Source organism: Ptychodera flava, unplaced genomic scaffold (genome assembly GCF_041260155.1).
Source record: "Ptychodera flava strain L36383 unplaced genomic scaffold, AS_Pfla_20210202 Scaffold_31__1_contigs__length_3010019_pilon, whole genome shotgun sequence".
Taxonomy (NCBI): domain Eukaryota; kingdom Metazoa; phylum Hemichordata; class Enteropneusta; family Ptychoderidae; genus Ptychodera; species Ptychodera flava.
Genome location: NW_027248353.1, coordinates 1,191,410 through 1,300,687, shown reverse-complemented (window position 1 = coordinate 1,300,687; position 109,278 = coordinate 1,191,410). Strand labels below are relative to the sequence as shown.

At 37.6% G+C, this 109,278-nt stretch overlaps 1 protein-coding gene across 1 annotated transcript; it reads right to left on the bottom strand.

Moving 5' to 3' along the window:
- Nucleotides 1-7,080: 7,080 nt before the first annotated feature.
- LOC139127435 (uncharacterized) lies at nucleotides 7,081-63,562 on the bottom strand. The gene is made up of 9 exons (XM_070693361.1): nucleotides 63,348-63,562; nucleotides 62,830-62,931; nucleotides 60,263-60,340; nucleotides 60,017-60,115; nucleotides 59,472-59,561; nucleotides 58,983-59,090; nucleotides 58,086-58,469; nucleotides 57,420-57,830; nucleotides 7,081-9,296 (listed from the first exon to the last, which is right to left on the bottom strand). Exons 1-9 carry the CDS (start codon nucleotides 63,559-63,561, stop codon nucleotides 9,223-9,225), a joined length of 1,560 nt encoding a protein of 519 aa, XP_070549462.1. The 5' UTR covers nucleotide 63,562; the 3' UTR covers nucleotides 7,081-9,222.
- Nucleotides 63,563-109,278: the final 45,716 nt, after the last annotated feature.

Here is a 109,278-nt window from a genome sequence, read left to right as displayed (position 1 = left end):
ACAGCCTCTTACAGGTAAATTTTTCTGACGTTTGAGGAAAAATACATCCGGCAACATGATATGCACATAATCAAAGTCGGTTTGTCCACTTTCTTCAGAACTACTGCAGTTTCAGATTTCCAGAAAAATTACACTGTTCAACTTAGCAAAAGATGGTAATGATACCGCCTGGTTAATCTGCAATCGGCTAATACTGCAATTATGACGTCTGGTAGCCCTATAAATTCATGATCAGAGTCCCAGGGCGATACATATATTCTTCACCACATACGCCTGAATGACACAGTACTGCAAATGGCTAGGTTAGGACTGTGAACTTCATTGATAATATTCAGAAAGAAGAAGACTGTATGGCGTTTTCATAATTGTTTTAGTTTTCTTTACTATTCCTGTAATCGTGATTGAATTTCAATAAATGTATAAATCCTACAATTATGCCATTAATTGTACTGTGAATTCATATAAAAACCTGAAGATCTTTTCAGTACAAAACGTTTTTGTTGTAAACATAAATAAATCTTGGCGCAAGAGGTCGCAATTTATTGTCCCTTGCGTTACTCAAATGTCGGCGGCTATCAGGAACTTTAGGTTGATATTTCAATCTTCCAGTCAGCACTGATACAATATGTAAAAGCCAGTATTAAAATGTATCCCTTCGGTGATGCGTTACCGACAGACTCAAATTTTGAGACAAAAAGGGTGTGCGGGGGGGGGGGCAACCTGGAGGCAGACAGGCTTAGTACGCACTTTCGGGCAAAGCGACATTTCCCGCGATTTCTCGTACAAAACATTGAAAGAGCATACGGAAGTTACTGGTGGCAAATAAATATCGATTGAAGAGATTATTGTGATTAAATTTACAAATGCCAGGACAAAAACACTCTAGCAGGAATATATCAGTAATGCCCAATACACGATAGAATTGTTTTGTAATTTTTTGCCTAACTTACTGAACAGCAATCGCAGAAGATTAACACGCGCCCACGTCAGGCGAAACTCTCCGCCGTGCTTCAAACAAGTCCGTAAGTATGTCGAAATTCCGACAAGGAACTTATGATTTAAACTTCTCCAATACAATAAAACGCTAAACATTTTTCTTTGTTTACTTGTTTGGTTTTGTTTGTTTGTTTGTTTGTTTGTTTGTTTGTTTGTTTGTTTAGATTGCTGGACTACTGACAGATACTAGAGCACGATATAAAGTGAAACACAGCTACACCCCTTGCCTCAGACACGCAATGAATTTCGTTAGATATGCTCACGTTTATTGTCAGCCTACACATTTGAAGTATAGGATAAATCTCCGTTCTTTGTTTGTCAATCGTTAGTGTTTCAGTACTTTTGTTGATACTTTGTGTACAGGTTTTATGTATACTTCGCCTGTTTGGGACCGATTTATTTGGTGACGTCGACGGACTGTTGCATGCGGCGAAGAGGAGTGCGCCCTCTCACGACAGCTTTGAAACTTTTTAAGTATGAGCTGGTACGTGTGTTTCTATTTCCCACTGGCTCGCGCAGACATACTCACCGACATGTGAAAAACCTATGAGGTAAAAATTTAAAAACACATAATAGACTCTTCTAATGTCCTTGGATAACCTTTATTGTTTGTTTTAACTTTACGTTTAAGCCGAACGAAAAAAAATTGTATTTCCGATAACCCGACGACCTTCACTATTTTTTACCTGCCGACCCTAAACATTTTAGAGCTACGTAAACACGAAATCAAAAAAGAAAGAAAGAAAACCCCATAAAATCACGCGTGCGTTACTTGGCATTTGATTTTTGCATGAACGAGGATGTCTTTTATGTTTTTCTTTTCCTTCTATATGTATGATATGTTTTTCTGGAAATGTTGTGGCCAGTGTTTGGCAGCTCTGAACCCCTGAAAAATGCATATTTAAAAGTGAACATATTTTGGGAAAAAAATCCTGACGACCTACCAACCCTATTTTTGAAAACCATGTTATCAGAACAGCTAGTACAATCTATTTTTTGGCTTTTTACGCTATGCACATACGTAGCTATTATTTCAATTGCCCACAGTCCCGTGGATTGCGTTAGTATTAAATTTTTGAGAATGTTTCTCTTCTTCGCTGTGTCAATACCGTTGTTCTGGACGGGGAAATGAGCAGTTCTGTGTACGCATGCGCAGGACTCTGCCAGTGTGAAGAATCCACAGAGACGGGAATACAATTCAAAGAGTTTATTACTCATACGATTCAAAAGAACTTGTACCCATATGCAAAAACTCGCCAAAACACTGTAAGAATTTTAACATCTGAGATATAATTTCCGCACAATTTTTAATTGATACAAGCTAAAACTTTTTCTGTGCATAGATTTCAAAATAGTGTGAAAAACAAACCAGTAGATTACTCAAAATATTAAAGAAAAAAATACATGCAATGAGATAGTTTGTGTTCAGTAAGTCACCTATACAATAGATATAAATTTCTCACTAAAGATCCTTAATCTCAATGTAAAATATAAAGTTCTAAATCACATCATAGAATGCGATATTAACGAATCTTAGTAAAAAATCCAGTCTTCATGCCAGCTTAAAATGAAATAGGCAACTGCATCAACTGCCCCTAATTTGTAGACAATTCAATAAAGATGGTGTTTGCTTCAAATATAACATCTAATTTTGCCAATCGTGCACAAACCTAAAAATGTTTGAAAATGCTGTTCAAATCGGAAGTGTTTTAGATATTTGTTACATCATCAGAAACACTATAAAGCTACGATCAAAGAAGAACCGCCAGTCTAAACACATGGAACCAATGAAAGTCACCCATTAAGTCAACAACGAACGAAGCAGGAAGGGTATACACTGTTATGCTGGTGCGTTCGTTGTTATCTTTGTCAAAGTTAATCCGGTGATAATCTGGTGATAGCGTCCACAGATTAATGACTTATCCTCGCTGCTTTAGCGCATTAGGCAATCAAACGCATCAGATTGATATTAGACGCAACACAGTGATAAAAAACATTGCGTAAGATTGCCAAAAGACAAATACATGAAACAGTGAAGGAGAAAAAGAAAATCCAGTGCTAGGATTGGACCAAGACACTCCTACTCCGCTGCAACCCCTGGGGACGGACATTTCAACTGCCCCTATGTTGTAAGTATAGGAAGAGGGTGTACTTTTGGAGAGAGCTGCATCGGGTCAAATAACGATAGTGTCACTGTAGTATTTCTTATGACATCCACATTACGTTCTAAACAACAACAACAACAACAACAACAACAACAACACAAGAACAACAAAACAATAGTTATGTTCGTTGAATTTTAGTGTCAACAACAACAACACAAGGATAAAAACAACAACAACTCAACACCAGATTTCTTTGTTCCCTGTGCTCTAAATTGAAAAAACAGAAAAGTAGTGTACATACACAGACACCATGGAGTAAATGTGTTACTAAACAGCAATCGCAGACTTCAAACAAGTCTAAGAGCGCCAAATTCCGCCAAGGAACTATTATTTAAACTTCTCCGGAATACAATAAAACGCTTATTAGTTTTTTTGTTTTTTTTGTTTTGTTTTTGTTTTGTTTTTTGGTTAGTCGGTTAGTTTGTTTGTATGGTTAGATTTTTTAGATTGCTTGACTGCTGACATACACTAGTGCAAGATATAAAGTGAAATAGAGCTTTAATGCCTTTCACTGACAACTTGAAGCGATGAATTTTGGTCAAGCATGCGCATGTTTACTGTCAGCGCTGAATCTAACTGTTATGCCTTATCTCGTCGGTCTAGGGAGTTTACTCACTGCTGAGAGGTAAGGTGAGATCTTGGACAGAGTAGAGACTCACAAAGTTGTTGGATGTCAATCGATGGTGGTTTATTGCTGAAGTGTAAAGTTTACACATCAGAGATGCCCAGCTGAAGATGGTGGGTGATCATCCCTTTTAAAAGATGTTGTAGCATCATTAGTAGATTAAATTGGTTAAGACTCCAATCACTAATAAGATAGTATTTCTTGATTGGTTAGAATAATTTAAATATTCTTCCCTTCAAGAAATACATGACTAAACTTTCACTTATTGGGCATCGATCATATTAAATTTTACATAGTCTACATATGTTACATCATGGTTCTACAATATTTCCCTTACGTAACCGTCCAGGGTCCTGTCTGGGATTAATTTGGGTGTTAATGACAAAAAATCACTCTACTTCCTTGACAATTAGATGTCACCATTATAAGTTTCTATCTTCATCCTTGATAATTAGGTATCAATGACGAAAATACATTGAATGTCCCTGTCAACGGAGTTTTACCCAAGATGAAGGAAAATTTGTAATGTTCATTAACTCTTACATGAGGAAAATTCGTACCGATCATGAACCCTTACACAGACTTGAAAAAGTTCAGTTGTGTCGTTCATTAACCTTTATACAGATTCCGAAATTACAAAACAATATCAAAAACCAAAAGAAAATTTAGTCTGTAAGAAAACTTCGTTCTCTGTTTTTCAATCGGAAGTAAATCTGTATTTCTGTTGATACTTTCTGTACTGGTTTTTCTGTTGGCGAGAGTATGACGGACATTCATGCAGTGAATATGAGTGCGCCCTCTATTTCGACAACTTTGAAGCCTTTGTCTATAGCCCAGTACGTGTGTTTCTCTCAACCACTGGCTCCCATAGACATACTCGCGGACATGTGAAAAGCCAATTAGGTAAAAATTTAAACACACTAGACTCTCTTGATGTTCTTGGATAACCTCTATTCTTTTTTTAAGTAACGTTTACATGCTCTGCACATTGTTGTGGTCCATCGTCACTTAAAACATTTCGCGTGTCGATGGTGACGCTTGCACTTCCTTCGGCATACCGGACAACTTCTGTGGTTTACTTTGAATTTCATAATATATTCTCTTTGATTTCACTCTACCGTTCCGTGTTCTTTGCTATAGATTTATGGACCTATAGACTCAGTGTCTATACCGTATGGGCAGGTACATCTATGGCTATTGTTTCCATTGATGTTTAGGTTTTGGATAAGAATCTTTGGCTTCTTTGGCTTCTTGTTGGTGTCTGTACTTCTGTACGGGGAAATTAGCAATGCTCGTGTACGCAGTATAATGCTGGTGTAAAAAAATCACAGAGACATAGATACAATTCAAGCAGTTTATTACTCATAGTGATGATTTCACAGCAGCTGTACATGTTCCAAAAGTATCCCTTCAAGTTAAGAAAACTTATAAGAGCTTAATGCTGTAATACTATTTTTGCAAAATTATGATCATGACAAAACTCAAAGTTCTCTATGCATAGATTTCGAAATGTAAAGGGTGTGAAAAAAGTAGATGACTCACATTCTTAAGAAATAAAATTAAATGACATATTGGGATAGCTTATGTTCATTAAGTCACTAATACAATGAATTATAAAATTTCTCATTAATCAACAATACCAAGTTCTAAATCACACTCTACTGTGCAATATTCACACATCTTAGTTAAAACAAGCTGATAAAAATTGATAAAAAGCAATAAATTGCATCAATAGTAATTAACTGCCAAATATTCGCAGATAATTCAATCGAGATGGTGTTTGGTTCAAATAATATCTAATTTTGCCAATCGTGCAAATCTTAAAATGTTTTGAAAATGCACTTCAAGTGGAAACTGTTTTAAATATTTGTAACATCACCAGAAACACTATAAAGCTACGATCAAAGAAGAACCGCCAGTCTAAACACATGGAACCAGGAAATCACGTGCACCAACAAAATCAACAACGAAGGCACCTGCAAGGGCAACCACAGTATACCCTTGCTGGTGCGTTCGTTGTTGACTTGTCAAAGTTAATCCGGTGACACTATGGACACTATGGAGTACAAATATCGTAATAATGTGAAAACGATACAAAGCGAACAGGTTCACCGCCCTCGTTACTTTTCTACATTTTATTACGGTCAAAGGAAAATTTACAAGTTTGAAAACCTGCTGATAAAATGTTCCTGAAAATACTGTAATACATAAAAGTTTAAATTTCTCCTGTATACATTTGTGAAATAGTCTGCCATTTTTATTTATGTTATCAGCGTTTTTACTAATGCCAATAAACTCTGACTACCGCTATGTTTCAAATAAACTCTTGAAAGTAAGTAACTTTGAGATTTTCTTTCCACTCCTACTTAAATGAATAAAATTCTCGGCTTCCTAGGATACAAAAATTTACAAATTCAGGTCAAGTGGGATCTCCCTACAAAATCTGCTTTGCTGGAACAGAGAACATTTTTAAAACTAAGACGACGATCCCAAGTCTAATGTCTGACCAAAATCTTTTTATCACTTCATGTTTATAAAACAAGTGTACAACAAATTCAATCTATCTATGAGAAAAATACAATCTGAAGTAAGGACCTTAGCATGATTCATTTTTATACAATATAAAATTTTGTATCGAAATACCATGACTAACTTACAAAGAAAGTTCTCAAAAGTGTGAAATCCACATTTACTAGCATGAGTGATTTCGCAGACAGATGTCATCCTTTGCAATAAATTTCCCCTAATTTTGACAATTTTACGCGGGCAATACGTAAATATTTAGTGTACAAGTCAATCAAGTAATCGACAGTCTTTATGATGTTTACAGAAATTATATGATTTTTAATGCTGATAAAACACACAAATTAAGGAAACATTGATTTAAATCTCCTTTAAAGTACAAGCTCCGAGGAGTATCGTACAGTAAAATACAATCCACACGTGCCAACCAATATCAAACATTATCGTTTGCTGAAGACAATTTTTGATCAAATATCAAAAGATGTACATGGCAAAATTAAGTGGATCAGTCTACCATTGTTATTGAAAAATATAGCAGTAACTTGTTTAAAGACGTGTACATAGAATTGAGAATAATCAATGAAAAGTTCACACAAAACCCTTTAGGTCTACTCCGCTACAAGTCTAGCACATCTATAGGTTCAGAAACACATAAAGTAATAGAACATCTTGATTAAAATAACTATGATAGGCCTACATATCTGTGGGCGATAATATTCACAATTTAAACATAAATGTAATTATTGACTAATTTTTTTTTTACCCATCTTTCAAATTCAAAAAGAACCAGTATAGGAATGCGATCACTGAAATCGCTGGTGATGGTCAGGTTCAACGATGACGGCGCCACCTATCAGGCGTACATCGTGTTAGGGACCGATGGTCAACGCACAAAAGGCAAGATCTGCTAGGCTCTTTTTGCATGAATTGTTCAAATTGCGGTTAGTCAACATCAAAATTTCCTAGTTCAAGTTTTCAACTTCAAATTATAGCTTAGGGAAGATGGGTAAAGGCTATACGGCCAAACATTCATAGGGTTGCCCATATTGTGTGTTGTACATTATCAACAGCCCCTGCAGTGGATTGATATTTCGTCTTGTTGGGTAAACATACTTCATCCACTGTTTACAAGGAACATTTTATGCTATATTGTTGTACAAAGGTAAGAAAAATAATTTCAAGCAAAAAAGCTTGCTTTATAATATCAGTAAAATCTTTAAATGTCACGCGTACCGCGCGTAAAAATCACGGAAGCAATCTCTTACGCACTATTTTTCATCATAGCGATGAGGTCAACCGGCGGACGTATACAACATGAACAGTGTGTCTTGGATTAGTAGCAGACTGAATGGACCGTGTTTCCGTTTAAAATCGTGAAATTCTGACCTTTTTCAGTGATCGGAGTGGAATGTAAGAAATCACAAGTGCTTTGGACCTCGGCCGACCTACAGGTAAAGTTTGAACATTGTATCTATTGATTTGCAGCAAATATGACAAGATTTGACAGCGATGCTTTGATCAATGGTTTCAATGAATACAACTGTCAATGCAATCATGTATAAAATTATCAAAACACAACTTGTAAAAAATATGAAAATTTCAACCGATTGCTTTGATTTTCACTTTCTCAGCTTCATTACATTCTGACGTGAAATTCTAACCCTAACATGCCATGGAAAATTTCAAGCATTTCCAAGAAAAACCATGATAATGTTTACATTTTGCAATGCAATCATCTCAAACCATTGAATACAAACAATACCTTCATCAATTTTCAAAAATATTCTTTTAAAACAAATATAAAATTTCAACTGATCATTAAAATTTCCACTTTCCCAGATCAATTACATCAAGACGTAAAATTCTAACCCAAACATGGCAGGGAAAATATCAACAATTCTCAGAAAAATGAGAATATTTGTATTCTTGCATTCATTACAATTGCTCTTCAACAAACCAGAATACAATTTCTTGACAGTTGTACAAAAAATTACTCTTTAAAAAAATACAAAATTTCAACCAATGACTTCAATTTCACTTGGAGTCTCTTCTTTACGTCCTAACGTAAAATTCTAGCCCAAACTTGGCTGAGAAATATTGAGAGTTTTGGTGAAAAAAGAGGAATTTTCACTTTGGATGGTGTTGTTGTGTTGTAGAGTTGTATTTGCTGCAATACTTGCATAAACTGTCTTCTCATATTTCTTACGTGTAAATTACACGCACAGTGCCACTGTAATCTGTATAAACTATTCTACCGTCTGCAAACACTGCAATGAACTGAGGCTCTCCATCTACAGTTACATCTGTCAGGTATTCACCCTGTGCACTAAAGATCTTTACTTTATTCTCATCTGCTACATAAATATTTTCTCCAATTGCATCAACACTGACTCCCAATGGATTTACTAAGTGTTCATGTCCAAATGTGTGCAATGTGTTGAGATTACTGTCCAAAACATAGATACAATGTTCATCATTACATGACACTATGAGTTGATATTTGCTATTCATGGTCAGATACCAGGGTTGACTGAGTTGTTTACTTGAAATCATTTCACCAGCCTTGCTGTATTTTATCACACGGCCATTGTAGTCTGCTACAAAAACAGTGTTGTCTGGACCAAGACATATCTGAGGGCCCATAACTTCACCAATATCTATTATTTGTTTCAATCTACTCTTTGCATCGCACACTAGAATACAATTGTTGCCTTCGTCGACAATGTAATACAAATTTGTTTTCGACATTTTCACATCTCTTGGTCTGAAAATATTTGGCAAGCCATGAAAAGTGATTGTTGATATGATCTGTGCAGTGTCTGCTGTTACTGTCTTCACACTGCCAGGCTGGTCACTGTCTTCATCTCCATAGTCACTGACAACTACTTGTCCATTGTGGTTTATTGTCAATCCCTATGGACTCCAGACTTCTCCTGGTCCATTGCCTTGCCTTGACAATCTTCTGACTGTGTCTTTGGGAACAATACCTGCCATTACAAATGTAGGTCAAAGGTCATCACAGCAGACTACCTTCACAAAAGCTATTTTTTGTAATCAAAACATGACATTGACCCAAAACTGTTACCATGGCAACAACAAAAAATGACTAACACATCAGAAACTAATCCTTTAGATCACTGTTACCATGGCAACATGTTTGAAAACGATATTTTCATTCTTTTTTGTGAAAAATAATGCCAATATCACTGCTTTCGACAGAAAAAGTGAATGTAGCGCTACAGTTTACCATTGACATTTATTTTTGGCTCCATTTTGACCAAATTTGAAACAGTAGATCCTAATAAAATTCTTGTGCTTTTTTGAAGTGTTTTGAAAAGTTGTAATTTATTCAAATTATTTTAATAATTATTTGATTAATTCATTATAAGATTCAGAGAACTACAAGAACTACAAAGAGGATACAACTCCTTCATCTTGGATGGATTTTCACCAAATTTGAAATAGTTAATATTCATTGAGAAATTGATATTCTTATGACGCTTTCCAATCAGTGTTTTAATTCTTTTTAAATCATCTTATGACATAACTGTCAAAAATAGTTATTCGGTCAAACTCGTAGTTCAAATATATCTCTAGAAAGAGCTTGAAATGTTTTGAAATCATGATCAACAAACAGTTATAATTTATGGGATTTTCTGCAGTTGTTTTAAAAAGCATAGATAAAACTCCTTTTCCACTAGAATTCTTAGTTTTTTGTATAACATGTTATATAGTGGATCTCTATATGGAGTTTGTTAGCTATTGGAATAGTTATATATTTATACAGATTGAGTTTATAATGAACTATAGTCCAGGTTTCACAAAGTATCATGAGACAAACTTTGAATTTTTGTTTGCATTATCCTTACCAAATTTTTTGTTCAAAATGTCTTTAACCATGATAATAATGAAAAAATATTTACTAGTGCTAGAGTATTGGTGAGGTATAGATAAGACTTGGAAAACTTGATTGTTACTTACATCTATCAAACTATTTTACATCAAATAATTTATGAGGCAAATTATCTATTTGACCAGGATAGCCCTGAAGGGAATACAATAATATCTGAATGGATCTTGTTCACACCTGTTATGAGATATTATTACAGAGCGAGAGGTTTAAACTTTGTGTCTCATTCGTCAGATATTATTCTACTGAAAACAATAAAATAGCTTGTATTCTTCCTGGACTTTGGTGAAAATCTAGCACATTGATCTCAACTCACATTTTTACAGTTTTACAACATTTCTGGTTAGTTTAGACAGACGCTCAAGGAAACTTGTAATATTAGGGTCAGTGAATCTCATAAACAAATATTGACAGTATTATCTTCTAGACTGATTTGACCAAATTTGACACACTGGGCTCTTCATTTGAAATGGAATAGATGAATTTTTGATTTGCTTATAAGTGAACAAATCTTACCGTATGTAAATTCAATAATTGATGAACATAATCATTTTTCAATCAACACTGCAGTTCCTTTGATATTGATAGGATTTTTGATCAAACACTGCAGTTCCTTTGATATTGATAGGATTTTTGATCAAACACTGCAGTTCCTTTGATATTGATAGGATTTTTAGTCAAACACTGCAGTTCCTTTGATATTGATAGGATTTTTGATCAAACACTGCAGTTCCATTGATATTGATAGGATTTGTGATCAAACACTGCAGTTCCTTTGATATTGATAGGATTTTTGATCAAACACTGCAGTTCCTTTGATATTGATAGGATTTTAAGTCAAACAGTTGCAGTTCCTTTGATATTGATAGGATTTTTGATCAAACACTGCAGTTCCATTTATATTGATAGAGTTTTTGATCAAACACTGCAGTTCCTTTGGTATTGATATGATTTTGATCAAACACTGCAGTTCCTTTGATATTGATAGGATTTTTGATCAAACACTGCAGTTCCTTTGATATTGATAGGATTTTTGATCAAACACTGCAGTTCCTTTGATATTGATAGGATTTTTGATCAAACACTGCAGTTCCTTTGATATTGATAGGATTTTTAATCAAACACTGCAGTTCCTTTGATATTGATAGGATTTTTAATCAAACACTGCAGTTCCTTTGATAGGATTTTTGATCAAACACTGCAGTTCCTTTTATATTGAGGATTTTTAATCAAACACTGCAGTTCCTTTGATATTGATGGGATTTTTGATCCAACACTGCAGTTCCTTTGATATTGATAGGATTTTTGATCAAACTTGGACGATTTGAACTTTGTGTGCAATTCTACAGTACTGTGTAGATTTCTGCATACATTTTGAGACTAGTGATGTGATGTTGTGTTTATATTTAGATTTTCACCCACAATCAATATTGTTTCAACAGTGAAAATGCATGTTGTTGTCGAATTTTCCAAGGTTAATCATAACTTGTCGTTTCTAATCAATCAATCAATCAATAAATCAACACAGTGTACACATCACCAAAATCCAGAGCTACAGGTTCTGTTGTGATACATACCGGTAGTTACTATATGGTTTGCTGAAGGCATGGGTTTTCAGATATTTTTCATATTTGCAAGCCTAGCTTTTGGCTATTGCGATATTTGGTGACTGTGAGTTTCATGGTGTAGGTGTATGAAAGACATCCATATTTGATGTGTTTGTGAGCTGTTGTTATTTCTTATTTGAAGAATGCAGACAAGGAGATGGCACATGAGAATGAAGTAGGTCTACTTGTGCAGGAATTTGTTTCTAATCTGCTTTGAAAGTCAATACTGTACATTTTGTACTCAGTCGTCTAACAAACTGTCAGTCGATATAAATGAGCTTGAACTGAGATGATTGGAAAATATTTCCTCTGTGTGTGATTATTCTAGCAGCTGAATTCTGATCTCATTGAATGTAAAAGTTATTTGGCCATGGAATATGTGATGTCCTGGAGGTAGGACTGGGGGTTCTGAAAGATTGACTGAGACTGTGAGAGTAATATTTTTTCTCCCTGCTTCACCTGACATTTATTTCAACCTCCAACGCTGGTATTTATACTTCCCCCTCAGAGGAATCTTTGTTTGTACAGGATTGCATGCCAATGCTGCCTATTGTTTGTGTTGAGACGATTTCTACTACATGACATGACAAAAGTGAATTGGGAATGAAATACTCAGCACAAAGTCGACATGTAACTACAGGAATACAGCATATTCCTGAAAGTTGGAAATGAGTACAGGAACAACCCATACTGCAGCAAGAATAATGATGGAGAAAAAGTGGTTGCAATAGCTTATGGATATTATGATATTCAGTGGCTGTGATCATTACAGTTTACGTGTATCATATGAAACACACATCAACCAGCAGGGTTCTCAAAAAATTTTGAAGTAGGCGGAAAATTCAGAAAAGTAGGCGGTTAGCTTTTGTGTGCAACCAGGTTCCCGGGGGGGGGGGGGGGGGGGGGGGGGGGGGGGGGGGGGGGGGGACAGTACTGAGCAATTTCATGCATATACAGTCTATAAAAGGCTGTTCCAACATACACACGGGGGGGGGGGGTTTCAGGGAGGGGATGCCCTCCCTGTGTGCAAGAAATTTTTAAAATTTGAAGACATTTTGTAGTAATTTCATGCATTTTGTACTGTATGAAAGACCATTTCAGCATGAGAGTGTTAAGGATTATTTTTAAATTTGAAGACATTTCTGAGTAATTTTATGCATTCTTATACAGTGTATAAAAGGCTATTTAAACATACACACAGGGGGAGGGTTTCCCCGTCCCTGTGGGCAAGAAATTTTTAATTTTGAAGACATTTTGGAGTAATTTTATGCATTGTACAGTATTAAAGACCATTTCAGCATACAGAATAATCATTATCATTGCCAATTACAACATGTTTTCAAGGGATAAAGTTTTAAAAAAGTCAGAAAAATTAATTTGATATCACTCGGGCCTGTCAACTGCATTCAGTTGACAAGGATAGCAAAATTTCACCAGACTGTTGTGTAGAATTATATTTAGCTCATGACTTGAACAAACATTTTGAAATACATCATAGAATAGGGCCTAGGGTTTTCACAACCCAGATAACGATCCGCTAGAATCCTGACCAGCCTGGCTGTACAAAGTGTTTTACTGATTTAAATAGACTTGATTGAAGATACAGTAAAATAAAAGAGTTTATTCAATTCAATGAATTATAGGAACACAATTTTCAGTGATTTTAATTCACTGTACTAATTTCACAATAAAACGAATCCGCGAGCTGATTATTGAATTTTTGCTGATGTTGAATATAATTGAAAAAGAGAGCTAAATTTCAGTGTTCATGTTTGATAAAACCTCAAACTAACGACACTGAACGCAAGCCTGTACTACACCGGGTGTGTACAAAGCACCGGTAGTCAATTGTAACACAGTACACACAACGCGATATCGGTCGACCTGAAATTTGACACTGTGATCGACGTAGCGAAAAGTGAGACCAAGTAATTTTTTGTTTATTTAGATTTGACCTAAACCTCCCAAAACCAACAGACAAAGTCAGAAAATCAAAGTTTTCAAGCGTCGACTTTCTCTTCAGCGATGCACACAACCACGGCCCCTCCACAAACGCGATGTTGATCGACTTGAGTTGAATATTGACATCGTGATCGACCATGGATAGATTGACGTGGCGTTTCGAAAGTATGAAAAATGAGACTCAGTAACTTGTGGTCGCTTTAGATTTGATCAAAAACCTACCAAACCCATCAGACTAGGCCCTACTCTTACGCAGAAAACCAAAGCTCTCAAGCGTCAACTTTCTCTTCCGGGTTTGAGCGAAACAAAAGTCGGCTTCATTCGGAAATGGTCGGCTATTCGCGGGCATAACGTAATTGTACGTTAGTCCAATTTTCGGCTATACCCGATGTGAATGTCGGAATAATTCGGGCTGTGATCGGGCGAGCAAGGTTGCCCTCGAGAGCGATTCCCAGTGTATAGTACAACACGTTCGCTGATTGCGGTACTACAGTGATAGCAACAAGTTCACCGCGTAAATTGCTAGTAGACTACATATAGCCACATCGGCACTTCTGAAATATAATCTGCGGCTTGCAAGACCACCAAAAAAATCTAATTATTGTTATCAAAACCAGAATTTCCGGGCCTGAGAGCGAAACAGTGCTGAAAAGTAGCCGGCCAAAATACGAAAGTAGCCGGTCAATTTGGCCGGCATCCGCTAAAAATGATCACGCTGCAACCATATAGCATGTGTTTGTAAATTGGTGGTATTTATTACTTGACGAATTCAGAAAATGAGAGCCAGTCTACAGCAAATCACTTTAATTGTTGTATGCACGGGTGATGTTGAAATTGACTTTGAAAAGTAATTTTTAAATTTATACTCAGTCTTCTAGCGAACAGCCTTACAGGTGGTCAGTATAAATGAGCAGAAACTAGGGGGACTGGCAAAAATTTCCTCTGTGTGTGTGATTATTCTAGCGCAGAGTTCTGATCTCATTGTAAGCGAATGGTTCATTTAAAAATGAATCAGAGGTGGATTGTTTCATATCCTTAGAGGGGGCCTTGAAGATTGACTGGGGAGTATTTATTTGTTCTCCCTGCTTCATCTGGCATCATTTTTTTTCAACCTACCATTTGTGGCATCCCCCCCCCCCAAAAAAAGAGAAATCTTGTTGTTGTATATGCATGCATGTCAATGTTCCCTATTCTTTGTGTTGAGATGATTTCTTTTACAAGACATGACAGCTAAAAGTTGACATGGAACTGCTGGGGTATCACAAAACACTTCTGCATCAGGAAAGCTGGAGAGTTTAAAAGAGAATAACAGTGTATTAAAGTTGGACAAAACAGTTATTGCAATAGAAGTCATTGTGGACTCAGTCTGTAAACTAACAGAACTATGTACACTGATCAGTGATTTAAGCTCTAGTTCTAGAGAGTCTAGGCTTATAAGCATTCTGGGCAGGACTTGAAACACTGCACAATGCAAAGAGGGGATGGACACAATTATTCCATTTACTTTGAGGATGTTAGGAATGGTTGGTCCCCTCCTGATACGGAAACTTTTGAATATTTTAACTTAAATGGTCATTTTGTGGTCATTTTGGAGTTTTTCAGAGCAGTTTTCATGAACTCTTAAAATTGTATGAACACAAAATGATTTCTCATTATTACCTTACCAACAGAAGCAAAATTCCAATTGGAAAAAAATATATATTTAAAGCTGCAGCATAAATGAGGAAACTTTATCAGCATCCCATTCTTAATGTCAAAAAATCTTTTGTTGACAGGTCATCACACACCTAGCCCATAGTAAAGAACAACAATGGACATCATGTACAGGCTATTCTGACAAAACCATCCTACCATCCACAGTCCCTCTATATGTGATAGAGGGACTGTGTACCATCCACAGTCCATCTATATGTGATAGAGGGACTGTGTACCATCCATAGCTGGAGATTATTTCAAAGGTGAGGTAATTTATTGGTATTGTTCCTGTAAAAATCTTTCATACCCCTAGGAGATCAAATTGTCTGTTATAGTTAAAAGATTTTAATGTAGTTGGACCAATTAATTAACCCTTTTCCTGCCAGACTGTATCACTTCCCCATCAGCCAATCAGTGAAAAGCGGTATTGAGCCAAAACCATATGTATTTCCACCCATTTTGCTTTCTGTTCCAATAGCTTTGGTTCATAAAAATCATGTTTACAGTATCTGTAATTTCAGGGGCCTTCAAATGTTCACCAAATTGGATATACTGGTATAGTGCTTCATCAGCTTTAACAAACTTGACCTGATGGTGAAATATGAACTTTGCAGGGAAAGGGTTAATTAAAGGGACATTATTTGTATCTTTTCATTTTTTTTCATTTTTTCGATGACTGAAATCCCCGGTCAAATCAATAGAAGACCTAAATTGTGACTATGGACGGCTTCAAGGATATGTAAAACCACCTCCTTGCTCTTTACGGCAAGGTTCAATGTTGGTAAGGCGTCCGCGCGATTTGAACCAACTGCCATTATTGAACCCCAGCACATGACCTATTACTACGCATACGTCAACTATCAAAGTACAGCTAGAACGCTGAACGCATATCGATGAGCTCATGGCGCATAAACAAAAGCACGTCTCACAAACCACTGTCAAATAGTGAAATGAACAGAGCATTTGCTTGTGAGTTTGATTTTAGTATCGATGACACGGACTGTGAAACAAATAAAACCATGAACGCAATTGGGTCAATGGTAAAACTAAAACGATGTCAGATTGCTGTGGTGATAGTGAAACAGGTACAGAGTAATGCATTTTCTGTGCATTTGATCGTTAGCAAGTCTTCGTCAACTTTTTAAGATTTTTAGGGCATTTTCTTGCCATTACGTTGGTTCGTTTTACAAACACGACATGATCACTTGTTGAACATGGAAACATCGTACTTGGACTGAACAGTGCACGGTGTAGCATCTGTGACATCATGACACAGCGCCGAGCGGGCACTGTACTGTCGATTGATACTGCTCGCGATTGGAGTCACCTTTCGATACACAAGATCTGTTCGAATGTTGTTATTCTATAGGCATCGTGTAATTATTTGTATCAGTTGCATCGCATTTCGAACCAAAAGTGAGAACATGGCAATGACAGTTGCCTAGACCCTATACGTCGCTTACGGCCTCCGTGCCTCCGACCCACTCCCAAGAGTGGGTTTTGCGTAAGTTTAGAAGTGCAGCTGAGCACATTGTGTACCTAGCCCTGCATACAGGTCTGTGTGTTCCTGGCGCCAAACGGCCTCCTCGCCGTATAACGCCGGGAACAGAAAGACCTGTATGCAGGGCTAATCGTGTACCCAGGCGAGGTGGGTGTGCTCGAAACTCAGTGCGAGTTTGGGATTTAAATGGGTTGGTTTTGGTGGAGAAACTGCACGCCGCAACTGAGGTGCTGCTAGCGATTTAGAGCTAGCTTTCACCCAACGATGTACATGATGTACATGTCAGTCGCCAAAGCAGCTTCAATCACAGACAGTAGAGGCCCCTCTGTTGTATATGTTTCAATTTCGCGATCACCTCGACAATAACGTGACTGTCTACTGAAGTTTATCCCTTCATTATACTCTGTTTTGACATTTCTATGCCCACAGGCTTTGGGCAAGTCTACATATGGAGGTACTAACGAGACGAAAAATAGGTCTTGTCCGAGTCGTCGGCTTTTGCAGCTTGTAGGCATTTGAAATGCCCATTACAAAAATGTGCTCTGTAGCAGCAAAGAATGGTGTATCTAAGAGCAGGATTGGCCGTCAAGATCTCCATGAAAAACTGACCGTCAAAATGTAACTGAGCAACCGGCATCGGTAATAGGGAATCCCGAAACTGCTACACTGCGCTCTCGACTTTCACTTCGTATGGTTTATTTTTTACACGCGGATGCTTACAGCGGCCTAGATAGCAGTTAGCAGTGTGGTCTGATTGCAGGTCAACGGTAGCCCACCATTAACCTCTGACCCAAGGTTTTTCTATACAGTGTACGCAAACGGGATGGAAGTTGTCTATGGTCGACCGTTCTTTAGACATCTTTCAATAAGTCGAACAACATTATCAACTTCTCGTTTGCAACAATATAAGGTCAAAAGATACAAATAGTGTCCCTTTAAGCAAATGAGCTAATTAAATAAAATCAATTATGTTAGAGGTTGTGTTATATCCGGTATATTAGGTTCAGTGACAGTGAAAACATTGTACAAATGAATTGAAATGAAAAAAGTGATGATCATACCAGATGATGCTTACATTCTACCCTTAGAAATTAATCATTTAATGTCTTTCTTTAGGAAGCACATTCCACAATCCACAATAAAATCAAGAATGGTCTTTTCCGTTATGCAAGGTGTTGTGTAATACATAAGGTAAATGCTGATCGCTGAAATTAGGCAGTGACGCACTGAGGTAGCTGACCTATGCATTGATAACAACACTAGAATCTGTAAACTCTATGGCCAAATAATGGGATGTTTATTTTGACCATAAAAATGTTGTGCATTTGTGATACATCAACAACACTTCTCTTTTCAGCATTGCAATTTAAGATTATGGTAGATATTTACTATCATTATGCTTTCTGTATCAATGATCTGTTTGTTGATGGGGGTGTTTGTAGATGGGTGTTTGTTGATGGGGTGTTTGTTGATGGGGTGTTTGATGGATGTTTGTTGATGAGGTGTTGTTGATGGGGTGTTTGTTGATGGGGTGTTTGTTGATGGGGTGTTTGTTAGTCCCCACGGACACCGTCCGGGGGGACTTATAGGTTTGGTCATGTCCGTGCGTGCGTGCGTGTGTGCGTGCGTCCGTCCGTTCACGCAGATATCTCAGAGATGCAAGGAGCGATTTCATTCAAACTTAGTACAAGGATTACTTCATATGTCATACAGATGCACGTCGATTTGTTTTGTGATACGATCCAATATGGCCGCCAGGCGGCCATTTTATTACGATTTTTTCATGTACAAAGCCATAACTCAGACATGTTTCAACCGATTTTATTCAAAGTTGGTACAAGGACATGACCAATGTCATAGATATGCATGTCAATTAGTTTTGTGATACGATCCAATATGGCTGCCAGGCAGCCATTTGATTACGATTTTTTCTTGTACAAAGCCATAACTCAGACATGTTTCAACCGATTTTATTCAAAGTTGGTACAAGGACATTGACCAATGTCATAGATATGCATGTCCATTTGTTTTGTGATATGATCCAATATGGCTGCCTTGCGGCCATTTTGTTACGATGTTTTCATGTACAAAGCCATAACTCTGACATGTTTCAACTGATTTTATTCAAAGTTGGTACAAGGACATTAACCAATGTCATAGATATGCACGTCAATTTGTTTTGTGATATGATCCAATATGGCCGCCAGGCGGCCATTTTGTTACGATTTTTTCATGTACAGAGCCATAACTCAGACTTGTTTCAACTGATTTTTTTCAAAATTGGTACAAGGACATTGACTTATTAATACATATGTATGTCGATTGGTTTCACGAGATGGTCATATGGCCACATGGTGGCAATTTTGTTATGGTTGTTTCATGTCGAGAGCCATAACTCTGGCAAGTCTCAACTGATCTTATTCAAAGTTGGTACATGGACATTGACTTATGTAATACATATACGTGTTGATTTTTTTAAACAGTAAGATCAAATATCGCTGCATGGCGGTGGTTTTGTTACAATTTTCTAATGTACAGAGCCATAACTCAGACATATTTCCACCAGTATCATTCAAAGTTGGTACAAGGACATTGACCTATTTCATTCATATGCTCGTCAATTTGTTTCACGTCATGTAGCAGTAACATGTCAGTTATTGAAGTTTCGTAAGTAGGCTGATTAAAAAATTTTTTTCAACATTGCTTAACATTGAAAAAGACATTTATCAGTGTCATTTTAATTAATTTGTAATTGCATAAGTAATGAACTTTCCTAATTAGGGTGATATAGCCACAAATTAATACAACGTCAAATGTGATGAAACTTGATACAGATGTTGATCTCATAGTGTTGTAAATACTACACCAAACTTTATGAAATATGGTACCAGTGATAATCTGTCAAGTGTTAGAATTGTATGCAAAAATGTTTTGCAACATCCTGTTGATTAATTCCTAGTTGACTCATTTTTGAACTTTAGGATGGTGGCCTACATTGGTTTTATGTTTTCATCACCATGGAACTCATTCTTGGCCATTGAGCGCCGTCTGTATCAAAGTATTTTTATCACAGACCTAATTAATGAAGAGGACTCTATCTTCTCTGAGGACTTGTAATCAAAGTACCCATTAACAAGTGGGGACTGTGTCATCAACGATGACTTGTTGATGGGTGTTTGTTGATGGGGTGATGGGGTGTTTGTTGATGGGATGTTTGTGGATGGGGTGTGGGTGTGTTGTTGATAGGGTGTTTGTTGATGGGTGGTTGTTGATGAAGTGTTTGTTGATGGGGTGTTTGTTGATGGGGTGTTTGTTGATGGGATGATTGTTGATGGGGCGTTTGTTGATGAAGTGTTTGTTGATGGTGTGTTTGTTGATGGGGGTGTTTGTTGATGGGGTGTTTTTTGATGGGGTGTTTATTGATTGGGTGTTTGTTGTTGGGGTGTTTGTTGATGAGGTGTTTGTTGATGGGGTGTTTGTTGATGAGGTGTTTGTTGATGGGGGTTTGTTGATGGGATGTTTGTTGATGAGATGTTTGTTGATGGGATGTTTGTTGATGGGGTGTTTGTTAGTCCCGGGGGGGACTAATAGGTTTGGTCATGTCCGTGCGCGTGTGCGTGCGTGCGTGTGTGCGTCCGTCCGTCCGTGCATCCGTCCGTTCACGCAGATATCTCAGAGACATCTGGAGCGATTTTGTTCGAACTTGGTACAAGGATAGTACCCTACCTCATACAGATGCACATCGATTTGTTTCACAATGCGATCAAATTTGGCCGTGTTAGAGGACTTTTTAGTTTTCACCTCCATAGACTCCCATGTAAAAGTAAAGTAAATTAAGCCTTTATTGAAATCGTATCCAGTTGGGATCTTGATCATAAAGTACAATAAAGGTTTTGCAAAAACAACAATGAAAGAGTATATATAAAATATATATAAATATAAATATCTATACATGAGGTCAACATATTAAAGGTTCATAAATAGTTTACTTTGCCTTTTCATTTTGTCTTGTCTGAGTTTAAAACATGTATGTATGTATTTTCCCAATTCACATAGTGATGCTTTATCTGTCCTTGAAAAGATGCTTACAAGGTCTTGTGTGCCTCTGAACTGCGTGTTTACAAATGTTTAGTTTACTGAAAAAATCATGTCTAATGTCTGTGTATCCTTTGCAATGAAAAAGAAAATGTATCTCATCTTCTACTTGTTTGTTTTGGCAGATTAGGCATGCTCTGTCTATGACATCAAGGTTTCTATATCTACCTGTTTCTATGTGTAGTATGTGTGCACTAATGCGTAACTTGCACAGGGCTGATCTGTGATCTGGGTTTTTTATAACATGAAGGTAGCTTTCGAGAGAGAAATCTTTTTTCAACTCTCTGTATGTGCGAAGTTTATTTTTATGGTGCCCTTGTCTGGTATCATCATGAATCAATTCAAATGCACATTTTTCAAATAGCTGTTTAACTTTTACATTGAAATTAGTTTTAAAGTGTTTGTCATTTTCTATCTTTACATTCATGGCATCTCCAATATTTACTAGCAGCAACGATTGTTTAATTCCTGACACCCAATTATCTGTATGTGCATTGTCCAGTTGACAACCCGCAGGGGTTAAAATTTCTGGGCAAAGTCTGCTAGACCAGGACTAGTGAAAAATATAATCTACTAGTCCTGCATAAAAATTCACTAGTCCTGCATAGGTTTCAGTTCGCATATGATTCTTGTACAACCACATAATTTTATACGTATTTGTAGGTCAATGATTTTACTGCTTACACGTACATGTACTTTCTTAATGTAAGGGAGTTTATTTATTAGAAAACCACACGGGTGGTCAAGAGTGGCTACATTTACGTACCATCAGCCTACAAGTGAATGTCTACTTGGCTGACAGATGGTTGAAGAAAACATCATCAATATCAGCATCATCATCATTTGGCTTTACTTTCAATTTATGTCCTTGAATATGTCTACTATGCAAACTACTGTCAAGCCAATGGGCAATACTTCTGTCAGGATCAAAGTCTTTCAGTTCAGGGCCTTCTGTCATTATCATTAATTGGTGACGCAGAGATTCCTGAGTCATGACAGATCGAAGTTGTGTTTTGATGACATTTTGTTTAGAGAAAGCTCTCTCACAGCTGGCTGTGCTAGGGGATACAGCCATAACAAATTCAATGAGTTTTATCATTGCATTTAGAGAAGTTGGTTTTGTTGTAGCAACATACTGTAAACATCAACTGGTTTTGCAGTGCGCCACACTTTACAATACACTTTCAGAGCTGGCCATTGGCTCACAATTTCATTTCTCTCATCTTCTGAGAAATGTGGATACAGGTAAGTCTCAAGTAGTTCAATCAGTTCAGAAACGCCATAAGCAGCCAATTGCTGATGATCTACAGGCCACTTCTGGAAGTTGAAGATCATCAGGAGTGAAAGGGGTTTCTCCTGTAACACACTGAATCTTGATTTCAGGTAAGTAATTGTGCTGTCGACAATGCAATCAGTAAAATTTGTTGCCAAGTCATCAGCATTCCTTCCTGGGCTACTGTGCAGTTTGACCTCTGCAAACATCTTCTTCTGTATGTCAAATTTGTCAAGGAACTCACGAGTATTCTTTCCTGGATACAACTTTAAAGCATTTAGGGCCAGCAATGTCTGTTCCAGTGCATCTGGAATTTCCATAATGAGTAATTTCTCCTCCTGAAATGCCCTGGATAATTGTGCTAGCAAAGGTAGGTAATCCAGCATGAAGTGGAGAAGTCTGACAAATTTGATGGCAGTGATAGCTTTGTGATATCCTTTAGCTTTGCTTCCAGCATCAGCAGTTGCCTTGGCATCAGTAGCTGTGTTTTCAAGGTGAGTTACTATAGCTTGATAGTTATGCCTAACAGCCTTCACAGCTCTTTCTTTGCTGGACAGCCATCGTACCTGCCTTACTCCACTTAGATGACACAGGTTTTGCTCTAGCATGTCAGATATTGCCTGCAATTCTCTTCTCCTCTTTGGAGAATAGTGGTAGAATGAAAATATTCCTTGAAAGTCTCCTCAAAACTGCTGAGGCCGCTCAGTGTTACTTTGTTAGCATCCAGTGCTGCAAGCTCCAACTTGTGTGCAATACACTGCAGAGATATTAGTGTTGGGAAGATGTCCTTCATTCGTTTCACCACTCCATTTTTTTCACCAAAATTGACTGATGCTCCATCGAAATTGGCCATTATCAAACTTGGTTTGACTTCATCATTATCTGGTCGTAACATATCAAGGCTTAAATCAACCTGTGAAAGTCCTGCTTCTATGGCATTCATAATACCTTGAGCATTGGCAGTTTCAAGCGACACAATGTCTATTTCTCTGCATACGGGCATACCGTCAACAGGACTGACGTATCTCAGAAATACAACTTCCTGCTCGATAACCGCTACATCAGTCGAACCATCACCCAATATACTGACAAAATTAACATTCATTATCTCTGAGCGTATACCACTTTTGAGACTTTCGTAGATAGATGCCAAAAACACCTTAAGGCTCGGTATGTTCTGATAGTTTTCGCCAAGTTGCAAACCATTTACTTGTTGAAGTTGACACATAAGCATGAAGTCCGAGAACGGTTTGCCACTCTTTGCCACGGCATAGGCAGTACGGAAAAGTTTTCTCATTCTGTCTCTTTGTCCATCATTCAGTTTCATAACTGCCTTCCCTAAAGGAGTAGCTGATACATTTGGTTGAAATTTTGATTGATATGACTTATCTGTCATGTTCTTTAACCCAACATCTCGGAAATACCGGCGAGTGCAAGTAGCATGTTCGACAGTTTTCTCATGTGACTTCAGAGGGTCCACTTTAAAGTTCGCTGTCCCTTTACAAAGGGCACTACTTTTATCGGCAATACTGGGGAATTTCCGACAGTAGGAGCAGAACATTTTTTCTCCGTCATAGCTGACCCAAGGCCATTGTTGGGTCCAGGTGGGCACAAAACGTCGTTTACGCTTGAACTTGTCATACTTTTGATCCTTTGACAAAGTATCACCAGCTGGTAAAGTTGCAGAAGTTCGGTATGACTGTCTGCTTCGATGGCCTCGACACCAGCCACTGTGAATGTCAACACTCACAACAGACGAACTTGATGTGGGTGAAATCACTTGAGCTTCTCCTGTATTAGTAGGAGGTTGGCTAAATGTCACTTCAGGACCATCAGGTTGCTCAACATGCTCTACACAGGCCGCTTTGTGGTGGATGGGCTGAGTTTGATCCCCAAATTGAATCAAGAGTTCGTTGCATAATCAATCCAACAACACGTGTGTGATCCTGAACACGAGGTGACTCATATACTTGATTTACTTTCAATTGTCTAGGAATGACCTAATTAGGGGCACCCCCCTATTAGTGTTTATCGGTATGCATGAGATCTCGTGTAATGAGAGATCTCGCTAATGAGAGGTCTGCTAATCAGTACACGTCATTGTGCAGGAAGATGATGTAAACATTTCGTGGCTATGTTGTATAGTGCTACGCATATACGCGTACAGAGCAAGCGGGAGTCTCACTAATGGCTGAGTTTATGACAAATTTTGTATCGGATTGCAGTTTACGACCGAATAGAGTGCAGGGAAAGGTAGTAACAAAGTATTCTTGCACTGGACCGCGGTCTAGTGAAAAATTTTAGTTACTAGACCGATGTGGATTTTCGCTAGACCGTGACCTCGGACCAGCGGAAATTTTAACCCCTGAACCCAGATCATAAGCCTCACGAGTCAGTGTTGTATCAGATTTCTTACTTATTTTTAACCAATATTTGACCATTGTGTTATGCTTGAAACAATTAGAGGATATCTACCCAGTTCCATTAGACATGCTATGTTGGATGCTTTGTTATTCACTTTAAGTATGTGCTTGCAAAATTTAATGTGCAACTTTTCAATTGTGTTTTTAAGTTTGTGAGTATGGTTTTTGCATTTGTGCATATGTCTGCAGTCCATACTTCTGTACAGTATAGCAGAATAGGTTTTATCATGGCATCAAACATTGTAAATGGACCTTAATTGGAATATTTACTCTGCAAAGAGTAACTGTCTCAATTTAAAACATGCCTTCATAGCTCTGTTTTTCAAATCAATTTGTGCTCTGTTTAGTTTTCCTGTAATATTTAACTTTATGCCAAGGTAAGTGTATGTTGACACATTTTCCAACTCATTACCATGTATAGTAAATTTAAATTTGTTGAAAATTTTCCCCGATTTGTTGAAAACCATGATTTTTGATTTGAGAATGTTATGCCTAAATGCCATTTTTCACAATAATGCCCTATTGAATTTATAGCATTCTGTAGCCCCGTAGGTGTCTCAGATAGTAGAAGTAAGTCATCTGCATAAAGTAGACATGATAAAGTACTCGTAATAAAGTTGGTGGGTCATTGCTGACACAATTAAGCGAATCTTTTATGTCATTAATGTATAGGTTAAAAAGCAGTGGGCTTAAGCCGTCACCTTGCCTTATTCCTCTCTCAATGGGAAACTGTTCAGTGAGTCCCTCTTTCACCCTAATGCAACCCTTCGAATTTAAATAAATTGACTTAATGATGTTATAAAATTTCCCTGTGATACCATACTTTATTAGTTTGTGTAGAAGCCCCACATGCCAAATTGAATCAAAGGCTTTTTGAAAGTCTATGAAACAGCCAAAAATATATTTCCCCTTACTCAGATACTTTGTAAGTAATTGTTTTAAAACAAATATATGATCACATGTACTAAACTCTGGCATAAAGCCAATTTGTTCCCTAATTATAAGGTTTTCATTTTTAATATGAGTAATTAGTCTTTGTTTTAGAACTGAAGTAAAAAGTTACTAATTGTACTTAGCAATGTTATCCCTCTGTAATTTCTCGGGTCATTTTTGTCTCCTTTTTTATATATCGGTACAATAATGCCTGTGTTCCATGCATCAGGAAAGTGACCACTAGCTAAGATTACGTTGAAAAGAGTTTTGATTTGTTTAATTAATACATGTCTACTTGCTTTTATCATTTCATTTGTTATTTTATCCATACCTGGGGCTTTCCTGTTCTTTAAAGTATTGATGGCTTTTTGAATTTCTAATTCAGAAATGGGTTTGTCCAAAGCTGATATCTGTGTTCCCAGCCTCTGTTGATCTATCATAACATTCTCATTATTAATGGCAAATCTACCTTTGTATTAAGTGCCTTAAAATGACTGTACCACCTTTCTTTTTCAATTGGTGTGTGTTCACTGCTATTATTTTGTGAATCTGATTTCAACTCATTAATCAGCTCCCAGTACTTATTTGGGTTTGATTTCCCCAAGCTGTCTAATTTGTTTAAAATCTGACTTTTAAATTCTCTTCTCTTTGTTTTAACTAGACGTTTATATTGTTTCTTTAAATTGTAGCACGAGCTCCGTAATTCAGTATTATATGGGTCTCTGCTCAACTTAGTTGATAATTTGTAAACATCATTTTTTAAATTACCAAGATCATTGGTATACCACTTTGGTTTCCTAGAGGTGCTTAACTTCTTGCCCTTTTGTTCCTTTTTTTTTCCTTATAATGCGTTTATGGAGACTAGCTCCTGCTGTTTGTAGGAATATGTTTGATAACATTGCACAAGCTGTATTAAGCTGTATAAGGCAGTCCATAGACTTCCACGTATAAGGCAGTCCATAGACTCCCATGTATAAGGCAGTCCATAGACTCCCATGTATAAGGCAGTCCATAGACTTCCATGTATAAGGCAGTCCATAGACTCCAATGTATAAGGAAGTCCATAGACTCCCATGTATAAGGCAGTCCATAGACTCCCATGTATAAGGCAGTCCATAGACTCCCATGTATAAGGCCAAGAAAAATAAAAATTTAGTTTCTCATCGTATTCATATCACAAAAAGGATGCAGTTACACAGTTTTTAGTCCCCAAGATAAAGTCAAGGGGCTTTTAGATTGCGTCATGTCCGTCCGTGAGTCCATCCATGGGTCCATCCGTTCACGCAGATATCTCAGACGCTTTGACAAAATGTCACGTGACCTTGGTGACCTTTGACCTCAAATATACATATTTGTCCATAACTCAGTAACCACAAGTGCTAAACCTTTCATATATGGTATGATGGGACACCCTATGACGCCACATATTGTACCTCATTAATTATGTGCATATCTAATTTTGAGCGAGCCAATAGAGCTAGAGGTCTGATTTTTACCTTCTCGTGTCTATTTATAGACAGAGAAGGTATTAGAGTTGAAAACCAATATGCTGCTGTCAAGAACTTCCGTCTGTCAAGACTTCCGTCTGTCAAGATCCGTTGACGTCATGCCATTGTGATGGGTCATATCATAAACTGGTGGGGGTGTTCATGGCTCAGGTTGAGGTGTGGGAGAACGATTTTGAGCTATGACAAAAATCAAAAGGGACTTAGCGGCATAGCCACAGTGTTAAGCCTTTCTCCAAGGTTTCTTAGTTGACTACAATCTATTACAGACTACTGAGCTGACGTTAGGGGTACTCACTTTGTGTTTGCTCACTCTGTGAGCGCTAGTGTTTGGTACTGAGTTGCGTGGATATCCCCTCATGGCCTCACGTGATATGGGCCTGTTGCATAATCTGCAGAGATGATCATATGCCTCCGAGTCTGAAAACGGTCATTGTGTAAGCCTGTCGGCATTTTCCTTGCATTTTTTCTCATTTAATTTTGCAAAATATCGGCGAGTACCTCAATATTTCAAGATAACCCTTTCTTCCCAATCGTTTCCTGGAGTTTCAGAGTCATATGAACGAAAATGAGTGAAAGTTTTAGACAGGAAAATCGGACGTCGGCCATGTTCAATGTTTACAGTACAATCAGAAGTTTACGTGGAGGAATTAACCAACAAACACAGGAGTGTTCATGATGCCCGCCCTCTAGAGGCAGACCCTCCTATATGAAGTACCACATTTGATGCTTGTGGAAAGCTTGACCACACAATGGAGCATTTAAACTTTAGAAAATGACAAACTGAATAAGAAGGTATTCAGAAAATGTCAAATACTGAGGAAAAATGCGCAAATATTCAAAATAAACAGGTTAACTGATTGGTCAGCTATAAAAAACAATGAAAATGTTTATGATCAAAGTTTTTGAGATGCGCACATTTTAACAAATACAGAAATTATTAACATTATAAATATAAGACCAAACTATTTTTTCAGGATGGGACAGGTTGGAAATGAGGGGTGAGAGACAAAGGCACTCCTATTGCTGCATGTGGATGCAGCCACACCATTTCATTTACAGCATACTTATTCACTGTGTTGTGTTCAAGTTCCATATTGTACTGACTGTCATACAAGGAACATAAGCAAATCAAATCAAATTAGAAATGGATCAATGCTGTTGTGTGGATTTTGCTGAACATGGCTGATATTTCGCCCTATATATTTGGTATCCAGCAAAGGCATATTTTGATGTAAAGTCAAAATTAACACTACATTGCTGACAATATATTTTACCGTTTCTGCATGAATTTTTCTTTTTTGAATTATAGTATATTAGTACTTCAAACAGATTAACAGTTATCGTGATGTCAACCCATAATTTCACATCACAAAGACTGTAATTCTGCCATTTTTTTTGTTTTTCAGTCATTTTATAAATTTTGCACTGCACAAGATGATTGAACAAATTGCAATGTTTGAATTTGTAAACTCAAAGAATAAAAATCCTTTGGTCACAAATTAAATTATTTTTGAAAAGAAATTACTCTTAAACACTTTTAGCATATATTCTTTACACGGTCATGTATTTCAAGGAAAATATGCCTATTAAAAACAGTAATTTCTTCACTTTCAATTTTTTTCAATACTATGACAATTATCAGCCATGAGGTTATACAAACACAAGACCAGATAAGCGTTTTTCATCATTTCCACAGGACTCTTTGGAAAATCCATTAAAAACAGTTAAAAGTGACTGGAAATGATCACTTGGTATACATTTAATTTACAGATGCCAGGTTGTGTATTTCACATGCACTCAGGTCAGTAAGGAAGTGCGTCATTACTATTTTGGACTGTTAATTCTTATTTCTGAATTGTTTAACTTTTTTCCACATTGAACTATCTTTAGGCAGTTTATACTGTAGCTTAGAATTTTTTTGATTGATGTATTTAATCATCTTTTGGGTTCTTTGGGTCCATATCCCACCTCATGCCCCTACATCATCAACTATTTACCAACAACTCCATGCCAACAACCAATTACCTGACCTGGCCACACATTAGAGAAGGTACAGCGTCATTGACGGTATTTTTGGTATATAGGGATAACTTAGCAATAAAATTTTTTGACAAAATGTCACGTGACCTCGGTGACCTTTGACCTCAAATATACATATTTGTCCATAACTCAGTAACCACAAGTGCTACACCCTTCATATATGGTATGATGGGACACCTTATGACGCCACATATTGTACCTCATTAATTATGTGCATATCTAATTTGAGCAAGCAAATAGAGCTAGAGGTCTGATTTTTGGTATATAGGGATAACTTAGCACTACAATTTTTTTGACAAAATGTCACGTGACCTCGGTGACCTTTGACCTCAAATATACATATTTGTCCATAACTCAGGAACCACAAGTGGTAAACCCTTCATATATGGTATGATGGGACAGCTTATGACCCTTCATATTGTACCTCATCAATTATGCACAAATCTAATTTTGAGCGAGCCAATAGAGCTAGAGGTCTGATTTTTGGTATATAGGGGTAACTTAGCAATACAATTTTTTTGACAAAATGTGATGTGACCTCGGTGACCTTTGACCTTAAATATATATATTGTCCATAACCCAGGAACCACAAGTGCTACACCCTTCATATATGGTATGATGGGAGACCTTATGACGCCACATATTGTAGCTCATTAGTTATGTGCATATCTAATTTTGAGCGAGTCAATAGAGCTAGAGGTCTGATTTTTGGTATATAGGGATAACTTAGCAATACAATTATTTTGACAAAATGTCACATGACCTCGATGACCTTTCAGGGGTCCCGCTACCTATTCGCCAATTCGCCAAATGCGAAAGAAAGTTAAAATGGCTACAAAAATTCCGTTTGGCGAATGTAGTGGCTATTGAATTCTTAGACACCTCAACAGAAAACTACACCTAACAATAAAATGTTGTAAGATGTTGAAAACAGTTTACCCTCCTTCCTACAAAGTTGCAATGTATTGAAACAGTTTAATCTCCTTTCTACAAAGTTACAAATTCCCTGGTACGTAAAACAAACACTGTAGCTGTTCGATACTACAATACATCACGAACGTAATGTCCATGAATACACTGAGGCCTGCTTTGCTTCTGTGAGTCCTGGGTCGTCCTTGAGTTATCAAAAGTTTTACCTTCTTTGCTGTATCAAAATTTGGCCTGCAACTACTCAGTTGATAGTAAAAACCATAATTTCAAAGGAAACTTCACAAACGGAGCCATAATACAAAGGACAAGGAGAAAATCTGAGGTTTTCTGAAAGGTCAAGTCTAGGTCATCTCATCATGTGATGTCATGCATGAAGACCCCCTAATTACACAATTATGGTTCCAAGAAACCACCTAGGGTGGTCCAATAGGTGAAAGGTAATTTTGCTGCCTTCCAATTTAAATGGCATTCAGCTTGACTGACTCCCATTCGGCCTACTTTCAAACTGCTATAACTTATACAAGAAATTATGTGATTCTGAATGATTTTAATATTTTTGTAGATTCCACCAGTTTAATGATCTAGAAGTGAATGCCAATTTAAATGGCATTCAGCTTGACTGACTCCCATTCGGCCTACTTTCAAACTGCTATAACTTATACAAGAAATTATGTGATTCTGAATGATTTTAATATTTTTGTAGATTCCACCAGTTTAATGATCTAGAAGTGAACATCATCAGACATTTCTTGATGATATCAAAATATCAAATGGAAATATATCTGGGCTAAAATGTTATCATAATCATTAAAACAATGAATGCCCTCAAACAGTGAGTAATTTAAATGAACATATATCGTTGTGTCTTGTTTTACAAGAGTTTTGTTTGGCCCAGCCCTTTTTGTCTCAAGAAAAGTACTTATACTCAAGATGCTATTTCAGCCTGCTTGATCACACTACCGTATGACATACAAGTAAAACCGGGGCCTAAATACTACAACAATCGTATCTACACTGCCATTGTGCTATACCATAAATGCTTCTTCTGCATGGAAAATTGTTTTACTTGTGTGGCTCAAACATTTAGGTTATGGAAGACTGCATAAATTTGCCACAAGAGAAGCCTGTAACTTATGACAAGCTATCATACTGTGAATACTAACTGAATGTGGCAGAAATATTCAATCTGTACCTCTTGTAATATACACTTAACATTGCTACCAGATTTTTAGAATTCAATTGCTACCTAATTTTATTTCTGGTGTTTAAAGTTTACCACCAAAAAGGATTTCTATCCCTGAAAAGTCATAAAAACACAGATTATAAATGCAAAAACTAAACACATATTTTAATGTAAAAACCATCATGAACATCATACAAAACATCTTGATTTGTAAAATTAGGGATCCTGAATGACGAGAAAGCTGTTGCCACACTTGAGATCATAAACTGGCTAAAAGTTACTCAAAATGGCTAAAAGATTTTTGATTTGGCTAATGAGTTGGCTAATCATTTTTGGTGACTTAGGGGAGCCCTGTCCTTTGACCTCAAATATACATATTGGTCCATAACTCAGTAACCACAAGTGCTACAACCCTCATGTATGGTATGATGGAACAGCTTATGACGCCACATATTGTACCGCATTAATTATGCACATATCTAATTTTGAACAAGCAAATAGAGCCGGAGGTCGGAATTTTGGTATATTGGGATTAACTTAGCAACTACAATTTTTTTGACAAATGTCATGTGACCTCGGTGACCTTTGAACTCAAATATACATATTTGTCCATAACTCAGGAACCACAAGTGGTACACCCTTGGTATGATGGGACAGCTTATGACGCCACATATTGTACCTCATTAGTTATGTGCATATCTAATTTTGAGCGAGCAAATAGAGCTAGAGGTCTGATTTTTGGTATATAGGGATAATTAGCACTACAATTTTTTTGACAAAATGTCACATGACCTTGATGACCTTTGACCTCAAATATACATATTTGTCCATAACCCAGGAACCACAAGTGTACACCCTTCATATATGGTATGATGGGAGACCTTATGATGCTTCATACTGTACCTCATTAATTATGCATATATCTAATTCTGCATTACGGGAAGGCTCTATTAACTTGGATGGTACCTGAAACCCGAGTTTCCCTTTGTCAACTCGGGTGACAAACAGAAGACTTTAATCTCCAAAGGTGTTAATGTTCCATTGTTGCGTTTATCTTATCCAGCTGGTGCTATGATAGGAACGTCAGGGCTGTAACGACTCACTCAATACCACGGGCACACACATATGCTTGCACATGGAACTATGTTGACAGGAAAAAGTGAACTACCCTCTTTTCAATGCAAGTAATCTAGTTTCTTCTTTAATTTAGGCTCTAAACTAAGTTTTAGAAATATGGTGAAACAAAATATCGTTCTTCGTTCATTTTCATTCAAGTGTCCTATTTTCGGACGCTTCACTTCAGTAACGCGCATTGATCATATATGCAAATGTAATCAGAACAGCATGGAACGTTCTTTCCACGTGTCGAGCTTTTTCATGGCACTGCAAACAACGTAACGTTGGAGTAAGGACTCCAAGAGCTGCGCGTATCCTGTAACATGACATCTCCTATAGAGCGAAATCAATGAATTGCTAGCCGGATCCGTTTGTAAACAGTAGGGCCACTCTTACATATAAGAAAGGAGAAATAGTAGCAGCAGTTGACGAGGCCGGTCGGTGGACGGTAGCTCGAGTAATTGATTGTTCATGTTTGATAAAATCCCAAATTGACGACACCCAACGCTAACCTGTACGACACTGTATGTGTACAACGCACCTGCAGTCGACTAGTCGATTGTGACACAGTAAGCTTACACCAATGCAATATCGGTCGACCTGAAATTTGACACTGTGATCGACGTAGCGTTTCAAAAGTACGAAAAATGAGACCAAGTAATTGTTTTGTTTATCTAAAACCTCCGGCAACCAACAGACAAAGTCCTACTCTTACGCAGAAAATCAAAGTTTTCAAGCGTAGACTTTCCCTTCCGCTTAACCACGGCCCCTCCACAAAACGCGATGTCGATCGACTTGAATATTGACACTATGATCGACCATGGATGGATTGACGTGGCGTTTCAAAAGTATGAGAAAAATGAGACTCAGTTACTTTTGGTCGCTTTACATTTGATCAAAAACCTACCAAACCCATCAGACAAGGCCCTACTCTTACGCAGAAAACCAAAGCTCTCAAGCGTCGACTTTCTCTTCCGCGTTTGACTTTCTTCTCTTTCGCGTTTGAGAGAAACAAACGTCGGCTTTATTCGGAAATGGTCGGCTATTCGTGGGCGTAACGTCAGTCCAATGGTAAGCTACACCCGATGTGAACGTCGGAATAATTCGGGCTGTAGTCGGGAAAGCAAGGTTGACCTCGAGAGCGATTCCCAGTACAGTACACGTTCGCAGATCGCGGTACTACAGGCTGATACTAGATAGCAACAAGTTCACCGCGTAAATTGCTAGACTACATATAGCCACATCGGCACTTCTGAAATGTTATCTCTGGCTTGCAAGACAACAAAAATATCAAAATATTATTATCAAAACCAGAATTTCGGGGCTAGAGAGCGAAACATTGCTGAAAAGTAGCCGGCCAAAATACGGAAGTAGCCGGTCAATTTGGCCGGCATCCTGCTAAAAATGAACACGCTGCAAACAGAGAGGCTTGTTGCGATGGACAAGTAGCCTTTGGCTTTTTGACCGGAAAAATAAGTGAGTGTTCATTGATAATTCAAAGACTGGATCCGTTGACACCAAAGTTTGCTCGTGACTTTCATTGCATTGCATGCACCTTTCCGCAATGCCACTCATTGAGTCTGAACTGAAATTGAAAGAGTACTGTTTTGACGTGCTGATTTTCGCTACCGTACTTTCTTTTATAGGGTTATAAACATTCATACAAAGCAAAAAATCGTCAGTTTGTCTCCTTTCGATCGTACAGAGATATTGTGTGACAGGAAAACTTTAGTTCAAAGGGCAATGATCTTTGTGAACGTACCCTCAACCAGCTTAAATAGCTTTTCGTATGCAAAATCAGCGTACGTTAATTAACTGCTGGTATTGTTTAAACACCATTTTATTGAAAGGGATTCTATAGTACCATTGTTTTTGTAAACTCTTCATGCAATTTTATGAACTAAATGATGACCTCAAAGTAACAGCAAGTGCTGGACGGCACTTTTAACGCTGGTCGGAAATCCTGAGTGCCGGACAGAGCAGAGCCGTCATCAAGTTAAGCGCCGACCGGCGTGGGCCATGCTAAAAGTAGTTCCGGCAGTGCTAATGTTTTGTTTACACTAAAAGATAATCTGTTCGCATATGTTGACATAGAGATTAATCCTCTGATAACCAACTCGGGTTACTCGGGTACGTCTAAGTTAATGGAGCGTTCCCCTTATGTGAGCAAAACCATAGAGCTGGATGTCTGTCATACATATGCACAGAGATTTGTTCTGTGATACGATCCAATAAGGCCGCCATGTGGCCATTTTATTACGATTCTTTCATGTCCTGAACTACAGCTCAGACATGTATTAAGCGAATTTATTCAAAAATATTTTATCACAGACCTAATGAAAAGGACTCTATCCTCTCTGAGGACCTGTAATCAAAGAACCCATTAACAAGTGGGGACTGTGTCATCAACGATGACTTGTTGATGGGGCGTTTTCTGATGAAGTGTTTGTTGATGGGGGTTTGTTGATGGGGTGTTGTTGATGGATGATTTTGATGGGCGTTTGTTGATGAAGTGTTTGTTGATGGTGTGTTTGTTGATGGGGTGTTTGTTGATTGGGTGTTTTTGATGGGGTGTTTATTGATGGGGTGTTTGTTGATGAAGTGTTTGTTGATGGGATGATTGTTTGATGGGGCGTTTGTTGATGAGTGTTTGTTGATGGTGTGTTTGATGATGGGGTGTTTGTTGATGGGGTGTTTTTTGATGGGGTGTTTATTGATTGGGTGTTTGTTGATGGGGTGTTTCTTGATGGGGTGTTTGTTGATGGGGTGTTTGTTGATCGGGTGTTTGTTGATGGGGTGTTTGTTGATGAGGTGTTTGTTGATGGGTGGTTGTTGATGGGGTGTTTGTTGATGGATGTTTGGTGATGGGTGTTTGTTGATGGGGTGTTTGTTGATGAGGTGTTTGTTGATGAAGTGTTTGTTGATGAGGTGTTTGTTGATGAGGATTGTTGATGAGGTGGATGTTTGTTGATGGGGTGTTTGTTGATGGGATGTTTGTTGATGGGGTGTTTTTTTGAGGATGTTTATTGATCGGGTGTTTGTTGATAAAGTGTTTGTTGTTGGGGTGTTTGTTGATGGGATGTTTATTGATCGGGTGTTTGTTGATAAAGTGTTTGTTGTTGGGTGTTTGTTGATGAGGTGTTTGTTGATGAGGTGTTTATTGATCGGGTGTTTGTTGATAAAGTGTTTGTTGTTGGGGTGTTTGTTGATGAGGTGTTTGTTGATGAGGTGTTTGTTGATGGGGTGTTTGTTGATGAGGTGTTTGTTGATGGGGTGTTTGTTGATGAGGTGTTTGTTGATGGGGTGTTTGTTGATGAGGTGTTTGTTGATGGGGTGTTTGTTGATGGGGTGTTTGTTGATGAGGTGTTTGTTGATGGGGTGTTTGTTGATGGGGTGTTTGTTGATGAGGTGTTTGTTGATGGGGTGTTTGTTGATGAGGTGTTTGTTGATGGGGTGTTTGTTGATGGGGTGTTTGTTGATGGGGTGTTTGTTGATGGGGTGTTTGTTGAGGGGGTGTTTGTTGATGAGGTGTTTGTTGATGAGGTGTTTGTTGAAAGGGGTGTTTGTTGATGGGGTGTTTTTCGATGGGGGTGTTATTGATCGGGTGTTTGTTGATAAAGTGTTTGTTGATGAGGTGTTTGTTGATGAGGTGTTTGTTGATGAGGTGTTTGTTGATGGGGTGTTTGTTGATGAGGTGTTGTTGATGAGGTGTTTGTTGATGGGGTGTTGTTGATGAGGTGTTTGTTGATGGGGTGTTTGTTGATGGGGTGTTTGTTGATGGGATGATTGTTGATGGGGTTTGTTGATGAAGTGTTTGTTGATGGTGTGTTTGTTGATGGGTGTTTGTTGATTGGGTGTTTTTTGATGGGGTGTTTATTGATGGGGTGTTTGTTGATGAAGTGTTTGTTGATGGGATGATTGTTGATGGGGCGTTTGTTGATGAAGTGTTTGTTGATGGTGTGTTTGATGATGGGGTGTTTGTTGATGGGGTGTTTTTTGATGGGGTGTTTATTGATTGGGTTTGTTGATGGGGTGTTTCTTGATGGGGTGTTTGTTGATGGGGTGTTTGTTGATCGGGTGTTTGTTGATGGGGTGTTTTGTTGATGAGGTGTTTGTTGATGGGTGGTTGTTGATGGGGTGTTTGTTGATGGGATGTTGTTGATGGGTGTTTGTTGATGGGGGTGTTTGTTGATGAGGTGTTTGTTGATGAAGTGTTTGTTGATGAGGTGTTTGTTGATGAGGAATTTGTTGATGAGGTGGGATGTTTGTTGATGGGGTGTTTGTTGATGGGATGTTTGTTGATGGGGTGTTTTTTTGATGGATGTTTATTGATCGGGTGTTTGTTGATAAAGTGTTTGTTGTTGGGGTGTTTGTTGACTAGGTGTTTGTTGATGGAGTGATTGTTGACGGGGTGTTTGTTGATGGGGGTTTGTTGGTGAGGTGTTTGTTGATGAGGGTGTTTGTTGATGGGGTATTTGTTGATGGGGTGTTTGTTGATGGGGTGTTTGTTGATGGGGTGTTTGTTGATGGGGTGTTTGTTGATGGGGTGTTTGTTGATGAGGTGTTTGTTGATGGGGTGTTTGTTGATGGGGTGTTTGTTGTTGGGGTGTTTGTTGAGGGGGTGTTTGTTGATGGGGTGTTTGTTGGTGGGGTGTTTGTTGAAAGGGGTGTTTGTTGATGGGGTGTTTTCGATGGGGTTTTATTGATCGGGTGTTTGTTATAAAGTGTTTGTTGATGAGGTGTTTGTTGATGAGGTGTTTGTTGATGAGGTGTTTGTTGATGGGGTGTTTGTTGATGAGGTGTTTGTTGATGAGGTGTTTGTTGATGGGGTGTTTGTTGATGAGGTGTTTGTTGATGGGGTGTTTGTTGATGGGGTGTTTGTGATGAGGTGTTTGTTGATGGGGTGTTTGTTGATGGGGTGTTTGTTGATGGGTGTTTGTTGATGAGGTGTTTGTTGATGGGGTGTTTGTGATGAGGTGTTTGTTGATGGGGTGTTTGTTGATGGGTGTTTGTTGATGGGGTGTTTGTTGATGAGGTGTTTGTTGATGGGGTGTTTGTTGATGAGGTGTTTGTTGATGGGGTGTTTGTTGATGGGGTGTTTGTTGATGAGGTGTTTGTTGATGAGGTGTTTGTTGATGGGGTGTTGTTGATGAGGTGTTTGTTGATGGGGTGTTTGTTTATGAGGTGTTTGTTGATGGGGTGTTTGTTGTTAGAGGTGTTTGTTGATGGGGTGTTTGTTGATGGGTGTTTGTTGATAGAGGTTTTTGTTGATGGGGTGTTTGTTGATGAGGTGTTTGTTGATGGGGTGTTTGTTGATTGGGCCTTCTAGGAATTTAGTGTTCTTTGCTTTATTGTTAGAATAGTCTTTGCATTCAAATAGACAGTATATGAGATTACAACTTAGCTTGGTTTATTGAACCATTTGGCCGAGCTGTTTTGTCTGATGCTTCTCCGCTCGGTGACTGGGTAATGTATGCTGTGAGTTCAACCTGATTGAAGACACAGTATTTCAATTTTAAGTGCAAGTGTTTTTTTTCTCAATATCAGGAGATGATGACTCAAATATATGCAAATCTTTTCTTTTACAGTTATCTAGATTTCATCCATGATTCCTCTCAGTTGGGATTATAGAATAGTGTGCATGGTTAAAGTGAGGACATATCACAGCTACCGGTATGGTGTTTGGAAAACAGGTAATGGATAAATTTCACAGTGTGTTTTAACAGTCTTGTTACTGAGGTTTTACAGTCCTTCCATGTCAGTTTTTTAGTACTTTGTGCCCTGTGGGCACAAAGGTACTAATGTGATGACGCGGCCTCTAATGTTGCATACAGTGGGCCGTATGCTGTGGACGCAGGTATCTCAGAAACGCTTCAGTAACTTTTTCTGAAATTTGGTCTGGTGGTCACTTGGGCATGTATCTCAAACGGTCTTTTTTCTTTTTTTGATTGAATCATTTTAAAGTCACTTTTTTAGCTTTTTTCTGAAAACCACTATTTTCAATTTTTCTTCAAAACCACTGATTTGATTATTGTGATATTTGGCATGGGTGTTCGTATAGTTGCAATGCCGTCAGAAATGTTCAAAATTTGGTGATACATGCCTTGTATTATTTTTAAACAATATTTTTATCCATTTTTATTTTATATTTACTTGATTTTGCCTCGCTTTCGTTAAAGCTACCGTCTGCGCATGCGCACAACTCTAGGACAATTCTGAGTTGAAGAATCGAATCGGACGCCATCTTGTGTCTCGGTGTGGGTACATCTTTTACGTCGTGAACGTTTCACTGTGTGTTTCAACATATTCTATAGTTATGAAGTTGACAGTGATGCACTTTTGCGGCTGTCGTGTATTTTTTGGTACGAAAGGCGCCTTTGATCGACTGAAGAATGATGGCCTCCGTAGGCGATAAACACCGGTACCGCAGGCATATCAGTTCTACTGAGGAAGCAATCCACTGGCCCGTATAGGTCAGGGGCTCACTTAGGGAAGAACCACATGATTCCGGGGGGGGGGGTATGGAGGATTTGAGAAAAAAAAATGTCACCAGGTGAAATAAAAGAAGAAAATTAAGCCTGTAAGGCTTGAGAAAAAAAATTCTCATAACAGACAGAAATAAAAAAGGAATTGTCACAATGCAGTTGAAATGAGCAAAATTTTGGAAACTTCATCCTCATGTATTCTTTGCTGGCATGCTGCCATAGGCAGCGCAAATGTTTTTACCACAAGCAATTCTTATGTGTTTTTTTCCCAGCGCTTACGATATAAGCATTCACTACTTTACACCTCAGTGCACTCGATGTTTCCCTTCCCTTTCTGACCCAAGAAATCATATTTCAGGATTTCTGTTGCAATATCTCAATGGTATAGGCAATATCTAGATGGGACTATTTGACTTCTGTGAATTGTGAAAATGTAAAACACAAGACAGGAGTCAATAAACTAGTGTTAAAACCAATACATTATTCTCTCATTATAAATATGTTAGAAAGATTACAAGTTGACAATGAAAAATTGAGAACAACAACAAATATAAAGAAATACAATGTGTGAGCCTTGTTTCTCTGACCACAAAAGATAACATCCCCCCCCCTGAGAACTTAAAAGGAATTGACTATTTTAAAGAAAAGCAGGTATAGTAATGATCACAGTTGATTTGCCAAAAAAGTGTTCTACAATTGAAAGTTGTATATATACTAGACTTTCCATTTTGTTTTCATTTGTTGGAATGTAAAATGAATACATAAAACCATCCTGTGATATGTGAAACAGTGGCTTAAATTTGAAAATTCACTGCTACTCCATTTGAAAAAAAAAAATTGATGCAGGTCTGACAGTAGAAATAAAAAAAATGCTGTCTCTCTGACCAAAAAAAGTTCCCATACCCACTTCCTGCATACCCCCCGAAATCAAATGGGTCACCCCTTAATATGCGCATGCGCATATAACAAGTTAGCATTGTTTTGCCAAGGACTTACGCCATCTTGTTTCTCGCGTCTGGTGCGAATCTTGACGTTTTTTTGGGTTTTTAGCGTGTATTTGATGATGTTTTGTAAATATGGAGTTCACAGTGATGGTACTTTTGTTGCTGTCATGTATTTTTTGGCACGAAACGCTCCTTCGATAGACTGAAGAATGATGGCCTCCGTACTCGGTACTCCCCAGTACCATTGCTTCAGCGAGGCAATCCCACCGGCGGCCCGTACTAATAGCTGGGTGAGAGTGAGGGAACGCTCTGTCCTTCTACCTCCATGTCATAACAAACTAGCGTCGTTTTATGTTGATGTACTGTCCTTTCGACATAGCGATAACTTTTAGTTTTCTGTTGCTTATTTTGGGTAATTTCGACAGTTGTGCATTGATTTTGACATCATTGTTGACTCCGATCGCTATTACATTTACAGTGCTGTGTGTTCCGCTACCCCGCTCACCACCACCACAGCCCTGCAAAGACCCGTACGTAGGGTGAGCGGGGCGATTAGCTGTAGCGGAACACAGCATCGTACGCAGGGATGTTGACCGATTTACTAAGGAAGTACGCGCACTTCAGAATCACGGCATAATCCGACATGGTATAAATTTGGCATGATCATCAGCATGATCCGAGATTGCACTTTAGCAAGGTCACGATAACTAATGTTGTTTGTTTCACTGTCGTTTAATACCTATATTTCCACTAAAAGACCATTAGAATTTCATCCTTGCTACTTTGAAATCGTGCACTGGCATGCATGTAGTTGTCAACATCACTATGCTTGAATGTAGTAGACTCTATACTATGAACATATCGACTGTCACTGCATATTGCATGTGTGGAAGTCACTCCATATCATATCAAAAAATGTAGTATTGCGACGTTTGAGCTGCCAGAAGCCAGAATTTACAGTTTACGAGAAAGTTATCTTACATGTAAAACTCAGTTCTACTGTGAACAAAATGCAAGCTATGTTGTATAACTATCGTGAATAGCATAATATTTTGTACCTATCACCGTGTCAGAAAATCAGAAGGAAACAACCACTCAGACAAACTGTGGTCAGGATGATACTGTCCAATTTTAATATTTGTCTCTCGGCACACACCAGATACTCATGACTGTAAAACAACATTTCCATATAATTGTATATTCAGTTTTTATATTTAATTTGCTTTTCACCATATTGTATGTCCTTCCCTGCACTACATAATTCAAAATTAAATATTGTCTTTGGCCTATACATACTTGAGGGGTAAGCTTATTTAGTCTCACACATTAAAGATGCACTGTTGACCTACAGAGTCCAAACTTTTTATCATTGTATTGTAGATAGGTGTACACTCCAAATACTAAGTACAAGTGTGGTGAGTGTAACAAGCAAATGTTTTTTAGTCAATGGCCCAAATTTATTTTCTATATGATGGACAATAAATACATGTGTAATCAATGCCAACAGTCCAGTTTAAGTAATTTGGTTTAGATTAGCCATTGGCTAAATTTTCTCCCCTTCTGTATTATATAAGTTCACCGTTTCCTGTTTTAGATATTGTTGATCCTATTGAGTCCATCTCTAATTCTTAATTCACTTTCATATCAGGGTTGTTGATACTTAGAATCCACACTTGAACTTATGCTGGAGCAGTAACCAACCAGTTCAAATAACTTTCATTCATGTCCAAACAATTTGACTTTTTGCCAAATTTCACATTTATGGCAAATAATAAACAGTAAGGAGGTACAAAGGACGTCGGTGCCCCCGGGCCCCATGTTTATCTCCTATTAAATTCCTCTGTCATATTTTGCAACAGTAACAATGTGACAATAGGATTCCTCAGTTTAATTTCTGAAGCTACTTAGTGTTACCCAAAAATTCCAGAAGCTACCCTTGAGTTTTGAGAAAAATGGAAAACAAAAACAAAACAAAATTAACCACTTATTCTTGGCATTCCTAACCAGAACAATTACTAGGTTTGAATTGAAATAGATTGGTTAGGGGCTCCAGTAACATCTGTTACCCAGAAAGTAGGACTGTATTAATATACTAATCAGTACCCTTGTATGAGATATAAAATCAAGCTGGACACTGCCCTCAAACAGTCAGTAGCTGTAAATTTTGATGATTTATTCCACTATTTTGATTTGTATATCAGGAGTGAGCTCTTGTTGTACTCCCCATAGCATGGCAGGCCTCGAAGTTTATTTTTTTGCTTACCTGCCCATTGGGCAGGTACTCTGAAAATTTACCAGCCCAACAATTTTTTTACCTGCCCAACCCAAGTTCACAAGTCTTTTAGTTCGGGTCGTCTTTTACGTGTGCTACTATGTAACCATCTGTCAAGTGCTCTAATGGCCACATAGTCATCACTCTCTGGTCCATCCAGTACAATCCTGAGAAGCATATCAAGGGAGGTAATGCTCAAACTACTGCGCCAGTCAGTTTTGACCCGTTTCATTGCTGAAAAACCACTTTCACAGCAGGCTGTAGACATGGGATACAGAAGTACAATTTGTACAAGGTATAGTATGGTTTCATATCCACCATTTCAGGATCAGTAAGAAAGTGTTGCCACAAAGGTAAGTGCCTTAGATGTCTGTGATGTCTGTTTATTTCAAGCTTTACATCCAGCCATTGTGTTTTAGCATCATCTGCACTGAAGTGAGGTACTTGTCTTTCAAGTAGAGGAGTGAAGTGGTTGATGAGTAAATTGATGTTCTCATCACCATAGGTTGCAAGTGCTTGGTTATCTTCTGGCCAGTTGCTTACATCAAAAATTCAGATGCCACCAGGATATTGTCATTTCTCAGGTTTCCAAATCTCTCATCCATGTGGTTGGTCACATTTTCCACTATTCTTGCCTTGGATCGATTGAAGTTAGGTAAGTCAGTGTCTCTCACAGTGAGTTCAATGTCTTTCCACTTTCCTGTGTCACGGACTGTATCAATAAAATCATTGAGCTGATCTGATGGATGGTCTACCATAGTTGTGAGTGAAATTTTCACTCTCTCCGAGGCTGTATTAACCTGGGTAAGTACCAACACATCTTTCTGCATGACTTCACTTAGCATGGCAGTTTTATCCAGGATATCACACAGGAAATGTAGAAACAGTATGAAGCTATAGCTCTGTAACTTCTTCAGTGCATTCTTTGCCCTTCCTTGCATCTCAGCACTGGCTTTTTTCTCCTCCACTGTGTGTTGAAAGTGAATTACAACAATCTTGAAATCTCTCATCAAGACTTTGACAGCTCTGTGCATATGGGAATCCACCTGGTACCCAGGATGTTGACTGGTTTCAGCACGCTCTCCTCCAGTGTCTTGGCAACAGATCTTAGTTCTCTGAGAGCTTAGGGGAGTAGTAATAGTGCTTATATACACCTTGTAACAACTCTTTGGTATCTTGTAACATTGTCTCTTCTTTGATAGCTTTCAACACAACCAACTCGAGACGGTGTGCAACACAATGCATTTCAATTAAATGGGAACATCTCGCTTCAATAAAGCCGCTACTCCATTTATTTACCCAACATCACAGACGCACCATCTGCACCAAATCCAACTAGTTTCATTCTCCATTGTTGACCATTGAATCGTACCGGGGGGTATACCATCCTGAAACCCATTGTCGATGGACTTAAGAATGCCTTCTGCGTTGGAATTTTCCAAAGCTTGAATGCTGGGAAATTTATTCTGTGGCAAACCAGCTTCAATAATGCGTACATACGTCAGCTCATTTTCGCTGGTTGACGTATCGGTTGCTCGTCACACATGGTTGATAAAAGAGTAGACTCACTGACTTTGTTACGCAAGTCTTCTTTCATAGTATCGGCAATGCTTCGATAAATGCTCGGCAAGCATGGTCGTTGAAATATGTCTGTCCGATTTCAGAGTTTTTTCACATGTAGTCGACATAATTTGGCAAACATTGTGAATGGAAGCTCTTCTTTTGCAACGAAGTAGGCAATGTTAAATAGCTTCACCATCTTTTCTCTCATTTTGGCTTCCATATTAGTTATAGTTATGTCCATTGCTGCAGGTCGTTGACGTGCAAATACTGCATCTCTACATCTTATATGAGGGTTACTTCTATGGTGTTCACTCAAAGCCTGTCTTCTGTATCGTGTCGTACCTACAAAGAAAGCCGATGAGTTGTTCGCCAGTGCCGGGAAACTTCTACAGTATTCGCAATACATGACTGCCTCCTCGTCTTTCTCATCTCGCTTTAGCCATTTGAACTCTTTCTCCCATTCATCCCTGTATCCCCGCTTCCGTTTTCGCTCATATTCCTTCCAATACGAAGTCGATTGTGCACCGTCATCGCTTTTCACGGACTTTCCACTTTCTCTTGACGTGCTTGCTACAGCCGTCGATTCACCACATGGCTCCACATTTGTTGCATCACGATCGTTACCTCTGTCGACCGTTGCTGTACTGTCTCCTTCTTTGTCATCGCCTTTTCTTTTCTCACTTTGATTTTCTTGCGGAGTACAAACTCCCTTCGAACTTTTGTATAGCCAAAGTTGAAAAGACTCATGTTTATTCTATGAGGTGAAGCGAGGCACGTACGGGAAAGTCACATGTGCAGCAGCGACGATGTATGCAAATTTATGGTAGCTATATTTAGACATCACGTACGCTGTGTACGTGGGAAAGGTCAGGTCACCAAATATGTACTGCCCTAAATGCGGAAGTCGCTTGATGACAACGCGATCGCGTCAAACATTCTTTTACTTTGAAACAGTCCGTGTTTTGAACTTAGGGCAAAGGCATTGTTATTGTTTTATTTCCTGAATGTGGACAATTCTGTCAGAGAAAACATGACAATGAAATACACCTGCCCAGCGCAATTTTTACCGGCCCTGGGCCGCTGGGCCGGCGTAAACTTCGAGGCCTGCATGGTGAAACACCTGCTACAGCGTGTTGATGCAGTGTATGTACATATAAGATACACTGCTATTGTTTCCATTTGAATTCTGCTCCAGACCAGAACTCACCTGTCAACAATAACAATGCAGTCTAGATGCTGTGGGGAGTAGAGCAAGTAATTTTTGTTGACATTAAAACAAAAAACACTACTTTAACAAAAACCATGGAGTCAATCAATGCAAACGATCAAAATAACTAGGGAATAATCGTACTCTCATTCTATGACCAAAATTCAAAAATAAAAAAAAAACACCTCTCCATTTTCAGCAAACATGAGTTTAATGAGAAATCAAGGCCTGTGTGCTAGCTTTTATTTCACTTTTGGCACCATTGCCCTCTGTCAGCACACAAGACTACTGCTTTCATCAGAATCTATAGCTTTTATATTTGTGTACATGCAGAATCATTTAGCCTGTCAGTAGAATAGCACCCTCTGCGGTCCAGCATGCATTTTCTACCATCCACTAGCTGTTCTGGTCACAGGCTTTGCAGCTTAAAATGTGTTTATGTAGTATGTACATTAATTACCTTTGCCAGAGAATCAAGCTATCAGCGTTAGGAGAATACATATTAGTGCATGTGTTATTGTGAATGAAATTATACTAAAAGAAACCAATTGGTCAGAAAAATTGAATCAAGGATTGCATCAGTATTTTCCCTATTTACCAGCTTCATGTTGGATCATCAAAATTCAAATGTCAAAATACTTAGAGTACTGTCAAACACAACACTGTTGAAAACTCTCTTACTATAGGGCTAAATAAATGAAAATCGATGCATTTATGTGTGTCTAAGCAAGAAAAATCAGAAGTATGTTTTCATTTATCATAGGGCATCTTGAAGACCGTTTTGTAAAAATATGTGCTTCATGTCATGCTTCATGTCAGTGAATTCTGTGTCTTTCTGTTCATTGATAGGGATATTTCAAAAGTCAATGTATATGTGGTATATGGTGTGCTTCACTACTAATGTTTTACGCTGTCAGCAAAATTGAGCTGCAGCAAGGTTGTAGATATTTACAGACTGCAATTAAACATAGTGTAGCATCATTAGATGTTCTAATGAAGTTTAATGTATATTTTCAGCCACATGATGGAGCCATGCACTCTACCATTGACAGTGACACTGAAGTTTAACCCAGGAATGGAATAGACAGGACTAGAAGATGAACTGCAGTGCAAAAAATCATCAATTACTCCAAGACACCATAGCAACACAGGGAGCAACTTTTATTTGCATTCACACACCCCGCAAGATGCCGAAGGAACATCACTATATCTGATTGTGAAATGGTCTACATCATTTATGCCAAAAATGACCAACAGATAGAATACGAAACATGGAAAAACTAATCATAAAATGCCAATTTTTTTCAAAATATCAAAAATGTACAGAGCATGATAATTGGCATGTAGCCAACATGATGACTAGTACAGCCACACTCTATCCTGATTCAATCTTCAGCTTGCTAACGTAATGAGATTGATTGGTTGCATTATAAAGTACGTACATCTATTTGTGGACACAGTTATGAGTGTTCAGAACCCCATTGTCAATGCACTATAGGGAAAAAGTGCGTGACTAGAGCGAGAAACTGACACTTTCTCGCAATCGGTGAGAATCTCTTCTTATTCTCACCGCTGTCGGTAAGAAAATTTTAATCTCCACTGGAGATTGGTGAGAAATGCACACCTTGGCGAGAATCAAGTGAGAGAATAAATTCTCACCGGTGAGAATGGAAATTCTCACTAAGTACAGCGAGAATTGAAATTCACTGGCGAGAATCATCAAGACTCGCAGTTCATTGGCAAGAATCATAAAGACTCCGAACGGCGAGTCTTGATGATTCTCGCCAGTTAATTTCAATTCTCGCTGTACTTAGTGTGAATTTCCATTCTCACCGGTGAGAATTAGTTCTCACACTTGATTCTCGCCAAGGAGTGCAGTTCTCACCAATATCCAGTGGAGATTAAAATTTTCTCACCGACAGCAGTGAGAATAAGAACAGATTCTCACCGATTGCGAGAAGGCGTCAGTTTCTCACTCTAGTCACGCACTTTTTCCCTATAGTGATGGGGGAGCTTTATTGAAAGAAAGTGTTCATAACATTGAACTAGTCAAATTTTGATTTTAAAGGACTTATTGTTTGGTTGTCATAATTTGATTATTTATTTCCTGGCTATGTCTTTTTGGATACTCATCTCTGTTGTTATAACTGAGAAAACATACCAATATTGGTTAAGCTAGCGCACCTTTAATCAACTATGAATGATTTTTCGAAGACAACAGTCTTCATCTGATGACGACTGTTGTCTTAAACTTATTGAGAAAACCTAGCCTCTCTTCCTAGAATTTCAAATTCAAGGCTTACCCCAAAGTGGCGTCGTCTTGTACAATCCATGTAATAATGGGGGGAATTCTTTACTTATCATAAAATCTTGAATGTTTTCGTATTTGAATGCATCAATCAAACCTTATCAGATGGATTTTTATTCTAACAGTTGATGACTTGGTTGTCGATATTGATTGTGCAAAATTGTGATAAAATATGACATTAATTAGGGGGAAACATCTGGCTGGTTTACTGTTTCAAATCCCAGGGAATAATAAAAACATCTCAATTTCACAGAAAAATCCCTTTTGATGTAAATGGCAGGAAATTTGATGTAGAGGATGGAAAACTTGCACAGTTTTCTAATGTTCTGCTCACTGACATGCTTTTTAAAGCAGACAAGGGTCATAAACTGTAATTGAGAGGCTCCATATGTTTGCACAGATTTTGTGTTGAATTTAATCAATGATTAGATATTTAATGATTCTGTACTACCATGGTACAGACATGCATTGGACTTGTTGCTGACTGAACAGCGCCCTCTGTAGGCTAATCAATTTTAGATGCATGTTGTTCCTTGTGTCTATTCATAAAAGAGCAATAAACATAACATCCTGTCATTACTTTATTTTTTTAGCCAAATTAAAATTTATGAAACATCTCCTTAGTCTTTGTATTGAATCTACAAACATATAACGAGAAACAAGAAACATAGCCAAATGGTGTCCAATGTTGCCACAATGTCCATGTGTATTTGTAGTTGAGTATGTGAGTATGTGTACTGTGTATGCATTTTGTTCCTATCATAACTCAAAATCTATTTCTCAGAATGTCACGGAATTTGATACATAGAAGAATCATAAAAAGATCTACACCTTGTGATCATTTGCATAATTAGTAAATGTGCACAGTAGGCTATATCGAGAGAATGATTCAACCACTTTTGATATAACATTGCAGGCACTCAGGCTGTTTTGTGGTCTCACTGTTCAAGAGGTTAGTGGGCGTGTTTTACAGATACAAACTTCATTTACATATTTAACAAATTATTGTACATTATTGCATTGATCAGAATCCAGTGCACTGAATTTAAGAAGACCTGTGAATTGTGTTATCATACTTCGGTCTAATTATACTACAGATTTAAACCAAAGTGTATTGAATATCTAATATGCAAATGAGCAAAACAGATGAGTAAACAATACAAACCTATAAAGTAATCAATGGCCTGAGTACTTTCACTATCGCTATATCAAAACATTCCTTTTTCAAAACTTTCTGTGTGTAGTGAAAAGAGAAAATTTATGTATTTCTCCTAAATATTTGTTGTATCTATATGCTTTATTGAAATGTGTGGTTTTTCCCATCAGTACTTTGCTTACCAAGGTGCCAAAAAGACAAATAAGATATCCGAACAGATAAAAAATTTGGTACTGATAGCGGTAAAATGGGACATTTGAAGACGAGATTCCACCTGACAGACAGGTTGACTGCTTGGCATTTTTCATGATTCTTCTCCAGGAATTGCAATGCTGCTGAACCAGGAAATGGAAAGTGTAAAGCATTTTGACAGAAATCTTCTTTCAATCATGAAAGGATGTGTTCTCTGTCTTGCTAGCATATACACTGGCAAAAAAGCAGGAATATTAGGAATGCTGACAAATATACGGTGTGACACTGGGAATCATCATCAGTTCTGAAGATGGAATAACTCAGATTTAATACAAGTTCTGTAGTTTTAGCAAGTGACTGAAAATTATGGCTCTTTACTTGCCTACATTGTAATCTTAAAATAAACACCCTCCAACCAAACCAGAGACACAGTAATCTTGTTGAATTGCCAGATGAATGTAAACACAGTTTGCACCTGGCTTTATTACGGGACAGGGTGTTGTTCCATGGGATTGGATGGTTGTAGGAAGTTTACTGTTGACAATGCGTTACTTTATGTTCAGAGGCTGCCTGTAAGCTATGAACGGCTTTTCTGGGAATACTTCTTGGAGTAGTGTGTCCTCTCGTATGATGGGATGGAGTTCATTGACTGTTGTGTTCAATTTCTTCAGCTGTGTGCTGTAAGTTACAACCAGTGATGATAATATAATATCTGATGGAGAAAAGGCCACCTACACCTATAAACTAGCTGAATTTGTACTCCATCTCAACTACTTTTGAATTCAATATTCCTTTTATCTGCAGACATTTATATTTAGGTGTATTGGACTTAAAAGAAAGTTAGGTCTGTGAATCTGGTCATATTGCAAGTTTGAAATCACTTTGATAATGTTGATCTCGTGCCAAAATATGCGGAATGTGACTATGCTAGGTGGATGTTCAATTCTCATCCGCTGTCTGTTAATAATTGCAGTTATATCCATCAGTAATCCATAACACTAGGTCAAAGTTCGTAATACACTCTTCCCCTCTACTGTTTATGGTTATACACAAAACAGCACAGTAAAGCACCGGTACACACAACAAAGTCAAATTTATGAAAGCAAGATATATGGACCTCTGTTCATCTTTATATCTTCTTCTTTTCAGACACGGCTAATTCCATTGCTTTGAAAGTTAGAGCAGTGTTCTCACCAGAAAAAAAAATATTGTTGGACATGTTGTCCCGCTGACCAAAATAACCAGATATGAACTGAATGGCCTCGCGTGCACATTTTGTAAAGTACTTCTTGGGGTATTGGCTTTTATGAGAAGGAAAATGTGTCAATAGATGACAAAATGTGTTCCCGAATTTCTCAAAATCATCTGTGCCGCGCCGTGTAGCAGCAAAATGAGTTCGTGACCTTTGAAGTACGCGTTTCAAAAAATAAATACCCATGGGAACCTGCTCACCACGCCACGCAACTCATGTACAGCTGACTATGGTGCACTTGTCAGGCGATGGTCGATGATTGTGGTTATTGCCTATATTGTCAAGTTCAATGCCTAATTTACGGAAACACGAACTCTGTCTAGTGTATTCGAAGCTCTGCGTACAGGTTGTGCACACGGCCTCTACCACGTGGTGTCCTGTGGACAGTGTGGTACAAGCCGTCGGCGTACCGCCGGGAAACGCAGACCTATTGTACGCAGGAGCTAGCCTACTGCTGCTGATTTAACATCAATGCCAACATGGAAATCTCATGAAAAATTTGTCATTGATGGTTCTGTAGCTAATACAATCTTGAAAAGCAACTTAAAAGACACAGACTGTCAATACGTCGCCATAATATTATGCTGATCTCAGCGGAACCATGCCGGAATATAAAATCGCTGACACACACACAAGATTGAAAAGTGTCACTCTACATCTCATTCTCAGAGAAAAATGCATTGATCAACCCGATAATCTAGCTTTGGTTCGCTATGTCCAGAGTAACCCACACGATTCTTAAAGTCAAACGTCGACACGACGACATCAACAGTCAAAACTCAAGATTAGCGATCAGCGCGGCCGAGTGACTGAATTCAGAATCAGTTTTTTTTTTTTTTTTTTTTTTTGAAAAAGATAAATTTATTTCAACATAGTCACAAATAAAACAAATCTACATAACAGTGAATGCATTAAAATTACAATGCGTCTTGTCTGAAAAAACAAATAATTAGCTGTTTGATAACAAAGATCATCATATGAATGCATTCAGGATGCATTCTTCTCCTTCCAGTCTTACAAGGCTTGAAAACTTTGTGATAAAATCCTCAGTTTTGTTCATCATCTTATAAATGAAATACAATGTATTCATCCATGAGGAGAGATAACATTTCAATTGCATGACATAGGATTGAAGGGAAACTTTAATCCATCAAGAGTAACCGAATTTCGAATATTCCAAACTGTATATTTTACAAAGGAAGTAATACAGTAAATAATGTCAGATGTTGCATTATTATCATTTCGATTCCTGCAATTGCTAATCTTTTGATATTGATGTTATTATCAAAGTTGTGGTTTCTGACAAAGAAAGAAATACATTTCTGCCAGATTTCTTTAACATATTTACACTCAAATAAGATGTGTTCCAGTGTTTCTTCTTGGCCACAAATATGGCATTTCCCATCACTTAAATTGAAAGTTTTGGCCAAGCTTCCTGTGACTAGGCCTCGATGGAAAATCTTCCAATTTAAATCATTTACTGAATTGCTGACAATTTCTGTTGAATTAAGACGGCTGAATAGAGTAGCTTTGTAACTGTCAGTAAGACTTAGATTCTCAGCCCATTTTTGACCAATCTGACCTGAATTCAGAAATCACTTTGTGTAAAATGTTTTAGTATAGCGCCCTCAAACATACTTATTTAGCCTCCCCATAGACTTATACAGGCCACAATTTTCTTTTACTCATAACTTGATAAATTCGCAAAGCACAACCACCAAAAACTAATCAGTTCTTGCAAATTTGAAGAACAAATTGTGTGCGAAATGTGATCGGAATCTGCCAAGCCGTTTTTGAGATATCGTGCTAACAGACAGACAGACACACACACAGAAACGCCTAACCATAACCTCGCTGCGCGCATGCGCACGCGAGGTAAAAACGGGACAACAGATAATTTTGGTGAGACAAGATAAATATGTTTAAAGAGTCAAATTGCAAATACGAACCTTATTCTATGCATGGGAAAAATAAAGGACTCAACAAATCATTCATCTTCTAACAACTGTGTTATAAACACTCAGTAAGCACAACTGTTGGACATTTTGTTCTTTCAAATGTGAATGTGCACTGATAAAGTTGAATTTGGGGCCCTCTACCATAATGGTTGCTAAAGTGTCAGCCGTTCAGCACCAAGTCGATTTGTGTCGTAAGTTTTTATATTGTTTTCCACACTTAATCTCCTTTCACAGTCGGCAGAATGAACAGGCAAAGTCAGTGCTGTGGCAACTATAGTAATCATAATATGAAACATATCCCTATACATTTGTGGAACTAATCATCTCATTTTGACGTGTAATTTCGGCTTCGCCAGCCAAAGCTACAAATTTTGCTAATTGATAGAATTATAGACGTAAAAAAAGAAATCCATGTTGACCGTGTCTCCACGCTAGCCTGGAATAATATACTTATCACATGCACAAGCCAAGAATTATGTTTGCAAAATAAGATGTATTCATCAACAACTTACTTTTTGGAATAATGTCATCAATATGCAGTGGGCAAGTTGTCAATCATTTCAGTCGTAGGTCGCGTGAGCGAGGAACAAGGCGCTGGTATACTGAGCAAATGCCTGATGATCTCAAACAACAACTTCCACGAAGTTATACACGGTTTCAAACGTAGGAAAGACCTACAAATTTATTTCAGATAAAGTTGCATTCTTTTTCGAGAACAAAAATCGAATGAATCTCAATGGCGCGAACACTGTTATAACGTCGCAGCCGACCATACCCTTGTTGCAATGCTTACGGAACACACGGTATAACGGAGCCGTCATTATTAACGGCCTGGCGGGTCGGAGGAGTGAGGGGGGTTTCACTCAAAATATTGAAAACATCAAGGGGGTTGCTCAAAATATGAGAGGCGGAGGGGGGGGGGGGTTTACTCAATTTTATTACGGAAAATCTTAAGGATGTACGATCGGAAAAGTAAATGTAATGTCAATTTTTTCAAATGGGATTTTTGAATACCTACATATGTGAATAGTCCAAAACTGGGAAAAAACATGGGGTCACCGCGCTTGTTTTTTTACAAAATGACATTAAAAATTCACGGTTTTTCACAAAATCACTAAAAATCAATAAAACAGGTCATCATTTTCATATTTATATCATGATTGCATTTTTCACGTTTACACTGTAAAAGAATAAAGAAATTATAAATCTAAGCTACTTTGAAGATTTTACTTACATTAAAATTGAGTTAAAAAGTCATCATAGTTATTTTTTAACCAAAATTGCAACAAATATGCCCCAAATTTTAGGAATGGGAGAGGGTAATTTATTAATTATTGATAGTTTCTACTAATGTCAATTTTCTCAAACTTTGCCAAATAATAGCATTTTTTGTGAATTTTTCAAAACCACATTTTGTTTAGTAGGTCACCGAGCTCGATTTTTCACAATTTTGCAAAAACTATCTAGGATTTACAGGTTCTGGCGATAAACCATGCTCTCCCGGGTTCGTCGCACGAGGGCGCTCTTCAAATGCCGCTGACCTGCCGTGGCTACCCGCAGTGGCCCTGACCAGGCATGGTCATGATTTAAGCCTACCATTAAACTTTAATGAGAGGGAAATGACAGAACAAAGCAAAGACTTTTAGGTTCTTCTACTTTTAGAGTCTATATATTAATACAGCATAAAAAAAATCACGTAATATTTATTGCCGTAACGCTTATCGGTGGGGATTAGGTTGACTTCGCTGCAGGCTAAGTAAGTTTTCACACACTACGTGGAGCCAGGAGCCGAGGCCGTGAACTTGGCGTTTCTCCAATACACGATGACAATCGTAAAGGCAAGCCCGCAACTGACACAAGTGTCAAGATTTTCCGCAAGTTCACTAAAATCGACTATGCGACGGCCATTCTTCCATTCTCCGGTAGGTCTACTAGAGACACTATCATTGGAATTATAACCACGAATAGCAAATCAGACGTCACACTTCTGATTTACGCTGTACAGGCTACGGTCATGTTGCATTTTTTTTCTCTCTTTGCTGAATTCTCATACCTTCCAGCATGTTTTGAGGGCACGCTAAACATTTTCTCGGCGCGATTTTCCTTTTCCTGCAGACGACATTTTGTACAACGCAAAAACGTCGGAACGTCACTATGCGCGCGTGGTTACTATGGATACATTTCTGCGCGGAAATCGGCGCAGTACGCTTATATTTTTCCGATCGTACATCCTTAATGACTTCAGTGCAATAAGCATTTTGACATTTAGCCATACCATATTCAGGCTTTTCATTAAAAGCTGGGGGAAATGACACACGAAGGTCAGAGATTCTCCATTCTGGCAATATTCTTTGGTTATTATGTATGCCCCACAGCGGCCATCTTGTATTGAACCACAAGTGCCTGGGGTATACATAAAATATGCACAACGTTGACCACACAGCGGCCATTGTGTATGGAATCACAAGTGACTGTGGTCAGTACGCCCTCTGGCGGGTATTGCTTTCAGATTGACTCGGTTTCAGCCAAGAAGTGTTACTCGCTTCCATCATTTACGTCTATGGTGAGAAGTACTGGCTAGCTCCTAGAAAGTTTATAATTCCAAATGCGCGTCACTATTGATTGACTTCTATAACACTTATTCAAATCATGCTGGAATTAGTAAATTTATATTTTCAATTTACCGTGCTTTGGTCAAAAAAATCATCTCCCGCAAAACAGTTTGTCCGATTGGTTTCAAATTTTGTATGCAGGTTGCAAAAGTTGACGTAGGTATGGTTTGTTAAAACCGTTGGGAAATGTATACATTGTATTGGGGAGGGACTTCGAGATACTAATTAAAAAATCTTTGATACCCTTGTTTGACTGCTCTGAAACTTGGTCTTGGGGTTTCTTGAATTGATTTACGTGAGATGTTCAAATCATGCACTTTGGTATTATTAGTGAGTGATCGAGCCAAGGGGTCAGCAACGTGAAACATTATCTAGGTGGCCAAGTATGTATCACTCTCGCCTTATTTGTCCCTCCATTCATTCTACCAACATGATAACCTGACTTCTGTGATTTCCACACTTCTTGAGTATACATTGATTTTACCGTGAACTTGGCGATGACTCTGGCGCCTGTGGTTATACTATTTTACAATAATAACTGAACATTGATTAGATAAATCAAAATGTGTTGCACTCAGTTGCTACCCAAGTGTGAAACTTAAAAATAGCAGTCGATTTGTTGAAAACAGTATGTTTGTTTACATTTAGGCGATACCGAAGGATTCAACGTGCGCGCGATTGCTAAGGCTGGCAGGCTCCAAATGCGCGCTATTGCAAGTGAAAATCGTTACTGTTTACATAGTTTTCTAGGTACTGTCGCCTTTTGATATTGTGAAATCTTTTAAAAGCTTTAAAGTCAGCAAATTTCTCCATCTGTTGAAATGAATTTCGGCAAAATTGTAGACACCGCCAAGATACATAAGGCTAAGGGACTGGTCAGTTTCTTCAGCCTTGGGGGGGGGGTGGATTCATGGGGGGGGTCACCCTGTTTTTTGACTTTGGTGATAGGGGGGTCACCGTGTTTTTGAAATGCCCAATAGGGGGGGTCAGTGTGTTTTTGAATTTTGAAACAGGCTCATCATTGCCTAAAATGCTAGTGTCAGCCACAAATTTCATCATTCATTTGTATTTTTCGGCGCGCCCTTCGGGCGCATAACTTTAATAATCAGTCATATTTTTCAGCACGCCCAACTTTAACATATCAAGCATACATACATCAGAGATATCTGTATGTTCAATATTTTTCAGCGTGCTCTTCAAGCTCATTACTTTAATACTAGTATATCAGACATTTTTCAGCATGCCCTTCAGGTGCATGACTTTAATATACAAGGCATATATATCAGAGATATCAGGATGTTTCATATTTTTCGGCGCGCCCTTTGGGCGCAATACTTCAATAAATCAGAGATATCTTGATGTTTGCTGAGTGAAAGTGTACCATTATGAAATCTGCATTTCATATGAAAAGGATGACAAATTCCTGATACTTTTCTGTTCTCTCTATGAGAATTCAGTATGAGAAAGCAACATGCACAAATATTTCACAATATATATTTGATACAGTGACTTAATTTAGGGACAGAAAAATGACAAGATATCTTTCCTTCTCATTGATGCAATTATTTTCCTATGTGTCACAGGTTTTCTGTAGAAAGATGCTTTTTTATGAACAAAATAACAGTTAAAAAGGCAGTTTTTGTCATTATTAGCTGTGCTTTTATGGTTTCAATGTTACAAGAGAAGGTCCTCTCAGACACTGTACACATCAGATTTGGCTAAAAAAGCTCTCTATGGCTCCTCAGGAGATTTATTGGATGGTTGGCAAGTCTTAACACCCATCAAAGTTTTTGATTCACTGCTTTTTCCTCTTTGATATTAATGATTGACATCCATTTCTGTACAACAGTTCAGGACATCTGGTTAAGCATAGAAAGTGTGAAATACATTCACAGCTCATTCAAAATACAGCTCATTCAAAATGTACTGTATTCAAACTTTAAGATTGACACTTTGAAATTCCTATCTTACAACTGACATGTCAACAATTTCATTAAAACATAGAATGACTATTTATAATATGAATATATGTAAAATGTAAAATATAATATATATACGTATATAGATATATGTATATACCAGTATAATATATATATATATATATATATATATATATATATATATATATATATATATTATATATATATATATAATTTATGTCCACCTTTTGTTTTACCTATGTCGGCGCCGGGGGGGGGGGGTCACCCTGTTTTTGAAATTTGGAATAGGGGGGGGTCACCCTGTTTTCAAAAATTGGAATAGGGGGGGTCAGCCACTTTTTGACGTCGGCAAAAAATATTCCACCGCCCCCCCCCCCCAGGCCGAAGAAACTGACCAGTCCCTAAGCATGCAGTTTTAGAAAATTCTCAATAATTTATGTGCTAGGGCAAGAATAGGATCAAAAATTGTACGAAACTACAAAATAGATACTTGCCGTTTCAAAAATAGTGTTTGTTTCACTGCCAATCTATGCCCGGGACTGTGAGGGAGTATGTCAAGTATCACTCTGTAAAATTTCAGGGGAGGTTGAGCAAATTTGGAGTAGCTGAACCTTTTCAAAAACATGCTGTGCTAATCTGCATATCTATGACGTCACGCATTTATGACCAACACACATGCGTATGCTCGAATTTGGTGCCATTGTTTTGCATCTTCAGGTCAATAATTGCACAAAAAGTCATTTTTTCGTGGATTTAACAAGTTTTCTTTAGCAACCATTGCCCATATACTTGAATCCTTCGGTATCGCCTTAAAAGTTGTAGGAACAGTTTTGGTAAAATCTGCACAAATTAATGCCATGTAAAACACTTGTGGCTTTTGTAATTCTTACATCAGAATGAGTTTCTTCATTCAAGAGAAAATTGACAGGATGAGTATGAGGTTATCACGGATAATCTCTGATGTATTATGAAGACAGTATTGAAAAATATATGAGTATACTATCTAGCATATTTACGCCTCCTTCTAACATGATTGTACACTAACCTTTCATTATCCGGTCGTGAGATAATCTCATCTTCTCAAGTTCTTCAACCTTTCCTTTAGTGATATATTTCATCGATAACACATCGTAGGTCAGCATCTTCGTTCGTTGTTTCAATTTTTCCCCGTCTTCTTGGAGGACCAACTTGTCAGATTGTTGCATTCTTCTTTTCAGCGTCACCCACTCATCCATACAGGCTTTCTCACTTTCGCTGAAGGTTTGACTGTCCCTGGAGACTGTCGACTGCATCTTGTCCTTGGTTACTGTCTTCACTTCGATCTGCTTCCTGTGGACACTGATGTTTTGCTCTTTTGTCTGCGTCTCAGCTTCCATATTCATTATGCTTACCAGCTCAACGTCACACAAATCTTCCGGAGATTTGGCACCTTCTGAAGATACAGGACTGTTTATATCTGATCAAAGAGAATTTGTAAGCAGAAAAGAATCTACAACAATTCTACGAGTGGTTCGTAAAGATTGAATGACAATGATCAAAATAATGTATTTTCTTTGATTTTGGGGTCTTTGATTTGCATATTTGAAACTTTTCGTGCGAATGCAACGTTGACGTTTGGCAAACATAGCCGACCTCTGGATTTATAAACTGAAGTGCATAAAATTGAAAATATAAAATTTACAAGACATGAATGAAATTCACCGTCACATACCTCTGCGTGTGATCTCTTCCTTACACTGTAAGTATTCCTGATAATCTACAAGTGTTTCCAAAGACAGCATCCTGGCACCGATATCATCCAGAATAGGTATGGATAGAAAAGTTTTATCCGCCATTCTATCTAACCGTCCACTGCTATAGGCATTCCACAAGGCGTCAGCTGCATCTGAAGAACCACATCTCATAATGAAGTTTAGACTTCCTCTTTCAACGCCTTCTCCAGAAAGGTCTGGATGAATCGAGGTAACTCCATTCATGTACTGCTGAGCATTTGCGTCAGTGCTGGCATGTCTGAATAAAGCATCCTCTATGTCAGCCATTGGTCTGTTGTTCTCGGGCACACCACTACTGACACGCAATCGTACATTAATGTGACCTGCCCAAAAATCATGAGTACGTATTTTGTAATTTAAAAATAGACAGCACGATATCTATTTGCACTTTGCAGCATTGTCGTCAGAAATGCCATCATCAGGAAACACAGCAACACAAAAATTTCGATCCTAAGATCATTGGATATTGAAATTAGTATAATAATAGAAATAACAACAGTACAAATTTGATGACTTTCGATAAAAAAAAACGAGATTATCATTTTCAACCATTTAATCGCTCCAACTAATACAGTAATGTCAAGAAAATGGTAACAGCAAGATTCATGGATTTTGGGGAGAAGGAATTGTAAGTAACTGGAAATTTGACTTCAGGCAAAGGAAATTTTATCTTTCCGCGATTTGACCAATTTAGTTTTTACAGTGGCATTTAAATAATCCAAGTTTTGAGCTTTATTCCTTGCACACGAACAGATGAAGGTGAAGGCGTATTAATACTCACAAATACATCGATGGGTCGGGATTAGAGGCATTTCATAGGGAATATTGATATCTACCTTGTGTATTTTGATTTGTATCATCAGGATTGGAATGGTTTCCATTACCATTACTGCCGTTGTTTGTACTCGATCCAGTCCCCTGGTTGTCTTTCTGCGGACCATCACCTAAATAAGACAGATTGGACCACAATCTAAATCTTGATAGATACCATTGCTAGAAGTCTGTCTGGTACTGGATCCGTAAAACTGATATTGTTAATTTAATTTGTTTATGCCAGCAATAACATCATCATGTGTTAGGGTCAAGGATGAGTATGGATGAACAATAGAACTTCCGATTAGTCGGTTCGGTCAAAGTGTCTAACGAACACGGAATTACATTTTGATTAAATGCAAAGTAAACACCCTATACATTTCACGTTGTACAAATAGGTGTCCGATCGATTTGAAAATAGTTGTGTGCTCAGTTTTCATAAATTTTCATGCAACAGACAATGTGTCAGTCTTTCCAAATAATTTTTCATACAAGATGTAAGGTGTACTGACCGTTTTTCACGTTCCGCTTTTTTCCTGCCGTTCCTTCTTGCTCAGATTGTGAGTTTGATCCGTTTTTATCATCCTCAGGAGACATTTGACCTGAAGATATATTCAGCCAAAAAAGCTGTGATTATTGATGGGAATTGCGGCAAACGTATCTAGATAATATTTCCAGGCTAGTGAAAGGGTTCATGTCAAATTCCAACCGTCAACCCAGGCTAGGAGATCTTCTGGTGTAAGAGAAGTCAAATGATATGGCGGGAGTATTTATAAATTCTATCGTGCATTTGAATTCACGAATTACAAGGATCACTGATAGTATACCACGCTTTAGTCCCATGCATTCAGCAAACCCTTCAATGCGTCTAATAATTTATCAGTGGTTGTGAAGCAATTCGCTGTATACTTGTAACTCTTGAGAGCTACAAACAATTGCATATGTTGCACTGTAATTTTACGTGAAACAATTGCAATGTAAGAAGATGTCGCTTAAAACAAAAGTTGATATCCATATCGTCATAAATATAATATTACATATATCTGAGTAAACGTACCACCTCCAAACCCCGGCCTCTGGGCTTCTGAATCACTTGGCGATGTTGGACTTGGATTAATATTCGATTCTTCCGAGCGCTCTACAGGTAAGTTAAGACCTGTGAATGTTCAGTAAAATGTACTAATAGAAGTATACACTCTGTCAGTTGATTTGTTCAATCTATACACACAGTAACCCTTATGAAGTAACTGAAGGTTAATGAAATTGCATCTTGTTTATTATTATAATGTCCACTAGTACATACCTGATTGTCCCTCAGATTCCGTGTCATTTGTAGGATTTGGGTGACTTCTACTTTGCTCTTCGCCTCGTGTACATTTGTCTGACAATAAATAGTAGAATGAAAAAGGAACTATTGAAACTCGTGGAAAAATCGTGAAAAACAGGAATGCCAACCTCATAAGTTGTTACATTTTCGAGGGAAGTATTAGCATATCTTAGCCCCATTATCTGTGTCTTATTGTATTTCTTTCCACAGAGTGGTTTGAAGTCTAATGCATCTATGTAACAATGCTTAATGAAGAGTGACAACAGAACTTTGTTAAAACACTGGCAACGAACGTACAGCTTGTGTTTTAACTTCATAATTATCTAGTTTCGGCCCAAAAATGACCCCTGCGTTATACATTTGTGTAAAAGCGCGTGAATTTCATCGCCCTAATCCAGCACCAAAGATAATTCATTCATTCATCCAGTCGTTCGTTCAAACATTCATTCAGGCGTTCGTCCATTCATCCATTCATTCATTTATTCATCCATCCATTCGTCATTCATCCCTCTTTTCATTCATCCATTCACTGTCATTTAAGAACAATAATAACACATACTTTATCTTTAGCTATCCAAAATCCAAAATACGACTGCACTGACACTTTTGGAGTCCAAAAAATAGCTTTTCACTGGTCAAGTTTGTCTCCACCTCAGGAACTCTTTTCAGGGCTCGACATTAGCGGTAGTCCCGCGTCCACAGACTACCAACTTTTTCCTTGGGTTACCAAAGTCCATGAAATGGTATCCCACATAGACTACCAAAGCCTGGGACATGAAATTCAGTCAGTACTTGGCGTGCCATGTCCAGTCTTTCACTTTTGAACGAGCGAAGTGCAGCCAAACCCAGATGGACACAGTAAGGCCAGACTATGACTTTGTTTTGCAAATTACAAAGACGACCTTGCGATGGAACTTTGCAACAAAGTTTCAATAACTCAACTAATGAACTTGGATGACAGGCACAGAAAATGACGGATGTATTCCCATTGCATCTTGATCAATTGTATCAATCACAAACTCCTCCCTACAACAGAAAGCCCATGGTCTGTTTTAGCCCTTCTGAGAAGGTGGTGGATACTGCCATGATGACTATCAAAATTGGCATGCATTTCTGAGGATGAAACGGGTTGTCAATACAAAATTTTTAGTGTCACTGTCGTCAATTATACCAGTTCCTTGGGTAATAAAGGTGTGCAAGTATTCAAACGACTGATAACTTGAAGTTCATTTCACAGGTAAATCTTGAAAATAGCTTTTTCTTGTTGTTAATGAAAATAATCCCTAAACTAAAATATGCATGGGCTACCCCCATTGTCACTGGGCTACCAACTTCAGAAAATGGTAGCCAAAGTGGACTACCAGGGGAAAAAGTTATATTCGAGCTCTGCTTTTGCATGTAAAAATATAATGAGGACCAATAGTTTCTTTAGATACTGTATCTTTTAGCATTATTTTTTTCATTTTACTTCCAAACTGAAACACAAGTTCGTGGGAATGTACTCATTGAGGGGTGTTTATACATGTAGAATAAACTGTCCACTGGGACTACATGTGCAATTTTGAGGAAGATAAATAATAAATGTTTACCCAAACATAAAATGGCGCCCTCATGCAGATACAGCAAAAACACAGTACACAGTGCATAGATGCATTGGAATCTTCACAGAAACAACAGAGAAGTCCAATATAATGCATAGTGCTGAATGTTTTCCACTGGGACACCATATGCTATGTTTTCTTTGTAATATTACCAATTTTTAAAAATGGCGGGAAATCAAAAAATTTAAATTTACTTGTCCAATTTTTCTGTGGTAAAAGACTATATACTTTAAATTTGTAGAATTGAAAGAAAACCAGAGAAAATAGAAAGCCTTATTCAGGTCGACAAATTTCAAGAGTTATACCTACAGGGGCTTTAAATTTTAAATGTACACATGAAAGAAAGGATAACATATGCAGTACAAGCAAGATTTCGGTATCGTAATGGCTAACTTACATTTCATCAATAAGGTATTGTCTGAGACCTTTCACTAAACAAGATTTGCATGTAAAGGCTTTTTAGATCTCTGGTTAAATCATTTCACAATTTTATACCTCAATAATAAGTTGCAAATTGACCTGAAACTATGATTTTTCCGGGATAGATAAATGTCGGTGAATTTTGAATGTTGTTAACCTGCCATGTTCAATCAACTGTAAATAATAACTAAGGTGATGAGGAAGGTTCCTATTGTACAGGTCAAAAACAATACTCCCTATGCTATTCTTGTGAAGCTTTTACATATCGAGCACAGCAAGTTCCTTAAACAATGAAGAAAAGTGATTTATAAAGTCGGAATGGGTCATACATTTTCAAACACAATGTGGCTTAATAACGGCAAGCAAAACTCTCTCATAAGTTCGTAGTGCTTTTGGGCGTATGTAGATGCAAAAAACAGCTAATGGAACGGAGCATTGTAAAAGTTTGATGAAGGCAAAGAGATGCAAGCGTTATGTAGGCATTCGAGTCCCAACGAAATTGCCATTCTGAAATATACATACCACTTTGCAGCTTTCGCTTTTTGGTCGCTGGTTCATCAATTGAATGACCGGGAGTGGGAGTAATACACTGCTCATGGCTGTGACCTTCTGAAGAAATCTGACCTGCAAATTAAGATTAAATTATGTTTTCTTTTGTTAACCAATGAAAACATTACGCACCACTGTCCGGTTTGAGGGATATGTTGCAAAACACTGCGAAAGGACGTTTTTTGAGTAGCAATGTATGTATATTGGACGACTATGGATACTTTTTAATGGAGTTCTAATGTAACTGGACAACGAGATAGCCAAACCGGAGAGTGGCAGAGAAACACAGGAACATAATGTAAACCCACTTTGAAGTAGGTACATATACCTAGGGGACATAGAATACCGGGATGCCCTTCTAAAATTAGCCAAGGGAAATACTCGTTTAAAAAATGACGTGTTTCATACACCTGACATCACACATGTGATTTCAAAATTTGATGCCGCTTCTGAAGTAAGGAGACCATCGTCGATCTTTAAAAAATGCCTACCTGGTCTCTCAGGTGCTTCTTCCCCTGGGTTGACAAGTTTGAAATCTTCATGCTGACTTATAAAATTCATCAAAGTCTCCTTTACACCATCTGATATTTTCTTCGCCTTTCCCTTCAGCATTTTCCTCAATACCACAGCCTTCTCAGCGTACGGAGAATAGTTTGCAACAGCGCCATTTATTTTCATCAAAAGTTCGATGTGGTCACTCTTCATATCAACAAAGCTGTCATGCGCATATAAATCCGGTAAATACTCGTCGATTGCTTTTTGACAAGAGGAATACTGCGGTACCAGAAGTGGGATTCCGATTGCAATTGCAGAGAGTGACAATTTAACCGAGTTAATGGAAGATGGAGGCACAACAAGTAAATGTGATTCCTGCAGCAGCTTAATAGCTTCGGAAGCTTCGAATGACTTGTAGATAATTTTGAGATAGGGATGAGAATTGGGATTTAATCTACTTTTTAAATAATCCTCGCGGCCTTTCGGCATGGAAACAATGACCCACGTCGGAGGTTCTTTTTTAACTCTATGAAAAGATTCAGCCACGTCATTCATAACTTGTGCTAAAACAGATTCACTTGATAGCTCTGCGATATCAATTTCTTCAACGAACATCACAATCTGAAATTTGCCACTGTCAGGAATTTTCGTGGAGCGTTTAATGTCGAAAAGTTCATAATCCGGTGTAAGCATTAAAGAAAAATGATTTATCACCTCGTCAACACGTTGATAGTAGTCATCAAAGTGGTCAAATATTTCCGAACCAATCGAAAATACGGCTTTTGCATCCTTGCTACTATCTATTGCAAACTGCTTCCAAATTTTGAATTGATATTCATTGTGTCCAAGAATACTCAACGGAGTGTCAAGTTTATACGGGTTAACAACGTAACACGATGCACCAGGAAAGGAATCTTTTCTGATAGCGGAAGCTTGAATTGATGTCACCATACTAAAACTGACGACCATGTTAACTGACTCTAATTCACTGATATCAGGAAAGTATGTCTTATGATTCTGAAGCCAGGTAATGTCTGCCTTATCTTGACGATACAAAGGCGGGGGATTTGGATAAACGAGTGTGATGCCAGATTTGCGAAATTCGTTCTGCTCTTCATCATTTACTTTAAAGGCAGTGCAATATATTGTCAACCCTATTGCGTGCAAATAATAGATCAGTTGACGAATGGCAGCGGCTACTCCGCCGGTGATTGGACAGCCTAGGTACGAGCAGACGACCAATGCAGCGGGACGTTCATTGTCACTGTAATATGAAACATATAGCAAAAAATAAAATTTTATTCTGTCACTATGCAATACTGAAAGCGTGGTGTCATTTTCCATGGATAAACGTATATAATCGTTGAACGGGTTTCAGCGGTGTCAATCCTTTGTTACCGGAACAATCAAGGCTACAGAGGACAGTAAAAGGCGAGACAACAACGAAACAACAAACGTGCTACAAAGCAGAAGAAGTTTATAAATACTATTTTATTTGGATGTTGAAACAATTGACTCTATCGATGTACTCACCTTGTACCTCGAAAACTACGTTCTGTTGAAGCCATCCCTTGTGTATACGATTACCACTATATCGGTTATGTTTTAATGTAAATTTGACCAGTTAACCACGGTCTACATAGCAATAGAGCAAATGAAGACTATCAGTTCAGCATAAAATACATAACGATAGTATGCACACATTTACTGCAACAGGTGATCGCTCAAACGTAGCGATGCCATGCTATTGCAGGAGTGGGCTATCCATGAATTGATTAGGGTACACTGCAGAAAACCCACAACATGAATACCTAAAACGGGAATTAGAGTTGAGTCAAAATGTTGAACGGATTCAAAATAATGGCATTGACAATGCTAAATAATGGTCATTTTCAAGTACTAACACAGTAGATATCTGACAACCTGTCATACTAATTTGACCATATCTAGCCACATAATGTCTTGCGGCATTACTTTAACAGAGGCTTAAGAGATGTGTTTTTGTACACTTCACAAAATTTCATGTTTGTTTAAACAGTTTTAACAAGTTTGATATGTTAACAATGAAGAAATACTAGTTGAAACTCATATAAAATAGCGTACGAGTTGAAAAGGTACTTCTGGCCAGAACTATAATTGTTCTTGAATTACAAAATTATTCAATTTCATATTTTCATCATACTATTAAACGATGACTCGCACAGCAATTTTCTTGTGCTAAATATTCCAATCATATAGTACAGAACACTACATTTCTTCTACCAATAATGTAAACAAAATTTAAAAGCGTTTTAAGTTCCCGATTACTTATAATATAGAGTGTGAATTGTGAATAAGGCATTAAAATAGAAAAAATCAAGACAATATCAAAGAAGTCACTGACTAGTCCCACAGTAAAACGACTTTTACGTTGATTACACCACACTGAACCGATCCAAATCAGGTCATACTGATTAAATGTCTTAAAAGGTTACAGTTTCTTAATAAGAACAATAAGAACAAAATTATCCTTTGTCTCGGGAAGAAAATGTACCATTTCCTTCCGTCTTAAACCGAATGATATATGTCTAGGCACATCAAACAGATAATCACAGAACTATATTTTACTGATATAGCACCGGATGCGACCGAATAAATAGGGTTTATTCGTTGGAACAGTTCGAAAGGTTATCTCGATTCCACGTCAAGTTTTATTGCAAACAACTTTGCAGTAATGTATACAGTACAGTACTTTACTAACTGTGAACAGTCAAAGCAATTGCCTTTAGTGATTGGTTTTAACGGTCGTCTTGGTAACATAGACTTAGTTTACAAACTTAAATTCCTATTTATTTCTAATGTAAATAAGAGATTTGTAATGTTGGTGAAAGTGAGAGCTTTTATTCCAATGGAAATATCAATGATCTTGACCAAAATTAAAGAAAGAATATAGGATCTAAGTATAGATAGAAAATACCAATGGTGTTGACCAAAATTAAAGAAAGATTTAAAGCTGCGAGCAGCGTTGGCGGGGCCCAAGAGGTGGCCATAGTTTAAAGTACTTATACTGATGATACAATGTGCAGATTTTGAGGTTGAATGGCCTTTGGTTCTTGTAAAGAATAATTTTTATATCATGTCATGGTTACCGTGTTTTTTTTTGGGTGAAATTCAAACAATGTGACCGATCCATATGCATTTCGCAAACTTCAAGGTAATTACACTAATGACAATATGAGGAAAATTTCAGTTAAAGTGGTGAGATGGTTCTTGAGGAGAAGATTTTTTAATATTTTCGCTGGTAATCGTAGGTTTTTTTGCAAAACTAATATGGCCGCCAAACCACGCACGATAGAAACGATTTTCGCAAACTCGAAAGTAATTAAAACTAAGAATGACACAAGTGAAATCTCAAAGTAGATGGTGCGTTGGTTCCGGAGAAGAAGATTTTAAAATCTAAATTGAGATTTGCAAAATCCAATATGGCGGTGAAACCACGCGACGATCCAGATGCCTTTCGCAAACTTAAAAGTACTCAAAATGTCAGGTCAACATCGGTGCATTGGTTCTGGAGAAGATTTAAAAGATTAAAATGGTAATATTCAAATATCCAATATGGCTGCCAAGTACACGCGACCGCACGCAATTTTATTAACAAATTTCAAAAACCTAAGGTTATGCTTGCTATACACCAAATTTAAAATCGACTAGACCCCTAGGTCATCAGGAGGAACCATTGAAGGTTTTTGGAAAATCCATATGGACACTAGGGTCATGTGACCAATCGAAATTTACAGGGTCAGGTGCACGGGTACTCATTGGTACCTATTAACCCTGTTAGTTTGAGAAGTTAACGTCAGTTGTTGAGTTCTAGGTGAACAAAACAGTTACAGAAGAAGAATGTCAAGTGGAACAAGAACAATATTGATCGCCAACAAAAACGATAGGGCCCAGTCCATAGACTTGGGCCCCTAAATATAGGATCACAGTATAGACCGCACGGACCTATGGAAGCTCGACTAATTTAACAGAGGGAACTAAAAACTCAAAGTATATGCTTTGCCTTAAGTGAGTGGGGATGACCAGCAAAGTTAAATCGCATTAAGGTGTAAGGGAGCTGTGGATCACATTTACCTCTAGGTAGCAAACGTACAGTGATCAGACGCCACCATTACCTTACTTTAAACAAATGGTTTATTCCTGATAATATCAATACGTCTTTGAGATGACTTTGGAAAGTCTCTATAAAGGCAAATGATGTATTTATGAGGCCTTTTCGGAACTATGAAAATGTTTCTCTATCAACATCCCGTTACAACATTCGCTTGTAAAGTCCACTACACAAGGAATGAATCTTATCATAAATAAAAGTGTAGGTATCAGTATCAGTTCAAACCAAGCCTATTACACACGTTGACCAAGATAGCATTGCACGCATGTTTATATGTTAGATGTTTTTTTCGACTAGTCACTTAAACAAGTGTAATATGTTGCAAGCATTCATATTGTCAAATTCACATTAAATGCAACGGGATAATTGTGTGTTACGAATGCCGCGGAACACAGCAGAATATTGAACACGTTGTCCAAATGTCAGTGGCATCAATATCAAGATCGAAGGCAAGTATGAAATTTGATCTTGTTTAGTTCATTTATAGATTTACCATGAGCTGTAGGAAACAAATGCCGAATAAACCCTATTTATTCGCTTAATAATTCAAACGAAACATTACAAAGTTGTTTTCGCCCGTTTCATGCGCTGATAAAACACGGAGTCTCTATTTGTTTACAAATGTGGTTGAAAACGTAGTTTGATTGTTACTTACGCCAAGGAACGACAACTACACTGGAAATCATGGTACTGCAATGTTGTAAAGTCGCCGCATGCTACATTATAATTGTACTTAGAAAAAGTTTGCATTTTCTAGCAATAATATGCAATGTATAAATTGTCAAAACAGAAGTTTTAGATATTGTGAACAATGCATTTGATTCATGCAGGCCGCTGGATATGTACGATTCGCTTGCGATAGTAATTTTCGTCATTTATTGCAATGAAAAAAATACATGAAAGGATGACTGAACTTGGACGAGAATCAGTTAAATTCAAACTCTCTGGGTGTAACATACGGGTACGTAATATAATTTGGGCTATATGTCGCACGATCTAAGGCCAAAGAATAAGCTGATATTGATATTGAATCATTATGATAAGATCTGGTTTCAACTACTGCTGGTTATTTTATGCAACGTGATATATTACATCTGGCTGGACAACGACAACAGAAAACCCCCGACACTACTGGAGCGAATGTCCAGAACTCCCGCCCCTTCGATAAGCTAAAGTTATGAAGTGAACAACAATATGCAAACCAGCTGGCGTTCACCATCACCTGCAGCTGCTCGCTTTGCATTTACGACATCCGCTTGCTGTGCTCTTTTTCACATTCACGTCTTGTAACATATGGGCCTAATACCATACAGGTGATGGTTTGCATCGAAAACCTGCACTGTTCAAGGTTTAGACAATATTCAAAGGTATTTAATCAAGCCAATGCAACATCAACCTTAAGCTATGAATTCTTCAAATATAGCATCATCAAAAATAAGAAATCATGAGATTTCCTTGTTCCTTAGCCTTTCACCATCCGATTACTTTTGTTGAAATGCTATGAGTATTGTCCACCCTTGTGTATCAAATAAGGTGCCTGATATCCAGGCATGGACCGATTAAACTAGACGTCTTGTGTTGAAAATGTACACAGACGCAGTGAACGAAATCACTTCAACGAGTAAATGTGTATCACAACTGTGTAAACAAACGCTAGGTGTTCAGCATTGTGACGGAGAAAACGTTACTAAGGTCACTGAATCACACAGAATCTAAAGATCTGTCCCTTATATTCCAGTGCTTTCAATCCCTTTAGATATGTGTTTTTTTTTGATTGAGGGTCGGTTACTGCATAAAATTCAATATTTTGCTATGATTATCGAGATAGATTTCATGATAGTTTTGGCGCGAATGGTAATTAAGACATTTTTACGGATGGGACATCACACTTCAATAACTGTGCATGTCAACCAGTCGTCCTGTACGTATGCATTTCAATCAGTCGTAAAATTTTCCGACGGTTTTAAGGCAATGATTAACCATTGATACCAAGTGGTAACCAAGACGTGCGTCCCCATGACTCATTATAGTTGCATAATTTGCTCATGGGGTTAAATAGATGTCTTCTAAAATGACAGGGTCAATCATCTCAATTCGTTTCTATACGGGTGATAACTTGTTTGCAGATAGACTAGTCATTGAAATGATCACAGTGTGCTAATACAGACTCACGAAATTACCTTGGACAGTTGTAGAAATAACACCTGCACAATTTCCATTTAATAAGCTTCTGAAATCCGAAACAAAACGTAAAACCGCCAGCCACACTACAGACTGAATTAGTGCAGTATCAATGAATATGTCGATGATACACTTTTAGGCAAGAATTGTATTTTGTCCCTTTCTAAGAGTGGAGTAACTAGTCAATTCAGAGTATGTTTACCTCCGGGAATGTACCACTTTTGAAATGGGGTGCTATGTTTTTGAAGTTAATTTTTCGATCATAGTTTGTAAAAGGTACATTAATTCTCTTGGCGTTGTGATGGTTTGCAACGAACGTGATTTAACACAAAACAGATGTAAAATACGCACATGGTTCGAAACAAATTTGTAACTAATAAGTCACCTGCGAAGTTACAAAGTAATAGGGTATGTCCATCAAAGAAAGCTAACATACCTTCTGGAACGAATTTCACACATTTTTCGAGGAATCTCTCAGTTTGTTCACTAGACATAACTTAAATGAAGTGCTCTTTGGTGTTGACGGTTACTCTGACATTCACAATCACTTGCTACTATTAGCCAAAAGACACATCTATGCCATGAAAATGAAACAGAGTAAACCACACTTTGCAGCTTTTATGTTGCAAGTGAAATTCAACTACCATCTAGAGTACGAAATAGCTCTGGAAAAAGACAAACTAGAGACATTGCAGCAAATGGATTTCAATTTTACACAAAATTGTAGATAACTAAGCACTGTACTTCATTTTAATTTAAGTTCATGTTACTAAAGAAAATGTTACCAATAAAACAATTTAAATACAAAAAAACAAAAACATGACATGTTCATGCAGAGCCGAATTAATGATTTTTCTCGCAATGGCAATTGTTTGAATCAATGAGGGGTGCCTTAAAATATTTTGGTCACTCAGAGTTCAACGGATACGGATTTACGGTGGCATTGATAGTCGAAATGGTCAAAACTTGCATGGAGATCTACGAACTTCTAAAATAGGGACGATAAAATATGTCCTGTAAAGGATCAAAGAAAGCTGTAACTGCATGAATACCTACGCTGACCTCTGAATGCAAATTAGCATCCATTGAAAGGTTGGAGAGGTGTAACCACCAGTCATTGTGCAACACATTGGTTTCAGTCGTTGACTTTTGAGAAGACAGTTTGCCTTCAACATTTTGAAAAAAGGTATACCAGCATACACTGGTCTTGAAAGCGCCACGTTTGTTAATTGACGGTTCATGTTTGACATTTTGATCGGTCGATTGGTTGGAAAGCAGATTTATCGGAGTAAGCTATGTTATCATACGTCTGCTGGGGTACGACATGTCATCTGCCCTCTTCAAGGTTAATCTGTTATGTTCTTCAATTTTTATTTTATTTTATTTTATTTGCTCATCAACACCGCAATCAGACAGCCATTACAGACAAGAAAATAAAGAAAAGGATAAAATACACTAAAATTTAAACAAACAAAAAAGTACCCTAGACATCAAAAAATGACAAAACAAATTAACATGTTTTTAAAAGTTGAATGAGATTCTTCAAAAACATCGACTTCGCAAACCTTATCAATAAAATCATTAAAAAGTCGTGACGTATGTCCAATCAGGCCATTTTTTGTAACATCAACTCTACAGTAGGGATGTGTAATAGAGGTCTGTGTCTAGCAGAGTATCTAGGTACGCAAAGACCATAAAACCTGTACATTCTGTAGAGTCGTAAGAAGATAAAAGGTATTTACGCACAAACATACAATCGAATAGTTTCCTACGTAAGAACAAAGGTTGAATTTTAAATAAAAAACAGGAGAGCATTCATAGTCGCAATTACACCAAGACGAAGAGTCACTGTGACATCCCTGCTTATGATGTAAATATTTAAAACGTTTCTGAATTAACTCAATACGGTTTGCCTGACTGTCAGAAATTGAATTGAAAATAACTGTATTATATTCTAAAATTAGACGCACCATAGTAATCAACAGATGTCGAAGGACAGCAACTTGAATGATCAATTGAAGTTGCGTTTAATGAGACCAATTATGCGATTGGCTTTACTTACGATAGAGTCATTGTGATGAACAAAAGTGAATTTAGAATCAAAAATGATACTCAAATCCTTAATGTGAGAAACATGATCGAGCAAACAATTATCCCAGGGTAATTAAACTTAATAGGTTTCTTTTTTAAGGTGATAGTAAGTACCTTACATTTGCTAGCATTCAAATCTTAGCGCCAAATTTTCGACCACTGAACAAGTGGAAGGAATCAATGGAACAAGGGAATAAATGGAAACCATATCACTAATGGTGCAATTTGGAATCACCCACAGCAAGGCATAAAGTGTAAAAGATAGCGCGCAGTACTGACTATACTTGTTTGTCTGTCATTCCCTGTGTCAAATTTGAAGGTACCAGTGTGTGGTTCTCAATTGGGTCTATTCAGCGGGTCTAAGCTACGTGATAAGACTTCTTTACTTCATACAAGCGCAGCACCGCGACATTTCATTGATTCATGGCATTCAGGTTACACGGAAAGCCCCTCAAAGAAATGCTCACCCCTGGACAGGTTTGTAAACGAGTCTTTGTGAAAAGCCGGGCAAGGTTCTACAACCGAAGTGTACAACCGGCAATCTAACAAAATGCAAATGTCAGACCGTGCTTCGAAACTAAGATTTCTACTAGTGTTTATGACATTTAGTCTGTTTCCTGTTTAACTGGGACACTCTCGATACACCGCACACAGATTATGACACAAAGACAGAAATCTGAAGCCTTCAGGCTCTCATGACAATGGTATAGGTTTATGGTCGTATTGTAACGGTTCCAATATGTTTACAATCAATGGCAACTTTAAGTGAACTAAATGTAGGGGATAGCATACCCATGGTGTGCCAAGTATCCCTTCGTTCTGTTACTTGAGTGATGCTCGGCCGATTCGATCCACTTACTCACTATTATAGTGAAGCGAAAGTTTCTGCTGTAAATTGGTGCTTGCTTTTCGCTTGCCTTGTCCCTATCACACTGCGGCGAATGAGAACAGACTTAACAAACTGTCGCAGCCATCAAAACATGCAATAATTTTGCAACGTAAGTTGGTTCCATACAAGTATAAAATCGTAGTATTCAGCTTGGCTTAAATTTATGAATCTTACCCTTACGTCTACCCTATGTAATCCTAGTGCTGATCAATGGCAGTAATGAGTGAAAGTTGTGATTGGTACAATGTGCATTTACAATGTAGTCATTACCTTTCATATTTTCACCAATTCTATTTGTTATACATAACGTTCTCCCTATACTATTCTATAAATATTCTCGACATACTGTGATATTTGTAAACTAGCCATGGTCAATGTCATAGTCCCCGCTTAATAAAATGTTAGTGGGAACTTTAAAGTCCTCGCGGACGAAGGCCGAGGTATTCATGGATTAAGCTCCGATCTTCCGTCTGTCAGTCTTTGACACGCCTCAGCCTCTATTCTTCTCAAACCTTTCATTACTTTATGGAGTCAATAGCAATAATGTTCAATGAATAAGTAGTCAATATGTAAGTTCAAGATATTGTTCAATTGGCAAGACATTTGACCCAGGCCACTAGCAATATTATTCGTGCCATCAATTATTGCATTTGCAAAACTTCCATCGAGCATAAATGAACTTGTTGGAGAATCCATTAAGTTTATACTATCCATTACGTTTCCGACTGTATAGTAGGGGTAAACCTAATACAGTTACTTGGCTAGCCTATGTATCAGACGATCCGTTGGCAAGAATAAGTCACATAATATTGATTCATTGAGATAAGATATGTTTACAATTTTGATACTAAAGTGGCATTCCCACTTTGTAACATTTTTAAAACACATTTTTAAATGCCAACGGTTGATATTTGACGTGGCGACTGCGATTTATAAAACATGTCATTTCCTGAGCGTGTTTTTCACATCCCGAAGTTTTATGATCGTTTCTGATTATGATCCGAAATCCCCCGAAGATTTTTTGTTGTGCTGATTGACGATATTCCAGGGAGTCCATAATAAGTTCGAACGACGCAATCAATTTACCTCCCACAGCGAAGACTTTATATACAGCATTATGCCTTCACCCCAGGTAAGTTTTTTTATAAACTATTCATTAGTTTTTGTCGTTTTCATTATTCTCAATCAGTTGTGTTATACATTTAACCAATACCACATAGATATTAGTTTTTTTTACGTGTAAAATATTAGCCGCCTCTGATGACCACATTTTGTCGTCTGCCAGTGCTGAAACAGCCTGTCGGCCGAAACTAAGTTCCGTTTCGTAAAAATGTTTCCAATTTGAATATACAAGAAATGTATAGTTCAGATTTAGATCACTGATATCATCTCCTACCGCGTCAAGGTAGTTTTTGCCATATTCAGTTCAAAATGTTGAAATTCTGTCAACGTCCATTGCCACTGTATTGTATTGCATTGTCGACTCGAGTTGGCAATCCGTGCAGTGCGCTCTTAGAAAGGCAAAGATGTGTTTACCTAGGTACGCCTACCGCGAATATCCAGGCTGTTGTCGTGATGAAATGTTGTTTTTTTTTTCAAGTCAAATGTACTCTAAATATTGAGACAGTTTTCCTGTAGAAAGGGTCAATCTTAGTGTGCCACCAGAATTGAGTCACAGACCATCGATGCATCGATTATCAATGGGTAAGAATGCCGAGGCGCTCCCGATAGTTTTCCCAGCGGCTATACCAGTCACCTATGCGAATTTTGGTGGAATCAGCAAACGTCCTTTTTCATTTTTTCATTTTGTTTTTCTTTTTTGCCGAGTCAGTAAGACTCGGCTTTCTCCCATTGGGGAATGACCGATCACTAACGCGAGTGGTACTATAGCGTACAGCAGCGTTAGCGTAGACTAGTACTCCATAGCTTAGTTGACAATGCCCAGTGCCGAACGTTCGATATTCGGAATCTGAATTTAGGTGGGCCACCGGAATTCAAACTTTTACTTTTTTGAGGGCATGCTTTTATCGATATCTCGCGATCCGCGCGCAGTCGCCACATCAAATATCGACGGTTGGCATTCAAAATGTGTTTTAAAAATGTTACCAAATGGGAGTGCCTCTTTAACTGGCGGTCCGACATCCACTGAGAACCACTCTTGCAAACTGTAGTCCGTCAATGTTGAAATACGACTACATTCAGTAAAGGTCCGAAAGCAAAACCGGACTTAGTTTATTTGGAAGTCAATGACACATTATTCAAAGGCAGAGTTCATTTCCAGAGCTACGCACTGAACAAAATAACCCGTCTTGTAATTTTCGGGGGATGGATAATGTACTAAGGACAGAACAGAGAAATATAGCAGTAACTCAGACATTGTGATACACGAAAATCCTTCAGCGTCCTGCCCCTTACATAAATTTTGCACAGATAAAGTTGGTATATTGCGCCCGAATTGTTGGCAGTAATTCACTATCGTTTCATGCGAAATTGACAAAGTCTAGGTTGTTGAAGGGTAGTTTGATGACATTTTCCGACAAAGTTGCTAAATGTCGACGTGTGTAGCGGTATCTCAGCATATCACACAGTGTTGGACACCAACTGAAGAAACCCAAAACACTATAAATCTACAGATAGACAAGCTTTGATGAGTCATTGCAGTCTGTTTATATGTCGTCCCTTTAGTTCAGAGCGACTACTTTCTGACAGTGATAGTATCTGTAATTTGCGTAATAATGGGATCTCGAATTCAGGCAATGCCTTTATACTTAGGTTTCTATCGCCCTGTGAAAGAGCCGTACTTCAGGGTCAGTAGACTCATTGAGGGTGTCTCAACGACCTGTTGGGTCAAAATTGAATGCTGCAAATATTCACGCTCTGCAGACGCACATACCAACTTGTACGAATCTGAAGACCACGTGAAGGCATGTTTCTACCCCACGGATCAACAGGAATGAGTGCTGCTATCAAGCTTATAATTAAATTTTTTCTTCAGAAGTTCATAAGCTTTTCGTCTCCCTTATCCTAAACTTGAAATATCCCGAAATTATCCACTAAGACTTCTCCCCATACGCTACGGAGTCTTCCCTGCCATCTTGATTTGGATATATCCGCCTCTCCCTATCGGCAAACCCAACAAAGCAACCAAATCATACTTCCTGTCTAATAAAAAACCTTTCTAGTTTTACACCACGAGGAGAAGACTGAGAATGTCCATGTGAATGTAAATATTCCTCCTGGCGGACAGATGTGGGTCAAAAATAGCTTGTTCCCTCTTTAACATATTTGTGCACGGAAAACGTGGTTAACTGTCGTTGAGATGTAGTTTTCGTCGATAAACCAATTTAAACTAAAGAGAGCGTGGTTTGTTTTCGAGATGAAGATACCCCGCAGTATTTTCTATAAAAAACCGAAAAACTAAGTTCATCTTTGCAAATACACGCTGTGATTCACACATATGGAAAGTTATTGAGCGAAACAAAAGGAGAGAGATAATGGGGAAATAGGACTCTAAAAAAACAAACGTCCATGACCCAGCAGAAAAATCAATGAACTTCTATTGACAATGAGATCGCTGTATGTTTTTACTGGATTGGCTTAAATTGTCAGTGACACAGTTATTTCATATCATGTCGTATCTAAATAAATGCCATGTTTGCAAAGGGGTTTCAGGGTGTGCCTAATTTAAATCGACCTAAGGGGTGATGTTTGGCTCAAACCTTCGGATCAAACCTTTTGTTAAGGCAGAATACATTTCAGGAACATAACAACTTATTCCTGATCAACCACTTAAGTATGCTTACTTTGAAGCGCTAGGAGTATATTTTCATCGTCTAACTTTTGTGAACATTGAAAATTTGAATTGTTTACCTTGCAGTAAACACATTGGGTGATGATCGTTTTGAATATCAAATATCTGTGAATAGGCCTTCTCAAAATCAAACACAAATTTAATAATATTAATCACGTTAATTATAAATGAAAAATGAAAGTACACTATGCAATACTTCATGATATGCAGTAATTAAAATGACAGTTATTGCTGTATTGAATATGACGTCGGGTCACACAAGGAAAGTACCACGTAGTTCACTTTTTCATGAATAATAAACACCCCGAAAAATGTGATTCCCTGACTACCGTTCCAAGCATTTTTCATATTTTGGCCAGTATATTGGTCCAGGTATTGACCGATGGTAAAATATGGACGAAAAGAGATCTCAAACTTTTCAAGAATTCGTTTACAAAATGGATAAAAATGATTACGCATCACTCTCTTTTGTCAAAGGTCTCCTGAATGTGCTTTAAAACTTCAATTTATGGAAAAAAATGTTGGTGAACAATCATTGTGTTTGCATGTGGTCCCTTTATGTTAAGAATGAGGCCCTATACGTTCTGAATGACTCTCTTGTGTCAGCAATAATACCTCTACTTTGCATACTCACAGAACCCCACCCCTTTTAAAGGCATTGTGTCAACAGGTATCTATTGACCACTGCACTAACCTTACTTCAGGGGTCAGGTTACCGAACTCATTATGGCTGTGTCAAATGATAGAGGGCTCGAAATTAGCGGTAGTTCCCGCGTCCACAGACTACCAACTTTTCCCCGGGTTACCAAACCCATGAAATGGTAGCCCACACGGACTACCGTGACATGAAATTACTTAGTGGACGACATGTTGATCGCTGTGAGATGACCGACGCTCATACAGTCAACCCAGCTAGACATAAAAAGGCCATACTATGACTTTATTATGCAATTAAAAGGCGACAGTGCAGACTTTCAATAAAATATCATTATCTGAACTGATGTACCAGGATAGCAGGCTCGGGAAATGATAGCCAATGAAAATTCATTTTCATAGTTATTTAATCACAATGCAACAATCACAATTAAACACAAAATTATTCAAACTGCAAAGAAAAAGCTGTCGGGCCATCCACAAATTACTCTTTCCGAAGTGTACGAGATCATCCCATGATAGTGTACTATCGTGGAGAAATATATACAAAATTGCCAAAATAGCCACGAAAGTATTTGGAACATGACTGTACCGAGTTGTCATCCTGAAATTCATAGCCAATCTATTTTTAGCCATGTTATGTTTACAAGTGCTGAGTGAAAAGTCGTTGTCATGGCGAACATCAAACTTTGCATATAAGCTGAGTCTGCGTATGTGTGAATAGGTCGTCAAACTTTGAGGCGTCACCATTATCCACTACACATGCTATACCGTTCTCCTAAGGCTATGATACGCAGGTAATGATGTCAAATGACTAGAAAATTCACTTCCGGGATAGAATCATGCAAAATAAATTTTTCATTGTCTAGATATAAATAAAAATACCCTTTACAAAAAACCTCTTCATTCATGCATGGGCTACCAGACCTTGTCGCTGGGCTACCAACTTCAGAAAATGGTAGCCAATGGGACTACCAGGCCCCTGTGATATATGTTTGGTCTGCAACCTGTCGTCCATAAAATGCAGAAATCAAAAAATCAAATCTAGAATCCCAATACCATGTGACGATATGTTTATATACTACACATCTACATGTGTAACTGCCTATCGCCTAAATAATCATTTTGCAAGTGAAGATAGGGTTTGAATTGGCGATTGTCTTTCTTGGATTTTATCTTTCCTGGATTTTCATCAGCTGTATAAGAATGTACATGACTGTCTCCTAATTGGAACCGTTTAGTGATATTTAGGGGCGTCGAACCTGCCGATTTTGAGCACATGTAGCTACCAAGGTGTTTTCAACAAAATAAAATACTGATGAATGGCGTAAATGTTATTCGTGACTGCCTACCAACTACAAGTGGAAAACTCTTCACGTGTTGATACGTTTCCAGTCTCCCTACCTCCGAACTTGAAATATAACCTATCCTTCTCATATCCACAAAAATCTCACTTACTTGCTGAGAGTACCTATTACAGTTTAGCATTTATCTTCCCTCTACATCGGCAAATCCGCGTAAACAATTTGATTATACTTCGAGCCATACAATCAACCACTCCCAACTTGTCCACTAAGCCAAAAGATTACTCTGAAAAAACCTCCATCCCGACCCGCTGACACGACACAAAACTTCTCGCCGGAAAAATAATTGCTGCAGGATATTTTTTGAGTATAAACAATATTCATTGTTAATTGCCCTTGTGACTTTGTAGTTTTCGTCAAGAAAATAAGCTGTCGTGATACTCGCTTCAAATTATAGAAGCACGATAAACTTGATTGTTTGACATTTTTTGGACCATTTTCCGCATCAATGCTTGAAGTTTATTAGCACGAGTACGGTACATAGGAATGCCAGCAGTTTATCTCAAGTTTCTAAAGCTGAGTTCGCTTTTACCTGACCAAAAGTCCTTGTCTGAAAGTATGCTTACTTCTTACTTCTATTGAGTGTCTAAATTGAAGAGCACTTAGTTATGGCATGGCATGGCTCATTAAACACATGTTGTTTTATACATCTTTAGGGCTACGAATCAATACATTGAAATGAAGTGAATGATAAGCCAGAATGTGTATTAATTAATTAGTGTGCCAGATAAATCTGCATACATGGTGCTTTAACCCTTTCACCCCCAGTTCCCTGTATACAGGTCCAACTTTACCATAGAAAACAATGGATTTGGGACAAACCATGGTGGTGAAAGGGTTAAGGAAGTGCTATAAGGTCATCATAAGGTCAGCGCGCTTTCATATAAATGAACCACTTTACCAGAGTCGGACAAAGTGACGTCGGCTATTCATAAAATACACGGCTTCTTTCTACCGACTATGATACGCCAATAGGTATACAAGCGACAGGGACTTAGTGACACTAGAAAGCAATGGTTCGGCTTGAGTGGTCCCTTCCAAAATTTCAGGTATAAGAAGAGTATCGTACCGAGATGTTAATTGTATAGATGGCTGCCAAGTGGCAGGTTGCTGCTAATGCTTCATGCCACTTTGGATTATGATCTCTTATTTACTCAATGCATTGTAATTTTCACTTTGACTCAAGTAATGAAAACATGCGACAATTATTATGTAATCGCTGCGCCGAAGTTATCTTACCTTGCACTAATATGAGATATTCCTTGACGTTGTACTTCAGTGCAAGCAATGTTTTAAAGGTTGTCTTTGGAGCGCCAACTTGATTTGCAACTTGATCAAATTCACATAGAATTTCCTGTCGTAATATCCAAAGCGGTTCCTGACGAAATGACGAAGTGATCCAGACGAAAAACGAAGTCGGCCGTCTTTCTCAAACACAACACGTATGAAGAAAAAAAACACAAAGGAAATGGTAATTTAAGTTTGCCGAGCATGCGCAATCGATATGTTTATCGTATTCGGTGAAGAGTTCCACATCCATCTACACAATGGTTAAAGACTTGTGTGACCTCTTTACATATACCCAACGTTACTTTACGACTGTCATGCGTCTGTCCATTAATGAAGTAGGCGAAAGGAGAGAAGATTGACAATTCGGGCTAACATACTCGAGTGTCTAACTCCTTAACACATCTGCACTCAGGACAAAGTGTAATAATTACCTGCAAATGTTTATAATTAACAACACGTTCTCGTCAGATCCATTTTCCCAACGATTATTGAGCTCTCCCAAGTACGTGACATGTGTTGTAATGGTCTGTTTCAAAGCCTTTGTATAGAAACATGGGCTTTGTAGCGTCTCCCTTTTGAGTTGTAACCTAAATTGTCCTGTTTACACTAATTCTCGTTTCTAGGTATGTGGGTATGTGTGCCTAACACGGTGTCAAACAACCTTGAAATTTCCATCGGTCTTGTCTTCTAATTTTGTTGTGCAACTCAGTGTTGTGATTCACAATCGTCCAAACTGTCTTCAAAACAGCAATGCTTATTTCTATAAATAACTACAAAATATATATATATATATATATATATATATATATATATATATATATATATATATATATATATATATAATTATATATAATCCCATGGTATTTTTCTCTGTTTGACGTCATCGTATACGAGTGTTTTTCGCGGAGCCGTACAACTTCGAGCCGAAGGCGAGAAGTTGTGCGGCTCCGCGAAAAACACGAGTATACGATGACGTCAAACAGAGAAAAATTCCATGGGATTATATATTTATCACATGAACAGTCTTCTTATTTTTCTTTGATGTGGATGGATCAAAATTATTGTAACAAATTGCATGATTTTTATCGCGATTTTGTGTTTTATTTACGCGGATTACTTACATTTAATGAGTAAAGCGGTCCGTCACCCAGGAGATGTGCAAATGTTTACAGGTATACTTTCATTCATAAATCCCATTAAGCTAAAAATTTGATATATGGAATGGTATCTCCACCAATCAGACATACGGATTCGGTCACGTGCGCGTGTCAATCATTGTCTTGCGCTGGAGCGATGCCAAGGCAAGTCTGCCATCGGCGGACATAGCTTTCACCGCGCTGGCGACGGATAACGATAGTATTTTGAGTTATTTAGAATATTTAGAATTATATTTCTAAAGCGAATGCAACGGCACGATCGAAACAGTAGTTATCATTCTTACAGATGCTGTGGCTTTTAAAATATCACAAGTTTACGGCCTTGGTGAGCCCGAAAGTTTCAGATCGATGACACACAGTGTATGCTTGTAGTGGGCACTGCCGCGCCGTCACCGGTCTCCGCCGGTGGCCATCACCTCAGTCGTCAATGTTTCGTCATACGGACTTTGATATTTGCTGTGACACATATATCGCCCGTAGGTACTTCCCAATTTTAGCTCACGTGTGTAACACGTGGGCTATTGTCATAGCGATGTCTGTCTGTCTGTCCGTGTGTGTGTGTGTGTGTGTGTGTGTGTGTTAGTGTGTGTGTGTGTGTGTGTCTGTCTGTCTGTTTACACGATAACTCAAAAACGCCTGAACGGATTCAGATCAGATTTGGTACACAGGTACCATGTGGTACTTGCAAGAACTGATTAGATTTTGGGTAGTGTGGCTTGCATATTAATGAAGTTATGCAATATCGAATTTTTCCGTACAATGGTTTCCCTATGGAGACGGTAATGACAGTGTAGACATATATCAAGAAATACTGCACAAAATTTCATTAAAATTTTCACAGATGACAATCTCAGAACATTATGATGATACTGTGAGTGTCATGTCAATTATCTGCTCATTTGCATATTTAATGAACTTTTGTTATTAGTGAGACAACTCTGAAATTCCTGCACCAAACTTGATGATACTTGCAACAAATATTGATCTGATATATATCTAATTATACTTAGAAGCATTGTGCAGTGTCAAGTTAATAAATAGCTCATTTGCATATTTTATGAAGTTTTGTAATTAGTCATATAACTCCGATATAACTGCACCAAATGTGATGAAATCTGCTGCAGATACTGATCCGACTGATATCTAATTGTATTGTCAAGCATTTAGTAGTGTAGAATTAATTAACGGTTCATTTGCATATTTAATGAACTTTGTAATTAGGTATATAACTCTGAAATTACAGCACCCAAGTCAGTGAAATTGGGTACAGATATTGTTTTGATAAATATCTAATTGTACAGAGAAGCATTTGGCAGTGTCAAGTTAACAAATAGGTCTTTGCATATTTTATAAAGTTTAGTAATTAGTGGTATAACTCCAAAATAACTGCACCAAATGTGCTGAAACCTGCTGCAGATACTGATCCGACAGATATCTAATTGTGGTGTAGAGCATTTAGTTGTGTGAAGTTAATTAAGGGTTCATTTGCATATTTAATAAACTTTGTAATTAGTGATTTTACTCAAAAATTAAAGCATTAAATTTGATGAAACTTGCTACAGATGTTGATCTGATAAATATCCAATTGTACTGAGAAGCATTGAGCGGTGTCAAGTTAATAATTAGCTCATTTGCATATTCCATGAAGTCTGATAATTAGTCATATAACTCCGAAATAACTGCATCAAATGTGATGAACACTGCAGCACATACTGATACGACAGATATCTAACTGTGTTGTGAAGCATTTAGTAGTATAAAGTTAATAAAGGGTTCATTTGCATATTTAATAAATTTTGTAATTAGGTATATAACTCTGAAATTTCGGCACTAAATTTGGTGAAACGCGATACAGATATTGACTTGATAAATATTTAATTGTGCTATGAATCATTGAACAGTGTCAAGTTAATGTAGGGTTTATTTGCGTATCTAATGAACTTTGTAATAAGTGATATTACTCTAAAATTACAGCATTAAATTAAATAAAACGTGCTACAAATGTGATCTGATGGATATCTAATTGTCCCATAAAGCATTGAGCAGTGTCAAGTTAATTGACAGCTCATTCGCATATTAAATAAAGTTTTGTAATAAGTGATTAAACTCTGAGAGTACTGTGCGAAGTTTAAAAAAAAAAACCCTGCTACATATAGAGATAACATATATCTCATTGTTCTGTGAAGCGTACTACTATTAATGAACCTGTTGTAAAACACGTGAGCATATTCAGTTCATATCTGGTGTTACTTGACGGAACTCTGTTCTGTTGTGAGTGTTGTCCGAGTCAACTTTCGAAATGCATCGGATTCTATGTAGCGCTGCACTGCAGAGTTTACACTACATACACTTCGACAGCTTAGGCTTGATTCCGATCGAGAAAGAACGGAATAGTATTTGTGTAATGAAGGAAATTTATCGTTGTTCGTCGATATTTGTGCCTTCTATGTCGCTTTCCCGAAGTTTATACAGTATTCATTTATTAAGTTGAACTTTCGTTGAGGTGTATCTTTCGGGTTTATCGCCAACCGGGATCGCCAGGTACGACGTCGCTTGGCGATCGCCAGGTACGATGATATCCACATTGAGCCTTGCGACTGGAGCCATGACGTTACTGAGCCAAACGATCGACGGTATCCTCATTCGATTCTTGGCAATAGTAAAGCTTTAGCGACTCGAAATTTCGTTGGGCATGCCTTCTATGTTTCCGTATCTGGATTTATCGGGTCACCTTTTTGTCAAAATGCCATGAGAGCACGGCATCGATCACGACAAATCGGTCTGTGTCGCGATGTGCACGTACGAATGGTACCATTGCAGGAAAAAAGTTCCGGTTGATGACGTACAACAGCGGTAATATGGATTCTTATCTGTGCTTGTGTACGTCACACAGGTGGAGATACGGGCCAGTTCATGTGATAAATATATATATATTGAAAAATTATATATATATATATTTGAAAAATTATATATATATATATTTGAAAAATTCTATGTAACACCGAAAGACATCATATAAAAATAAGACTCAGAATAACTTAAAGAGGCACTCCCAATTGGTAACATTTTTAAAACACATTTTTTAAAGCCAACGGTCGATATTTGACGTGGCTACCCCGCGCGGATCGCGAGATACCGATAAAACATGTCATTTCCCGAGCGTATTTTTCACATCCCGAAGTTTTACGATCGTTTCTGGTTATGACCCGAAATCCCCCGAAAGTGTGTTGTTGTGCTGATTGACAATATTCTAAGGAGTCCAAAACGTTCGAATGACGCAATTCATTTACCTCCTACTGCGATGACTCAACAAACATCATTATCAATGCCTTTACCTCTGGTAATTCTTTTTTAAAACTTCTCCTTAGTTTTTGTCGTTTTCATTATTCTCAATCAGTTGTATTAAATTTTTAAACAATACCACATAGATATCAGTTTTTACGTGTAAAATATTAGTTGCCTCTGATGACTACATTTTGTCGTCTGCCGCACAGTTACGCGTGGTTCGATACATAGCGGCCGCCGCGTGTGGTATGCGCGCATACCACGCGGCGGCCACTATGCATACTATGTATCAACCGCACCTATCTGTGCTAGTCACCTATGCGAATTCTGGTGGAATCAGCAAACTTTGTTTTTCGTTTTTTTGCCGAGTCAGTAGGACTCGGCTTTCTCCCATGGGACATGACCGCTCACCGACGCGAGTGGTACTGCTGTGGCATACAGCAGCGTCAGCGTAGACTCGTACTCCATAGCTTAGTTGACAATGGCCCCAGTACCGAACGTTCTATATTCGGAAGCTGAATTCAGGTGGGCCACCGGAATTCAAACTTTAACTTTTTTGAGGACATGTTTTTATCGATATCTCGCGATCCGCGCACAGTCGCCATGTCAAATATCGACCGTTGGCATTAAAAAATGTGTTTTAAAAATGTTACCAAGTGGGAGTGCCTCTTTAAGGTGGGTGGTACCTGATCAGTACTGCTTGGAAAGCCAAGGCAGTTGACTGTATTGTTTTCAAATCCCCAAAACAGTCGCCTTGGTAAATAACTGATGAACACCTAGGAGATTTGATGATGTTATTTTTTTGCTATATATTAATTGTTATAAACTAATCCTGCTGATGTCATTTCTGCACCATTCATATGACACAATCATAGAGAACCCATAATGATCTATTGCTTGCACTTGCATGACGTTACTTTACATCATTGCTGTATTTATTTCCATCTGAGTGAATTTAAACTGTTTAACTACTTTGAAAAATAATCGCAATCATACCAATCCATAATCCAATAACACGAGGTCAGAATTTGTAAGACAATAGTTGTAAACATATTAGACACTATACAGCACAGAACAGACAGTAAATAGACGGTACACAAACAAAGTCAAATTCATGAAAGAAAGATATATGGACCTCTGGCGAAAAGACCAAGAAGTGATGTCAGGTGTTTCGAAAATAGTAAGCGCATCCTGCCCCACATGTGGCACCCGCCATATTTTAATGTATAAGTCAGATAGGTAGTGTTCACTAACTAAGGCTCCATGTCACCGATGCCATCAGTGATCATTTGTCGAAGAGAGATATTGTATTTATCTACCAGCTTGCGATACCTGCCAAAAAGCGTTTGAATGTAGAGACAAGTCTTGCTCTGGTGTAACCTTGATTTAACAGTTTGTAAGAGAGATGGCCAAATCTCTCTACAAAATCACCATATGAACTGCATGCTCTTGCATATCGAATAAGCTGGGAAATGTATACCCCATAAGCAGGTGAGAGTGGAATATTACTGATCAGGTGTGGAAAATTGATTATACTAAAGTTGAAATAATCTCTCTTGTCATATAGCCTAGTAGAAAGGTGACCATTGGAGTCAAATTCAAGTAAAATGTCCAGATATGAAGCAGAAGAGGCCGTTCTGTAGTTCTTTATCTGTAGTTCTGGAGGATAAATCATAGCGAGATATTTACTGAATTCAGAGTTATTCAATGAAATAACATCGTCTATGTAACTAAATGTAAGGTAGAAAGCACGAGCTACAGAGACCTTTTTCTGCTTGATAAGGTTCTGGATAAATTCTGCCTCGTATGAGAACAGAAATAAGTCGGCAAGTAAGGGAGCACAGTTAGTGCCCATTGGAATTCCTATACACTGTTGAAAAATGTGTCCTCCAACTTCAACAAATATGTTGTCGATGAGGAAATCAAGCATACTGATAATGTCTTTCTCGGCATAAACACTTTAGCGTTAGTAATATTTTTAACAAAATATGTAGAATTATACCCTGATACCACACATTTGACTATAACTATATATAACTATATATAAACTATAATATAACTATAAATATATAAACATATATATATATATATATATATATATATATATATATATATATATATATTATATATATATATATATATATATATGAGTAAATTTTGGTTAATGTATTGAAATGTGTTCTCTCTCAATAAGATTATGGGAAAAGTTTTATGAAAATATTTTGTTGACATATCATGTAAGAGAAGAAATCCTTAATTTAGAGTCAGCACGAATAACAATAACCAGGAGAAGGGTAGAGTTGACCCTTGATTGACTATTAAAACCATTCAGAACAAAAAAAATTGAAAACAGTTTGCAAATTCATGTGACAGAAAGACTGTTTTGAAATAATTAATGTTATGTTCATACTTTTGTCTTACATATAAGAATTGTCTATTCAGCCATCACTGAATTCAATCCCAGTACCACCACATGCACAGCACAATGTCCAAGGCTCACTTCAAAGCAGCGGTTCCGCACCAGAAGCTGCCAATACGGCTGGGGACGTATCGTCAGCGGGCGCCACCGCTGCACTGACAGGGACAAATTAACCATATGCTGGAAGAACTTGTGCAGGAACTTTTATTTCCATTGAATCACATGACACAAAAGTGTAGAAAAAAAAGACTCGTGCATTCAACGGACCTATTATGTATTCTTATAATCGCTACAATTGACTATAAAAGAGAGAAAGAACTTTGAAAAAGGCTCCCTAGGGTGACGAGGAAAATATATGAAGTCTCCCTAGAAAAACTGAAAATGAACTCATCTGTAGATAAAATCTAGCAAAAAATATGAGAAGAAAAAACTTGTATTTTACTTGAGAACCGAACTGTACTAGAATTTTAGGGGAGCTTAGCAAAAACTGTCGTACGTTGAATCGGTAGCTTCTAGTTCTTTGTGGGATCTGTGTATGATAGTTCTTATTTCTTGACTCCAGTCATTTTGTTGTATGAGTCCTCTTTACTCCACACCAATCTTTGTGTAGTATGACAGCCTGCTTCGGCCTATTCCTTCTGTTCAGGTTAAATACAAGTTTTCAGCTGCTGTATTATTTTAAAAGAATTATTGCTCACATGAAAAAAAAATCTTTCCTTTTTTTGAGTTACAATGACAGGGCTTTTTTTAAGTTGGGTTCTGTACTTTTATTTTTAAGTAGCACATCATCTATGCCTTTTATGTTGTCATTGGAACACGTAATGTGAACTGTGAAATGTCTTTTCTCGTCAATGTTCCATTTTTGGTTACGTTAGACCATGTAATATACAGCGTTGGGTAACATGTAGCAATATTTTTGTGATATTTGGTATCACAAAAAAATGAGGACAGATAAAGCAAACTGTGGCAGAATTTAGTTTTTCTTTTGTTTTTGTTCACACGAAAGAGTATTTCACAGTTCATTTGGTTTTTGCAGTGTGACGTCACAGTGTTCAACAATGCTGCAATCCAACCAGTCTGAGTCACAGTTGCAGCTGTAAATCCTCAGCGATGAGAAACGCCTCGGCCCCTGCTTCAGTGGAATGGACCGCACCCAGGCATACACATTTCTGATGGGCTACTTTCAAATAGGGGTGGGCAGGTGTAAATTGGTGGGGATGGTAATAAGTGTGATAGTTGTACATTTTTTCGTGCGCTAGTTTATACATGATCAAAAAATATGTGACACAAGGCCGTGTTTAGTGTATCATAGAACCTAATGCAGAATTTATTTTCATTTATTTTTCACTTTCACGCCGTGGAAAATTCAGGGAAATTGTCTATTGAAGTCTGGAGTCTGAGTTAGAATCTGTCCTCTCGGGTGGGGTTCCTCTCTTTCCGTTCACAATTATACCCCCTGCCTGTCTTTTAATTGGAGGAGAGAAACAACCAACTCTCTTCTATATTCCCTGTTTTTAGACCAAATATTAGAAATCGTGGGTTTTTAATAATAATTATTCTCTTTTAAATTGACTGTGTACAGTGAGAAAAAATTAGGAAGACTAAACAGCATGTAGAAATAATTCAGTTGTTTAATACTTGGGATTTGCCAGAAGGCTTGGATAGATCCAACTGTGATGTTGATATCCCCTGTGAATTGACCCCTGACCTCTTTCTGTTTATTCAGTGTATTTAGAGTAGCAGTGAGATCTTTCTTTCCTCGCAGTTTTATGTTTCAAGGAAAAAAGTACAACAGTGCATTAAATAGTCGTAACTATGTACCACTGTATATGGACTCTTGCTTGAATTTCTGTGTGTAATGTTTGTATGTCTTTGTTTTTATGCATTCATGTGTGTGTGTGTGTGTGTGTGTCCGTGGGTTGCAAGGGGAATCTGTGCTTGTGCCATATGAAAATTTAACTTTCATTGAAACACTGAACAAACAAGACCTTGAACATTGAGAAAGCACAGACCAGGAGATGATATATAGCTTTTGTTCCGTAGTGTATAATACATTCAAACTGACTTTTTGGATGTCATAATCCTTGCAAAATTAAATTCGCCCTTGCAACCTACCCACACCGCACCAACCAATGTATTACTTATACATGGGGGAATTGAGAACCAACCATTCGAATGAGCAATGAACGGATCACTCTGTATGATATAATGTATCCTTGCACTACTCGATAGCAGGCAATGGGATTTGGATGAGAGAGATATCGTATATTTGGTTTGTAGCTGTAGGAGTTGTTACCTCGGTAGGATTTTGCCATGTTTTTCTACCTGTATGTTAAGCCTTAATTTATCACGGTGAACAAAGGTCGCAGTCCTTACCATGCGATCTATGGTTGTTGGTACACGTTGTGTCATGCTACGTCAAAAGAGGGCGCTGTTGCTTGAGCATGACGGGCCTGTCGACTTTGAACAACCGAATCCCACCGTGACACCCCGATGGGCTTAATATAGAATGTCTGACACAAGTTAGGGGATTTCTTTCTGGATAAAAATTCCATCGTCATAGTGAATTTCATTGATTTTTTATCATTCCCCTCAGAAACATTTCGTGCACATTTACCCACATCAAATAATCAACGAAACCGTGAAAGATTTCTTCTTACTGACGTAACAGCATTTAGTTTATAATATTTTGACCATGAATTACAATAACTAACAAAATGCATCGTGCTTCGGCCTATCGTCACCTACTTGTCACCGCCATCAACGGGGAATTCACAAACCCGTTCACTTTGAAATGTGTACGTGTCTTTTGTCCGCGCTGTAGTTCCGGATTTACGCGACCACCCATTGGTCATATAATACGCGAATACGCGCGAATAGGAGTAGTCACAACTGACCAATCAACATTCGTCAAACGAAAATACTCCGTGGGTTATACAGAATGTGAGAATAAATCTATCCCTATGGTGTTGTCACACTCCCAGCGTACCAGGGATGTGAGTTACGGTTTTCTGTGCGATAATAATAGAGCCGAACCCATGAATGATTTCTGAGCTACACTACAAGCAATATGTATATGCCCGAATTTGTTTACGATACTTTTGGATGTTACTCTCACAGCCATTGCGAAGTGGATTGAAAGTATGCAAATCACACGAATCAAATATCAGGGGATCCGACCAAACGTTGCACCTGTAAACGAAGTCGCAAAAAAGACAAGACTTGTCCGACTTTCTGTCGCCAGCCGCCAATATAAGGCGCACAGTGCACCAGTGCTGTAGTTCACCAATGAAATCCTAAAATGTATTTTCGCATCGTCCATGATGAAAAATACTCAGCTTGACTCACTGCCTTTGAACAAGTCCAAGTATTCTAGACTTGCGCTGATGTTAATCAAACATGAAAACAAGACAGATCTGAGAGGATGTGATATGCGTGCCACCACTTGTCAACAAAACTACCAAATTTACATTAAGCTTATCATAATAGTGGGTGCGCCCGAATCGAAATCGTCTAAGTAAATCATCAAGTTGTTTATTTTATCGATGTATTATAAACACACTATTATGCCTCGACGTCTTTATGGCACATTTTTGCCTTCAGTGAATTTCTCAGGCCCAGCATTGAACGTAAGGCAGGTAAATTCGAGTCAGCTGTAGTCTGCTGGGGGAAACTTTATTTAGCGTAAAACCGTGACGTATCCCTGGTTGCTGCTCAAGTAATTCTGGAAAAAAGTGAGATTTTGTAAGCTTTAATATTAAATCTGATGCACCTACTTTTTATCTGCAACCGTGTGACGTTTTAAACGGGCGGTGCTTACCTTATTGGTTCTCATCCCGCGTTCTCACCACCGTCATGCTACTGGTTTGCTACGGAAAGGAGGGAACGATAATTTGTTGTGCGCAAACGTGATGCGCACTTTGTCAAACTTTCCGATCTGCTTGATCCAGCGAGCACATTTTGAAGATGTTCAATTTCAAGTATACACTATAACACGAAAGCTAAGGAATAAATTGATGACCTTACCTCCGACTTATCGTCTAACCTAAATGAGCTTTTGATAGGGAAAGATATAGGTGTCAACGGTGATATTTAGATCATGAATAGTAATTTTGTATACCTTGGAAAACCATAAATTTAGGTTCACATTCCGTTCAGAACCAACTCGAAGAGACCAATCGCAGTAGCTACATGATGTAGGGGCTCTTCGCCTTGTAACCACAGGCACTATGCGATAGACCAGTGGAACAGACAACGGACACTGTAAAACGAGGGAATTGCCCCATCCCTTCTGACTATGTATCATGGCAAATCCCGCCTAATCATCTAAATTCAAGGTAACCTCTGCAGGAATTAGATGGACTGCATTACCAATTAATGGGCTGTATTCTGCGGGAGAGCGCAAGGCGCCCGACGAATCGAGGCGATAGAGTGCGCCCTCTGTTTGACAATGGTGTGACTAACATACTGTACCTAATGTTTCGCCTCGCCATTTTTCCGCATAATTGCAAAAAATGTAGGTGTTTGAAACTTGTACTTTGTGAGGGTAGGAGTCATCAGAACAGTCCAAGTTCAAAGTTCGTAAGGGACCCGTATCGTGCGACAAATATATACTGTGTCGAAGGTAAGTTGGCGATTGGTGAAAGTTAAAACATGTTTACAATGACGTACACTGTAAAATATCAATGCTGCAGCTATGTTGATGTGATACATCTAGTTATCGTGCACATAAAATACTCGTTTGTAAACGAGAAGGTAACACTTAGCTAGAAAAGTTCCGACCCCCCCCCCCTGTAGATGACATCTGGTGCACGTACGGAGTAATTAAAGCCTTCGAGAGTATAATTTTAATTTTAGTGAAATGATTACTTTTTTTGCTGAAAATATCATATTTTTCTAACACCCTCACAAACTAAAGACAAAAAAAAAAACAAAACAAACAAAGAAATCATAGAGATTCTATTGTGACGAAACATTAACGGATCTAGGAACGGGTCAAATCCTAGGTGAGCGGATGTTATACTAGTACTCAGGTTCATGTTCATCCTTGTTCAAACCTGTCAATGCAAGCATTTTGTGTTGCCATTACCTGAAAGTTGAATGAGATAGCACTGGGGTAGCTGAAATTTTAAAACATCAATCGCTTTGGGAAATGTAATACCTCAGATTGGAGCAAGTCACGATGGAAAATAGAAACATGTGTTGCGATTTCTAGCGGTCAAAACTACACTCTTCACGTATTTTTTTTTTTGTGATTTAAAAAAAAAATATCCGGCAACATGATATGCACATAACAAAGTCGGTTCGATCGAAATATAATTGTAAATATGCACTTTCTTTAGAACTACAGCAGTTCGAGGTTTCCAGAAAAATTACATGGTTCAACTTTGCAAGAGATGGCAAGTGGTTAACCCGCAATCGGCTAATATGCAATCATGGCGTTTGACTGCCCCTTCTATAACTCATGTGTCCGGCCGCCGGGGCGTTATATCTTCTTTAACATATGCGCCTGAATGGCACAGTTCCGTACAGGGCCAGCTAGGAGATAGTTAGAATGGAGAATGTGTATGGTGTTCTCATAATCGTTTTCAGTTTTTTAAATTCCTATTATTGTAATTTGATTTCAATAAATCATAACTCCTTCCATTATAACATCTTTTTACTGCGAATTGCCATTACAACCTGATGACATTTTTTGCAGAAAACGCTTATGTAGTGAATAACATAAACGAATCTTCTCAAATCTTGTCGCAAAAGGTCCCCATTTATCATGGTCCCCGGCGTAACTCATATATCGGATCTCGGGAGCTCTTAAGTTAAAATTTCCGTCTCCATGTCGCCTCTGATACAACATGTAGACGCCAGTGTTAAAATGTATCCCCTCAGTGATGCGTTATCGACAAAATTAAATTTTCAGACAAAAAAACGCGGGTGGGCAACCTCAAAGTAGACTGATTCACACATTTTCGGGCAAATCGACATTTTTTTACCCGCGATTTCTCGTATAAAACATTGAAAGGTCATACGGAAGTCACTGAAGGGAACTACATATCAATTGAAAAGATGGTGATTATATCAGCAATGCCAAGTCCAAGACACTCTGTAGTTAATATATCTGTAATGCACAATGCAGATAGAGTCTTTTAATTTGTTAATTTTTTCGTCAATAAACAGCAATCGCAGATACAAACACACCGCTTATATCAGACGCGAAACTCCCTGCCATCCTTCAAACAAGTCTGAGAGCGCGAAATTCCACCAAGGAACTATTATTTGAACTTCTCCGGTATACAATAAACGCTGAAGTATTTTTTTTTTCCTTGATAGTTTTTTGGTTTTTGTTTGTTTGGCTGGTATTTTTTTGATTGCTGTCTGTTGACATTCAGTGCACGATATAAAGTGGAAAAGAGCCACCCCCCGTATACACCTCCTTTCTCTGACAACTTGAAGCAACGTTTATTGACAGTGTACACATTTTACAACACTGAATCTAACTTTCTCAGGTATGTTAATGCATGGGCATAGGCTTACATACATGCAAAATCAGTTTGAACATACTTTTTAATCAGACCTGGTCAGAAAATTGTGAAAATTGCCAAAAATATGTTTCGCATTTGATTAAGTTGAAATTTATCATAATATATTACCTAAGTCAGGTCACGTGACCATAATCTGTTATTTTCCCGCCAAAATTGTATATTGCAAATAACTGAATATTCCAACCGCTAAACATCAAAATATTTAAAATATTATGACCAATTAATGTAAAATGGGATGAGAACTTGTGTTAGAACTAGTGGCAGATGAAAAATTATTGAATTTTGAATATTATTTCTTCACAAAAAACAACAAATACAATATTTTTGACGTTAAACATGAATATTTTGAATATCAGAAAGAAGTATAGATAGAGTTTCATGAGTGCCATGTATTTTTGAAAGAATATGATAGATGTTGTTTCCAAAAGTGCAAAAAAAATCAAGAAAATTTAACGGTTTACGGTTGGAATATTAAGATTGATAAAGACGTAAATTTTGGCGGGAAAATATCCGATTTGGTCACGTGACTCAACTCGTCAAGATTTAGGTAGACATTTTTTTGAAGAATTTAATAATTCCAATAATTAAGCCAAATATCAATCAAATCTGGTGGTTTTTAAAGATAATTGATCATTTTCTTACTTTTGGGCTTGATGGGTACAAACACCCATGCATTAACTTACTTGAGTTGTTCTTTGTTTTTCAATTATTAGTATTTCTGTATTTTTGTTTAAACTTTGAGGACAGGCTTTGTTTAGATTACATCTGTTGGCGACAGATCGGGTGACGTATTGCGGGCAGTGAACAGAAGTGCGCCCTCTATTTCGACAACTTTGAAGGATTTGTCTATAGCTTAGTACGTGTGGCTTATCTTCCCCCTGGCTAACGCAGACATACTCACCGACATGAGAAAAACCTATTTGGTAAAAAATTCAAACACATAAAGACTCTCTCAATGTTGTTGCACAAACTTTATCTTTTTTAATTTACGTTTATACGCTCTGCCCATTAATTGTTATGGTGCATCGTCACTTGAACTGTACATAACGCGTGTCGATGGTTTTCACTTCTTTCGGAATACCGGACAACTTCTTTGGTTTACTTGGAATTTCATAATGTGTTTCTCTTTTGATTTCATTCTACTGTTCCGTGTTCTGTGCTATAGATTATCGACCTATAGACTGAGTGTTTATACCATATGGGCAGGTACATCTAACATGGCTATTATTTCCGCCGTTGATCTTTAGTTTTCGGATAAGAGTGTTTGGCTTCTTGTTTGTGTAAATACTTCTATACAGGGAAATTAGCAATGCTCGTGTCCGCATTACAATGCTGGGTACAGAAATCACAGAGACAGAAATACAATTCAAGCAGTTTATTACTATAGTGATGATTTCACAGAAGTTGTACCCAAAATCCCTTCAAGTCTAACAAAAGCTATAAGAGCTTTAAATTCTGTAATGTTATTTTCGCAAATTATAATCGTGACAAAACTAAAAGTACTTCTCTATGCATAGATTTCAAAATGAAAGAGTGCAAAAAAACAGTAGATGACTCACAATCTTAAAGAAATAGAATTATGTGATATACTGAGATAGCTTATAAAGGATACAGATTTCTCATTAAAGATCTTAATCTCAATCAACAATACAAATTCTAAATCATATTCTAGAATGCAATATTTACAAATCTTAGTTAAAACGTTTTCATGCCGGCTTAATTGAAAAACAAAAGCAATTGCATCAATTGTAATTTACTGCCAAAAATTCGTAGATAATTCAATCGAGATGGTGTTTGCTTCAAATATATTATCTAATTTTGCCAATTGTGCAAATCTTAAAATGACTTGAGAATGCAGTTCAAATGGAAAGTGTTTTAAATATTTGTTACATCATCAGAAACACTATAAAGCTACGATCAAAGAAGAACGCCAGTCTAAACACATGGAACACAGGAAAGTCATCCATTAAGTCAACAACGAACGAAGCAGGTAGGGCATCTAATTTTACCCTTGCTGGTGTGTTCGTTGTTGACATTGTCAAAGTTAATCCGGTGATACTACGAACACTATGGAGTACAAATATCGTAATAATGTGAAAACAATACATAGCGACGACAGGTTCACCGCCCTCGTTACTTTTCTACATTTTATTACGGTCAAAGGAAAATTTACAAGTTTGAAAAACTGTTTGATAAAATGTTCCTGAAAATACTGTGGTATACATAAAAGTTTAAATTTCTCCTGTTTACATAAGTGAAATAGTCTGCCATTTTTATTTATGTTTATCAAGGTTGTTTTTACTAATGCAATAAACCCTTCTACTACGGTACCTCAATGTTTCAAAGTAAACTCTTGAAAGTAAGTAACTTTGAGCTTCATTTCACTCCTACTTATATGAATAAAATTTATGATAAAAATTTATAAATTCAGGTCAAGTGGTATCTCCCTACAAAACTGATTTGCTTAATAAAGAATTTCTGAACTAAGAAAACATGCCCAAAGTATAACTAATGCGTGACCAAAATCTTTTTATACTCAATAAAACATAGCATATTCTGTGACAAAATACAATCTGAAGTAGGGAACTTTAAATCATTCAATGATTCATTTTTATGCGAGAATTAACTATGCTTTAACTTCTAACGAAATTTGTAAAAAGCCCAAATTTACAAGCATGCGTAATTTCGTAGACAGATGTCATACTTCAACATAAAGGCAATATATAAATAATTAGTGTACAAGTCAATCAAGTTCTCGACAGTCTTAATGATGTTTATGGAAAATATATAATTTTAACAAAGCGTACAAGTGTAAAAAATCGTAATTCATGAAATAAAACCCATTTAAAGTATAAGCTCTGAAGAAAATCGTACAGTAAAATATAATCCACACTGAACTGTGCTAGTTAATATCTGCCAAAGTCCAAACATTTAGTTTGCTGAAATCAATGTTTTGACCAAATATCAAGATGGAATTATTAATATTAAATTGATCAGTCTACCATTGTTATTGGAAGATATAGGGCTAGAAGTAACTAGTTTTAAAAAGTGTAGGCCTACATGAAATGAAAATACCTTAATAAAAAGTTCTTTCAAAAACCTTGAACCATGTTAAAAAGTCTGGTGCAACCATATGTAAAGTACATGTAATAGTTCATTCTTTTTTCAAATTCATCTCTAATTCTACATCTCTATGAAGATAAGATCCACAATTTAAAGATAAATAAGATAATTGACCGCTCCTTTTTTTAACCAGTCTTTCAAACCAAGCAAAGAACCAGTCAGTACGTATGCGCTCACTGAAAGCTTGTCTGGTTCAACGATGACGGCGCCAATAGCGGGCGTACATCACGTCAGGAGCCGGTGGTCAATGTACAACGGGCAAGATCTGCTGGGCTCGTTTTGCATAAAGTGCTCAAATTTGCCGTTAGTCAACATAAAATTTCGTAGTTCAACTTTTCATCTTCAAATTATTGCTAGAAAAGATTTGTAAAGGCTTACGGCCAAACATTTGGAGGGTTGTCCGTAATGTGTGTTCTGACATTATATATCAACGGTCCCTACAGTGGATTGATATTCCGTCATTACTGTAAACATACTTCAACCGCTATTTACATAGAAGTTTTTATGCTATATCGTTGTACAAAGGTACGAAAAATGATGTTAAGCAAAAATAGCGTGCTTTATATCGGTAAAAGTTTTCAAATGTCACACTAAAAGAACACCAAAACAGTTTCTTATGCACTATTTTTTTCATCATAGCGATGAGGTCAACCTGCGGACGTATACAACATGAACAATGTGTCTTGGATTAGTAGCAGACTGAATGGACCGTGTTTCCGTTTAAAATCGTGAAATTCTGACCTTTTTTGAGTGATCGGAGTGGAATGTAAGAAATCACAAGTGCTTTGGACCTCGGCCGACCTACAGGTAAAGTTTGAACATTGTATCTATTGATTTGCAGCAAATATGACAAGATTTGACAGCGATGCTTTGATCAATGGTTTCAATGAATACAACTGTCAATGCAATCATGTATAAAATTATCAAAACACAACTTGTAAAAAATATGAAATTTCAACCGATCGCTTGATTTTTACTCTTTTCAGCTTCATTACATTCTGACGTGAAATTCTAACCCTAACATGCCATGGAAAATTTCAAGCATTTCCAAGAAAACCATGATAATGTTTACAATTACATTTTGCAATGCAATAATCTCAAACCATTGAATACAAACAATACCTTCATCAATTTTCAAAATATTCTTTTAAACAAATATAAAATTTCAACTGATCACTAAAATTTCCACTTTCCCAGATCAACTACATCAAGACGTAAAATTCTAACCCAAACATGGCAGGGAAAATATCAACAATTCTCAGAAAAATGAGAATATTTGTATTTTTGCATTCATTACAATTACTCTTCAACAAACCAGAATACAATTTCTTGACAGTTGTACAAAAAATTACTCTTTAAAAAATACAAAATTTCAACCAATGACTTCAACTTCACTTGGAGTCTCATCTTTACGTCATAACATAAAATTCTAGCCCAACTTGGCTGAGAAATATTGAGAGTTTTGGTGAAAAAAGAGGAATTTTCACTTTGGATGGTGTTGTTGTGTTGTAGAGTTGTATTTGCTGCAATACTTGCATAAACTGTCTTCTCATATTTCTTACGTGTAAATTACTCGCACAGTGCCACTGACATCACTGTAATCTTTATAAACTATTCTACCGTCTGCAAACACTGCAATGAAGGAAGGCCTTCCATCTACAGTTACATCTGTCAGGTATTCACCCTGTGCACTAAAGATCTTTACTTTATTCTCATCTGCTACATAAATATTTCTCCAATTGCATCAACACTCACTGACTCCACGTGGATTTACTAAGTGTTCATGTCCAAATGTGTGCAATGTGTTGAGATTACTGTCCAAAACATAGATACAATGTTCATCAAAACATGACACTATGAGTTGATATTTGCTATTCATGGTCAGATACCAGGTTTACTGAGTTGTTTACTTGAAATCATTTCACCAGCCTTGCTGTATTGTATAACACGGCCATTGTAGTCTGCTACAAAAACAGTGTTGTCTGGACCAAGACATATCGCAGGTGAATGGACTTCACCAATATCTATGATTTGTTTCAATCTACTCTTTGCATCGCACACTAGAATGCATTTGTTGCCATGGTCGGCAATGTAATACAATTGTTTTTAGACATTTTCACATCCATTGGTTTGAAAATATTTGGCAAGCCATGAAAAGTGATTGTTGATATGATCTGTGCAGTGTCTGCTGTTACTGTCTTCACACTGCCAGGCTGGGTACCAGGTCCACTGTCACTGACAAGTACTTGTCTATTCTGGTTTATTGTCAATCCCTCTGGACACCAGACTTCTCCCGGTCCATTGCCACGCCTTGACAATCTTCTGACTGTGTCTTCAGGAACAATACCTGCCATTACAAATGTAGGTCAAAGGTCATCACAGCAGACTACCTTCACAAAAGCTATTTTTTGTAATCAAAACATGACATTGACCTTAAAGTGTTACCGTGGCAACAACAGAAATCGACAAACACATCAGAAACTAGTCCATTAGACCACCGTTACCATGGCAACTTGTTTGAAAACCATATTTTCATGCTTTTTTGTGAAAAATAACGCTTTCCAATCAGAGTTTTAATTCTTTTTAAATCATCTTATGACATAACTGTCAAAAATAGTTATTGACCAAACTCTTAGTAAATATATCTCTAGAAAGACCTTGAAATGTTTTGAAATCATGATCAACAAACATTAATTTATGGAATATTCTGCAATTGTTTTAAAAAGCATAGATAAAACTCCTTTTTCCTCAAGAATTCTTAGTTTTATTGTATAACATGTTATTTTGTTGATCTCTATATGGAGTTAGCTATTGGAATAGTTATATATTAATACAGATTGAGTTTATAATGAACTTTAGTCTGGGTTTCACAAAGTATAATGAGACAAACTTTGAATTTTGTTTGCATTATCCTAACCAAGTTTTTTGTTAAAAATGTCTTTAGGCCAGGAAGAAAAATAAATTGTTCATCGGAATCGCCGCTTCTACTTTGGCATATTTGGAATTTTTTTTTTTGATCGCGGTAAATTCTTACTTCCGCATTACAAATATTTTTAGTACTGCCGCTGGTGGCGCCCTACACTTTGTCGGGTTTTCGCGGGCACGGGATTTTGAATGAGACTTCCGACGTGTTTCACTGGTGTTTGGACTTAGTTGATTGCCAACATGTTGTTGTGACGTCTGAATTTGGCGAATCACGAGGCAAAGTGGGTCGATTTGGCCAGAAATTTCCTCGTTTTGTAATTAGGTTAGTACATGTCACATCATGAGTATTAATTTGATCGCCAACATTCGACGTGATGGCCAACAGTTAGTTCCAAAGACGCTATTTAGTGTTTGTCCTGATTACGTTCGGCGATTTGTTCAACAAGATCGTGATAGCACATGGACGGTGCATCCGATTGAATGAAAATTGCATCGAAAGTATAAAATTACGGCAATGACAAAACACATGGTTAAAGTACGATCTGAATGATGACTATATAACTTCATCCGATCACAGTACAGTGTTGTTAGACCATTGTGTAAAATGTGTAGAGACAGTGGTAAAGAAGCCAAAACATGGGGCCAAAGTAAAATGAAAAAACTCAGATGCTAGGTCCCACCAGGACAATATTAAAGGACAATACTGAATTGTTGGATTTCAGTGATTTGCTGTACCGGTACATTTCAGTTTTATTCTGAGAGAATGTTGAAATACTCAGAATATGTTGTGCAAACACTAACTGTGAATGTAATGGCCTATGTTATTGTTGGGAAATATAGTATTGAATTCAGTTACCAGTATCAGTGTTTCTTGTCTGAGATATTTCTGGTAAAAAGGGAAACAATTATCTTGCCTTGTCTGCATCTGTGCAAAAATGCCAGAGAACCGCGTTTACCTTCGGCCTAAAAAAATTAAAAAAAAATTTTCGCTCGCCGCTCCTGGAACTTGGTCCCAAAAATCCGATGAACAAGATTTTTTTTCTCTCTGGCCTTAACCATTTTTACCTCGCGTGCGCATGCGCGCAGCGAGGTTATGGTTTAGGCGTTTCTGTGTGTCTGTCTGTCTGTTAGCACGATATCTCAAAAACGGCTTGGCAGATTCCGATCACATTTCGCACACAATTTGTTCTTCAAATTTGCAAGAACTGATTAGTTTTTGGTGGTTGTGCTTTGCGAATTTATCAAGTTATGAGTAAAAGAAAATTTGTGGCCTGTATAAGTCTATGGCAGGCTAAATAAATATGTTTGAGGGCGCTATACTAAAACATTTTACACAAAGTGATTTCTGAATTCAGTCACTCGGCGCGCGCTGCTGATCGCTAATCTTGAGTTTTGACTGTTGATGTCGTCGTGTCGACGTTTGACTTTAAGAATCGTGTGGGTTACTCTGGACATAGCAAACCAAAAGCTAGATTATCAAAGGTAAGCGTCATAATATTTGATCAATGCATTTTTCTCTGAGAATGAGATGTAGCTACATCTCATTCTCAGAGAAAAAGGCATTGATCAAATATTATGACGCTTACCGTAGAGTGACACTTTTCAATCTTGTGTGTGTGTCAGCGAATTTATATTCCGGCATGGTTCCCCTGAGATCAGCATAATATTATGGCGACGTATTGACAGTCTGTGTCTTTTAAGTTGCTTTTCAAGATTGTATTAGCTACAGAACCAACAATAACAAATTTTTCATGAGATTTCCATGTTGCATTGATGTTAAATCAGCAGCAGTAGGCTAGCTCCTGCGTACAATAGGTCTGCGTTTCCCGGCGGTACGGTGGTAGGCCGACGGCTTGTACCACACTGTCCACAGGACACCACGTGGTAGAGGCCGTGTGCACAACCTGTACGCAGAGCTTCGAATACACTAGACAGAGTTCGTGTTTCCGTAAATTAGGCATTGAACTTGACAATATAGGCAATAACCAGAATCATCGACCATCGCCTGACAAGTGCACCATAGTCAGCTGTACATGAGTTGCGTGGCGTGGTGAGCAGGTTCCCATGGGTATTTATTTTTGAAACGCGTACTTCAAAGGTCACGAACTCATTTTGCTGCTACACGGCGCGGCACAGATGATTGTATCGTTTTTGGGCGCATTGAGATACTGTGAAGTAGGTCAACTCGTTCTACATGGCAATTTTATGTGAAATATGCAGAATTTATACGCAAACGCGACCTCTGCCAGTCAAGAGCCTGCTCAGCCATTTGCACTTGCATCGACAGATATTGTTGGATCATAATTTTTCAAATGGTTTCTTTTCTTTTTTTTTCATTGCGTAATACAGTGGGGATAATGTCAAATTTAGATAGATTGGATTAATTTCGGGAATAAAAACAATGTATTAAATAAATGATTTGTAAAAGTTTTAATTCTGTAAATTTTCCAATCTTTATAAGCTGATTTTGCTTTTATTTATTTTTTTTGGCATACATTTGGTATACCAATGTGTGCTTATAGTATGACACGGCGTCCGTCATCTGTATGTATGTATGTCTCTATGTATGTTTTATTTACGCCATCATTATTTTATCTTTGTCATAGGCACAGTTCACAGCAACCTTACAACCATCTAAAGACTGTGCAAGTGATTTTATCGTCCAACTATTCTAATTTTGAGAAATTCGGGAACAAATTTTGTCATCTATTGACACATTTTCCTTCTTCATAAAAGCCAATACCCCAAGAAGTACTTTACAAAATGTGCACGCGAGGCCATTCAGTTCATATCTGGTATATACTTGTGCTGGAGTATTGATGAGGTTTTCATAAGACTTTAAAAACTTGATTGTGACTTAAATCTATCAAACTATTTTACATTAAATAATTTATGAGGCAAATTATCTATTTGACCAGGATAGCCCTGAAGGGATACAGTATTTGTTTAATATCTGAATGGATCTTGTTCACACCTGTTACGAGATATTATTACAGAACCAGAGGTTTAAACTTTGTGTCTCACTCTTCAGATATTATTCTACTGAAAAACAATAAAAAGCAGTATTCTTCCTGGACTTTGGTGAAAATCTAGCACATTCATCTGAACTCACATTTTTACAGTTTTACAACATTTCTCGTTAGTTTAGACAGACGTCAAGGAAACTTGTACTATTAGGGTCAGTGAATCTCATAAACAAATATTGACAGTATTATCTTCTAGACTGATTTTGACCAAATTGGAAACATTGGGCTCTTCATTGGAATTGAAAAGATGAATTTTTGATTTGCTCATACCGGTAAGTGAACAAAATCTTACTGTATGTAAATTCAATATTTGATGAACATTGTTGATCAAACATTGCAGTTCCTTTGATATTGATAGGATTTTTGATCAAACACTGCAATTCCTTTGATATTGATAGGATTTTTGATCAAACACTGCAGTTCTGTGATATTGATAGGATTTTTGATCAAACACTGCAGTTCCTTTGATATTGATAGGATTTTTGATCAAACACTGCAGTTCCTTTGATATTGATAGGATTTTTGATCAAACACTGCAGTTCCCTTGATATTGATAGGATTTTTGATCAAACACTGCAGCTCCTTTGATATTGATAGGATTTTTGATCAAACACTGCATTTCCTTTGATATTGATAGGATTTTTGATCAATACTGCAGTTGCTTTGATATTGATAGGATTTTTGATCAAACACTGCAGTTCCTTTGATATTGATAGGATTTTTGATCAAACACACTGCAATTCTTTGATATTGATAGGATTTTTGATCAAACACTGCAGTTTCTGTGATATTGATAGGATTTTTGATCAAACACTGCAGTTCCTTTGATATTGATAGGATTTTTGATCAAACACTGCAGTTCCTTTGATATTGATAGGATTTTTGATCAAACACTGCAGTTCCTTTGATATTGATAGGATTTTGATCAAACACTGCAGTTCCTTTGATATTGATAGGATTTTTGATCAAACACTGCAGTTCCTTTGATATTGATAGGATTTTTGATCAAACTGCAGTTGCTTTGATATTGATAGGATTTTGATCAAACACTGCAGTTCCTTTGATATTGATAGGATTTTTGATCAAACACTGCAGTTCCTTTGATATTGATAGGATTTTGATCAAACACTGCAGTTCCTTTGATATTGATAGGATTTTTGATCAAACACTGCATTTCCTTTGATATTGATAGGATTTTTGATCAAATACTGCAGTTACTTTGATATTGATAGGATTTTTGATCAAATACTGCAGTTCCTTTGATATTGATAGGATTTTTGATCAAACACTGCAGTTCCTTTGATATTGATAGGAGTTTTTGATCAAACACTTCAGTTTCCTTTGATATTGATGGATTTTTGATCAAACACTGCAGTTCCTTTGATATTGATAGGGTTTTTGATCAAACACTGCAGTTCCTTTGGTATTGATAGGATTTTGATCAAACACTGCAGTTCCTTTGATATTGATAGGATTTTTGATCAAACACTGCAGTTCCTTTGATATTGATAGGATTTTTGATCAAACACTGCATTTCCTTTGATATTGATAGGATTTTTGATCTAACACTGCAGTTCCTTTGATATTGATAGGATTTTTGATCAAACACTGCAGTTCCTTTGATATTGATAGGATTTTTGTTCAAACACTTCTTAGTTCCTTTGATATTGATGGGATTTTTGATCAAACACTGCAGTTCCTTTGATATTGATAGGATTTTTGATCAAACACTGCAGTTCCTTTGATATTGATAGGATTTTTGATCAAACACTGCAGTTCCTTTGATATTGATAGGATTTTTGATCAAACACTGCAGTTCCTTTGATATTGATAGGATTTTTGATCAAATACTGCAGTTCCTTTGATATTGATAGGATTTTTGATCAAACACTGCAGTTCCTTTGATATTGATGGATTTTGGTCAAACACTGCATTCCTTTGATATTGATAGGATTTTTGATCAAATACTGCAGTTACTTTGATATTGATAGGATTTTTGATCAAGTACTGCAGTTTCCTTTGATATTGATAGGATTTTGATCAAAAACAGCAGTTCCTTTGATATTGAGAGGATTTTTGATCAAATACTGCAGTTACTTTGATATTGAAAGGATTTTTGATCAAACACTTCAGTTCCTTTGATATTGATAGGATTTTTGATCCAAATACTGCAGTTCCTTCGATATTGATAGGATTTTTGATCAAACAGTGCAGTTCCTTTGATATCGATAGGATTTTTGATCAAACACTGCAGTTCCTTTGATATTGATAGGATTTTTGATCAAACACTGCAGTTCCTTTGATATTGATAGGATTTTTGATCAACACTGCAGTTCCTGTGATATTGATAGGATATTTGATCAATCAGTCAGTCTATCAACACAATTAATACAAAGGGTATATTTCACCAAAATCTAGAGCTACAAGTTCTGCTGTGTGGCACACAGTTATATGGTTTGTTTTACGGAGGAGTTTTCAGTTTTCTTTGAAATATTTGCAAGCTTAGTTTATGGATATTCTGATATTCAGTGGTAGTGAGTTTTAAAGTTGTGTGGCAGTTTATCATGTGAACGACACGTCCACCATATTACATGTGTTTGTAAGTCGATGGTATTTCTTACTTGAAGAATAGAAACAACAAGGTGGCACATGAGAATGAAGTATATTACTTATGCAGGAGTTTTGTTGTAATCTGCCTTGAAAGTCAATTTTGTACTTAGTTGTCTAGCAATCTGTCAGTCAATATACATGAGCAGGAACTGAAGTGATCGGAAAATATTTCCTCTGTCTGTGTGATTATTCTAGCAGCTGAATTCTGATCTAATTGTTATAGTCGATGTTAAATGAATTGGGGATGGACCATGTGATGTCCTGGGTGTGGGGTTCTGAAAGATTGACTGAGACTGTGAAAGCGCTACTTGTCCTCCCCTTTACCTGATATTTCTTTTCATCTGCTAATATTTTTTTTCACTCCCCTCAGAGTAATCTTTATTTTGTTCACATATGCATGCCAATGTTCCCTATTGTTTGTTTTGAGATAATTTATTTTACCTGTGACATTAACTGGGAATGAAATTTACAACAGTACAAAGCTGACATGTATTTACAGAGATACAGCATGCATGTATCTGAGAATGCTGGAAAGTTTGAAATGAGAATAAAACAACCTGTACTGCAGCTAGATTAATGATGGAAGAAAAGTTATTTCAATAGCTTATGGGTATTATGATATTCAGTGGCTGTGAGTTTTACAGTTCAAGTGTATCATATGAAAGACACATCAGTCACATGTGACGTGTTTGTAAGTTGATGGTATTTCTTACTTGAAGAATTCACAGAATAAGAGTCAGACTAGAGCTGAGTTAATTGTTGTATGCAGGAGTCTTGTACGCGGTCCACCTTAATGTATTCAGTGATATAGCTAATTCTAGGTCAGGTAAATTATATACACTGAATGGACACAATTATTCTGTTTTCTTTGAGAAGGTTAGGAATAGTTGTCCCCCGTCCTGACACAGAAACTTTTCAATATTAAAACTTAAATATAGTCATTTTTGTGGTCACTATTGAGATGCAGTTTTCATGAACTCTCAAAATTGTATAAAACACAAAATGATTTCTCATTATTACCTTGCCAACAGACACAAGTGAATATCCACATGGGGAAAGTTATATTGAAAGCTGCAGCATAAATAAGGAAACTTTTTCAGTATCCCATTCTTAATGCAATGAAAACTTTCTGTTGACAGGTCATCATACACCTGGTCCATAGTAGTAAATAATAATGGACATCAGATGCAAGCTATGTGGAAAAAACCATACTGCCATCCATGGCTGGAGCTTTATTTCAAGGTGAGATAACCTATTGGAATTGTTCCCCTAAAAATCTTCCAAGTCCCTAGGATATCAAATGGTCCACGGTTAACTGGAAAACCATATACCTGAGTTAACCTGAGACAAATTTCAGACAACCCATCCTCCTACGTCAACAGTTGTGAGCCCAATGTTGACAAATGCCATGCCGCTCCATTTCATTAAATAGATATTACTTCAGGTAGTACCGAGATTCAGCCTTCGGCCCCACACTTTGATCCGGCCTTCGATCGACTATCGAAGCAATGTGTCACGCACCTACTGGTATGCAACAGACTGACCAGCCCAGAGTTCTATGCATTACTCCATCTGCAGGCTAGCTGCTGCAATTGTAGCCCATGGGCTGAATGTACACCGGATTTTCTGTCATGTTGGCTGTGTAGCACCGGCCTGTAGGTGTCACACAACCAAGACGACAGAGATCACCGGCGCACGGCCTGTGGGCTGCAATTGTCGCAGCTAAACTGCAGCAGGCAGTTTCCTATAAGCTCCTTCACATGCAGTGTCTGTTTGATACTATATTTTGAACAGATTATGTCATATTGTTACAATATTAGTGCAAGGGAATGAACGCTTCTTCTGCATGTTTTGTGAAAGTGGAACTATGAAAAGAGCGATTTTCTAATCATCGGAATAAGGTGCCTTAGACATCTGGGTCATCTTGTCTCCCGGACAGTGTCTGACAGAGTGACAGTGAATGCATTTTATGCATTTTAGCAATAGACTTGCAATGATAAAACATCATGATCACATCAGATAGCAGGGTTTGCCCTCTTCTGATAGATACACAATACTTTGAAACAAAAAAACTGCATTATACATGATCAGAGAATTTGACTCAGAAAATCAAATATATGTATTGATAGCCACTTGGAGTAAATGTATGCCCCACATTAAATATGCGAAAGTAAAAAATGTATGTTGTGCATATGTGACGCATCGCCAACATTTCTCAGCATAACTATAATGGTTTGTAGCATAAATATTAGATATTAGATATTGCCTATAATTATGCTTTTTGTATCAATTAGATGTTTGTTGATGAGTTACTTGTTGACAGATGCTTGTTGATGGGGTGTTTGTTGATGAGATGTTTGTTGATGATGTTTTGTTGATGAGATGTTTGTTGATGAGATGTTTGTTGATGAGGTGTTGGTTGATGGGGTGTTTGTTGATGAGATGTTTGTTGATGAGATGTTTGTTGATGGGGTGTTTGTTGATGAGGTGTTTGTTGATGAGGTGTTTGTGATGAGATGTTTGTTGATGAGGTGTTGGTTGATGGGGTGTTTGTTGATGAGGTGTTTGTTGATGAGATGTTTGTTGATGAGGTGTTTGTTGATGGGGTGTTTGTTGATGAGGTGTTTGTTGATGAGGTGTTTGTTGATGAGGTGTTTGTTGATGAGGTGTTTGTTGATGGGGTGTTTGTTGATGAGATGTTTGTTGATGGGGTGTTTGTTGATGGGGTGTTTGTTGATGGGGTGTTTGTTGATGAGGTGTTTGTTGATGAGGTGTTTGTTGATGAGGTGTTTGTTGATGATGTGTTTGTTGATGAGATGTTTGTTGATGGGGTGTTTGTTGATGAGGTGTTTGTTGATGAGGTGTTTTGTTGATGGGTTTTTGTTGATGGGGTGTTTGTTGATGAGATGTTTGTTGATGGGGTGTTTGTTGATGGGGTGTTTGTTGATGGGGTGTTTGTTGATGGGTGTTTGTTGATGAGGTGTTTGTTGATGAGGGTGTTTGTTGATGAGGTGTTTGTTGATGGGGTGTTTGTTGATGAGGTGTTTGTTGATGAGGTGTTTGTTGATGGGGGTGTTTGTTGATGAGGTGTTTGTTAATGGGGTGTTTGTTGATGAGGTGTTGATGGGCCTTCTGGGAATTTAGTGTTCTTTGCTTCATTGTCAGAACAATCTTTGCATATAAAGAGACAGTATACCGGTATGTGATCACAACTTAGCTTTGTTATTGAAACATTTGGCCGAGAGAGTTTGTCTGATGCTTCTCCGCTAGGTGACTGAGTACCGTACGCTGTGAGTTTCAAACCTGATTGAAACACCTTATTTTCAATTTGAAGTGCAAGTGTTTTGTTCTCAATTTTTTTTTTCAGTTATCAAGATTTCATCCATGATTCCTGTCAGTTGGTATTATAGTATAGTGTGCATAGTACAAAGTGAGGACAAATCACAGCTATGGTGTTTGAAAAACAGGTAATGGATAAATTTCACAATGTGTTTTACAGTCTTTTCATGTCAGCTTTTTTGGCCTCCTATTAATTACCTCGGTCAAATTTTACGACAGTAACAGTGTGACTATAGGATTCTTCAGTTTAATTTCTGACGCTACTCAGTGTTGCCAAAATAATCGAGAAGCTACCCTTGAGTTTGGAGAAAAATGGGAAACAAAAACAAAACAAAAATAACCACTTATTCTTGACATTCCTAACCAGAACAATTACTAGGTTTGAATTGAAGTAGATTGGTTAGGGGCTCCAGTAACATCTGTTACCCAGGAAGTAGGACTGTATTAATATACTAATCAGTACCCTTGTATGAGATATAAAATCAAGCTGGACACTGCCTCAACAGTCAGTAGCTGTAAATTTTGATTATTTATTCTACTATTTTTGATTTGTATATCAGGAGTGAGCTCTTGTTGTACTCCCCATAGCATGGTGAAACACCTGCTACAGCTTGTTGATGCAGTGTATGTACATATAAATACACTGCTATTGTTTCCATTTGAATTCTGGTCCCGACCAGAACTCACCTGTCAACAATAACAATGCAGTCTACATGCTGTGGAGAGTAGAGCAAGTATTTTTGTTGACATAAAAAACAAAAAAACACTGCTTTAACAAAAACCATTGAGTTAATCAATGCAAATGATCAAAATAACTAGGGGAATAATCGTACTTTCATTCTATAACCAAAATTCAAAAGAAAAAAATACTTTTCCATTTTCTGCAAACATACTGTATAAGTTTAATGAGAAATCAAGGCCTGTGTGCTAGCTTTTATTTCACTTTTGGCACCATTGCCCTCTGTCAGCACACAAGACTACTGCTATCATCAGAATCTATAGCTTTATATTTGTGTACATGCAGAATCATTTAGCCTGTTAATAGAATAGCGCCCTCTACAGTCAAGCTTTTCT

What these genes read in the sequence shown, in the direction of transcription:
- LOC139127435 (XM_070693361.1), bottom strand. Translation starts at nt 63,561, where the DNA reads ATGAAGAGTGACCACATCGAACTTTTGATGAAAATAAATGGCGCTGTT. An exon ending in AAAGCGGAACGTGAAAAACG is followed by an intron (nt 59,091 to 59,471) that starts GTCAGTACACCT and finishes TGTCTTATTTAG; the next exon opens with GTGATGGTCCGCAGAAAGAC. An exon ending in TACAAATCAAAATACACAAG is followed by an intron (nt 58,470 to 58,982) that starts GTAGATATCAAT and finishes ATTTTTGGGCAG; the next exon opens with GTCACATTAATGTACGATTG.